The sequence below is a fragment of the Perognathus longimembris genome, chromosome 1 (genome assembly GCF_023159225.1).
Source record: "Perognathus longimembris pacificus isolate PPM17 chromosome 1, ASM2315922v1, whole genome shotgun sequence".
Taxonomy (NCBI): domain Eukaryota; kingdom Metazoa; phylum Chordata; class Mammalia; order Rodentia; family Heteromyidae; genus Perognathus; species Perognathus longimembris.
This window is the reverse complement of record NC_063161.1, coordinates 131,103,932-131,248,110: the sequence shown is the minus strand read 5'-3', so window position 1 is coordinate 131,248,110 and position 144,179 is coordinate 131,103,932. Positions and strand designations below refer to the sequence as shown.

At 40.2% G+C, this 144,179-nt stretch overlaps 1 protein-coding gene across 10 annotated transcripts; it reads left to right on the top strand.

Annotated features, from left to right (window-relative positions):
- The first annotated feature begins 36,349 nt into the window (after positions 1 to 36,349).
- Rnf38 (ring finger protein 38) lies at positions 36,350 to 142,732 on the top strand. Of its 10 annotated transcripts, none has more exons than XM_048333818.1 (13): positions 36,350 to 36,698; positions 67,095 to 67,165; positions 102,764 to 102,811; positions 114,060 to 114,253; positions 117,608 to 117,821; positions 124,071 to 124,238; positions 125,842 to 126,012; positions 128,296 to 128,457; positions 128,768 to 128,874; positions 130,140 to 130,224; positions 133,554 to 133,675; positions 135,384 to 135,483; positions 139,056 to 142,732. In XM_048333818.1, exons 1-13 carry the CDS (start codon positions 36,428 to 36,430, stop codon positions 139,116 to 139,118), a joined length of 1,776 nt encoding a protein of 591 aa, XP_048189775.1. In that variant the 5' UTR covers positions 36,350 to 36,427; the 3' UTR covers positions 139,119 to 142,732. The 10 variants fall into 10 exon arrangements, with proteins under 10 accessions (XP_048189775.1, XP_048189697.1, XP_048189625.1 ...); XM_048333740.1 differs by having other exon boundaries at positions 102,764 to 102,826; XM_048333668.1 differs by having other exon boundaries at positions 102,764 to 102,913.
- The last annotated feature ends 1,447 nt before the right edge of the window (positions 142,733 to 144,179 follow it).

Here is a 144,179-nt window from a genome sequence, read left to right as displayed (position 1 = left end):
CCAATGTCAGTCTTTCTGATAGAGACATAGAATTCCATTGTGTATATACCACATTTAGAATTGGCATTTTTTGTGGCAATGACAGAATTTGGTACAGATCTGGTCCTCGTGAGTTGATATGTTTCTCATGTGTCTTAATGCCTGGGCCAAGCCAGCACAAACTTGGGCAAATCTCTCAGGATCAACATTCCTTAGTCCCCTGGCTTGAGGACCATAGCCCTCCAGAGATACAGGACAGAGCCCTTGTCTCAAATGACCCAGCCTGGCCATGCGGCTCATGAGATTTTTCAGTTCAGCCATGGAGATGCAGTGTACCCAGAAACTGAAGAAGCTGAGCTGGGAGCACTCTCTCAGACTGGGTAGGATGGCCAGGAGGTGGGCATCAGTGATTGCACAGTCCTCTAGGGCCAAGGTTTCCAGTGTGGCAGCCACTTGCAGCAGCAGGACTTGCAATGTCTCAGGACTGAAGTGGTCCATGTGCAAACTCCACAGATGCAGGTGCTGGAGCTGCCTCGTGCAGGGACACAGGGACAAAAGCCTCAGATCAGTTTCTCTCATTGCACATGAACTCAGAGACAAAGCCTTCAGAGGCTTCAGATTCCTGAGGATGGTGGGCAGATTGCCATCAAACAAGATGACATCCTCCACATGAAGCTCCTGGACATGCTGCAACTGACCTAGTTGTGCCTCCAATTGGCCATAATGCCAGAATTTCATGGGACCTGAATGGTAGTAGTCAGTACCCATCTTGGAGAAGTTGAGGATGTGAAAATTCTTCATCTGGACCAGGAAAGGGGCAAATCTTTTCATGGTTTCTCCATGCCAGAATTTGTTCACCACCAGTTGTTGGATGGAGTCCAGCTTTACCACAAGCAGTGACTTCTGAATTTAAGAGATGGAACCAGGCAGAATTTTCACCTTCCTTGAGCACAGCTGGACTTGTTCTTTCCTCTCCCTGGTCCACTGGGGCAGGAAGGCTTGGTGATTATCCTGGGCACCATCTTTGATGGTCAGGTCCAGGATTATCATCAATGGCTGCTTTTCTATCATCCCTGAACTGAGTCTTGCTGTTGGCTTGTGAGTCAGGATGTCTGAATAAGAGATTTGGGCTATGGAGGTGTACCCCCATTCCCAGATGTTCAGGTGCTCATTCTGCAGACTGAGATATTGCAGTTCTGACTGACTGGGAAGCTTCTTCTTTTGGCAATTAGCAGATCAAGCCCATCCAGGACAGCCTTGAAAGTTTCCCGGTCTGGTGACTGTACAAGGTCCACCAGAGAGGGGACAGGGGAAGGTCCAGGCCTGCACCATGGCCTTTGGCACCTCTCTGTGGCCCTGGGCATAGATCTTGATGAAGAATGAAGGTTACAGCATCACTGGAAGATCCTCCATGGCAGAGATGGCCAGAGCCTTGTTGCTCAGCAGACTCTGCATGGTGAGACACTGGAATGAGGTTGGGGTCCCAGTGCTCATTTTGGTGGATAACATGTGGATCAGGTGTGCAGGGCTCTCTGACTCCCAGCAGGGACAGGCACTGACTGCAGACTCCAGGACTCAGCTGTCCATGAGACTCTTATCTCCAATAAACTACTTAAGAAAAAATCCAGAAATGGGGCTGGGGCTCAACTGGTAGAGTGGTAGCCTTGAGCACAAACAGGCTCACAGACAGCACCCAGGCCCTGAGTTCAAGTCCCAGGACTGGCCAAAAAACTTACTTGCATTGGAACTGGGATGTAGCTCAGTGGCAAAGTGGAAGAAGAAGAAAGGAGACGGAGGTGGAGGAGGAGGAAAAGGAAGGGGAAGAAGAGAAGGAAAAGAAGGAGAAAAGAGAGGAGGAGGAGGAGGAGGAGAAGAAAGTGAAGAGAGGAAGAGGAAAGAATAAAAAAACAGTTAAAACGTAGTTACATTAAAATAATAAGAGGAAGAGAAAGCAATAGAGAGGGTTATTTTGAGCAAAATATAATACATGCATGCTTGAAATTTTCTAGTGAAACCCCTTGGTACAATTACTTTGCACTAAAAAATAATGGCAAGAAAGTATAATAGGCTCTGATGGGAGAGGTTTGCTTGTACAGAGGGAAAGGCTAATAAAGAGGGTAAATTAGGATGAATATGATTGATATAGTTAACTTTCATGTATTAAAATAGAGCAAAGAAAGCTGTTAAAATTGTTTAAAGACAGGAGGTAGGACAGGGGAAGGTAACAAAGGGGAATATGTTTTATCAGGATGTGTTTTTTTATGTGTGTGGAAATGCCACAGTGAAGCTCCCCTTATAAAATGAATATGTGGGGTAACAAGTGTGAAAAGAAAGGTACTCACTTCCTTTTTGTTCCCAGTCCTGGGGCTTAAACTCAGGGCCTGAGCACTGTCCCTGGCTTCTTTTTTGCTCAAGGCTAGCTAGCACTCTACCACTTGAGCCACAGCACCCCTTCTGGGTTTTACTATATATGTTGGTACTGAGAAATTGAACCTAGGGCTTCATGTATACAAGGCAAGCACTCTACCACTAGGCCATATTCCTAGCCCCTCACTTCCTTACATATGTAACTATACCCCTCTGTACATCATCTTGACAATAAAATTAAATTTAAGAACTAATATGTGCTAATAAAAATAATAGCTGAGCACCAATTTCTCACACATGTAATCCTATCTACTTAGGAGACTGAAATCAGAGAGTTGTAGTTTGGGGCCAGCCTGGGCAGAAAAGTCCCTGAGTCTCATCTCCAACTAACTATCAAAAAGGCCGAAGTGGCACTCTGGCTCAATTGGTAGAGTTCTAGCCCTGAGCAAAAACACTCAGTGACACCCAGGCCCTGAGTTCAAGTCCCAAGACTAGCATATGTGTGTGTGCACGCACGCACGCACACACACACACTGATAATGATAAGTATTTGTTCACATTTTTTATGTGTTGTAACATCAAACTGGGCACAGCCTCTCAAAATGGCTGTCTCTGCTTCATAATGCCTGTGGCCTCAGCTGGAGGGCTGCAAGGCAGAGGGCTGCAGTCATGGAAGGCCCATTCATTCACATCTTGTGATTGATTCTGGCTGTCAGTTAAGACCTTGGCTAGGATTATTGTCTAGAAAGGCTACACACACCCTCCACATATATATAGTGATTGAGTTTCAAAAGCAAGTGTCAAAAGAAAGAAAGATGGAGCATGTGATAGAGTCTGTACCTTTTTATAACATATCCCCAGAAGTCTCCTAACATCACGATGCCATACTTCATTGGTTATGGCAGTCACCAGCCCCACCCAGTCTTAAGAGTTGAGAATACCTCTCAGTGGGAGGAGTATGGGTCACATTGCTTGTGGAATAGGAGAAACACGTTGGTAGGGTCATCTTTGGAAAGTGCAATCTGCTACAGATTCTTGTTTTGTATTGCAGTAAACCCACGCCCAACTGGCTTAAACAAGAAAGGAGGAGGGATGACTCCAGATAAGCCTTGAATAATTCTCAAGTTATGTCACCAGGACCCAGTTTTTCTTCAGCTCTGGCGGAAGCCTCAGACAGATTCTCCCCCTCATGGAGGAAAAAAGCTGCCAAGGCTCCATCCACACATCTCTTGCTCAATTACTGCAGGAAGAGAGACATCTGCCTTTCTGCTTTTCTTTCCAGGACATGTGTGTGAACCATGTCCTGGAAAGTAAGTTTCTTCGGCTCCAGCTGTGCTGACTTGGCTTTTGTGCCCACCCTGAATAATTCACTGCCAATAAGGAAGTATGATATATGCATTAGTTTAGATCTGAGTCACATGCCCACCTCTGGAGCTAGGGACAAGGTCAACATCAACATAAATTACAAGCTTTCTGGGATAGCAATGAATTCAGCTACAAGGACAGAATTTACATCAGGAGTTGCCATAGATTCAGAGATTTCTTTTTCTCATGTCATTAAAATGTCTAGAGTCGGGCTGGGGATATAGCCTAGTGGCAAGAGTGCCTGCCTCGGATACACGAGGCCCTAGATTGGATTCCCCAGCACCACATATACAGAAAACGGCCAGAAGCGGCGCTGTGGCTCAAATGGCAGAGTGCTAGCCTTGAGCAAAAAGAAGCCAGGGACAGTGCTCAGGCCCTGAGTCCAAGGCTCAGGACTGGCCAAAAAAAAAAAAAAAAAAAAAATGTCTAGAGTCACATAGCTCCTGGTGTTGTTACACTGGCTCAGAGTACAGGATAGTAGGACTGTGATTCTCTTGACCCTTTTGCCTTTCTTGTAAGATGAATATATCTGGTCTCATCATCATGTCTATCTGGCATCATGTTTCTGTGTCATGCAACCCTGTCACTGCTGCCTAGAAGGTAGTTGGAATAGTGAACATGCAGAAGGCAAGCAAGAGAGAAGAGAGTTTTAGGAATAGGAACTAGGTTACCCAACCCACACTGGTCTCTAGACAAAGAAACACATTATGCAAATAAACCACATGGCCGAAATAAAAAAGGGATTCTTCTGTAGCAAAATTGGAGGATACATCATAAGAAAGTTAACAAATTGCTCAATAGCAAACATAAGAAATAACCATGACCCCAGTATCTTTCCTTTTAATTCTGCAAAACTATTTTCTTTCTATGGAAAGGTCAGAAGAAAACCTAGTGACTAATAATTGCCAAATTCTACAGAAATTTTTAAAGTTTTTTGTTGCCACTGTGGGTTTTTTTTGTTTGTTTTGTTTGTTTGGTGCCAATACTGGGGCTTTAATCAGGGTCTGAGCACTGTCCTTTAGTTTTTCTACTCAAGGCTAGCACTCTACCACTTTTGAACAAATTCCAATTCGGGCTTTTTGGTGGTTAATTAAATTTAACAGTCTCATGGACTTTTGTGCACAGGCAGGCTTTGAACCACCATCTTCAGATCTCATTCCCTCACCCCATTTCTCTAGGATTACAGGTGTGAGGCCCTAGTTCCTGGCTAGGACAACTCCCTACCTAGTTATTGAAATTTTCTTTTGTGACACTGAACTCTCTTGGATGGGCTTACAGCTCTCTGATCATATTATTTGTACTTTTGAGAAGTTCTTCTTTCTCATTGTCTCCCCAAACATGGTCTGCATGCAAACCAAACATCCTTCTCATTTCTGCTCTCTTATCTTTGTCATAATTCTTTTGTTGTCCTTGTTGTTTGTAGTATTGGAGATTGAACCCAGAGTCTCATTCAAATACTCTACTTCTTGAGCTATGCCCAACCCTCTTTGCCACACTTCTTGAATTGACTGCTCAATTTGTCTTTCAATAATAAGAAAATTTAAAGTTATTAATCTTCTTGTAGAGATTTGGCCCATTCTCATAAACTTTGGTATGTAGTATTCTTTTTTTTTTTTTTGTCAGTCCTGGGGCTTGAACTCAAGGCCTGAGTAGTGTCTCTGGCTGAGTAGTGTCTGGAGCCACAGCTTCACTTCTGGCTTTTTCTATACATGTAGTGCTGAGGAATCAAACCCAGGGCTTCATGTATATGAGGCAAGCACTCTACCACTAGGCCATATTCCCAGCCCCTGTAGTATTCTTCTTTTGGTAAATATCTAAATAGATTTTGCTTTTCTTGAATTTGTTTTGTCATATGAATAATGCATATTCTGCTTTCTTTTTGTTTGCACTTGCCTGTTGTCTTTTTCCTGAAGGTTATGTTTAATGTTTCTTTTCATTCATATGGTGCACACACTTGACTTAAATACACATACTTGACTTTCATGTAGAACACATATGGACTCTCTTGATTTCCTATGTTTATTAGTTTAAATGCCAGTGGATGCACACCCAGGGAAAACTGAGTTTATCACCCATCACTGAAAGCACTATGGATGTTCTGTGTGTATGTGAGTGTGGGCATGTGGAAGGGGGGAGTGTGTGTGAGTGTGTATGTGTGTGTGTTGGGTCTTAAACTCAGTTCCTTGTGGTCTTGGCCTTTTTTACTCAAGGCTGGCAGTCAATCACTTGAGTCACACCTCTATTTCCCACTATGGATGTTCTAGATATGCCTTATGAAAGAGAAATATTGAAAGGGATGAACAATGGCAACTTGATCAGATTCAAACTCTCTATCACTCAGAGTGGAATATGTAGTCTGTTAAACATAATGCCTATGTCCATTGTTCTAGTCCCTGAGCCAGACACCATTCTAAGCAACAGGAATGTAATAAACCTGACCTTGGCTTTCAAGATCCGTATGCTAGGTAGTGTGATCTAGACTCATACATTTGGGTTAACAGTTCCTGTTACTGCCACTGTTCAACATGAACCCTAAATATTACAGCCCTCTACCTCCCAATGCACTAGAATCTTCAATGCTTCCATAATGTTGGTAACTACTTTCTCTTTCCTCATTGCTTATTACTATTTTTTGTAATGCTTTTATAACTGGTATTTAGCAAAGTGCTTTTGCTAAGAAGCACTGACTATTTATTTGGATCCAAAAAGGACTAAAACCAGATGAAAACCTCACATCCTGACTTCATTTTGCATTGGTCTTCCTTGTTTCAAACTGTGGGTGGGACTCCTGCTAAACTCTGCAAGTAGGCATATTAATCATGATGAAGAATCTGTCTAGGGGCTGGGGATATGGCCTAGTGGCAAGAGTGCTTGCCTCGTATACATGAGGCCCTGGGTTCAATTCCCCAGCACCACATATACAGAAAATGGCCAGAAGTGGTGCTGTGGCTCGAGTGGCAGAGTGCTAGCCTTGAGCAAAAAAAAAAAAAAAAAGAAAGAAAGAAAGAAAAAGAAGCCAGGGACAGTGCTCAGGCCCTGAGTCCAAGCCCCAGGACTGGCAAAAAAAAAAAAAAAAAAGAATCTGTCTAAAAACAGGTGATACCAAACTTTTCTCACTCCCCTCAAGGCTGAAGGTTAAAAGGAAAGGGTAACTAAGATATCTTACTGTCAGCTTTTACAATATTCTGTTCTAGAACCCCCAAAAGGCTCCTGAAAGTCTCTAGTGATTATCCCAAACCTGCACTTACCATGGATTCTGGAAACAGAAGAGCCCTAAAGACACACCACCCTCACCCTTCCCCAATCTGGAGCAATAGTCTCTGAGAATCCCTCAAGCCAGAAGATTCCTTCAGGCCATCTTGTAGGGCCAGAATGAGATAATGATCAGTTAGATCACACTTTGGCCAAAACTACTTAATTATGCACATCTCTTGCCCCATGCCCTAATAATTCCCATTCTTAAACCTAAAGTTTATGTTTGTGCCTCAAAGATAGGCTAATACAATTACTTTCCATCTCTCCAAAATAATCATTTGGATTATACTCTGCCTTTCACCATTGCTTTTGTTTGCTTTCTTTAAGGTAAGTGCTGAGTGCTGGACCTGATAGTTAGAATCCCTGTAGTTGGGCCTCTGATCTCCAGTAATGCTTTCACCACAAAAATTTCTTTTCTTTTCTTTTTTTTTTTTTGCCAGTCCTGGGCCTTGGGCTCAGGGCCTGAGCACTGTCCCTAGCTTCTTTTTGCTCAAGGCTAGCACTCTGCCACTTGAGCCACAGCGCCACTTCTGGCCATTTTCTATATATGTGGTGCTGGGGAATCAAACCCAGGGCTTCATGTATAGGAGGCAAGCACTCTTGCCACTAGGCCATACTCCCAGCCCCACAAAAATTTTTTATAGGGCTGGGAATATGGCTTATCTAGCATGCACAAAGTCCTGGATTCAATTCCTCAGTACCACATACACAGAAAAAAAGCTGGAAGTGGTGCCGTGGCTCAAGTGGTAGAGTACTAGCCTTGAGCAAAAAGAAGCCAGCAACAGTGCTCAGGCCCTGAGTCCAAGCCCCAGGACTAGCAAAAATGAAAACAAAAGTATCTTATAGCCCTTTACAATACAACCCATGACCTTCTTTCTCAGATCTGGGCAATCATCCATCTCTTATAAAATAAAGAGATCAATCTGGATGTGGTTGGTGCACATCTGTAATCTCAGTATTTAGGAGGCTGAGGCTTGAGAATCTCAAGTTTAAGGCCAGCCTGGGCTACATAGTGAGACCCTGTCTCAAAACATCAAAAATCTGGATGCTGGTGGCTCATACCTGTAATCCTAGCTACCCAAGAGGCTGAGATCTGAGCAATTACCAACCCAGCCCAGGCAGAAAAATCTGTGACAGACTTATTTACAATTAACCAGCAAAAAGCTGGGAGTGTGACTCAAATGGTAAAGGACCAACCATGAATGAAAAAAGCTAATTAAGAGTGGGAGGCCTTGGAGTTGGGAATATGGCCTAGTGGTAAAGTGCTTGCCTCGTAGACATGAAGCCATGGGTTCAATTCCTCAGCACCACATATATAGAAAAAGCCAGAAGCAGCACTATGGCTCAAGTGGTAGAGTGCTAGCCTTGAGCAAAAAGAAGCCAGGAACAGTGCCCAGGCCTTGAGTTCAAGTCCCAGTACTAGCACAAAAGAAGAAAGAAAAGTGAAAAAATACACAAAAAAGAAAAATAATTCCCCTTAAAAAATAAACAGAGGCTGGAAATGTGGCTTAGTCATAGGGTGCTTGCCTAGCATGCATGAAGCCTTGAGTTTGATTCCTCAGTACCACATACACAGAGAAGTCCAAAAGTCATGCTGTGGCTCAAGTGGTAGAGCACTACTAGCCTTGAGCAAAAGAAGCTCAGGGACAGCGCCCAGGCACTGAGTTCAAGCCCCAGGACTGGCAAAATAAATAAATAAGCAGATTAGAATAGGTGTCGGATCTATATGGGATTGTGCCAAAGAAAAAGAGACTGACTCGACTCTGAGTTCCTAGAACCCCAGCCTTAGGCTTATTCATCTAACTCTGCAGATTAAAGACTCAAGAAAAGTGAGTTGAATGAAAAATAGCTGCTCTCTGACCAAATGAATGAGAGAAGACATGCAGAAGACATTTTTAGAGCCCTTTATATGAAAGACTCATTTAAGAATTCTGCTGGGCACTGGTAGCTCATGTCTATCATCCTAGCTAACCGGGACTGCCTAGTAAGTGCAAGGCCCTAAGTTCAAATAGATTGTTTGTTTGCTTGTATAGCTATTTATATATATATTTATTCATAATATACCATATGCTATAAATACATAAATATACAGACTACATATTTGTATTATATTTTATATCATATTAGTATATATTTATATTGATTATATTTCCATTATTTATATTATTTTATAAAATATTTATTTGTATTATAATATATGCTATAGTATTTTATATACATATTATTTATATATAAATATATTTGTATATTAGATATCATACAATTATACTTATAGTATAAATAGTTATATATTATAGTATATATATTTATGTGCTATAAACATATTGATAGTATAAACATAGATATATGCAAATAGTATACATATATACATATATGTATGTTTTGAGATATACATTTATATGTATTATATACATTACACATATGTATTATACGTATATAATGCATAATATAATGTTTGAATTATGGAGTAGCTAAATTCAGATAGTTAACATTTGAATTATCTCACATCCTTTTTTTTATTTTGTTCATCACAGGACTTGAACTCGGGTCCTGGGTACTGTCCCTGAGCTCTTTGGCTAAATGCTAGCACCTCTACCACTTTGTTAGTTTTTTTTTTTTTTTTTGACAGTCCTGGGCCTTGGACTCAGGGCCTGAGCACTGTCCCTGGCTTCTTTTTGCTCAAGGCTAGCACTCTACAACTTGAGCCACAGCGCCACTGCTGGCCATTTTCTGTATATGTGGTGCTGAGGAATAGAACCCAGGGCTTCATGTATATGAGGCCAGTACTTTACCACTAGATCATATTCCCAGCCCTCCTCTACCACTTTGAGTAAAAGTGCCACTTCTGGTTTTCTGGTAGTTAATCAGAGATAAAAGTCTCATAGACCTTCCTGCCCAGGCTGGCTTTAAACCGTGATCCTCAGATCCCAGTCGCCTGAGTAGCTAGGATTATAGGCTTGAGCCACCAGCACGTCGCTCACACATTTATTTTGTGTGGTGAGAACACTGAAAATTTCTTTGTCAGTACATAGTTACCTTCCTATATTCCCACCACCCAGGGAATGGAGGTAAGATTATCTTGAATTTGAGGGCAATCTTGGCTACACAGCAAGACCTGGTCTTTAAAAGACCAAAACTACAGCAAGAAGCTGTGAGTTCAATCCCCTATACTATGGAAATAAATGTAGTTCTCTGATGTACTATAGTTAAGACTTGAAAGTTAAAGCCTTCTTTCTTAGTTCCAGGTAAGTACTTGGGACCACCAAACACACTTCAAATACACTTTGCCAACATGTTCATTCAAATACTGGGAACCAGTAAATGTATTGTTCCTTCTCCGGGCTTAACATTTTCTGGTTTCATTCTTCCCTGAAAGATCATGGCTTCAAGTCCCTAGACCAGACTCATTCATTCAACCAGCACATGTTACATGCCAGGTTCTGTGGGAGGAATCGAGAACATAGAAGGGGAATAAAGTACAAACCTAGCACTCAGGGACTTTATTACATGATGGGAATGACAAACAGAAGCTTCTGAACCATAGCTCCAGTCCCAGTAGAGTGTATTTAAGTATAACAGTCCATAACAGGGAGACAGTCAATTCCTCTAGGAGAAGGGTATGAAGGCTATTGGGCTTCTGTCTCCACAGGTCCATACATAAATCCCTTTATCTTCATTCAAGGACTTTACCTCCTTCTGCCTTCTTTTCTTGGCATTTCTCTAACATATCCTGTTGGAGTGTTATGTTTCAGGAAAAAAAAAGTTTAAAAATACATTCATCTGCCACCTTAGAAATGTTTTCATAAGAAGAAAATCTAGCAGCTTGTGACAAGAATGACTATTTCAGCACATGAAGTCTGAAATAATTCCACCAGCTCCCATTCTTCTTACAGTCCCTCCATCCTGGATTTTTCTCTTTTGTTATCATTTTCTTCCTCTCTCTTCCTAGATTTCATTTTGTTTCAATGTATTTTGACATTGTCATATTTATTCTTCACACCACACATTTTTTCATCAACTCAGAGGGTTAAGTATCTTGGTAGAGGTCAGTTGCCAGGATTGGGATTCAAACCCAGCTCTTCTGATAATTAGTCACATTTGAGTACAGGAAAAGAAATAACAGGGTTGACCCTTTGTGAATCCAAGAGTGTATTTACTTCTAGAGTCAGTTCTATGACACACCAAAACACAGAGCTAACTCTCCTATCTAGCTGCCTTTTATTCTTACTGAATAAAACCCTACTCCTGACTGCATTTAACCTGTATCTGCGAAATGTCCAGGTGTCCAACAATGGGATCATCACTTTTTCATTAGAAAGTTGACTTATCATCTGAGCAGCTAACTTTATCAGAAACCTTTACCTGATTTTAGAAGGATTCAGAATAATATAAATACATCCATAGGCTTACTTACTAATTTAATGGACCCCCACTATCCAGATCTGAAAAAATGAGAGGTTTAAATTGTAGGGTTCAAAATCTCTTGTAGTTATAGTCCTTCTCAGTAGCTCTAAGCCTTATGAATATCATTCTGAAGCCTTCCTTAGCTTATAATTTTAGAGGAAAGTATTAACTATTATTATGAAGTTCAGCCAGATACCATAGGTACTTAGAGACTGAAGAGAATTGTCCTATGTTTTCTAAGCTCCTATGCTTAGGAAACAAGATTAGCTGTATAAGAGGTCTTTAGGATGGACAAGAGGGCAACTCAGAGCAAAATATTGATTTGATGTTATTATAGAATGTCAGATATTGTCACTGTGGTTATAGATGTCATTTGTGACCTTTCTCTTTCCTGATTAGAGAAACTCTTTAAAGGCAGGATCTGAAATCTTTTTCTTTTTCTTTCTTTCTTTTTTTTTTTTTTTTTTTTTTTCCATTCCTGGGCCTTGGACTCAGGGCCTGAGCACTGTCCCTGGTTTCTTTTTGCTCAAGGCTAGCACTCGGCCAGTTGAGCCGCAGCGCCACTTCTGGCCATTTTCTGTATATGTGGTGCTGGGGAATCGAACCAAGGGCTTCATGTATACGAGGCAAGCGCTCTTGCCACTAGGCCATATCCCCAGCCCCCTGAAATCTTTATAGTATGTTAATGAAGGATGGTCTCAGCAAGTGTTTGAAAATGGAACAGGATGGGAAGGAGAAGAAAAAAACAGGGAGGGGGGAAAGAGAAGGAGAGGGACTGGAAGAGTCACCATTTTATGCATTAGAATGAACTAGATTATTTTGGCTTATCATAGGAGAGATATCTAGATGTTGGGAAGGTTTATCTCATTATTTTTCTCCCTGTCTTAATTTTCAAGAATACATTTTTATATAGTAGACTGACATATAAGATCCTTTTCTAACCTTTTTACTACAGTTAAAAGTATTTTGTGATTTCCTTTGTACATAAATGTACCCCATTTAAATTATTCAAGTTTAATGCTAATTATGATACATTTCCATTAATTAATTCACTTATTCAAAAATATGTCTGAGCTCCTACTATGTGTCAGGATTCATGCTAGGCATTGTTGAGAATCTAATGATGAATAAGACATGTTTTGTGACTTCCAAGTCTTCAAAGGCTATTTTGGGAGACAGACAGGTAAATTAGAATAGACCCTTGACATTTGTAAATTATTATTCACTGTTTCAGCAATTCATAAACAGCCTTAAAGATCCATGACATGAATTTGATTGTAATGAGAATAATTATACTGATATTGTGGGCTGTTGAGAGGATTAACTGAGATAATGCATTTTAAAACACCTAGCATGAATTTGAAACAAGAGTATTGAAAAAGTCCTATGCAAGAGGGAATCATTTGGATAAGCAAGACAAATATAGAATGAGCAACTGGGATAGGTTTCAAGGAGGAGGGAGAAATGGGGGAGAATATCCATTCTCTAAATTTGAGTTTGTGCATGTGTGGAAACATTTTTTACAAACAATAAAAATATGGCAATTGACTAGGCACCAGTGGTTCATGCATGTAAGTCTAGCTACTCAAAAGGCCTAACCTGGAGGATGTGATTTGAAGCCAGAGCAACCAGAAAAGTCTGTAAGACTCTATTTCCAACTAACCAGAAAAATACACAACTGGAGGCATGGCTCAAGTTGTAGGGCACCAGTCATTAGCAAAAAAGCTGAGTGAGATCATGAGACCCTGAGTTCAAGCCCAAGCCCTGGTGTGTGTGTGTGTGTGTGTGTGTGTGTGTGTGTGTGTGTGTGTGTGTGTGTAAAAATAGTGATACAGGGCTGGGATGTAGCCAGTGGCAAAGCGCTTGCCTAGCAAGTGCAACGTCCTGGGTTTGATCCCCAGTACCAAAAAATAAAAGACAAAAAAATACAGTTAAAAAAAACCCAACCAAAAAAAATAGTGATACAAATTATAATACACTAAATCAGCTTATAAATTATTCTTTGGCACTATTTTTTTATTTTTGTTTTATCATGTCACTGGGAAACAAGCCATAACTTTGTGAATGCTAGGCAAGTAGTGTACCACCAACCTGTATCTCTAGCCTTTGTAGCACTGTTTAAAAATAATTATATACTGTTGATAAAAATGGAAAAGAAGAATGCTGGTGTAGGTCCAGTAAGATTATTCTTCCTGCAATCTCTCTCTACATGACACTCTGCTTTCCTGTCTGTACAATTGTAGTTGTTCACACCAATACTTGCACATCACTTGTATTGCAAATGTAGGAGTCATCTTTAACTCCCCCTCCTTCTTCTGATGGCTTTATTTGGGAAAATTTTTTTTTCATTTTTCTTTCCTAGCTTTTCTCCAGTAATTATGCTCGCAGAAGTTGTGTTCTCTGTCTGTCCCTCTCTTTCATCCCTCTCCATTTTTTGCAACCCTTGCCTTTTCAAGCTTACTTAGAATTCTTCTTGATCAGGTGTAATCAGTGTTTCAAAGGTGAGAAAACATCTAGGTCATAGTGAGTGCTGAAAGTTCAGAACCATGGACAGCAAACAGGCATCTCCCCCATTTAGACTCTCATGGTGTTCTGCCCATGAAGCCAACAATGAGAAATGACCATAAATGTGACAGGGACCCACATAGGACTCAATTTGATAAGTATTATCTATCAGAATAAACCAAGTGCTGTAGAATAACACGGTAGAGAGAGGTTGAGTCTTTCTAAAGAATCTGAGACAGTTTTATACAGAAGATGCCAAGACATAGGAGAATGATAGAAGTATCCAGGTATTTGAGCTAATAGAGATCTCAGTTGTTATTTTATGTCGCTTAATTTTTTTAACTTTATTTATTTATGTTTGCCAATCCTGGGGCTTGAACGCAGGCTTGACCACTGTCCCTGGCTTCCTTTTGCTCAAGGCTAGCACTTTACCACTTGAGCCACAGTGCCACTTCTGGCTTTTTCTGTATATGTGGTGAGAGGAATTGAACCCAGGGCTTCATCCATGGTAGGCAAGCACTCTACCACTAAGCCACATTTCAAGCCCCTATATCACTTAATTTTAAAATGTTTCTCTGGGTCTAAATTTTTCTTAGTGCAAAAACTAGTATTGATTGCATAAAACAGAAAACCTAAAAAAATAAGGTAGATTTCTTTCCATGTAAGAAGAATCCAAAGACAGTAATTCTGGGGCTAATACAGAGACTCCATAGTCACTATAAACCTCAGATTCTTCTTCTGCTATCATTAATGGCTTGCTTCTGAAGAACACCTCATGGCCCAAGAAGGCACCTAAAATTTCTACAAGCATTTACATCATTTCAAACTTATACCATAATGAAAGGTACCTAAGTATCATGCTGTCTTTTGTATCTCAGAGTCTAGCACAGAAAATAAATGAATGCATGAACAAACTTCATTTTAAGAAAAACTGTCAGGCACCATGACTCACATCCTGTAATCCCAGCAGGAGGGAGTCTGAAGTTGAGAGATTACAAGTTCTAGGACAACTTGGACTACATAGTGAAACCTTGTCTTGAAAAGAAAAAAAAACCAAATAACATAACAATTTTTTTTAATGTAAGGTTTCTGATTCTCTGGGAAGAGTTCTTCACATTGAACTCTAATTCCCAAAATTTCCACATATTAGTCTTTGCTCCCTTCTGTGGTCACTTTAAGCTAATATGGTTTTGGCTTTTGGTTTTGTTTATTGTTTACAGGACAGTATTGAACTCAGGGCCTTACTCATGCTAGGCAAGTATTCTGTCATTGACCAACCTGCCCAAATCTGCCTTTTTCTTGCAAAGCAAGATATATGAGAACACTTCAGATCTAGAAGGACACTTCTCGTGCCTTGTTATACATGAGGACACTTCTCATGCCTTGCTCTTTCCCCCATATCTTTACTTTCTTAGGACGAACAGCTCTGTCCTTTCACCTTTTTTTTCCATAAGACTTGATACCTGATTTTTCCGATCCTATGACATAAGTTTTGTCCTCACCTCATGCTAGAAATAAATTAATCCATTTAAAGAACAAGGCCCAATTCTGGGTGCTGTCTTGGCTTTGAATTAAAATAGGGCAATATGTAGTATTTTGTTAAATTACCCTACAATTAAACCTTTTGTATCCCTACTTGTTTTGTTGCTGTTGATAGTGGTTGTTGTTTTGAGATAAGGTCTTGCTGTGGAATACAAGCTGTCTTCAAACTCACAATCCTCCCTGTTTCCACCTTCCAAGTTCTAGGATTACAGGTACGTACCACCATCTCCACTTCCCTGAAATGAGACCTCTTACAAAGTAGATGGAGAAGAGAAGTGATGAAAAGTAAGATGCCATCCCCAAAGTTGTCACCTGACAGTCACAAATTTCTTCTGCTGTGTTTTATCTCAATAGCCTTTTGCACAGTGAAGTTTTGCCTTGTGGTTGAAGCACTGGACTATGCTTCCCTTGAGAGTTGAACACCTGGTGCTTGTGCTCTAGTTCTCCTCTTCTCAAAGTCTTGGGTGCTTCTGGTTGAAATACCATTGCCATAGAGCTATCCTTACCTGATCATTGCCAAAAGTTACCATGAGGGTGATGTGGAAGGCTAGTGGAAAACTTTCATGAAGATGTAACCTCTAGCTCAAGGCCTCACATCTGTAATTAAGAACACGATCTTGTCCATCTTTCTGCTTCTAAATTACCTAATAAAGATTACCTTCACATACCTTATGAATATTTTCATCCATATAACTACTTCTCAAATCAAACTATAGAATATTATAGCTTCAAGCTCATTTCTGCCTCCAGTTAATACTCACCCCTCCATGATGGTCACTGTTTGGGTTAGTTTTGCCTATGTTTAAACTTCAGATGAGTAGAATTTCCAGGTTGCTCAATCTCTCTCTCTCTCTCTCTCTCTCTCTCTCTCTCACACACACACACACACACATACACACACACATACACACATACACACACACACACATACTGGGTATGAACTCAGGTTCTATCACTTGTTCAGTTTTGCTTGTTTGCCTGGTGTTTCACTTGAGGCATGACTCTGGACTGGCTTTTTACTGGTTATTTTGGAGATAGGATCTTGTGAACGTTACTGCCTGGGCAAGTTTGAACCACGATCCTCTGAATATCTAAGTAGTTAGGATTACAGGGATAAGCCAGTTCAGTTTTCCTTTACTCCTTTTATTTATTTTTTTGTCTGGCTTCTTTTCTTAATCTTAGTCACTATGTTTGAGAAAAATCATCTTTATTGTATGTAACGGTATTTTGTTCCTTGTCCGTTATGACAAATGATTCAACATCTTTTCAATATGATGTCAGTGTGTGGCCAAAACTGATAACCATGTGGCCATTAGAGGACCCTATTACACTGCTGGTGGGAATGTAATCTTGTTAAACCATTCTGGAAAGCAATATGGAGGTTCCTTAAAAGACTAGACATAGGCAGGCACTGAAGGATGGCTCAAGCCTATAATCCTAGTTACTCAGGATGCTGAGATCTGAGGATCACTGTTCAAAGCCAGCCCAGGCAGGAAAGTCCATGAGAATCTTATTTTCAATAATCTACTCAGCAAAGGCCAGAATGGGTGCTGTGGCTCGAGTGGTACAGCACTAGCCTTGAGCACAAAGAAGCTCAGGGACAGAGCCCAGATCCTGAATTCAAGCCCCAGGATGATAAAAAAAAAAAAAGAAAAAAAAGACTAAGTAGAGTTTCACTATGATCCAGCAATCCTACTCCTGGGCATTTATCCAATACATTGTAAACCAGGCCACACTAAAGCTTCCAGCACAACCATGTTCATGTTCAAAGCCAAGATATGGAATCAACCTAGGTGTCCCTTAGTGGATGAATGGATCAAGACAATGTGGTATATATACACAATGGAATTCTACTCATCCATCAGAAAGAATACTATTGTACCATTTGTAAGGAAATGGAAAGACTTGGAAAAATTATATTAAGCAAAGTAAACCAGAGCCAAAGAAACATAGGCTGCATGTTTTCCCTTCTTTCTGGTAACTAGAATGTGCCTATAAATGCACAAGTAAACACATGGAATGATAATATGCACACACACACACACACACACACACACACACACACACACACACACACACAAACACTGGGGCATAATAAATTATATAGGACCCTAGTTATTAACATACAGAAGCCAAAGGAGGATATGCAGAGGAGTGGTAGACAAAGGCTCAATAGCTATGCACAGATGATCATATAAAATAACATTCTATGAAATGAACTCCAAGAAAAGGAAACTAGAGACATTCTTTAGTTAGCATTGTTGCTGGTTTTCTTTTCCTTTTGTCTTGCTTGTTTGTATTTTAGAGGGTAAGGGAGGACACACAAAAGGTGTAACAAGGATGAACAAATACAACAAATACTCACTAGGTACTATATGGAAAATGAACTGAATATCTTGTGGGTGGGGATGGGAAGGAAAGACTGGGAGAGAGCAACAGAAGGGGAGACTGGTTCAAAAAGAATTGAATTTATTACTCATTACCTGATTCACGTAACTGCAACCCCTCTTTATATCAACTCTACAATAACAATTTTTTAAAAGTCTCCATCTCAGTAGGATAATTAAACAGATCCAATGAGATAAGGTATGTAAAAGACACTTTTTAAGCCTACTTAATTGTATTGTTATAATTGGTGAGGGGAAGCTTGGAAGATGAGGAAGTTTTGTCCCAGTTCACATATGATGTCAGAAACATCTAGATCTCCTGACTATAATAACAGTGTCTTTTCCACAATGCCATGTGACCCATCACACAAGTTGTTTAGCCCAGTTAATGTTCAGGTATTCAGAAATGTCACACTCATCAGGATTATTTTTCTTCCCAGAGAGAAAAAAAAAATCTGTGCAAGTCTGTTTTGCCTTGAGAATGTTGTGGGGTTTTTTTTTTATTGTTGTTGTTGTTTTTACCCATTCTTCATAGAACATAGTCCATCTGGGGACACACGAGTATTAAGGGGGAAAAAAATCAAGATATTTATCAAGGGCATAAGAAGAAGTGAAAATTGTGTTTCCAACTTGCTTCTTATTAGCAGACAGGGCAAACAGAACCTCTAAGCATTCCTTCTTGAAGGCTCTCTTTTTCCCCCCTTCCCACTGTGGTAAGAGGGATATATCAGATGATAATGTACTGATAATGTATCAGAATGTAATGAAGGAACAAACCTCACTAGAAGTCAAACACCATTGTTTTTTTAAACAAAATAAATAAATAAAAGGCATCATAGGCAGAAGCCCAAAAACCAGAGGCTTCCCCCAGTGTTCTCTGAATCCAATTTTTAAGCTGTTAAAAACACCCTTAAAATAAACCTGCCATCTTGTGAGGACAGGAGGAAGGTTACCCATCTTTCTGCCACCATCTGCAGGACTAGCTTTAGGCTTTCTTGAGCCACCCACCCCTTCCTTACTTCCACTCCCAGCCTGTTTTGTGTTTAAAAAAAAATACATACCAAAGTAGGGTTGATTATGGTCCCTTGCTCTAACTTAACAAAATCCAGTAACAACTGAAATTTAAAGTACACTGAGAATACACTATTGAGATAACAATTTTCTTTTAGAATGCATTTTCTTCTTCTTCTTCTTCTCCTTCTTCTTCTTCTCCCTCCTCCTCCCCCTCCTCCTCCCCCTCCCCCTCCCCCTCCTCCTCCTCCTCCTCCTCCTTGTCCTTCTCCTTCTCCTTCTTCTTTTGCCAGTCCTGGCCTGGGACTTGGACTCAGGGCCTGAGTACTATCCCTGGTTTCTTTTTGCTCAAGGCTAGCACTCTGCCACTTGAGCCACAGTGCCACCTCTGGCCATTTTCTATATATGTGGTGCTGGGAAATTGAACCCAGGGCTTCATGTATATGAGGCAAACACTCTTGCCACTATGCCATATTCCCAGACCTGCATTTTCTTCTTGTAGTTTCACATTTTTTTTAATTTTCTTTTTCCTTTTTTTTTCCTTTGCTGCCAGTACTGGGGCTCAAACTCAGGGACCAAGTCTGTTCTTGAGCTTGTTGGCCCAAGGCTAGTACTCTATCATCTGAGCTGCAGCTCCAATTCTGGCATTTTGGGGTGGTTAATTGGAGACAAGAGTCTCATGGACTTTCGAGTGGGCTGGCTTTGAACTGTGATTCTCAGTTATCAACCTCCTAAGTAGCTGGAATTACAGATGGGAGCCATTGTCACCCAGCTAGTTTCACATTTTCTAATTTCTGACATTGATCATGGCCCATTTATACGTGTCATCCTGAGTTTGGGTCAGGTCAGTTAAAGTTCCATCTAGGATTCCAGCTCAGTCTGTTGAGTCAAGGCCTACACAGTGTTGAGATTGGGCGGGGGCTGGAATCACCCTGCAGATGTGATTAGGACTCAGTGTGGGGCAGGCTAAGAGCACAGTCTATCACAGTCTATCATTAGGGTTGAGACCAGCCTATGATTAGCATTAGGGATTAGTCTGTGCTGGAATCAAGTCTGAACCTGTGGTAGAGATCAGATTTGTTAGTGGTAAGCACTAGGATTTGATCAGAGGCGTATCATGGAAGCATAGAGTTCTATTCTAGGAATAAAGGAGCAGGAAGGATGATCAGGCATCCCAAGAGTCTACTGAGTCTATCTGAAGCTGTCAAACCAGAAGACTGAGCAGATGGAGACAACCAAGAGGAGGTCAAAACAGAGTTGGCAAGCCCCTCCCAAACAGCTAAAATTAAAAGGACTGACAGTAGCAAATGTGTGTGAGTATAGGAAACAACTGGACTTTTTACATGGGTGATGAGAGTTTAAATGGGACAACTGTTTGACAGAATATCTCAAGCTAAATCTGTGTTCACCCTGTGACTCAGCATTTCTAGTCCTGGAAATACCAAACAATGACTATACACAACAACATGTCTAAATCTCACAAAACAGTGCTAGTGAAAAGAAATCAAACAGGAGATACTGTATAATGTCATTTATATAAAGTTCTGAAACAGATAAAATTAATCTATGATGATAGGAGTAAAAATAGTGGTTACATTTAGAGGGTAGCATTGTCTGGAGGAGGCGTGAGAGCACCATTCAGAGAGATGGTTTGGTCTATATTTTGATTTGGATGCTGGTTACAGCATCCTACAAAGAGGTAGGATACATACAAAAAAATACATTGAGCTGAGCATTTAATGTTTGTATACTTCATGTAAATTATGCCTCAGGGAGGAAAAAGGAGAGGATGAAACAAAGCAAAATGTGGTTGGCTAAAGATTGGCTGGTAAATGAATACTGGTGGCTCACACCTGTAATCCTAGCTACTCAAGAGGCTGAGATCTGAGGATCTTGATTCTGAAGCCAGCCAGCCCCAACAGGAAAGTCTATGAGATTCTAATCTCCAGTTAACCAGCCAAAGCTGGAGGTAGAGATGCGGCTCAAGAGATAGAGTATCACCCTTGAGCAAAAGTAGGCGCATGAGTTCAAACCCCAATACTGGTACAAAAATAAAAATAAATAAATTGGTTGTTAATTCTAACATCATGACTTCTCTGGCTAGGCATTTATGATATTACTTCCATGACTTGTTGAGTTTGCAGACTAGCCTAGAAGGTATTGGACTTGTAAGGGTACAGTCTTTGAAGTAACAACAGTGGACAGTCATACAGTGGTAAAAAAAAAAAAAATGCATATGGACTTAAGCCAGGTGCTGGTGGCTCATGCCTGTAATCCTAGCTACTCATGAGGCTGAGATCTGAGGATCACAGTTCAAAGCCTGCCCAGGCAAAGAAGCCTGTGAGCCTCTTATCTCCAATTAACCACCAGAAAGCTGAAAGTGGCTCTGTGGCTCAAAAGGGTAGAGCACTAGCCTTGACCAAAAACAGCTCAGGGCCCAGGCCCTGACTTCAAGTCCTAGGACCAAATACATATATGGACTTGAATTCAGAAGTGCTGAGTTTGAATGTCTGCATTCTGCTTAATATCTAGTCCAGTAGGCATAAGTAGTATGTTGTAATCCATCATAAGGTGAATTACAAATTATTCATTAGTAATTATAAATCACTGAAGCTCTTAATGATATGCTTTTAATTTATTTAAATTCATAATACATGAACTTGGTAGAAAACAAATTAAATCTTATAAAAGAGTATACACGAAAAGTCCATTGCCTCCCACCCTGACTCCAAACAACAGTCCCCAGACTTCCTCTCTAGAGACAACCACTGTCATCAGCTCTTGAATATCTTTCCAGAGACAGTCTATACATATTCATGAATGATTTCCTTGAAGAAAATCAGAGCAGTTTCAAAGTCTGTCTATAATAATGTTGCTTGCATACCAAATGCTTAATTTTTTTCAAAATAGAATTAAATTTGCATTTTAAAAGTAATGCATGCTTTAAAATGTTTTATAAGGTAGAAGTACAAACTAATCTAACACCTTTGACGGCTCAGTTCCAGAGTTTACTATTGTTAACAGCTATTGCATGGTCTTTTTGAATTTATACGTGGGTAAACATCCATGTGTTGTTTTTTGTTTAAACAAATATACTCTATCTCTGTTTGTTCATTACTGGGGGTTGAACCCAGAGCCTCATGCTTGCTAGGCAATTACTCTACTACTTTAGCTATACTCCCAAGAAAGCATATGTTAAATAGACATAGTAATATGTCTCTAAATAGTAAATGTACAATCTGATATTTTTATTCACAAAATATCATCAACATCTCTCCATACTGATTATATATAACTCTTATTACCCATCTTAATGGCTGCATAACATTAAATACTCTCTAGAGAGAGAGAGAAAATGAAGACATGGCAGGAATTGCACATGGAAGTGTGTCTACCTGAAAGTATCATCTGCCATACATGTTCAAGAAATTAAAAAAATGGTGAGAGCAGCTGATCGAACTCATCTGGGTCTTGGTTTCTTGTCTGCAAAACAAACAATGACAGCTCTCACCATGTCATGAGATTGTCATGAAAATTACATAGAGAAAAGGAGAATGGAGGAGAGAATCCTTAGAAAAGCAGAAGTGCTGAGAAAATAGAGTGATAGTTACTCTTGAAGAAGAGAGAGACAATAATTCCATGGTCTAAGTATAAAAATCATTACTAGGCACTGGGAATGTGGCTTAGCGGTAGAGTGCTCGCCTTGCATGCATGAAGCCCTGGGTTCGATTCCTCAGCACCACATAAACAGAAAAAGCCGGAAGTGGTGCTGTGGCTCAAGTGGTAGAGTGCTAGCTTTGAGCAAAAAGGAAGCCAGGGACCGTGCTCAGGCCCTGAGTCCATGCCCCAGGACTGGCAAAAAAAAAAAAATACAATAAAGTAAAACAAAAAATTATCACTAATAATTGATTGATTCTCCTGCCCTTCTAAGCCATAGTAGTTGAATTGCCTTATCAAACATTCTTGTTTGTTTGTTTGTTTGTTTTTGTGGTACTTGGGTCTGAACCTAGAGCCTCACACTACAGTTACATGAGCCATGCTCCAGCCCTTTTTGCTTCAGTTACTTTCCATATAGGATCTTGGATTTATGCCTGGACTAGCCTGAACCATCATCCTCCTATTTACCTTTCCCACATACCTTGAATGATAGGAGTATACCACCACACCTAGCCTTTATCTTTATTGCTTAAGATGCAAACTTTTTTTTTTTTGGCCTGGACTGGCCTTGAACCATTATTTTCCTGACCTTGGCCTCTCAAGTAAGCTTAATTTCTAGAATTAAGCCACCTTAATCAGATTTTTTCCCATGGATTAGAACTCCATGATACTCAAGCCTTAACCACCTGAGTGCTGGAATAATTAATGTGTGTCACCATATTCAGGGTGTATACACACACACACACACACACACACACACACACACACACACACACACACACACACACACTAGACCTAGGGCTCAAGGCCTGGGCATTGTCCCTGAGCTTTTTTTGCTCAAGACTAGTGCTCTACCACTTGAGCTATATCCCCATTTCTGGATTGGAGATTAAAGAATCTCTCAGACTTTCCTGCCTGGGCTGACTTTGAACTGAAATTCCCAGATCTCAGCCTTCTTAGTGCTAGCTAAGATTACAGGTGTGAATCACTGGTTCCTAGCCATGTTTAACTTCTTTGTCAAATCTCTCTCTCTCTCCCTTCTTGCCTCCCTTCCTCTAATATTCTTTTGTTATTCTAATTTTACTGATGAGACAACTAAGGCTGACACAGCTGGTAAGTGAAAGACATACCTTAAAACCATTAGCTGGATACCAGAGGCTCTGGCTGCGATCTAAGGATCATGGTTCAAAGCCAGCTGGGGCAGGAAAGTCTATGAGGTTCTTTTCTCCAATTAACCACAAAAAGTAGAAGAGTAGCTCAAATGATAGAGCACTTGTCTTGATCACAAAAACTCAAAGACAGTGCCCAGGCCCAGATTCAAGCCCTGGGATTGTGGAGAGGAGAGAGGGTGGGTGAAACATGTGTAGGTTTGAACTCAGAGCCTGGATACTGTCCCCTTACCTTTTCACTCAAGGCTAGCAGTGTACTTGAGCCACGCCTCCACTTCCAAATTTTTGGTGGTTAATCGGAGATAAGAGTCTCACAGACCTTTTAGCCTAGGCTGGCTTTAAACCACAATCCTCAGATCTCAGCCTCCTGAGGCTACTCAATAGTACCTCTAGGCCAGGGCTTTGTGCTATATATATATATACCATAGAAACTTCTAGAATCATTGTTCTAACCATGGGCATTACTCAAGTGGTAAACACTAGCATGCTTGGAGGCCAGTACCAAAATAATAAATTCTAATACCAAAAGAGTAAAATAAAATAATCTCCCCCAACATTTTGTACTTTCCTGGGAGGCTACTAAAGATATGTTAAAAGTTCAAACTCTCAGTATCTCAGAATGTGACCTTGTTAGAAACAGAGTCATTGCAGACGTATCTATTTAAGGTAAATTGGAGTAAGGGTGGGCCCCTAATCTAACATGATTAGTATCGTTATAAGAAGAATGTCACATGAAAACAATCAGGGAGAGTGCCATATGACTCTGAAATAGTTACAGCCACAAACCAAGGAATGTAAATAATTGCCAGCAAACCACCAGGCACTAGGAGAGGCAAGGAAGGAGTCCATTGTAGGTTTCAGAGGGAAATTGGCTCTTCTGACATCTTGATTTTGAACTTCTAGTCTTCAGAACGGAGACAATACATTTCTATTGTTTTATGTATACAGTCTGCTATGGAAACTAGTACTGAATTTCAGCTGTTTAACTCATACCCTGCTGACCTGAGCCTTCTTTCCCCATTCTATTCCTTTTCTCATACTGGACAGTGATTTCCTTGGCTGTTTGCTTGCTCAACACGCAGTTAATCACACCCATGACATTCCCCTAGTTGCTTAGGGCAGGCAACAGACCAGTAGCCTGTTTACTTCCCTTTACTTCCCAACATGCCCTGCTCAGGGCCAGTTACGTCCCCTGCCCCCTGCTTCTTTCTGGCTCAGGGCCAGCCCAACCCCTCTGGGGACACAGTAGATGGAAGCCCCCTTCTGGGTTGCCTAGGCGACAGTGCAGACTGAGTGCCCTGGAGCCAGGCAGCTGTGGCTGCAGGGAAGAGAGGGGCCAAGGGAAGCAGGGTCAGGAAGGAGAAATAGGGAAAAGACGAGGAAGAATTGTTAAAAGTAGTGATAGTACAAACTCAAAAAGAGAAATTGAAACCACAACCTCACCATGACCAACATATTTAAGGCCGAATGGGAGTCTTGAGAAAGACTTTCCTGAAGGAATTCTATATGGAGCTTAGTTCTGTGGATCTTTGAGTCTAAACCCCAGTCAAACCTATGCATTGAGGTCTTTTGACTGCACCAGAGATCAAAAGATGATCAAATTCAGGCAGATAGGAGCTGACATTTTGCTCAGCCAGAGCAAGTTTCTATGAATTGTATGCAGTAAGGTGCACAGTGAGTAAAAAGGAAAAATGCTTGCAAAATGTTAGTTTACAGTAAACAATGTCTGCCTGCTCTGTGTAGGGAAGGATACACAGGGCACATAAGGTAGGCATAAAGAAAAGAACAGGGGGCTGAGAATATGGCCTAGTGTCAAGAGTGCTTGCCTTGTATACATGAAGCCCTGGGTTCGATTCCTCAACACCACATAAACAGAAAAAGCCGGAAGTGGCGCTGTGGCTCAAGTGGTAGAGTGCTAGCTTTGAGCAAAAAGGAAGCCAGGGACAGTGCTCAGGCCCTGAGTCCAAGCCCTAAGGACTGGCAAAAAATAAAAAATAAAATAAAATTTTAAAAAATAAATAAAAACAAGAAAATGTCAAAAAAGAAAAGAAAAGAAAAGAACAGGGTGCTAGGCTTGCCCTTAAGTGGCACATGTTTCTTTCTTTTCTGGAGCCAGTCCTGGGGCTTGAACTTGGGACCTGTGCACTGTCCCTGGCTTCTTCTTTTACTCAAGGCTAGCGCTCTACCACTTGAGCTACAGCACCACTTCTGGATATATGTGTGTGTGTGTGTGTGTGTATGGTGTTGAGGACTTGAACTCAAGGCTTCATCTATGCAAGGCAAGCGCTCTACCTCTAGGCCATATTCCCAGCCCCCACACATTCCTTTCTTAGTAATAGACTTCTAACATTGCAGCTGGAAAAGCTCTAAGGCAATTCTTCTCAGTCCTTAGAGTTAGGCAGGGATTCAGGGAGAGACAGTACTCATTCCTAAGTCATTTAATTTGTCCCATTGCCCTGACCACAGGTCAGTACAAGAGAGGGCATATGGAGCTGGGAACTTGGTTTAGTGATAGAGTGCTTGCCTACCATGCATGAAGCCCTGTGTTTGATTCCTCAGTACCACATACACAGAAAAAAGCTGGAAGTGGCTCAAGTGGCAAAAGAAGCTCAGGGACAGTGCCCAGGCCCTGAGTTCAGTCCCCAGGACTGCCAGAGAGAGAGAGAGAGAGAGAGAGAGAGAGAGAGAGAGAGAGAGAACATATGATGGGTGCTGGTGGCTCATGCTTGTAATCCTAGCTTCTCAGGAGGCTAAAATCTGAGGCTTGCAGTTCTAAGTCACCACTGGCAGGAAAGTCCATGAGACTCTTATTAACCACCAGAAAACCAGAAGTGGTACTGTCGCTCAAGTGCTAGAATGATGGCCTTGAGCTGAAGAGCTCAGGAACAGAGCCCACGCCCATAGTTCAAGCCCATGACTGACCAAAAAAAAGGAGGGGGGAGCATATACACAATCTTAACCAATGAAGAATAGTAAGTCTTTTACTACTCTTGGGCATGAATCAAGTTGTAGAGCACTGGCCACTAAATAAATGCAAGGCCCTGTGCTCAAATCCATTACTGTCAGAAAACAAACAAAAAATAGCAACACTTTGGTTTGGATTGCTGAGAGGGGATACATGTTCTCTCTTCTGTGCCAGCAAGTACTGCCACTGTCTTACTACCATATGGACTCTAACATATGAAGTCTACATGATGAGAACCATAGTTGAGAGATGGAGAAAAGTTGGAAGGTGGCAACATTATTACCTCCACCTCCAGCTTTTTATTGATTAATTGGAGATAAGATTTTCAAAGATTTGTCTACCAGGATGGCTTTGAATCTTGATCCTTAGGTCTCAACTAGGGCTTGAACTCAGGGCCTGGGCACTTGTCCCTGAGCTCTTCTGGTCAATGCTACTGCTCTACCACTTAGAGCCACAGTGCCACTTCTCTCTCTCTCTCTCTCTCTCTCTCTCTCTTTCTGTCTCTCTCTCTGTCTCTCTCTCTGTCTCTCTCCCTCTCCCTTTCTCTCTCTCCCCCCTCCCTCCCTCTCCCTCTCCCTCTCCCTCTCTCTCTTTTTCTTTTTTTCCCTTTCTTTCTTTCTTTCTTTCTTTCTTTCTTTCTTTCTTTCTTTCTTTCTCTCTCTCTTTCTTTCTTTCTTTCTTTCCTTCTTTCTTTCTTTCTTTCTTTTCTGTCTGTGTGGGGCTTGAACTCAGGGCCTGGGCACTTGTCCCTGAGCTCTTTTGCTCAACTAGCTGGCACTCTACCACTTTGAGCCACAGTGCGAATTCTTTCTTTTCTTTTTTCTTTCTTTCTTCCTTCTTTTAAGGATTGAACCCAGAGATTTGATTTGCACTTGCTAGGTAAGAATTCTACCGACTTGGGGCTGGGGATATGGCCTAGTGGCAAGCGTGCCTGCCTCGGATACACGAGGCCCTGGGTTCAATCCCCCAGCACCACATATACAGAAAACGGCCAGAAGTGGCGCTGTGGCTCAAGTGGCAGAGTGCTAGCCTTGAGCGGGAAGAAGCCAGGTCAGGCCCTGAGTCCAAGGCCCAGGACTGGCAAAAAAAAAAAAAAAAAGAATTCTACCGACTTGAACTATATCACTTGACCTTTTTAGTTTTTGAGATAGAGTTTTGCTAATTTTGCCTGGACTGCCCTAGAACTTAAGAACCTCTGCCTCCCAAATATTTCAGATTACAGTCATGTGCTATATGTTTCTTAAGGTGTTTTTGTTATTGTCAACAAAAAGGTTCAATAAAATATACATTAGATGCTTTCAGCTGGGTGTGGGAGTGCCTTCTTGGACCTAGGACCCAAAGGGAAGTGGAGCAGGAGGCTCGTGAGTTCAGGACAGCTACAGAGGGACATTATTTCTCAAAAAAAAAAAAGAGAAGAGAAGAAGCAAGAAAACAAGTCTTTTAACTCTTTATCCAGGTTAGCCAATGCCATCCATTTCTATATAAAATATACTAATCAATACACATGTACACTGAACCCTCATAGGCAATTGAGAAAGGTTTGTTCCCAATTTGTTAGATGTATTTATTACTGAAATCATATTATTTAATTATGTACAAAGTAAATTGCAAAAATACAAATGCAAAAGGAAAGATAGTTCCTGGTTGAGTGAAATCTTAAGGGTTTTTCAAACATTTGATAAAGATGACTATTCCAAAAGTACTTTGGAGTTAGATATAAACATACCACTTAAAATGAAACAATACTGGGAGAGAGTGAAGGAAGAAGTGACATTGTCCAAAAAGAAATGTACTCTTTACCTGACTTACACAACTGTAACCCCTCTGTACATTGCCTTTATAATAACAATAAAGTTATTTTTTATGAAACAATAAAACCAGGCATGGTGACTCAAATCTGTAGTGCCAGCTACTTCAGATCTTGAGGCTAGAAGATCACTTGGGCTTGGGACTTCAAGGTCAGCCTGAGCAACATAGAGAGAGCCTGTCTCCAAAACAAGAAAAAGAGAAAGGGATGAAATTTTAAAACTGAAAGAGAAGGGGCTGGGAATGTGGCTTAGTAGTAGAGTGCTCACCTAGCATGCATGAAGCCCTTGGGTTTGATTCCTCAGTACCACATACACAGAAAAAGCCAGAAGTGGGCACTGTGGCTCAAGTGGTAGAGTGCTAGCCTTGAGCAGAAAGAAGCCAAGGACAGTGATCAGGCCCTGAGTCCAAGCCCTAGGACTGGCAAAAAAAAGAGAGAGAGAGAGAGAAGAAAAGATGGAGGGAGGGAGGAAAGGAAAAAGAGAAATAAAGAGGAGTAGCGAGAGAAAGAAAAAAAGAATAGAAACATGGTAATAGAGAATGGTTCCTATTGGGAGAAATAAAACATCATTATTGTAAGATGCACCGTGGTAGGGCTCCATGCAGATGCCCTCCACCTGGTTAAGTCTCCACCCAGTTACCTGGGTAACTGGCATACCTAGAGGCAGTTACTTCCCCTTTCCCTGAGGTCACATCCTAATTCACCTGCCCCCCCCCCCAACCCCATGCCCCTGCCCCTGCCCTAGATAAGGCAGGGCAGGGTGGGGGTTACCCCTTCCTCCGGTCATGCATCACCTCAGCCACAGGCCATCAGTTTGGTCATAAACTTTCTCTCCTGCCTGAATACCACAAGGCATTCTCCTTTATCAGCTACCTATTTTAATAAACCTAACAATTATCTCATAAGAAGTCTTGCAGCTTCCCCCTAGAATACTTGCTCTAGGGGAAGCCAAGCACTATGTAAGAAATCTAACTACTTTGAATCCACCATGCTATTGAGAAACCCAAGTCAGACACACACAGAGAGACAGAGACAGAGAGAGAGAGAGAGAGAGAGAGAGAGATTCACTAATTTCTAATTAATCCAGCCATTCCCAGCAGGGGTAACAATGCAGCAATTAAAAAAGCCATCTTTGAAGTCTAGCCCAGTTAATCTTGCAGATGAGTCCAGCCAGAGTCTTACTACCATCTCAACAGAGATCCCAACTGAGAACCACCCAGTGGAGCCTGGTGTACCACAGGAACTGAGACCTAATAGATAGTCATTTAAGCCAGTAAATATCAGAGTCTTTTGTAGATGTCTTTTGGAAGAAGTTACAAGAAAGGGGAAGTGTCCTTTAGTGTCAAATACCATGAAGAGATCATGGAAGATGAGAACTGAGAAAAGGCTATTGTATTCAGCAATTGAGAAGTCATCATTGTCTTTCAAGCATGCCCTTTTACTGGAATGAAGGGAGCAGAAAGGAAATTGAAAGTGTTTGTAGAGCAAGTGAATGGTAGAAAGTAGATACAATGTCAGATTGATCTTTTTTTCTTCCTTTTAAAATAGTTTAACATTCACCGATGATCCTTGCCTGAATCAATTATCTCACTGGAGATTGCAAAATGGTGATTTTCTAATTTTATCACTTCTACTACATTTATTAGCTGACATTCTTCTGTAAAGGAGTTTCTTCTCATCAAATGGAGAAGAACCTAATTTCTTCCTAAAATGGCAGGTTAAATGCTTCATTCTTTTTCTTTAATTACCAATTTCCTGATAAAGGAGTTGGTGTTATAGTATTTCTGATGGAAGCAAATGAGATTTTCCCTTCTCTTCCTCTTTTCTCTCTTTCTCTTTCTTTCTGAATATCACTATGGATTGATGTGTGGATTCATGTAGCACATTTAGTCAATACATTACAATCTATTATAGACCAGGTTAAGTCTTTAAAGAAGCCATAGAAAATTTGTAGGACAATACAGTGGTTAAAGAAACATATACACAGGCTTGGCACATATATACAGGCTCATGCCTATAATCTTAGCTGAGATCTGAGGAGTATGGCTCAATGGTGCTTTGGCTCAAATAGTAGAGCATCAGCCTTGAGAGAAAGAGCTAAGGGGCAGCACCAAGGCCCAGGGTTCAAACCCCAGTACTGACATACTGGCACACACACACATACACACACACACACACACACACACAGAGTTATTCTTATCAGTAGTGAAAAAATAAGCATCAGAACACAGAGAAAAAGTATTTAATCCTGCTACTGTATTTTTATAACCCAGAGTTCTCACATAGGTCCTATAAGTTCATGTACAAAGGTACTCATGTAGCATTGCTTTTAATTGTGGAGAGTTGGTAAGTAGTTCATCTACAATTGAGGAAGTTTTAGACAAAATATGATGTGTAGAGTATTATACAGTGTCTAGAAGCTACAAACCATATCTTTAAAATGTTACTGAAAAGATAAGAAAATAAGCGTAAACCTTACAATACTGGGCTGGTAATGTGGCTTAGTGGTAGAGTGCTTGTCTAGCATGCATGAAACCCTGAGTTCGATTCCTCAGCATCACATACACAGAAAAAGCCAGAAATGAGTGCTGTGACTCAATTGGTAGAGCGCTGGCCTTGAGCAAAAAAGAAGTCAAGGAGTGTATTCAGGCTCTGAGTCCAAGCCCTAGGACTGTCAAAACAGACAAAAAAAACACCTGACAATAAATAAGTGATTATTAAAAGGAAAACACCTTGCAATACTATTTACATATGTAAAAATACAAGCATCTAAAACAATAATGCATGTTTTCTTTTTTTTTCTTACCTGAATTTGAACTCAGGGTCTTGTGATTGTTAGGAGGTCACTCTACTGCATAAGTCATATTCCAGCTCTTTCGTCTCTGGTTATTTTTGTGATAGTCTCACGTTTTGCTAGCCCGGATTATAATCCTCTTAACTATGCTTTCCACCAAAGCTAGGTTGACAAGCATGAGTTACTGAAACCAGCTATGGGTTGAGGTAGAGTTCTATAAACTTTTTCCTTAAGTTAACCTTGAATCATGATCCTTCCATTCTCAGTTCCCTCACCTCCAGTAGTTATGATTATATACATAAATGACTGAGCTTGACTTAGTGATGTATATTTGATTTCAATTTATTTATTTTTGTACCAGTCCTGGGTCTTGAACTCAAGGCCTTGGCACGAGCTTCTTTGCTCAAGACTAGCTCTCTGCCACTTTTTTTTTAATTATGATTTTTAAAATTTTATTTATTTTTGCCAGTCCTGGGGCTTGAACTCAGCTCCTGAGCACTGTCCCTGGTTTCTTTTGCTCAAGGCTAGCATTCTACCACTTTGGCCACAGTGCCACTTCTGGCTTTTTCTACATATGTGGTGCTGGGGAATCGAACCCAGGGCTTCATGTAAACAAGGCAAGCACTCTACCACTAGACCATATTCCCAGCTGTCTCTGTCACTTTAACCACAGCTTCACTTCCAGGTTTTTGGTGGCTAATTGGAAATAAGAATCTTACAGTCTTTCCTGTCAGGGTTGGCATATTTTTAATAAATAGCTACAAACAAAAGAATGTGCATGAAGTACATTAGACTGATGGCCTAAAGAGAGGGAATGGAATTAGATTGGAGATTAAGGATAAAAGAGAAAGAAAAAAAAAGGAATAAAACCCTGCATGTGAGGGATGTGATCAATCTTCTGTATTTAAGTTAAATAAGTAAATGATTAAATAAATTGCTACAATCTCTCTGGAAAGCAAAACCTTAAAAAAAAATTGAGCTAGGCACACCAGTGGCTCACAACTATAATCCTAGCTATCCAGGACACTAAGATCTAAGGCTCCCAGGCAGAAAAGCCAGTGAGACTCTTATCTCTAATAAATTATCCAAAAAGTTGGAAGTGAAGCTTGGCTCAAAGTGGTAGAGTGCTAGCTTTTAGCAAAAGAAGCTCAAGGATAGTGCCCAAGCCTTGACATCCTCAAGTATTTTAGGGAAACCTTGTTTCCTATTTACTTGCTATGTGTTTATAAAAAGTGTAGTCATGTAATCTGGGGCTTTAATTCATCATCCCCTGCTCCTGTCCCTTTACTTGGCATCACTACTTCCACTGCCTCACTAGGCATAGTGTTAACTTCCTTTCGTTTTCACATTACCCGGAATCCTTCAGTTGCTAAGGTTGGGAAGTATTATTTTGCAATACAAAAGACTATCTTGCTCTTCTTTTGGTTTTACACACTATTATAGGTCTATTATTGTCCAATAGGTTTTCATAAAATAACTTTTCAAGGTCTTAGAGTGTAGCTTAGTGGTAGAGCACATGCTTAGCACAACTGAGGCTCTAGGCTCCATCATCAGTACCAAAAAGAAAGAAAATAAGGGTACTAGTGGTTCACATCTATAATCTAAGCTACTTAATAATTCGAGATCTGAGTATTGTGGTTCAAAGCTAGCTTGGGTAGACAAATCTGACTCTTATCTCCACTTAAGCAATAAAAAGCTGAAAGTAGTGGCATGTTTCAAGTGATAGAGTGCTAATGGTGAGTAGAAAAGTAAGTGAGAGTTCCAGGTCCTTAGTTCAAGCTCCACTACTACTGTGTGTTTCTGCTTCCACTAGGATCTTGTTTTTTTTATTTTAAACCTGATGTACAGAGAGGTTACAGTTTCATATGTTAGGCATTGGATACATTTCTTGTACTGTGTTACCTTGTCCCTCATACCCCCCTCCCCCCTCCCCCTTTCCCCCCCCTGAGGTGTTCAGTTCGCTTACACCATACAGTTTTGCAAGTATTGCTTTTGTTGTTGTTTCTCTTAATTTACCCTTTGTCTCTCAATTTTGGTATTCACTAGGATTTTTTTCATCCCTTGCCTAAGTGCTATAATTGGTTTCTTTCTGTTGCTATTGTTTCTGTTTTTCTTTCATTCCAAACCACTTTCTACATAGCAGTCTTTCCAAAGCACATTCTAGTCTCATTGTTCTTCAGTGAATCCTCCAGTGAGTCCCTTTACTTACTCAGGTTAAGTTCAAATGCCTTAATATGGAATTAGACTTTTCATAATCTTATCTACTTGTTTTATGAGTACACATAATAGCACTCAACTTGATATTTCCACACATGCATACAGTATGCATAGAAAAGTTTATTAGGAAAGAGATATGCAAAAGAAAATTCCAGGGGCTGGGAATATGGCCTAGTGGCAAGAGTGCTTGTCTCGTATACATGAGGCCCTGGGTTCGATTCCTCAGCACCACATATACAGAAAATGGCCAGTGTGGCTCAAGTGGCAGAGTGCTAGCCTTGAGCAAAAAAGAAGCCAGGGACAGTGCTCAGGCCCTGAGTTCATGGCCTAGGACTGGCCAAAAATAAATAAATAAATAAATAAATAAATAAATAAAAGAAAATTCCAGAAGAAAAGGGTACTTCAGATCACTTTTCAAAGTCATTTTCTTTCTTATTTATTAATTTACTTTTGTGCTGGTCCTGGGGCTTAAATCTGGGGTCTAGGTACTCTTGAGTTATTATGCTCAAGACCAGCACTCTAACACTTTGAGCCACAGCTCCACTTCCAGCTTTTTGGTAGTTAATTGGAGAGAAGACTCTCATGCCCTTTCCTGCCCAGTCTGGCTTTGAACAATGATTCCCAGATCTCAGCCTCTGGGGTAGCTAGGATTATAGGTGGGAGCCACTGCCACCTGACTATTTTTTGATAAGGTCTTTCTATGTGGCCTAGGCTAGACGCTTGCCTCAGTATACCCTGGTGCTGGGATTACAGACCAGTATTACCCTGCCTGGTTCTTGGATGGGTATTTTAAGTTTTCACATATGAGAGAGACCATGTGGCTCTTGTCCTTTTGTATCTGAGTCACTTCACTTAATGTAGTTTCTAGTTCCACCTATTTTGCTGCAAATGTTATGATTTTATTCTTCTTTATGGCTGAGTATGCACTATTGCAAATGCTCAGCCATAGAGAAGAATCTCATCAGTTGGACCTCTTCATCTATTATATTGTGGTCCAACCCTATTAGAATCTGTGCATTCCTAAGCCCACAACACTCATTTCCCATCCATCACTAGAAGATGAGAAGTTTAAGTAATATGGACTATAGTAGACATAATGTGGTTCATTCTTCCTCTTGCTTCTCTCCCGCCCCCAAGCTGATAAGGTAGCTCAAGACTTGGCTGGGTCCTCTCTTGAGAGTTTTCTTCCTGTTGTTTTCCTTTCCTCAAGGTATCCTGGGATGGGCTCCCCTGGCTAACAGTATTAAATTGCATTTTCTTCCATGGCTGCCGGTCTAAGCATTTGCTCAAATTGGGAGTTGTAAGAGCTGAAACTGAGGTTTGGACTTAGGGGTAGAAACGGAGCAGATTTTGCTTAGGGACCCTGGGACCTATCAAAGGAAAGAGGGTTCTTTCATACAGTAATTTAGAAGTACTCTTCAGTAGGCAATGGAATGGAAGCCCCCTGCCTCCTCTGTGACTAGAAAATTAAAAACTCTTAAGTCACTTGGCCAAACACAATGTTAATATCTTCTCAGTCCATCTTTCTACTTGCGAACTACTACTCATCCTTATAATTCTTAACTTTCTAAGAGTATAACGCAAACCTCCAAGGAGACTGTAAACTCTTTGAAGGCCTGGATAATATCTTTATTAACACTGTATCCCAATGCTGAGAATTGGTGGTGGAAGGATAATGTGTCTAATAAGTGTCAAGGTGGAAATTGAAATGTTTGTTGCCAAAGATTTACTCAACATCTTTCTCAAGTTATCTCGCGCGCGCGTACACACACACACACACACACACACACACACACACACCCTTTCTCCCTTCCTCCTCTGTAGTGTTGGGAGGCACCCCCTACAACCCGGTTGGGTTTATTTGCTCGTCTATGGCTTGGACACGAGAGTCAGAGGAACAGAGGGTAGGACAGGCTGAGTGTCCAGCACCACATTCTAGGGGAGGAGGGCAGGCAGGGCAACTGGAACCTGCACCATTCTTGCCCTCCTAGGTTAGCCATCAGGACATCTCAGAGTCGGTCCTCAGCTCCCGACCTCTCTCCTCTTTGGAGATTAGGCCCAGCCGGGCGGGCTCCGCAGTGTTCCCTCCCAGTGTTTTCTCAACTAGGGCCCAGAAAGCGAGAAAGAGGAAGAGCAAGACTCGGCCGGGGACGAGGGGCGCGGGCTCCGCGCGACGGGCTGCGGCGGCGAATTCAAGATGGGTCTGCAGGGAAGGCGAGGCGGCTCGGCCCCGCGTCTTTCGGTTCTGCCGCCGCTGTCCTCTGGGTCCGCGGGGATGGAAACCAGCCCGAGAAGGGAAAGGAGAGTTTCTTTCCAAAGTGTCTGAAAGGCAAAAAAACCACAAAACCCAAAAAAAACAACTTTGAGAAAACAGCCGAGGAGAGAGGAAGGGAGGGAGAGCGGAGCGAGCCCGGAGGGCGAGGGAAAGGAGGAGGCTGAGGCCAGGGCGGCGGAACGCGAGGCCGCGGGGCAAGGAGGGCGGGCGGCGATCCCGACCCGCGCGAGCCCACCCGGCCGAGCTCCCTCGCACACTCGCGGGCGTCCACACTCGCGCCGGAGGAAGAGGCGCAGCGGGGCTCAGGGGTGGCGCAGGCCCGGAAAGCGCGAGGCGGTGCCCCGGAGGCCCGCAGCCGCGCCTCGGGGGCGGGCCCAAGGCGGGGCAGCCCCTGGAGCCTGGCTCTGGGGCGGGCGTGCAGGCCCCGGGCCTTCCCTCTTGGGCGAGCCGCGGCGACTGAGGAAACCCCTCGGTGCCGCCCGCCCGCCCTCCCGCCCGGCAGCCGCGGCCCAGAAGCCCGGCGCTCATTGGTGGCGCGGCTCGATGTTCCCGCCCCCTCCGCGTCCCCGCCCCCTCCGCCGCCGCCGCTTCCCGGCTCCTCCTCCCCCCTCCCCTCTCCTGGAGCCGCCTCCGTCGCCGCCACTGTCGCCGCCACCGGCCCGGGGCCCAGCCTGTGCCTGCCGCGCCGGAGTCGAGTCGCTACCGGAGCCGCTGCCAGCGGCCCCGCCATGAGCGGAAGCGCCGCCGCCGCCGCGGTCGCCGCCGCCGCTGCCTCAGCCGCCACCGCGCACTTCCAGCCTCAGTCGTCGTCTCCCAGGCCGGGCCCCGCCGAGCTCGGGCCCCCGCGCCGCCCGCGCCCCCCGCCGCCGCCGCCGCCGCCGCCGCCGCCACCACCCCGGCCCGAGCCCGCTACCGCTGACCGTCTCAGCCCTCCCGGCCACGGGCCTCTTCGGGCGGTCGCGCAGGGTGGCGGCGCCTGCGGCCGAGCGCCAGGAGCAGGTACGGGGTTCGGGAGCGGCCGGGCGGGGAGGGGCGTGGGTCGGTCCCGGGTGTGTGTGTGGGGGGGAGGGGGAGACCGGGAGGCGTGTGGTCCAGCCGCTCGGGCCCGCGGAGGGGGGTGGGGGAGGGAGGAGCGTTGTCCGTCTCAGCTTTGTCCGGTCCTGGAGCCCCTGGGAACCCCGCACCGAGTGGCTCACAAAGCGTTTTCCCTCCCGGTGGGTAGTCCCCCCTCCCCCCTCAAGGTGGGTAGGGCAAGACCTTGGTAGGTCTCCGCTGGACCATGGAGGAAACTGAGGCTCCCAGGGGGAAGTGACTTGCCCAAGGTCACATAGCTAGTGAGAGCCGTATCCTGGCTAGGACCCAGGGCCACCCAGGGGCTGGCGCGGGCCCGGAGCTGAGGGGGTTGGGTGGATGCCGCCCCCCCCTCCTCTCCCCTCCCCACGGCCCCAGGGAACCGGGAGAGATTGATCGATGGGGGAGGGGGTAGAGCCTGGTTTCCAACACCTCTCCCCACCCCTAGCTGGCCCTTGCTGATCTGCTTGGGAGAAAAGGTCTCTTGTGGTGTGGGACAGAGGAGCCGGGACTGCTTTGGGCTCCCGGTGGTACCCTGGGGAGCCGACTTGGGGAGCTGAACGGGGAACGACTCCCGCGAAGGGTGTGCTCTTGAGGAGAGGGCTTTCTGGAGTGAGTGGGACCGAGCTTCGGAAACTTATTATTGTGGGGACCACTTACTTGGTCTCTTCCAGACCACCTTCCCCACCACTGCACCACACTAAGCCAGTCCAGCTGGAATAATGGGGGAAAAGGCCAGCCTGCATTAGTGATCACACCCAGAAGGTGTCCTTTTCACGAAACAGCCCGTTTCATTCATGTCAAACCTAGAAATCCAAACATGACCCTGGGTAAAAAGGTGTTTATGACACAGAAGGCCGTGTGAGTTTCCCAGGTGGTCTTGGGCACTTGGAGAACTCCCTGAGAAAGAACAGCCTTCCCAAGCGTGAAGTGGGAAAGAAGCTGTGAGGGTTGGAACCACTCACCCTCTTGCCTGGCATGTAATGCATGAGAAATCGTTTTTATTTGGGGTGGTTGACTAGGTGGGATGATTTTACTGTGGGTGCATCTTGGAAAGGAAGCAGGAGAGGACATATAGTTCCAGAGGAGAAAAAAGCATCATGTTACTGGCAATGAAGGGGGTCCCATAGAAGCTGTGGAAAGGGGAACTGCAAGAGAGTTGTTCACTTATTGTGGGGGAAGGGAGATTAGAAGATTGCTGAAGGGAAAAGAAGGTGTCTGAAAGGAAAGATTGGGATGTTTCAGAGAGAGTGTGAAAGGAGTCTGCTTGAGATAGATGGTATCCTAAGATTGAATTTATGTTTTGGTGTGCAATTACTTCATTTCCTTTAAAAACAGTTGTACTACTTTCATAGAAACAGCCTAGTGTTAGCTCCCAATTGTCACTTCTGTTTTAAGGATGCAGGTCCCAAAGTAGTGTTGTCTTGGAAGTAAGACTTAACTAGAGAGATGGGAAAGACTAACTAGCAAATGCATTAATTAAGGCCTTTTGTCCAGGATGATTTCTGCTTTATTTAAATCAGCTATTTCTTTCCTATCCTGCACCTTAGCTTTACCGTAGTGGTTAATCCCTTGCTTTGGGGAACTCCCTTGCTTTGAACTAGATGGGTTGTTTTGTTTTATTTTTCTAAAAAATCTGCAAAGAGCTGGGCATGGTGTCACAATCAGCACCCTTGTTAATCCAGCACTCCGGAGGTTGAGGCAGAAGGATTAAGAATTTGAGACCAGTCTGTTTAACTTAGCAAGGCCCTGTCTTGAAATATAATAAAAATGCTGGGGGTATAGTTCAAAGATGAGTGCTTGCTTAGTATTTTCGATGCCCTATGTTAGATCCCCATTATTACAAGAAACATAAAGAAAAAAAACACTTGTAAGAAACTGTATATTTGGTGGGTATTTACATATGCGTGCCTGTGTGTGTGCTTGTGTGCATGTGCACACACACAGAAAGATATATTTGTCAAAGATTTTTAATCAGCGAAATGCAGTCTGAAACAATTGTGGATGCCATTTCACACCCCAAACTTGAAGGTTTGGGAAATAGAATATCAGTAAGGTTGTGGAGACAACCAAGCAAGAAAGTCCATAAGACTCCTATCTCCAATTAACCAGCAAAAAGATGGAAGTGGAGCTGTGGCTTAAGTGGTAGAGCATTAGGCTTGAGGGACAGCACCCAGGCCCTGAGTTCAAGCCCTAATTACAGGCAGTATATATGGTCTGTGCTTGTGTGTAGCCAGAATTATAGATGTAAGCGACTGGTGCTCAACCAGGAAATGAGTTTTTAATATCCCTAACATACCATCTACCTAATATGTCTGGTATACTTTTCTAAGAACATGGAAAAAAAAACCAAGAAAGTTCATTTCCAACTTAAAAATGTCCACTTAACAGGGCAATACATAATTTTTAGAAAGGCTCACACAATTTGATATTATTGAACTGTAAGAAATAAATTATCAGCTGGACACTGGTGGCTCACACCTGCAATCCTAGCTACTGAGGTCTGAGAATCATGGTTCAAAATCAACCTGGGCAGAAAAGTATGACCCTTAGCTCCACTTAACTACCAAAAAATCTGGAAATGGAGGGGTTTGTCAAGTGGTAGAACTCTAGCCTTGAGCAAAATATCTCAGAGACAGTACCCAGACCCTGAGTTCAAGCCCCAAGACACACACATGCACACACTCACACACACTCACATACACACATTATCCATTAAGGTTGTTTGTTTTTTTTTTCAACTTGAAATCAGCTCCTCAAGCTCTCACCTTTTTTTGCTCATGACTGGTGCTCTACCACTTAAGCATGCCTTTTTACTAATATTTAAAGAAGTCTGAATCAGATAACTACAAATTAAGATTTGTTAACATTGGGCATGGGGTAGAATATTAAGTATATTATTCCAACTGTTTTTGGAACACCTGAAATATTTCTCACAGGTAAAACATTTTCTTGTTTGTAGTTTTTGTTCCATGTTGGAATTGTAGATATAGGTAGTAGGCTAACACAGTATTTTAGGCATGATAGCCCTTTCTGACCTAAACCTAGTTTGATGTGGACTTTCTGTTTGGAATTATTGATAAAAATGGGAGGTTTCGAAGCCTTTTGAAACTTTCCTGTGGGCTTAGGTAAGCAATTTAAGCTTCATTGAAATATAAATACTCCAGCACATTCCAATTTGTTAAGTGTAGGGAGGGGCCCAGACATCTGATTGTGGTGCCCACTGAAGTCTGAAGACCTCTGTTTTCAGCTTTGTCCTAGCCTAGGCCCCAGGGGCTGATCTGTTGTTTCTCTCAGATGATTGGGACTAGATTTGGATCCATTCTGATACTTGTCTCCTGCAAACGCCCCCGCCCGCCATGTTGAACTTAGGGCTTTGAACTTGCTTGCTTCTGCTGGTGTTCTACCACTTTAGCCTATCACCAACCTGGGTTTTTGATGGTTATTTTGGAGATAGTCTCTCACACTTTTCTGCCTAGGTTGGCTTTGAGCTGTGTTCCCTGTGATTCTCTAGATGTCAGTTTCCTCAGTAGCTAGCTAAGGTTACAATAAAATACTGTACTGGAATTTTTTTTCCCCCCTAAAGACGTGTCTTGTAATGGTAGCCCAGTCTGGCCTTGAATTTGCTATTCTGCCTTAGCCTACATGGTGTTAGGATTAGAGGTAAATACCACCACCAGGCTATTTTATGGATTCTGAAAGAACTGATAGGTAGGATTGGATGCCCATACCCAGGTAGTAAGGTTCTCAGTTTCTCTTCTTTTTTTTTTTTTTTTTTTTTTTTAGGGTTTAGTACCTACCACGTTTTTGTTTTTTTTTTAAATCAGATTTTACAGATTTTTTTTTTTTTACTATGTGTTAGCTATGTGCTTTTATTAGGATAAGAGAAAAAAAAAAGAGATCCAGCAAAGATGAACAAATTTGGAGAAAGTAATCTCCTAAAATTATGTGGTCATTCCTTTTGGAGGAGTGCTAGAGATTGAACCCAGAACTTTGCTCATTCTAAACATGTGCTGTACCAATGAGTTGTGCTCCATGCTTTCTTAAGAGAAGGGTGGTTTTAGCTTATGACCTACTTTTGAAGTTCATCAGTTTGAATCTTAGTGAGATTTGGGTCTTTAGGAAACAACTGATTATCCCTGAATCAGAAGAGTTTTCTTTCTCCCAAGTTTGCTAGTTTTCCTTCTCTGTTAGATTTTGTTCTAGTACTAATGTATTTAGGAGCAAACTTATGATAATAAATGTGAGACGAGATTTAGATAATGAAACCTGAGAAATACTTTTTTTGAGGTACTTCTTTCTGGGAACCTACTGTAAAGGTGTAAGAGCACCCCAGGTATGCCTTTTTCTTTTCTTCAGGGCTGCTATATAGAACTGGACAGATTGCTTTCAGAACAAGGACACCTGTTGCAGGTAGCAAGTAAGGGCAGAACTCTGTTGCCAAGATGAGCACCTAGTTTGAAACTACACTATCCTCAGAAGAGGCACCTACCTTTCTTTCTTTCCTTTCTTTCTTTCTTTCTTTCTTTCTTTCTTTCTTTCTTTCTTTCTTTCTTTCTTTCTTTCTTTCTTTCTTTCTTCCTTCCTTCCTTCCTTCCTTCCTTCCTTCCTTTCTTTCTTTCTTTCTCTCTCTCTCTCTCTCTCTCTCTCTCTCTCTCTCTCTTTCTTTCTTTCTTTTTTGGAGGGGGCAGGTGTTTTGTTTTTGTGCTAGTCCTTGGGCTTCAACTCAGGTTCCAGGCGCTGTTCCTAAGCTTTTGCTTAAAGCTAGCACACTTCCACCTTTTTGGGTGGTTAATTGGAGATAAGAGTCTCACTGACTTTCCTGCCTGAGTTGGTTTGAACCAAGATCTTCAGATCTCAGCCTCCTGAGTAGCTAGGATTTTAGGCGAGAGCTACCAGAACCTGGCTAGGGGCAGGGTTTGAGATAAAGTTTTACTATGAAGTTTAGGCTGCTCTGATATTTGTTATGTAGTCCAGAGTGGTTATGAACTTGTGATTCTCCTGTCTCTCTGCTTCTCATGTGCTAGGATTACAGGGTATGCCACCATGCCAAATTCCATTCTCACAAAAAAAAAAAAAAAATGTGGTGTGAACTAGCTTTGCATACCATATTGGGACTCTAGGTCCAGCAGTAATTGTGTTGTTCTTAGTTATCATGGCACTGCAATGAAGGCTAGCTTATTGCTGGATCTGGAGCTTCAAAAGACAACCATTTTCATAGGAAAGGGATCAACCCTGACATTTTATCACTTTGCTGAGCTGAACTTAAACAGCTTACTTAGCTCAAAATGGTAAAGGTAAAGCTCAAAATAGAAGACAAGAATGAGAAAAAGACAAAAGTATCTGTTAAATGAAGGAGAGAAAGTAGCCATATGCTGCATTTGATCTTATATTTTTACAGTGCCCATGTTGAGAGAGGGAAATGTAATGATTATGCTTCATATTTTTCTCTATACTAGCATTCCCAAATTTCTGAAGACCTGAGGCTTTTTAGCCAGTAAATGGTAATATTTGTGCTTCTTGCTGTTCCACTTTTTTCTTAGAAAGTGAAGAAGAAAGTATGTACCAAAGACAGGACTGGACTTCCTACTGCTTTTGCAAATAGTGACAGAGTATTTTTCAGAACAATTTTGATGGACAAGTGATGTTCAGAGGGCTCAAGGGAGACAAGTATTTAAAGTAGGATTTGTTGTCATTTTCTTATTTTAAAATATAATTGAGGATGTTGGCTAGACAATTCCCTATGCTTTCATTGTTGTCTTTAGAGATACTTTGAAGAAATTATATGTAAATACAACTAAAAATGTTTAACAAAAATGCCCCTATGCCCACTTAGGAGAATAAATCAGTCTTACCCATAGGCCTTACTCAAAGAGGTTTTGTTTTTGTTGTTTTTCTTTCTGTTTTGCTGAAAGGTATTTTTGGACATCTTTGCTTAAAGGTATTCTTGCTGTGTGCTGGTGGCTCACACCTGTAATCCTAGCTACTCAGGAGGCTGAGATCTGAGGCTGAGATTGCAGTTCAGAGCCAGCCAGGCAAGAAAGTCTGTGAGACTCTGATTTCCACTTAACCACCAGAAAACTGGAAGTGGTGCTGTGGCTGAAAGTGGTAGAATGGTAGTCTTGAGCAAAAAGAGATCAGGACTAGCGCCCAGGACCCAAGTTCAAGCCCAATTACTGGCAGAAAAAAAAAAGTTTATTTTCTTAAAGGAATTCTTCACTATTCTTAAGTAGAACAGTAACTGCGTAGAAAAGTAACTGAAGTAATGTTGGACAGGTGAAGAATTATGGGATTATACTTTGGTTTGCATCAAATTAAGATACAAAACTGTTACTACTATACTTTCTGCTGTTTTGGTAAAACATAGAAATAAGGGAGTGTGGAAATTTTGTTGTTTCTTTTTTAAAATTGTTATTATAAAGGTGATGTACAGAGGGGTTACAGTTATGAAAGTCAGGTAAAGAGTACATTTCTTTTTGGACAGTGTCACCCATTCTGTAAGAAATTGTATTTTTTGATCTGTATAAATGTTACTTTTGTTCAAAGACAAGTAAATGAAAGGAAGAAGTGATACTAAGAAGAAAAATACACATGGGAGAGAAATGCAAGCATAGGACATTTTGCATAGTTGAGGTATTCCTTGAGTTGAAGAGATGTTTCCTGTTTGTTCATTCTGCTGCAGCATCTCTGATTTAAGTGTCTGCAAATGATGCTTGCTGAACTTTGGCAAATTTGTTTTTAGCCAGGCACTGGTGGCTCACTCCTGTAATCCTAGCTACTCAGAAGGCTAAGATCTGAGGATTGGGGTTCAAAGCCAGACAGGTCAGGAAAGTCTGTGAGACTTATCTCCACTTAACTAAAAAAAAAAAAAAAAAAAAGCCAGAAACAGAGCTATGGCTCAAGTAGTAGAGTGCTAGCCTTGAGCAAAAAAGCTCAGAAATGGTGCCCAGGCCCTGAGATGAGTGCCCGTGCGCACGCACATACATGCACACGCAGGCACACACACACACACAAAATCCCTCCCCCCGAAGAAACCCCAAAACAACTTGTTTTATTGTCAAAGAATTAAAGTGAGAAGTTTCTCAGAGTACATTGAAGGATAAACTGAAAGTAAAAGTATTCCTTTAATAACTTTTCCAAATAGGAGTTGGAACCCTCATAGTTAACAAAAAGTATTTATTTGGTTTTGGGATGTTTTAAAATTAAAATAAATAGCCTTGTCTTCCTATGTAGTGTGAGTGTGTATGTGTGCGTGTGTGTGTGTGCATATGTGTATGTGTGTGTTTGTGTTGGTACTGAGGCTTGAACTGAGTGTCCTTTAGCTTTTTCATTCATTGCTGGTGCCCTGCCACTTCAGCCATATAGCTCCAGTTCTGGTGGTTTTCTGGAGAGTCTTGGACTTTACTACTTAGTCTGCCTTCCGACCTTGATCCTCAGATTTCAGCTTCCTGAGTAGCTAGAATTACAGGCATCGGCCACCAGCACCTGGCCTTCTGTAGATATTTTATTGTAGATATTTTGTTGCCACCTCAATACATATTATTGGAGCTTCTACCAGTATGCCAATAATAACCATTGATTCATTAGTGCAATAGCCTTTATTGTCAGAAACTTTGCTACCAGATACCAAAGATCCTGAAAATAGCACAGAAGGGTGCACTTCAGGACAGCTATTCCTTGTTTTCCTCCTATTTCTTGCTTCCTTTAGTTTTCTGGTCTGGATTTTGTGATGTTGTGCCCATCTGTCAGAATAAACTCTACTCTTCCTACCCCCCCCAGCCTCCCATGGGAGATACATAGGCTGAGCAGAACCCTTTTTGATCACCCACAAGAAAAACCCCATAAACAAAATACTGGATCCAACTATATAGTGAATCCAAGTCATAGTGGATCTGACTCTTCTGTTGCTTCTTCCTTTTCAGTGTAGCCTAGAAATCCCTTATTACTCCACCCCACCCCCATCATACAAAGAAGCTTTGTGCTTTGAGGGTGTTTTAAAAGGCGGGATCCCTGTAATTATAATTCCCAGAGCACAACCAAGTAACAGGGGCAGGCAGGGTGAAGATGGTATCCAAGTATTTGTTGGTAGGGAAAAGTCAGGCGGGAATTAAAAATTATCTGGAGACATCATCCAAAAGCGGATAATGGAGTGTTGTTGATAATGCTGATAGGAATTGTTTAAGTGTATACATTTTAAGAGATTTAAATTCTGCAACTCGTTAAGATACTTGAAACTAAAAAAAAACACACACACAAAAGTCCAGGGCTGGGAATATGACCTAGTGGTAAAGTGCTCGCTTCATATACGTGAAGCCCTGGGTTCAATTCCTCAGTACCATATATATATATATATCCGGAAGTGGCGCTGTGGCTCAAGTGGTAGAGTGCTAGCCTTGAGCAAAAAGAAGCCAGGGACAGTGCTCAGGCCCTGAGTTCAAGCCCCAGGACTGGCAAAAAACAAAACCAGACACAAAAGGAAAAAGGCAGAAGTGGCACTGTGGCTCAAGTGGTAGAGTGCTAGCCTTGAGCAAAAAGAAGCCAGTGACAGTGCTCAGGCCTTCAGTCCAAGCCCCAGGACTGGCAAAAACAACAAAAACATAACAACAACAAAAACCTGTCAGCCAAATATTGGTGGCTCATACCTGGAATACTAACTACTCAGGAGGCTGAGATCTGAGGATTGTGGTTCGAAGCCAGCCCTGGCAGGAAAGTCTGTGACTCTTATTTCCAGTAAATTACTCAGCAAAATGTTGTGGCTCAAGTGGTACCCAGGCCCTGAGTTTAAGCCCTAGCGCCGCACCCCTCCCCCAAATCTCCTTTATGTTTGTATTGCCAGATTGATTTTTTTTCTAGAAAACCAAATATATGGTTTGGTTCTCTTTTGGGAAAGCTAATTGATATTATTGTTGATTTTTTTTGGTAGGGTCTTTGGTATCTGGCAGCAAAATTTCTGACAATCTATGGTTTTGCAAGTGATCTGCTACTCCAGTACCAGTGTCTGAACTAAGGACCTTTCACTTGCTGTCTTGCTCACTCCCTCATGACTGGTACTCTACTACTTGAGCCATTGCCCAGCTTTTTGCTGGCTTATTGGAGGTAGACTTTTTTGACCTTTTCTGTCTAAGCTAGCTTTAAACCTTGATCCTCAGGATTTAAGCCTCCTAAGTAGCTGGATTGTAGATGTGAGTCATTGGCACTGTTTTCGTCGTGGTGTGTTTGTGTATGTGTATGTGTATGTGTATGTGTATGTGTATGTGTATGCTGGTCTTGTGGCTTGAAATCAGGGCCTGGGTGCTGCCCCTGAGTTTTTTTGGTCAAGGCTAGCTATACTTCCACTTAGAGCTTTTGCTGGTTAATTGAAGATAAAGGGTCTCATGGACTTTTTGCCCAGAGAACCTTGGAACCTTGATCTTCAGATCTCAGCTTCCTAAGTCAGTAGGATTACAGATATAAGACACCAGTGCCTGGCTTTATTTATTTATTTATTTATTTATTTATTTATTTATTTATTTATTTATTTATTTTTGCCCGGGCGCTGTCCTTGAGCTCTTTAGCTCAAAGCTAGAGTGCTACCACTTGAGCTACAGCACTACTTGTTTTTCTGGTGGTTAATTGGAGATAAGAGTCTCATGGATTTTCCTGCCCAAGCTGGCTTTGAACGATCCTTAGATCTCCGCCTCCTGAGTACTTCTGAATAGCTAGGATTATGGGCATGAGCCACTGGCACCCAGCTTGGCTTTTTAATATTTAAGGTAGACTTTCACTAGCATTTCCTGGGCTGTCCTTGAATTTACAATTCTCTTGTGTCTGCTTCTAGAATAGCATGTACCACCACATCTAGCTCATGTAGCATGCAGATCATTATTTCTTTTTTGGCTGTACTAAGACTTTAATTCAGGGAGGGCCTGTGCTTGAGTGAGCACTGTACCACTTAAATCATGTCCCTAACCCTCTTTGCTTAGTTTGTTTTTTCTAGGTAGGGTTTTATGCTTTTGTCCAACACAGTCTCAGACTGGGCATATTCCTATTTACATCTCTGCATATTGGGATTTCATGTGCATTCTATCACTTTCAGCTTGATGTTTTGTTTGTTTGCTCATTAGTTCACTCATTCATGCATAGTGCCAGTACCGAGGGCTTGAACTCAGGGCTTTTTTCCACTTACAGCTGGCACTCAGTTCCCTAGCTTGTTTTTGAGATAGCATCTCTTTAACTTTTTTTTTTCTGTTGACTGTCCTTGAACAGTGATCCATCTCTCTCTTTCACATAGCTAGGATTACATTTGTGCAACACACACGTGGGCCTCAATATTTAGGGCTTAAAATGGCTTTTCAACTTTCCATGATTTTTTTCAGAGGCAGAGTTAAATTGTATCTTTTAAATCCTCATAATTTTAAGAAAAGCATTTTAGGACATCTACAACAGCTCCACTCTCCATTTTTTTCTTTGTAAATATAATCTGGAGCTTTATTTAAATTGTTTTTATATATTACATATGCTCTTTTGAAAATGATTTTTTAAAAATGCCTCATGCAATTATGTCGCCAGATTTACAACAGTTATTTAGATTTATCTCAACTTGTTTTGATATTTCTTTCCATTCTTAGTTGTACAATAAATGTAAATTGGTTCAGTTGGATGAGGACTGCATATCCAGGATCTGTGTTTCCATAGAATCTATATAGGATTAAATGCATATGTGATCTATATGAGTAATAAATTGATGCAAACCTGATTTCAAAGCTCTGATTAAGGTTTGCATCATTAACACAATCAAGAGCTTCATTTGCTCTTAATATGTGAAGATAATATTTTTTGACAGTTAGCCTTTTTTCTTTCTTTTCTTTTCTTTTATTCCTTGTGCCCTTTCTAGGGCTTAAACTCAGGGGACTGGGCACTGTCCCTGAGCTTTGTTGCTCAAGGCTAGAGCTCTACCACAGCTCTATTTCCAGCTTTTGTGCTGCTTAATTGGAGTTAAGTCTCACACATTTTCCTACTTGGGCTGGCTTTGAACTGCTATCCTCAGATCTCAGCTGTGCCTATAGGCATGAGCCACTAGTGCCAAGCTGACAGCCTTTGAGGGAGAACAGCCTAAGCTAGGCAATTTGCAAAGGAAAAATGGTTTAGTCTGTTTTTGGTGGTTAGAAATCTGAATAGGGACAGATAGGCATGTTTATGTTATTTGGAAGAGTCATATAACCCTAATGCATTATATGCTTGCTTTTATTTGGTTCATCAGTATCACCACACCCTCCATGACCATGTCTCTACATTGTTACTTTTTTAATGTTTGTTTGTTTTTTGCCAGTCCCGCGGGGCTTGAACTCAGGGCCTGAGCACTGTCCCTGGCTTCTTTCTGCTCAAGGCTAGCACTCTACCACTTGAGCCACAGTGCCCCTTCTGGCCTTTTCTATATATGTGGTGCTAAGGAATTGAACCCAGGACTTCATGTATATGAGGCAAGCACTCTACTACTAGGCTGTATTCCCAGTCCTTTAATGTTTGTTTTTCTAGTTGTTATTATAAAGGTAATATAGAGGGGTTATAGTTACCTAAGTCAGATAATGAGTACATTTGTTTTGGGACAATGTCACCTTTTCCCTTGCTCTCTCCCAGTTTTTTCCTCCTGTCCACACCTACAAGTTGTATAATTCATTTTCAACATAATGTCTACTGAGTACCACCACTACATTTGTTTATACTTTGTCCATTCATTTGCATTTTTTTTTAGCAGGATACTTGACACAAAAGTAAAATTGAAATTTGGATTTAAAACTAGGGATATCGCTCAGGGGTATAGCACTTACTTGGCATGCATAAGGGCCTGTGTTAGATCCCCAGCACTGCCCCCCTGAAAAAGTCCCCCTTCAAATAAAGAAATAGTCCTTGAGTAGTCTTAGGACACAATTATGAGTTTTCCAAGGCCTAGGTTTATAGGTTAGTATTTTAACTTTATGGGCCCTAAAACCATATCTTCCCTGAATGCCTACTAGTAATCAGGCTTACATTGTCTAAATAGCAGAAAGCTTTGTATTCAGATTAAAAGTACTACTGGGAGCCAGTGGCTCATGCCACTGGAAGCTGAGATCTGAGGATCAGTTTAAAACCAACCAAGGAAAAAATTTCCAAGATACTTACCTCAAATTACCCAGCAAAAAAAACTGGAATTGGAAGGTATGGCTCAAGTGGTACAGCACCAGCCTTAAGCAGAATAAACTAAATGAGAGGGAGATACTCTGAGTTTAAGCCCCAGTACTGGCACAAACAAAAAAACCCATGCCAAATTAAAAGTTCCATGGGCTATGAGGCTGGGGATATGGCCTAGTGGCAAGAGAGCTTGCCTCGTATACATGAGGCCCTGGGTTCAATTCCCCAGCACCACATATACAGAAAACGGCCAGAAGTGGCGCTGTGGCTCAAGTGGCAGAGTGCTAGCCTTGAGCAAAAAAGGAAGCCAGGGACAGTGCTCAGGCCCTGAGTTCAAGGCCCAGGACTGGCCAAAAAAAAAAAAAAAAGTTCCATGGGCTGGAGGTGTGGCTCAAGTGGTATGACTGACAAGCACAAGAATTTGAGTTCAAAGTACACAAACAAAGGAACCCATGCATATTAAAAGTAACAGTTTTTCTGGTGGCTCACATCTGTAATCCTAGCTACTCAAAAGGCTGAGTTCTCAGTTTGAAACCAGAAAAGTCTTTGTGAGACTCTTATCTCCAATTAACCACTCAAAAACTGGAAGTGGACCTGTGGCTCAAAGTGGTAGAACACTAGCCTTGAGCAAAAGAGCTCAGGGACAGAGCCCATGTCCTTAGTTCAAGCCCCACAACTGATTATTAAAAAAAAACAAAAACAGTTTAGCAACTCCTCATAGTACCAAACAGCCTTTTATAACTACATGCCACAAGTAAATATGAGGCCTATATAATGTACAGACAGTAGTGAACAAAAGTAGCCACATTTAAATTCTGGCAGAGACAGTTACCAATAAAAATAATAGCCAATAAAAGTCATAAGGGATAAGTGCTAAAAAGAAAAAAGCAGGATAAGGGAAAGATGAAAAAATAGGTGCTATTTAAATCAGTTGGTTAGCAGGGTTTGGTGATGTACCTGTAGTTCTAGCACTTGAGGCTAAGGTGGGATAATCACTATAGAGGTCAGGAGTTCAGGACCATCCTGTGAGACTCAAAAATACACCAGACACAAATCATTCAGTTGATCATACAAAGCCTCTTTCATGTGGTTGGTAACATTCAAAGAGAATGAAGGAAATAAGAGATTAAGCTCTGCAAGTGTAGATCCCCTGAACCCCCAAAATGTGGCAAATATATTGGAAGAGCAGCAGAGAGACTTTCAAATGGCCAGAGAGGTTCAGTAGAGTGGCTTGAGGCAAGCTGGTAACCTAGCCTATTAGAAAGGCTTCCTTTTGCTAAATGAGATGAGATCACTGTGCAGAGAAGTGGTGATAGCCTAAGACATCCTTTAGGAGGGTGATTGGCACTGTTGTGTTGAGAATGGAATGGGTATGAGAAGGTAGTGAAAGCAAGGAGAGCAGCTAGGCTGTCTGGTTATAGTAGGAGAGCACTCTTGCCACTAGGCTATATCCCCAGCCCCTCTCCTTCATTTTTATGTACACGTTTTAATTGACTTTTTTGCCCATTACTACATGTTGGAGTTTTGTGTTTGTTTTTTTTTCAGATTTGTGCCTATGTTGTTTCTTGAAACAAGGCAGTTTATAAGTACAATGTATCTTGATTGATATCATCCCTTTCATCATTCTTCCCCATCCTTTTCAAACCAACCCCGCCTTTCAGTGCCTATGTTCTTGTCTTTTTTATGGCTTCTCTTTCTAGAAGAAAGTATTTGTTCCCAAGCATATAATTACTATTTGTATGCTGAAAATTGAAAACTCTTAAATTTGTATTTTACAGTGAGTTCCTAATTTACATGTCCCAAATTTCTTCTCCTCTCTCTATTTCTTTTTCCAGCAGAAAATAGCATTCAGTTGTTTAACCCCAGGAACCTAGGAGTCATTTTTGTCAGCTTATTTTTTTTTCACATACTTCTCCAACCTTCACTAAGTACTTTTCAACTCACCTCTAGAATGTATCCTCTAAAATATACCTTGTATCTTCTAAAATGTATCTTTTATCCTTCTATTTCTTTCTTCAGAAGCTATCCCATCACTTCTTACCACAGTAGCCTTTCAGCCTGTTTGGATATTACTTCTTTGACCCCTCTCTCATTCTTTTGCTCTGCATAGATAAAAAGAGCTTTTAAAACAATGGGTCACATGACTACTTAAAGCTGTTCAATGACTCCTCATTGCAGTTGAACTTACTCAGTTTTTCCCATCTTTTCCTCCAGCTGTTTTTTTCTGCCCTTTGAGATGTCAGCTCCTACTCATCTGAACTCCTTGCTTTCATCTTAGGTCTTCCTTGAATATCCAGTTTCAACCTCTCTGCTTTCTTATTGTACTCTGTTTTTCCTTCAGAGTGCTTAGCCACAGTTTACCATTACTCATTCATGGGTTTACATATCTGGTCCAGACACTTGCTTTGGCAGAACAAATGTGTCTCTGTACTTTAGTAGAATAATGTATTGTTGTTTTCTTTTCTTTTTTTCTTTCTTTCTTTTTAAATCAGTCTTTCTATGTAGCCCTAGCCTGACCTTGAGCTCAGGATCCTCTGCTTTGCCTCTGAAGTGCTGTGGTTACAGGCACATCTGGTATGAGTGTTGTTTCATACTACTGACTCTTTGCCCCTTAACTTCCTCCTTCTAGAGATAATTGTGAATTAACTCCTAGTTGTACCTAATTATTAAAGAAATAAAACTGTATCTATTGAGATAAATATACTGCTCCATGGCAGTTTTTTTAAGAGTTGGTACTGATTATTTTTTGTATTTGTAGCTAATGAGGTTGTATAAAATACAGTTTTTCTTAATTAGCATAAATCTGTAGTCTTGAGAATATGCTATTTAGTTATAAGGTTCAAAATCAATGTATAGTAACCAGATGTGTGGCACATGTCATTAATCACAAAACTCAGGAGGCTGAGTCTGGGTTATATAGGAAGACCTTGTCTAAAAAACAAACACAAACAAACAAGAGAGAAGGGAAGGGAAGTCAAGTGCCAAAGGCTCAGATCTGTAATCATAGCTACTCAAAAGGAGATCCAATGGATTACAGTTTTCAAATTGTCCAGCCTGGATGGAACAGGCTACAAGACTATATCTCCAACTAACCAACAAACCGGCCCAGAGGTGTAACTCTAGTGGTAGGTTGTCAGCTGAGCAAGCAAGCTGAGTGAGTGCTAGACACTAAGTTCAAGCCAGGTTACCAGCCAAAAAGAAAAGAAAACTATGTAATTGATGCTGTCACCACCCATAATTTTTTCTCAGATTTTAAAAATATTTGAAGGTAATATTGGTATAATGATGTGCAGGATAATGTAGTAGGTATCATGCTGTTTTCTAGAGTTTAAAAAAGTGCATGAAATAATTTCATATATTTGTAATAGTTGCGTTTTAGAATTTTTTGGAAAATCTCAAACACAGAGGAGAGACTAGTATAATGAACCTATATGTATCCACAATCAGCTTGAACGCTTTCCAAACTGATCATTTTATTTCATCTCTACCCAGCCTTTATATTATCTTTTTATGAAGTGTTATTGTTATTATTAAGGTTTATATAGAAGGGTTAGTTACCACTTCATAAGTCAGTGAAGGAGTACATTTTTTTTTATAGTATCATCCCTTTCATCACTTTCCTCCTCCCATTGTCACCCACAAGGTACATAGGGCATTTTTCACATACTGTATATTATTTTTTTAAAACAAACCCAGGCATCATGTCATGGATATTATTATCATACTGAAAAAGATACTTCATATTCGCTAGCATGGCTATAACAATAAAAGTAAGTTCAGCAAGAATGAGGTATTAGAGCACTCAGACTACTGGTCATAATGTAAACTGATGCAGCCAGTTGGAAAACAGTTTGGAGTTTCCTCATGTGGTTAAAAAATTACTATATGACCCAAGAAAATTGAGAGCATAAGTCTAGGTAAAAACAATGATTTGTAGGAATGTTTGTTACTTGCAATAGTTAAAATATGGAAACAACCCAAATGATCATCATTGGTAAATGGATAAACAAAAGATGGTGTAGATATACACAATGGAATACTCTTCATAAGAAGAAACAGTCTCCAGGCTCATGCTTGTAATCCGAGCACTGGGAGGCTGAGGTGTGAGGATTGTGAATTCAAGGCTACCTTGGGCTACATAGGGAAGACCTTGTCTCCCAGAGAGAGAGATGGGGGAGCATTTTTTTATTCCCAATTTTTTTTTTTTGTGCTCCTTGAGGTTGAACTCGGGGTATTGTGCTTGCTAAGCAGCTGTTCTACAACTTGAGCCTTGCCTCCTCACCCCTTTTTTATTTGTCCTTCATGGGGCTTGAACTCAGGACCTCATCTCTGTCCCTGAACTTTTTCCACTCAAAGCTAGTGCTTTACCACTTCTGGTCTTCTGATGAACAATTGAAGATAAGAGTCTTATAGACTTTCCTGCCCTGGCTGGCTTTGAACCACACAATCCTCAGATCTTTGCCTCCTGAGGTAGCTAGGATTACAGATGTGAGCCACCAGTACCTGGTGCTAGCTTTTTGTTGTTTTGCTGGTCCTAGGGCTTGAACTCAGATCTTGGGCATTGTCCCTGAGCCTCTTTGTACTCAAGGCTAGCACTTTACCCTTTGAGCCCACAGCACTGCTTCTGGCTTTTTCTGAGTTGTTTACTGGAGGTAAGAGCCTGAAGGTTTTTCTGCCCAGGCTGACTTTGAACCCTGATCCCCAGATCCCAGCCTCCTGAGAGATTACAGTTCTGAGCCACTGGTGCCTGGCTAGTACTTCTTTTTTAAATAAGGTTTTAAATTAGTGCCTGGACCTCAATCCTTCTATTTGTGCTTCCTGTTAGCTTGATGACCAAACTACCATATTCAGCTATTATTTAGCTGGCTTCTTGCTAACTTTTTTGCCTGGGCTGGCCTAGAACCTTGATCCTCTCACTCTTTACCTTTGAGTAGTTAGGCATGCAGGCATGTATCACCTGCCACACCTGACCTGAAACATGGTACAATATAGATGAATTTTGGAAATATGCTAAAAGTTAAGCACACACATACACATACACAATCACATTTTATATGCTTCCTTTTATATAAAATGTCCAGAATAGACAAACTTTTTGTAATAGAAAGTATATTGTGGGTTTCCTAGAGCTGGAGGAGGTAGAAAAGAGGGAGATGGACTGATAATGGGTGTGGCATTTCTTTTTGAGGTAATGAGAATACTCTGAAATAAGTTATGAATAACTCTGAATATTCTCAAAGCTAATAAAACTGATTATGACTTGGATCGCAGTAACATTTATTAAAAATTAATACATGAAATTTTCTATTAGTATTATGTTTTTATTACTTATTTTTTCTGATTTTATTTGCATTCTCAAGAGAGTATGTTAATATATTCTGTCCTCTGCACTGCATTGGTCCTCTCTGCACTGTATTAGTTGCTGGAGCTAAGGGTTCTATTTGGATAAAGCTTTTTAAAATTGCTTTTGAATGTGGGCAAATGCATCATAGGGTATTGCATTGTTTTATTAGGACAGCCAGTGTGTGTGTGTGTGTGTGTGTGTGTGTGTGTGTGTGTGTGTGTGTGTGTGTGTTGGTGCTTGAACTCGGTCTGGGCACTGTCCCTGAGTTTTTTTTTGCCCAGGGAAAAGCTTTACCACTTGAGCTACAGCTTCTGGCTTTTTAAAAAAGTTAATTGGAGATAGTAGTCTCATGGACTTTGCTGCCTGAGCTAGCTTTTAAACTTCCATCCTCACATATCAGCCTCCTGAGTAGCTAGAAGTATAGACATGAATCACTGGTGCCTGGCTTTTGTCACAATTTTTTAAAAATAGAAACCTAGAGTTGTTAATTAGGGATTGTTAAATGAGCATCTAATTCTTGTTCTTTCTGAAATTAGGTTTGATTAGGCTTTTTCGATTTCCACCCCAGCAGTACTGGGGTTTGAATTCAGGTCCTTTCTGTTGCTAGTAGGCTTTTTATTGGTTATTTTCAAAACAGAGTCTTGTGAACTTTTACCCAGGCTGGCAATGAAGCTGCTGTAGCCTTTGGATCTTAGACTCTAGAGTAGCTAGGATTACAGGTGTTAGCTACTTGCACCCAACTGGTACTGGGAATTGAACTCAGCAAGAGCTCTACCACTTGAGCCACACAGTCCTAGGCATACTGTCTTCCCCCCATGCTACTGTGTGTGCAAGCTTCGTGTGTGTGTGTGTGTGTGTGTGTGTGTTCTGGTCCTGGGGCTTGAACTCAGGATCGGAACCTGGGCACTGTTCCTGAACTTCTTTTGCTCAAGGCTAGCGTTCTACCCCTTGAGCTGGAAGCTTCCAGCTTTTTTTGGTTAATTAATTGGTGGTAAGAGTCTCGCAGACTTTCCTGCCCAGGTTGTCTGTGAACTGTGATCTTCAGATGTGAGCCACCACCAGCACCAGCTCCATGATGCTTTTTTTTTTTTTTAAGGAAAATTTGAAAATAATTATAAAATGTTTATAACAAATACACCCTTTTTTGTGGTCCTGGTCCTTGTGTATGTTGAGCAAACTCTTTTTCAGTGAACTACATCCCCAACCCCATAGTTACTATAGATTTTGAAAGGGTTAAAAAAGTACAACCAGATGTAATGGTTCGTTCATGGCTCTAATCCTAGCAAAAGATTAACCCTGGAGGCCAAGACTTGGAGAACAGTGCTTACAGGCCAACCCAGACCAAAAAAAAAAAGAGGTGTGAGACTCCCCCTTACCCCCAAATCTCAGCCAATAAGTTGTATTTGGTGACTTGTGCCTGTCATTCCAGTCCAGGGGAAGGCTCAGGCATAAATTAAAAACAAACAAACAAAAACAAGTAAAAAGGTATGGTGGTATTGCTCAAGTGGTAGATCACATGCTTAGTAAATGTGAGGGCTTGAGTTCAGACTTTAGTACTACCAAAAAAACTTGAATACAATTTGAGTTCAAACTTGTGTACTACCAAAAGTTTATCAAGATATGTCTCGTGTTCTTGATGGGTGAAGTTGCCATTCTAATTCTTAGTGAAGGAAGGCCTTTCACTCAGTCTTGGGTAGCTATGACACTTTCTTGCCACCTGGTGGCAGCAAATTTGAAGATTACTAAGGAGACTATTATGAGACAAGGGAGAGTAAGAAGTGGTTGTCTAATGATTATAGGGTTTCTGCTTAGAGTAATTAGAAAATTTTGGAAATAGTGCTCATGATCATACCACACTTTGGATGTAATGAAAACCCCTGAATTTTGCACTTAACATGGTTTAAATGGTAAAGTTTATGTTATATTTTACCACAATAACTAAAGAACAACAAAGCATTATGACAGTATGTGATAGCATAAAAATATATGATTCAATAGTAGGGTTTTTGTGGAAAGATTTAATGTGTGTTGCTGCCTATTGTCTATGGAGGAAGACTTAAATCAGCCTTTAAATCAGTGGACTTCCAAAATGATATTGAACAGCATGACTCAATGTATGTTCTTGCACTGGAAATTTATGATACAATGAGACTTTGGAAAATGTTTTCATCAGCTACTCAACCCTCACCCTTCTGTAGGGCCCCTAAATGATTTATACTATACCTTGTCTCTGAGTGGTTCCTTATTTTTTTCTTAATAAGATAAAACAAGATAGAAGGCCATTTAATGTGGAGAATCTTGATGTAAAACACAATATATACTATTCTAAACACATATATTCTATGCTACTGTGCAGAGAATAATGTTGGGTTCCTTTGAGGCAAAATTCCATTTTTTCCTTTCCCACTTTCCCCAAGGCAAATTTCTTTCTTTCTTTCTTTTTTTTGGTCAGTCCTGGGCCTTGAACTCAGGGCCTGAGCACTGTCCCTGGCTTCTTTTTGCTCAAGGCTAGCACTCTGCCACTTGAGCCACTGCGCCACTTCTGGCTGTTTTCTGTATATGTGGTGCTGGGGAATCGAACCCAGGGCCTCATGTATACAAGGCAAGCACTCTTGCCACTAGGCCATATCCCCAGCCCCCCCAAGGCAAACTTCTATGAACATAAAAATACTCAGTACAGCCTTATAAAAGAACTGGTGTGTGCACTGTAGTTGTTCAGTGTCCCTGGCTTCTGTCATTGGATGCTAGTACCAATTCCCATCCTCCAATTATTTATTTTTTGTTCCAGACTGGGACTCAAACTTGGTATCTGATGCTTTTGCTTATTGGCTGGCACTCTACCACCTGAATCACATCTTCACCACCACCCCTCTTCTTCAGTTATGACAACTGCAAACCTGGAGAATAACCAAATGTACTATGACAGACAATATTGTCATTCATGTTTACCTAATGGTATGTAGTCAGATACTTAAAATAGAATCTCCAGTACTGCATTTAACATTTCTGTTTGAAAATTAATCTGTAAATTACATAAATGTACAGTTTTCCTTTGTTACACATTTATGATAAATGAATTAGAAACTCTTCCACACAGTAAAGAAATTTTCTGCTGCTTTATTTTCCTTTCCTGTTCTGGGACTTGAACTCAGGGCCTGAGCACTGTCTCTTGGCTTCTTTTTTTTTTGGCCAGTCCTGGGCCTTGGACTCAGGGCCTGAGCACTGTCCCTGGCTTCCTTTTGCTCAAGGATAGCACTCTGCCACTTGAGCCACAGCGCCACTTCTGGCCATTTTCTGTATATGTGGTGCTGGGGAATCGAACCCAGGGCCTCATGTATACGAGGCAAGCTATCTTGCCACTAGACCATATCCCCAGCCCCGTTCCTTGGCTTCTTTTTGCTCAAGGCTAGCACTCTACCATTTGTGCCACAGCACCACCTCTGGCTTTTTCTGTATATGTGGTACTGAGGAATCAAACCCAGGGCTTCTTATATGCTAGGCAAGCACTCTACCACTAGGCCACATCCCCAGCCCCTGACTTTATTCTGTGCTCTTAAAATATCTCTGTTCTTTAGGGTGCTTTCAGTTTGTTGTAGATTCTCTTTATGATTATTTCTTTCTTCCTTTTTTTTTGGGGGGGGGGTCAGTCAGGGGGCTTGAACTCAGGGCCTGAGCCTATCCCTGAGCTCTTTTGCTCAAGGCTAGCACTTTACCACTTTGAGCCACAGTACCACTTCTGGTTTTTGGTAGTTAATTGGAAATACGAGTTTTATTCTGGGTTCGCTTTGAATCATGATCCTCAGATCCCAGCCTCCTGAGTAGCTAGGAACACAAGAACCCGGCTAATTTTTTCATTTATTAGTGGTGATATAGAAAAAGATAATTCTACCAAGATGTCATTATTATTCAGAGTTATAAGTATTTGTAAAGGAGATTCAGGTATCAGTTGTGTATGGGTTTTTGTTGTCGTTGTTATTGGTTGTTATTTGTTTTGGCAATACTGGTGTTTGAATGCAGGGCTTCACACTTATTGGGCAAATGTTCTTCCACTTGAGCTATGTCCACAACTCTTTTGGCTTTACTTATCAGATACGGTCTTGCCCTTTTGAATAGGCCAGCTTTAGACAGTTATCTTCCTACCTACATCTTGCTCGTGTACCAGCATCCTCAGCTTGATTGTTGAGATGGGGTCTTGCGACACTTTGCCTACTCTGACTTTGCCTCCCAAGTAGCTAGGGTTACAGCTGTGTGGCTTTATACAGCTTGTTTGTTGAGATAGGGATGTTACTGAATTTTTGCCTGGAGCAGCTTCAAACAGCAATCCCCTAGATCTCTGTCTCTGGAGTAGCTGTTACAGATGTGAACCACTGTGTCACTCCCCCCGCCCCCCTTTCCTTTTTTAACTGATTTATCTTTCATGTGTCTCTCTCAACCTGAAGTGATCAGAACTTTTTGGAGTTCTTTGGTAGAAATGTGTACAGAAGTACAGCAAATTATAGGAAAATATGCTTAGTGTCCTAGATGTCATGGAGTTTTAGTAAACATTCAGCCTTTTATTCTTTTTTGCTTAAAAAAATTTTTTTTGAGATAAGGTCTTACTATGTAACTCAGGTTGCTTTCGAACTAGTAATTTGCCTACCTCTGCCTTCTAAGTGCTGGGGGTACAAACATACTTCACTATGCTGAGTCACCTTAACAGTTATATTTACTTGAACAATGCCATTTAGCTAGTCATTCAGTGGTTGGGCTACATTATTTGTACTATACCACTGCTTTATAGAAAAGATCTATCAAAAAGAAAATAGGTCACTCTTTGTGTTTAGGATAACACTAGTATTTGTTCAGTCTGCTTTATTTCCTTTTCTCATTTTATTTTTCCTCATAATTTATTTTCAGTGTCAATCACTGATAAATAGAAAATTAAATCAATAGAATATTCTGTTTTAACCCAGCAACAGTGGCTCATAGCTACACCTAGCTACTTGAGAGGCTGCAGTTTGAGAATAAATGCTTAGAGCTAGCTCAAACAGACAAATCTATGACCCTATCTCTAGTTAAGCAGCAAAAAGCCAGACGTGGACGTGTGGCTCAAGTGTTAGAGTGCTAGGTGTGTGTGTGTTACTCAGTTTTAAAGAAAACTAGTTAAGTTTTTGGTAATATTTAGTCACCTGAATTTGCATTTCACTTACAATATACTTAGATATAGTTTTATCACAGTGAACATAAATATAGTAAATGCATGGATTTGGTAATATGCTGGCCTGGGCCCTATAAAACCTGTTTTGTACTTACTCTGTGTTAGCTTTCTTTCTATGCTGGGGTAGGTAACTGCCTCTGAGGACCTTCGTTTTAGGCTCAGTATAAATGGCTGCACTGGCATCCAGAGCTGTTGCGTTGAATTTAGTTTTTGCTTTGTTATTCAGTGTTTCTAATTAAGAACCCATAGATAGAAATTGATGCATTCAATCATCTATGCTAGTTACACACAATGTGAAACAAAACCTAGTTAGAAAGTTTAGTTAAATGGAATTTCGATCTCTTAATAAAGTTAATACAGTTTTCCAGTGTTAAAATCTAAGGCTTAGTTGGTGACCCTACGGTTATTGGGTTTGAGAGGAAGCAGGTAGTTTGAATTAGCCATTCTTTTTGTTTATTTATTCATATTTTATTACTCAATATTTAATTTAAACACCAAATATGCTAATAGAGCTAACAGAGTTCAGATTATATAAAAGAACTGATACTTTATATTTTCATTAAATAACTTGTATTTCATTTAAGTTCTTTGAGAACTTAATCCTGCCTAGTATCTATGTTAGCAGGTTTTTATTACCAAACATTGTTGTGTCATGTATTACCTAAAGGCATTTGCCTCCACATCCAGGGCTTGAGATGTGTAGTCATTTACTCAGATAGAAGAATTTTGTTTCCTAAATTCATAGTCAGTGAATAAATATTGTAGTTTTACAGTTAGAAGTACAAACTGTACACACTGGTAAAACTTGTCTTCTGCTCTCAAGCAGCTTTTGATTTAGAAAGAGAAGTAAGCATGATGCATATGATAAATGTATGTGGAAGTCTGTGGTAGCACAAAAGAGTGTCAAAATTAGGCTACTCAGTGATGGGATTCTGGAGTCAAAATTTCTGTGATACTTAATTACAGGAGCTTAATTTATCTAACTTGATGTATTTAAACTTACTAAAAGTTTTTAGACTTATTTTTAGTTAATACAGGAAAATTAACAATTGTTTTCCTAATGCTTCTCATTCCAAGAAGCATTTCATATGAACAGCTGTATTGATTTCATATTGACCTCATCTTCTAGAGACTGTCGGGAGGAGCCTCAGTGTTTGGATCAGATCTTTCCCTCAGACTCCAAGAACAGAAATTAACCTGTGTGATACAAGTCAATGCAACATTACCAGAGTTTACTTGGAGGCTGAGGGGTCCTGTGTGAAGTATGTGGGTTCAGTTAGCATTTTTCCAGGGTTAACCCACTGAGAAGCTCTGTGACAAGAAGACCACATATAACAACATGAGAATACTTACTATATCACAAAGCTGGTGGCTTTCTTGTGCAAAAGTAAAAATGCCAGCAGAAGGAAAAGGAGAGAAGATAAAGACTAGATAAAACTAGAATGAGTATGTGATGAGCCAGTTCATGTCCTAAGTGCTATACTGTGTGGGAATGGCTCTCACATTTCATTTTAAATGAAATGTCTCACAGTGAAGAGAGAAAGAATCTCAATATGTGCATCTTCCCTTAGGCTGTCATTTCAGGTGACACAAAGCTGTGAATTCCCAGTACCACTAAAACAACAACAAAAAATGAGAAACAAAAAAAACAGCTGCTAACTGATAGTGGTTTTCCTTTTTTTGTTTTTATTTATTTTTTTGCCCATCCTGAGGCTTAACCTCTGGACCTGGTGCTGTCACTGAACTTTTTTGCTCAAGATTAGCATGCTACCAATTGAGCCACAGCTCCACTTCTGGCCTTTTTCGTAGTTAATTGGAGATGAGAGTCTCACTGAATTTCCTGCCCAGGGTAGCCGCTAATCATGATCCAAAGATCTCAGTCTCCTGAGTACCTAGGATTTCAGTAGTGAGCTGCCAGTGCCTGCCTATTTTATTATCTGTAAGTAGTCTTATAAAAGGTTTTGATTGAAAATGTCAGTTTATGAGAACAGTGCATCCTAATCTGTGTCACCTTGTTCATCATTTCCCCCCATTTCTCAACCTACCCATTCCCTCAATTTTCCTCGTTTCATTTTCACATACATACATTGACTATTATGAACATTTAATCTTCTTAACTTTCAGAAGTCCTCTAGAAGTACATATAAGCTGTGATACTATCATTCATATTATACAATGAGAAAGGCTTTATGATTTTTTAGTGAGTTATCTCCAATCACGTAGCCTGTAAGTGCCTGAACTCTCTTCAGGTCTGATTTTGAAGTTGAATCTAATTAACCAAACAAAACAGACAACCAAAGCTGGGTGGGGTGGCCCACGCCTGCAATCTTAGTGATTTGGGAAACAGACATTGGGGGATTGTGGTTTGAGGCCAGCTGGAACAAAAAAAAGTTTGGGAGACTGTATGTATGGTAGTACTGTCATCTGTCATCTCAAACTGTGGAGGAAGCACCATGGCTGGGTGTGGTAATCTATGTCTGTCATCTCAGGGTTGTGGGGAAGCACAAGTGGGAGGATGGCTGGCCTGTGTATGAAGTGAAACCCTATCCAAAAAAATAGCTACCCTGGAGTTCAATGTCTGGAGGAATGTGTTTCAGAGTCAGCTTGGGTAGAAAAGTGTTTGAGAGCCTATCTGCGATTAACCAGCAAAAAGCCAGACTAGAGGCTTGGTAGTATGCTATCTATGAGCAAGAAAGCTGGGTGAACTGGAGGCCCTAAGTTCAAGTCCTGGTATTGGCACAGAGGAAAATGCCCAACACAAAGAAGGTTAACAGAGTGGCTCAAGTGTTAGAGCACTTGGTTAGCAAGTGTGAGGCCCTGAATTCAGTATGAGTTCCAGTACCACTAAAACACAACAGCAGCAAAAACAACAACAACAACAAAAAACATGACACAAAAAAAAACAGGTAGCCCTATCCTTGTATGTTGTAAAATGATGCAGTCACTTTGGAAAAGTTTTGCAGTTTCTCCAAAGGTTGAATAGAAGTGCCATTTGACCCAGCAAAAGAAATAAAAGCAAACTCTCATCTATGGGGAAGCTTGTAGATGAATGTGAAAAAGCATCATTCATAATTGTTCCAGTACCATTCATAATATTGTCAAAGTGAATCCACCCAATATCTTTTTACTAATGAATGGACAAACAAAATATACTAGAATATTGTCTAATTAAGAATGAATTTATATTGCAGTTATGTGCATGAACCTAGCATACATGCTAGGTAAAAGAAGCTTGTCACAAACACATGTATTTGATGATTCCATTTATATAAAATCTTAAAAACAAGCAACTATACAGAATTTAGATTAGTGATTGTTAATTAAGGGCTTGTGGTAAAGGGAAATGAAGTAAAGTCCTGAAATAGTGATGATAGTTACACAACTTTGTGAATATGTTTTAAAACTTAAGTTGTATATCGAAACAGATGAATTGTACAGTATTGTATGCAAATTTTATCTCAGCAGGATTGTTTAAAACAACTCAAGAGGGGCTGGGGATATAGCCTAGCGGCAAGAGTGCCTGCCTCGGATACACGAGGCCCTAGGTTCGATTCCCCAGCACCACATATACAGAAAATGGCCAGAAGCAGCGCTGTGGCTCAAGTGGCAGAGTGCTAGCCTTGAGCGGGAAGAAGCCAGGGACAGTGCTCAGGCCCTGAGTCCAAGGCCCAGGACTGGCAAAAAAAAAAAAAAAAAAAAAAAAAAACAAGATTCTGATACAATTTTCTGTATAGCTAGAGACATCAAGATCTCATTGTAATAGTGTATTCAACAGAGCAAGAATGGCTTTTAGCTCACATTACTAAACACCTACCTAACATTAGTAATGTCTTGTAATGTATTCTATAATAAAGTCAAAATTTGTTCTATAAATTTTAAGTAGAACTTCTAAACAGTATAATCTCTTGTTTTAAGTTCATTTACTGGAAGCTTACAACATGAGATAAGTAAATTTTACCAGTTGGATGATACTTGAATCTTCAGATTAGAAATCTGGACTTCTTAGTTGATTGTTGAGACTTGGAATTCTCTTAGCATATTTCTTTACAGCCATACTATAAACCTGGGTATTCCAGTAGCAATTCTGCATGCAGTTAGCCTGCAACTGGTACAATTAAAACCCAGAAAGGTCATGTGCCAGAATCTAGCAACCTTCAGGCCAAATTTTGGATAAGACTCGAGAAGTTTTCATGTCCTGCTATAAAATCAGCATTTAAAAGTACCATTTTTGCTAGAGTGAATGGAAAAGAGCCCTGAAAGAATAGTAGATGGGAGAACCAAAAAAATGAGATTCAAGTGGTAGCTCTCTTGGCAGTAATTTCAATGACAGTTATTTTGTATAGATACATATCCTGGGACTGGAGTTTTAAAAATCTACTTGTTACTGTTATTATAAAATTAAGAAAAAAGAAACTGGATAATTCCTTTTTAAAGATATTATTGATTAACTTAAGAGCATTTTAGCACTTATATTATGGATTAGCATCTATTATTTGGATTATGGTAACTAGCAGACTAAATTACTTTTTTTTTTTTTTTTGGCCAGTCCTGGGCCTTGGACTCAGGGCCTGAGCACCATCCCTGGCTTTTTCCCGCTCAAGGCTAGCACTCTACCACCTGAGCCACAGTGCCCCTTCTGGCCATTTTCCATATATGTGGTGCTGGGGAATCGAACCGAGAGCTTCATGTGTAGGAGGCAAGCACTCTTGCTACTAGGCCATATTCCCAGCCCTAAATTACATTTTTAAAACATTGATTTAGGAAGGGTTGTTACTACCTTAGAAAAGAGGATTAGAATTCAGACTGATTAAACATATATTTATGGAATACCTACTGTGTGCAAGAGCTTGCCCCAGTATTCCAACAGATGTGTGTGCGTACATGTATGTGGTGTGTGTGTGTGAGAGAGAAAGAGAGAGTGAGTGTATTAAATAAATCTTCTATCTAAATATCAGCATCAACCTGAGGAAACTTACAAATCTGTTGTGATAGCAATATATGGTTAATTTCACTTTGCCTGTTTTGCCTTTGGATTTGTCAGAATGACACAGTCTGGGGCTGGGGGTATGGCCTAGTGGCAAGAGTGCTTGTCTTGTATACATGAGGCCCTGGGTTCGATTCCCCAGCACCACATATACAGAAAATGGCTAGAAGTGGCGCTGTGACTCAAGTGGCAGAGGGCTAGCCTTGAGCAAAAAAGAAGCCAGGGACAGTGCTCAGGCCCTGAGTCCAAGCCCCAGGACTGGCCAAAACAAAAAAACAAACAAAAAAAAACAACAAGAATGACACAGTCTAAGATATGATTTCTGTCTTGCCCCTCATATGATTCCAAGTTAACCACTTTGCTATATACTGACAGTAGTTAGTCTAAGCCTTGATCATCATCATAAGCTCATAAGCTTGAGCCATTCTGTACTATTCTAGTGCCAACTCAGGTCAGTACATCTGTGTGTGTTGAGAAAGTGGAGGAGGGGTCGCAAAGGTCAGTGTAGTTCTGAAGAATTCAATGGACAAGGCAAGTTGGTTTCAACTGGCTTTCTCCAAAGATACTATTGCCCATAGTCATTAGTAATTTTTTTTTTTTTTTTTGCCAGTCCTGGGGCCTGAGCACTGTCCCTGGCTTCCTTTTGCTCAAGGCTAGTGCTCTGCCACTTGAGCCACAGTGCCACTTCTGGCCCTTTCTATACATGTGGTGCTGAAGAATTGAACTAGGCTTCATGTGTATGAGGCAAGCACTCTTGCCACTAGGCCATATTCCCAGCCCTCATTAGTAATTTGAAATAGAGCTTAATAACAAAATTAATGGGGTCAAAATATCTCTTTATTGTTAATAGTTATATCCTGGTGGAATACTAATTAACCCCAAAATAATTTTGAGTGGCAGGGGTGGGGGAAGATGTTCTTAAAGTAGAGAAAAAATATAACTGGATCATTAGCCTTAGGTCATGGTCATTAGCCTTAGCTCATAGTCATGGGTGCTTTTGGAATTCTCTGTTTTCTTCCTTGAGGTTGCTTGTCTCATAAGGTCCAGTGTTTTAGGAATGTTGGTTTGGAAGCTAGGCCCTTTTTTTCATGTCCATCATAGGAAATTAGAAAAATACAGTCAAAAAGAGAAAACTTCCAAGCTCTGGGGGCTGGGGTGGTTCAAGCCTATAATCCTAGCTACTCAGGAGGCTGAGATCTGAGAATTTCAGTTGGGAACAAACCAGGGTACACAAGTCTGGTAGACTGTCTCCAGTTAACCAACAAAAGAACTGAAGTGAAGGTATGGCTTAAGTAGTAGTAATGTCTCATTGTTTTCTCTCTTTTTTTTTCCTTCTTCCCTCCCTTCCTTCCTTCTTTCCTCCTTCCCTCTCTCTTCCCCTTTTCTTTTTTAAAAAATAGTTAATATAGGGGCTGGGGATATGGCCTAGTGGCAAGAGTGCTTGCCTCGTATACATGAGGCCCTGGGTTTGATTCCCCAGCACCACATATACAGAAAATGGCCAGAAGTGGCGCTGTGGCTCAAGTGGCAGAGTGCTAGCCTTGAGCAAGAAGAAGCCAGGGACAGTGCTCCGGCCCTGAGTCCAAGCCCCAGGACTGGCCAAAAAAAAAAAAAAAAAAAAAAAAGGTTAATATAAAGGTGTTGTACACAGGGTTACAGTTACGTAAATCATTTAAAGAGAACATTCCTTCCCTCCCTGTCTCCCAGTTTTTCCCTCCCATCCCACCCACAAGTTTTATAGTTCATTTTTAACATAGTTTCTGCTGCATTTGTGTCACTCTTTGTTCTTCAAATTCTGTGCCCCCCCCCATCCTCCTAAAGACTGATAAATGAACAAACAAGACAGAAAAAAAAGAAAACAAAAACAGCAACAAAGAAAAAACTTTGTTTCCATTTTCTGGAGTTTATTTCCATACTTCTTTTCTTTTTTTTTTCTTTTCTTTTGCCCGTCCTAGGGCTTGAACTCAGGCAGGGCCTGGGCACTGCCCCTCTGCTTTTTTCCTCAAGATTAGTGCTCTACCACTTGAGCCACAGCTCCACTTTCACCCTTTTGCTGGTTAATTGGAGGTAAGTGAAAGTAGATCAATTGATCTAGTAGAAAATAGTTATGGTTTGAATATGAGGGTTTTAGTTTCAGATCTCCCATTTTACTGACTGCTGCTTTGTGTGTTTCAGTTTATTTTGTTTTCTTTTGTTTAAAAGTATGAATAATCATTCTGTTGCCAGGTGCTCACATCTATAATGTTAGCTAATGGGGAGGACTATGGTTCAAGGCCAGCCTGGGCAAAACTTGTTTGAGACTCCGTCTTAACAGAGAACACTGGATGTGGTGACACACATTTGTCATTTCAGCTACAGTGGGAAATATTAACAGGAAGATCAGTATCCAGGCTATCCTGGGCAATAAATAAATAAAACAAGACCCTACCTCAAATATAACCAGAGTAGAAAAGGCTTGAGGCTTGGCTCAAGCAAGAGCCACCTGACTCGCCAAATGTGAAGCCCTAAGTTTGAACCTTAATACTAACAAAATATTTTAAGATTATTCTTGAGGATTAAATGGAATAATGGATGTAAAAACATTTTAATTGGTAAAGCATTTCAAATGTAAGAAATTATTTCATATTAACCTTTCCCCCTTTTTTCTTGTAGGTAGTGTTGGTGCTTCTTTTCAGTGCCAATCCATCCATCACGACCACATTTGTCATGATGACAGTGACAAGGTGAGGTCCATGTTGGTGAAAATGCATGCCATCCTTATATTACTGGATTCACTTGCATAACTCTGGACCTAGAGCCAGGAGTGTGATGCTGGGTGCAGTATTCAGGTGCAGAGGACCTCATAAGTTTGTGTGTTGGTTATTAGACTGTTCCCCAAACTTGAGGATAATTCCCTCAGGAAAAACTAGACTGGACTCTTAATTAGTCCTCCATTTCCCTATTTCCATTTCTTTTCCTTTAGTCTTACACAGTCTAGATTTTCATACATGGACAAGTGCTTTCCAAATGTAGTTATCTTTGCAACTTTTATTTGTTTCTAGTGGGTCATATTTTGGGCAATCCAATTTGGTTCACTTTTGTAGTCTTCTTATACATTGTCTTTTTCAAAATTTTTGATGGTTTCCAAAACCCAAATTTAATCTTGGGGATTGAGAATGTAACCTGTTTGATTCATGGATGGTAGAGAATGAGGTACGGTAAAGCCTGCTTTAGATCTGAGTTTTGTTTTGTTTTTTAAATTATGTCTAAACTATTAATGGTTTTGTTTCATTGTGTTGAATTTTGCTTCTGTTCTTTTTTTGGGGGGAGGGGGTGTGCTGGTCCTGGGACTTAAACTCAAGATTGGATGCTGTCCCTGAGCTTTTTTTGCTCAAAGCTAGTGCTCTACCACTTGCGTTGCAGCTCCACTTCCAGCTTCTTGTTGGTTAGTAAAAGTCTGATGGACTTTCCTGTCTGAGCTGACTTGGAGGCATGATCCTCAGATCTTAGTCTCCTGAATAGCTAGAATTATAGGCCTAAGCTGTCAGTCCCTGGCTCTGTTCTATTCTTTTTTATCTCTAAACAGACTTGGTCTTGAGGGCTTTCTAATATTCATCCTTAGTCTTGATGGTTCAACCCTTGTGCTGGATGTTTGGCACATCTGGCTGGTGCTGGTGGATTGCCTTAAATTTAGTCTTTTCCACCATCAATTTCCAGAGGGTTTTCTCTTATTTTCTGTGTCATTTATGCTGAGATGTATCACTAGTTACTTTGGTAATCCCCAATGCAGACTAGTTCAAGCAATTTTAATCTCTCTTTTTTGATCAAGAACCTCTTCCCAGCCACGCGCTGGTGGCTCACACCTGTAATCCTAGCTACTCAGGAAACTGAGATCTGAGGACCACAGTTCAAAGACAGCCTGGGCAGGAAAGTGTGTGTGAGACTCTTATTTCCAATTAACCATTAGAAAAACAGAAGTGGAGCTGTGGCCCAAAGTAGTAGAGTGCTAGGCTTTAGCAAAAGAACCCAGGGACAGTGAAAGAGCTCAGAGAAAGCGGACAGTGTCCAAACCCTGAGTTTCAGCCCCACAACCAACAACAAGAAGAAGAACAAAAAGTGAGTGGAGATGTAGGTTCCTCAAGCCACTCCAGCTGCTACTGTGGGGAATGTTCTAGAGGGTCTACTGACTATCAAAAGCTAGTTCATTGTTTACATGTGCCTCCCTGACCTCCCTCTGCCCCTTCTTCTTGAAAAAATAGTACATCCACCTTTGAATTACTTTGCTGCTTGGTGGTGAAGCCAGTAGTTTATTTCCAGCTTCCCTGTATTTAGATCACTAGAAGCTGTCAGCACCCAGGTGCTAAGTTCAAGTCCCATGACCTACCAAAAAACAACAACAAAAACCCTTTCTTTATTGTGCTGCAGCTAGCTAGATAAAGAAGTTGGTTGAAAGTTGGGTGCTGGTGACTCATGCCTATAATCCTAGCCGATCATAGTTTGAAGCCAACCTGGGCAGAAAAATCCCTGTGAGACTTTATCTCCAATTAAGCTTTCAAAAACCCCCAGAGTGACTCAGTAGCTCAAAGCAGTAGAGTGCTAGCCTTGAGCAAAAGAGCTCAGGGACAGCTCCCAGGCCCTGAGTTTAAGCCCCATGACTGACAACAACAATAACAACAACAACAACAACAACAACAACGTTGGTTGATAATTGGAATTTTTCCAAATGGCTTTCTTAGTTTTGTCTGTTGGTCACACTGTCTTTGTAAGCTTTGTTTAACCCAATTTCACTCTGAGGGTAGGCTTATTTATAGTCTCTTATTTTAGAGTCTCTATTATTAATTATATTATTCTTAAATTTTCTTACTTTTAATTAATCCATGTGTGACTTGGGTGGATATAGGAAAATAAGCAAGGAGAGATTTATTTCTTTCGTGCTGATCCTGTGGCTGGGAACTCTGGGCCTGGGCGCTGTCCCTGAACCACCATGCCACTTCCAGCTTTTTCTGTGATTAAGTGGAGCTAAGAGTCTCACAGACTTTCCTGCTCTGGCTGGCTTCCAACCATGATCCTCAGATCTCAGTCTTCTGAATAGGATTACAGATGTGAGCCACTTGTGCCTGGCTTGCCTAATATTTCTAATGTTCATTTAGTTGCTTTGGTTTTCTTTTTTGGTCTTTTTTTAAGTGTTCATTTAAAGAGCCATAGTACATAATTTCCAAGTAGAAACACTTTAATTTATTGTATATTTGAGTATCTTTTATGCTAAGAATTGTTCCAGGTATTGGGAACCGTTTATTGAACAAAACAGAGTTATTTGCTCTTTTTTTCTTCTTCTTCTTTTTGCCAGTCCTCTGGGGCTAGAACTCAGGGCCCGAGTGCAGTCCCTGAGCCTTTTTGTGCTTAAGGCGAGCACTCTACCACCTGAGCTACAGCACCACTTCTGGCCTTTTCTGGATGGTTTATTGGAAATAAGAGTCTCACAAACTTTTCTGCCTGGGCTGACTTTGAACTACGATCCTCAGATTTCAGCCTCCTGAGTAGCTAGGATTACAGATTTGAGCTGCCAGTGTGTGACGAACTGTTTGCTCTTATGGAGCATGCTTTCCACAAGGGGAGAGGTCAGACAGTAACTTTAAAGCTATTACTAACTGGCTGCTTGTATTATAAAAAGCAATAAAGTAGAGAAGAGTTAGAGAAGTATTGGGCAAAGTTTACCTTTTAAAACAGGTAATCACAATACCTTTTCAAATAGGGACTGCCTTATTTCTGTTTTGTGTATTAGGAAGTTTAGACAGAGATTAATTTGTGTAAGATCACACAGTTGACAAGTAGTACTATGAGACTGAAACAAGTTGTGGAGGCCCTGGAGATTAGTTGATGGGCAGTGTTTATCTTTCTTACCTAGGTCCTTTTGGTCTTAGTTCTTCTGACTCATGACTGTTATTACCCAAATAGTCATGAATGGTTACTGTGACTATTTGTTATCTAAATAGGCTACTCTGCCATGACATCCCTTCCCTGCTTCATGTCAGAAATCTGTGCTTCATTATAAGAAAAATTATATGTTTTTAGATAGGTTTAGATGTGATGGTCATATAGAAATACCTAAAAACTTAAGCTGGGCATCAGTGGCTCCCACCTGTAATCCTTAGTGATTTACAGTGCTGAGATCTGAGGGCTGTAGTTTGAAGCCAGCCAGAGCAGGAAAGTATATGAGACTCTAATCTATAGTTAACCACCAAAAAGCCAAAAGTGGAGCTATGACTCAAAATGGTAGAGTGTTAGCCTTGAGCAGAAAAGCTCAGGAACAGCACCCAGACCCTGAGTTCAACCCAGGACCAGGGTACACACACAAAAATGTATAATACAGAAAGGGTGAATATGATAGCTCCTTTCACCTATCTAAGCCAATGTCATCTTGAGTAAAGAGACATTTTCGCTGTGAGAACAAGACATAGAGAATAGGTCTTACATGAGGAAGAGATAAAATACTAAACAATTTGAAAAAAGAAGATTACTTCCTCAGGTGAGATAAATTAATTTGTAGCTTCAGTTATACACTTCTTCAGGGTAGCTTGGTACTGCTTACATATCATATAAATGGTAATTCATATTGGATGTCTTTTCTCAACAAAACTTCTTGTGGTCCATTTGACTTGGGGGGGGGAAAGGAGCCTTTGCAGCTTGTGTAATGCCTACAGAGTGCCTTCACAGAAGGTGGGAATTTTACTACTGATTACTATAAAAGTCTTATGTGATTACATAGATAGATCCTTTTATCCTGGTCTTTTCATTTGTTTTTGTTTTTATTTTTTAAGTACTTATTATAAACAAAATGCAGTAAAATCTTTACTTTCTCTCTGTAGGGAAGATGGCAGTTGGAATTTTGGTGTTAACAGGGTTTAAAAATTGTATTTCTGTGGAATATTTTTTATCTTCCCAAACAATATTTGGTGGACAGAATATGTGTATACATAAAATATGTACTCAGAAATTATAAACATGCAACTACTCCTGATTTTAAAGTCTCTAAGTGGATAATTTAGATCTATGTCAGACCTCACTGAAGATCAGTCAGGAAATATGCCTCAGTCAAACACCCCATTGACTTGTGACCCCAGAAAGCAACACGGAAAGAACATGTACTTCAAAGTTTTCCAAGTTAAAAATCTCAGCTGTACCTTGTACTAAACCATATGACTTTAGGATTTCTTATCTGTTAAATAGGAATAATAGTCACAGTCTCTCATGTTTATGAATGATAACAAGAATATTAGAGTAATGTTATTGAGTTCATTTCTATGTTCCATGCACTTCTCTAAGCATTAAATCCCCTACCTACTTAAGTGTGGGTACTATTACTTCCCACATTTAAGGAAGATGAAGGAAGGGCTGGGAATGTAGCTTAATAGTAGAGTGCTTGCCTAAAGAGCATGAAGAAACTGGTAAGACTAATTAAATAATTTGCCATGTCACCACATACTAGCAAGTAGTATAAGTGGTGTTGGAACTCAGCATCTGTATCCTGGAAGGAAAGGGGAATTGTGTGTGTGTGTGTGTGTGTGTGTGTGTGTGTGTGTGTGTGTGTGTGTTTTCATGATCAGTTCTTGCCCATGAATGGTACTTAAGGTAGTTGTTACTATGCTTAGATTCTATATTCAAAACATCAGAATTAGTGAATTCGTTAAAAATTAATTGATTCACACTTTCCATCTTAGAATAGTATCTTCGTTTTTTCATTTTCTTATGTATTTGGAATGAGTTCTCTTTTTTTTGATTGAACAATTATGAAGTGGTTTTTTTTTTAGATGTAATCTATACTTCAATGAGAAACACATAATGTAATCGAATCTTGGCCTTCTAAGTGTTGTAATAATTTGGAATGAGTACTATACTTGAGTCTCTGCTTTTCAAGGCCTTTTCTTATTTAGAAAGGCTATTACTTGTTTAACATACTGGGAAACAAGGTCTGTGGACCAAATGTGACTTCTCATGGAAAGGTTATGGCTATTGGCCAGAAGCCAGAATTCTTTTTTTTTCTTCCTGATAACTAATTCTATTTTGCATTTAGAGTGTTTGCCTGTGTGTGTGTGTGTGTATATGTGTATATGTGTGTGGTGGGGGTATGGCAAGAATAGGTGGCATGCAGTAGTGGCTATTGGGCTAGAACAGGATAATAAATTTGTGGCATACTGGCTTCTATTTCTCCCTTTAAGTCCCTGGCAGATAACATTAATGGGTCACTATTCTTTTCTGCTGATTGACAATCTCAGACACTAATGGGTCACTATTCTTTCCTGCTAACAGTCTTAGAACCCTCTTTAACATGATTTTCCAGGGGTAGTTACAATCTGTAGGTTGGTATATAAGAAATCTAAATTTGTTAACTTTGGATTAAATGGTATATAAAGTTTATTGCAGGTCTGCAATTTTTATATCTGTCCGTCTGTCTGTCCGTCCATCTGTCCGTCCACCCGCCTATCTATCTATTTATCTATCTGCCTATCTATCTTGTGCTGGTCCTGGGGCTTGAATTTGGGGCCTAAGCACTGTTCCTGAGCTTTTGTGCTCAAGGCCAGTGCTGTACCACTTGGGCCACAGCTTCATATGTAGTTTTTGATTGTTATTTGGAGATAGCAGTCTTTTTTTGTTTTTGTTTTGTTTTTTGCCAGTCCTGGGCCATGGACTCAGGGCCTGAGCACTGTCCCTGGCTTCTTTTTGCTCAAGGATAGCACTCTGCCACTTGAGCCACAGTGCCACTTCTGGCCATTTTCTGTATATGTGGTGCTGGGGAATCGAACCCAGGGCTTCCTGTATACGAGGCCAGCGCTCTTGCCACTAGGCCATATTCCCAGCCCGGAGATAGCAGTCTTATGAACTTTCCTGCTGGGGCTGGCTTTGAATCCAATTCTCAGATGTCAGCCTTCTGAGTAATTAGGATTATTAGCATGAGCCACCAGCACCTGGCTCTTCTCTCTCTCTCTCTCTCTCTCTCTCTCTCTCTCTCTCTCTCTCTGTCTCTCTCTGTCTCTCTCTCTCTCTGTCTCTCTCTGTCTCTCTCTCTCTCTCTCTCTGTTTATGCCATTCCTGGGGCTTGAACTCAGGGCCTGGGATTCTTTTTCTGCAGGCTGGCACTCTACCACTTGATCCACAGCATCACTGCTGGCTTTTTCTTTCTTTTTTTTTTTATTAATTGGACATAAATTTTTTTACAAGGTGTTGTGCAAAGAGGGTGCAGTTACATAGTAGGGCAGTGTGTACATTTCTTGTGGTATCTTACGACCTGGTTTTCTATCCCTTGTCTAGGTCAGGTTGACATATATGCAATATACAATGTATCAAGAACATATACAGTATTCACAGACTTGGTCTCTACTGTCCTTCCGTCTCCCTTTGTTAACAGTCATATATCAGGGAGATCATGCCCCTTTGTTTTCTGTGTTCTAGGCTTGTCTCACTCAACATTATTTGTTCAAGTTCTGACCATTTCCCTGCGAATAACAGTATTTCACCATTCCTAATCGCTATGTAGTATTCCATTGTGTATAAGTACCATATTTTTTGGATCCATTCGTCTGTGGAGGGGCATCTGGGTTGTTTCCATATTTTGGCTATTGTGAATTGTGCAGCGATAAACATGGAAGTACAAATGCCTTTTTGATATCTTGGATTTTGCTGTTTAGGATAGATGCCTAGGAGTGGTATGGCTGGGTCATAGGGTAGGTCTATATTGAGCTTTTTGAGAAACTTTCATACTGTTCTCCAAAGTGGTTGTACTAATTTGCACTCCCACCAACAATGGAGAAGGGTTCCTCTTTTCCTGCACCCCCTCCAGCATTTGTTGTTGCCTGAGTTCAGAGTATAGGCCATTCTAACTGGAGTGAGGTGGTATCTCAGGGTTGTTTTTATTTGCATTTCCTTTACTACCAGGAATGTTGAACATTTCCTCATATGTTTCTTTGCCATTTTATCTCTTCTCTTGTGAAGTCTCTCTTTAGCTCCTTTGCCCATTTCCTAATTGGTTTACTGGGCTTGGAGGGGCTTAGTTTTTTGAGTTCTCTGTAAATGACAGATATTAGGCCTTTGTCTGTTGCTATGCTGGTAAATATCCTTTCCCATATCATTGGCTGTCTTTCTATTTTGGTGGCTATGTCCTTAGATGTGCAGAAACTTTTTAATTTGTAGTAGTCCCATTTGTCGAGTCTTTCCCCTATTTGTTGTACCCCTGGGACTCTATTCAGGAAGTTCCTTCCTGTGCCTATAAGTTCTAGTGTCTTTCCTACTCTGTCCTTCAGTAGTTTCAAGGATTCAGGTCTGATGTTGAGGTCCTTGATCCATTTTGAGTTGATCTTGGTACTGCTGGCTTTTTCTGAGTTTTTATTGGAAATAAGAGTCTCACAGACTTTCTTGCCTGGGTTGGCTTCAAACCTCGGTCCTCAAACCTCAGCCTCCTGAGTAGCTAGGATTACAGGTATGAGCCACCAGCACACAGCTTCTATCATTTTTAATCGAGGAGATAACAAATTTCTGATAGTAATCACAGACTGGGTTTTCAAACATTCTCAAATAGTACTGGTTAAGGAACAAGAAATTAAACATACAAAAACTGTTTATATAAATGGGTTCTTAGGGACATATGTATTGAAGTCTTTTGATTGTCCTTGATAGAGAAAGTTCCACTAGCCTAATATAGAAAGTCATTTTTTAAAAATTTGAGCAGTAGTTATCCATTTAAAAAGAAGCCAGAAGCCAAGTGCTGGTGGCTCACACTTGTGATTCTAGCTACTTAGGAGGCTGAGATCTGAGGTTCATGGTTCTAAGCCAGCCCAAGTAGGAAGGTCTGTTGAGACTCTTTTATCTCCAATTAACTACCCCAAAACTGGAAGTGGGGCTATGGCTCAAAGCACTAGAGCACTAGCCTTGAGCACAAAAGCTCCGGGACAGAGTCAGGGACTCTGATAGGGACAGCCCAATGACAACAACAACAAAAAGAAGCTAGAGTAAGAAGGATCCATAGAATTGGGTTTTTGTTTGTTTTTGGTGTGGGGGTGCCTGGAGCTTGAACTCAGGACCTGGGCACTGTCCCTTAGTGTCTTTTTGCTCAAGGCTAGCAATCCACCACTTGAGCCACACAACACCACTTCTGGCCTTTTCTGTTTATGTGGTACTGAGGTACGCATAGCTTCATACATGCTAGGTAAGCACTCTACCACTAACCCACATTCCCAGCTCCATAGAATAGTTTTCTTTGAAAAAGACCGAAGTTCATTATAAATTTTGAGTATGTCTTACCTGAAATAACTGGGGTCAGAGTGTTTCAGAGTATTTTCAGATTTTTGATTATGTGCATAGATTTATTCACTGAATGCAATCTGAAGTCTGAAGTGCTCTGAACTTTTTTATGTGTAGAGTGAGGTAGTGCTGAGGATTTGATCTTAGGACCTGGCACTCTCACTTGACTTTGTCACTCATATCTAGCACTCTAGCACTCTGTACTTTTGAGCTTGTCACAAAGTTTCTTCAGCATTTTAGATTTCTAAGTTTTATAATTGTTTAGAGATACTCAACCTATGAAACACAGTAAGGTTTATAATTTAAATCAAAAGAAGAAAATAAAAATGGAAAACTCAATTTGAATTTTAAGAAGTCTTTTGAAAATGAGTAAGGATAAACAGTTAATTGGCTAAAAAAGATGTGGTGTCAAAGTTGTCTATTTATATGGTAGATAGAGAAACAAAGTTAAATCATATACCTTTTATAAAAGATCTAGCTGAGTGGCTCACACTGTGATCCTAGCTACTTGGCATGTTGTCATTAGATGCAGGGGTTATGGTTTGAGACTAGCTCAAGCAAAAGTTCACAAGACTCGATTTCAAATAACAAAATGCTGGAAGTTGTGAAGTTCATCTCGGTTACTTGGGAAGCATAAATAGGAGATTGTGGTCCAGACCCAGGAGACATTTCATTACTCAATGAATAGACTGCTTGCTTAGTGAAGCCCTGAGTTCAAACCCCAGTACCAACAAAGATAGGCCTAAAACAAAGTAACATGGAAAAGGAAAAGTAGAGCTGGTCATAATGGCACGCTCCTGGCATTTGGAAGACAGAGGGAGGAAGATCATGAGTTCAGACCCTGTCTTAAAACCCAGAGACAGGGGCTGGGGATATAGCCTAGTGGCAAGAGTGCCTGCCTCAGATACACGAGGCCCTAGGTTCGATTCCCCAGCACCACATATACAGAAAACGGCCAGAAGCGGCGCTGTGGCTCAAGTGGCGGAGTGCTAGCCTTGAGCGGGAAGAAGCCAGGGACAGTGCTCAGGCCCTGAGTCCAAGGCCCAGGACTGGCCAAAAAAAAAAAAAAAAAAAAAAAACAGAGACAAAAAGCAACAACAGAATGCGAATATGGACTTAGACCTGTAATCCTAACTACTCAGATGGCTGAAATCTGGACGATCTTGGTTTGAGGCTATCCTAGGCAAAAATGTACATGAGACTTCATTTCTAACCAGAAAAAAAGCTGGACTAGAGATGTGGCTCAAGTGGTAGAGCATCAGGTGGGAGAGCAAGCTTGAGGCCCTGAATTCAAACCCCAGTACTGGCAAACAACAACAAAACAAATAGGAAGAACATTTTAAATAGAATTCAAAGCATACATTATTAATGTGGGCAAAAGAGTCAAAGGTATAATGCATAGTAAAATATAAAACAACGGTGAATCAAGTTATAATCCTACATATTTTTTTGTTTTTGTTATTACTAACTCCCAAGGCAAGTCATTATTTTTTTCTTTGCCTTAGAGCTTCCAATAAAGAAATTCTACACTCTGCCATTTCTCTCCATTTTTTTGCTTTTTAAATTTTTGCTCAAGGCTAGTACTCTGCCACTTGAGCCACAGCGCCACTTCTGGCCATTTTTCTATATATGTGGGTGCTGGGGAATCAAACCCAGGGCTTCATGAATACAAAGCAAGCACTTGCCACTAGGCCATACTCCCAGCCCCCAATCTGCCATTTCTGATGGTGATGATAAAACCCGTTTGAGAAGGAGACCTGGATGGTAGATGATAAAACCCCATTTCAGAAGGAGACCTGTTCCATACTATGAAGAAAAAGTGCTTAAAAAAGCCAGATGCTGGTGGCTCATACCTGTAATCCTAGCCACTCAGGAGGCTGAGATCTGAGGATTTTGGTTCAAAGCCAGCCTGGCAAAAGTTTGTGAAGCTATGTTCAAGTGGTAGAGTGTTAGCCTTGAGCACAGAAGCTCAGGGATAGTGCCCAGGCCCTGAGTTCAAGCCCTAGGGCCAGAGCATGTGCAGGCACATACATACACACACATACACACACAGTGCTTAGAAAAAAAATCTGACTAAGGGCTGGGTGTATGGCCTAGTGGTAGAGTGCTTGCCTGGTATACATGAAGCCCTGGGTTCTATTCCTCAGCACCACATATATAGAAAAAGCAAGAAGTGGCACTGTGGCTCAAGTGGTAGAGTGCTAGCCTTGAGCAAAAAGCAGCCACAGTGCTCAGGCCCTGAGTTCAAGCCCCAGAACTGGCAAAAATAAATAAATAAACCTGAATAGGTCTTGTTTGGTTTCCCCACTCTGTCTTAACATCACACATTTTACCTTTTTTGTTCAATGATATTAAGACACATTGAAGCATAGTCTTCAGTCATATGTATAGAGTGATGTCTTCATAGAAACACAAAAAGACAGGGTTCCGAGAGCTTCCAGATAGCTGAACACACAGAGGTTCCTAGAGTGTGGGGCACCAAGAGGTCATGGAAGTTCTTTCCCTCATAATTCATCTTATGTATGCATCTTTTCATTTCTATCATTTATCATAACTTGGTAAACAGAAGTATTTCTGTTGTGTCCTGTGAGGTGCTTAAATCTGAAGAGGGGATTATGGGAACCCCAGTTAATATTGGCCTGTTTAGAAAGACAGATCACAAACTGGGGCTTGGAATTGGCATCTAAAGTGTGTCTGTATGTGTGTATGGTAGGGATCAGTCTAGAGGACTGAGCCTTAAGCCTGTGGGTATGAAGTTATTTCCTGATGGATAGTGTCCGAATTAAATTGAAGATGCTCTCTGCTGCAGCACTGTTGTTTGGTTGTTGTGTTATTGTTGTTTTGTGCTGAAACAAAAATTCAGAACCTGAGCACTGTCTCTTAGTATTTTTGCTCAAAACTGGCACCTTACCCACAGCTCTATGTCTGATTTTTTGCTGGTTAATTACAGGCCCCTTCTGGGTCTGGCTTCAACTATCACCCTCAGATCTCTGCTTCTTGAGTAGCTAGTATTACAAGCAGGAGCCACTGGAGCCACTTGCAGCAGCATTGTTTACATGCTAGTGGAGAGGATCCCCCCCCCCCTTTTTTTTTTGCCAGTGCTGGAGCTTGGGACTGAGCATGTATACGAGGCAAGCACTCTACCACCAAGCCATATTCCAAGCCCCGAGAATTCACCTTTTGAGAAGTTTTCTGTGTTGATTATTGTAGTTTGAGAGCAAAGAAAAAAGCTGTGTGTGTGTGTGTGTGTGTGTGTGTGTGTGTGTGTGTGTGTGTGTGTGTGTGTGTGTTTGGCCAGTCCTGGGGCTTGAACTCAAGGCCTGGGCAGTGTCCCTGAGCTTCTTTTTTGCTCAAAGCTAGCCCTCTACCACTTGAGCCACAGTGCTGCTTCTGGCCTTTTCTGTTTATATGGTACTGAGGAATCGAACTCAGGGCTTCATGCATGCTAGGCAACACTCTCCTACTAAGCCACATTACCAACCTGGAAAAAACTTCTTTTAAGTTAAGAAGAAATGGACAGAATCTTGACTGCCAGAGGTATACAGATGCTGTGGAAGAAGGGATATTGTTTTGGTAGTACTGGTATTTGTTTTTGTTTTTTGCCAGTCCTGGGGCTTGAACTCAGGGCCTGAGCACTGTCCCTGGCTTCTTTTTGCTTAAGGCTAGCACTCTACCACTTGAGTCACAGTGCCACTTCTTGCTTTTTCTATATATGTGGTGCTGAGGAATCAAACCCAGGGCTTCAGGTATACCAGGTGAGCACTTTACCACTAGGCCATATTTACAGCCCCTGTACTGGTATTTGAACCAGGGCTTATTTGTACTTGCTAGGTAAGAACTCTACCTCTTGAGTCATACCCCCAGTCCTTTTTGCCTTAGTTATTTTTCAGATAGCATGTGCCTGGACTTGCCTTGAACATCTATCCACTATCACTGATTCCCAAGTAGCTGGGATTACAGGAGTTTATACCATACCTGGCTTCTTTGTTGAGATAGGGTCTCACTAATGTTTTGCCTGGACAAGTTTCAAACTTTCTTTTTTTTTCTCCAGCTCCAAAGTTGCTGGGATTACAGGCATTCACCAAAACACCCTCTCCACTAATACATTGGAAGAAGTTAATTTATAGTAGATGCGCTTGTTTTCTATTTATACATACAGATTATGAAAAATGAGGCTGCTTACAACATACTTTTATTGTTATTTCATAGTTTCTGTGGGTAGGGAGTCCAGGCATGGCTGAATGGAATACTCTGCTTAGGGACTCAAGGCTAAAGCTAAATTATGGGCTGAGATGAATTTTCATCTAGTTTTAATTAGTTGTTTCCACCTGGCTCATGAATATTCTTGGCAAATTTTGTTATCTCCTGGCTGTGTGACCCAGGGTTTGAGCACTTCCTTGCTTCCAACCAGGCACACATCCCAAAAGCCATCAGCAGTTCTGTTACATTCATAAATAGTTCACAACCTATTTGCTTTTTCTAGATCAGTAGGACAATATCTTCAGTCAGCTAAGATGTAGCCTTATAAAATGAAATACAATCACAAAAATGACATCCCCTCTGTGGCTGAAATCCACCGCTGTATAATGTAAGCTAATTCAAAAACAGTAGATTCCATACCTTTGACATATTCTTCTGTTAGAAACAAGTCACTGGTTTTACTTGTACTTAGTGGGAAGGGGTTACACAAGAGCACTGACTCATCCATCAGTGGCTACCTGAGGGTATGCCCATCACAGTAGGGGAAAAAATAAAGATAAAAAGAATTTGAATAACATAATTAACAACATGATTTATTAGTACCTATAATGTTATAAGACATGCTTTGAAATTTTAATAGCTTTATTCAGACAATTCCTATACTACATGATTTATCTCTTCACAAAGTATACATTTTATTGGTTTTTCAATATCTTCAAAGAATTGTACATTGTTTCTATTGTCTAATTTTAGAACTGTTTTATTCTCCTCCCATAAAACCTGTACTCAGAAGCTTTTGCTTCCCATTACTCATTTCCTCGGTTCCTCACATCTATTGATCTTTTTGTATATACGGATGTGCCTGGTCTACACATTTCATATAAATGAAATTGTACAACTTTATAGTCTAAATCAGTATTTCATTCCAAGCCAGGCACTGGTGGCTCACGCCTGTAACCTTAACTCATCAGGAGGCTGAGATTTGAGAATCCTGGGATACACAATCTGGGGGACACCAATCTGAGAGATTGTTATTTCTAATTAACCAGCAAAAAAACAGAAGTAGAGGTCAAACACAAGCCTTGAGTGAAAAAGCCAAGCAAGAGCCCCATTGAGTTCAAGCCCCAATACCAGTACCAGGCACACATGCATGCGCGTGCATGCACACACTCACACAATTCCATTTAATGGGTGAATAATATTCAATTGTATGAACACAGCATATTTTGTTTATTCATTCACCAGTTGATGGACATTTAGGTCGTTTCCATTTTGTGATTATGAATAATGCTGTCATGAACATTTGTGTATGTTTTTGTTTACTTGGTCACTGGATAGATTATTATTTCATAGTTTGAGGAATTGACAGTTTTATCACTTCTCCACATTATTACCAATGATTTAGCTATTCTAGTGAGTGTGAAGTAACATTTTAGTTTTATTACATTCCTGTAGTAACTAATGTTGTTGAATGTCTTTTTAAATGCTTATTGGCCATCCCTAAATCTTCTTTATTGAAGTGATCTAATTTTTGTTTCTTTTTTTTGGCCAGTCCTGGGCCTTTTTGGCCAGTCCTGGGCCTTGGCCTGAGCACTGTCCCTGGCCTCTTCTTGCTCAAGGCTAGGACTCTGCCACTTGAGCCACAGCCACCCCCCCCTGGCCATTTTCCATATATGTGGTGCTGGGGAATCAAACTGAAAGCTTTATGTGTAGGAGGCAAGCACTCTTGCCACTAGGCCATACTCCCAGCCTGTAGTACTCCCAGTCTGTAGTAGAGGCTTCTTTTTTTTGGTGCTTGGACTCAGGGCCTGAGCACTGTCCCTGGCTTTTTGCTCAAAGCTAGCACTCTGCCACTTGAGCCACTTCTGGCCGTTTTCTGTATATGTGGTGCTGGGGAATCGAACCCAGGGCTTCATGTATACGAGGCAAGCGCTCTTGCCACTAGGCCATATCCCCAGCCCCTGTAGTAGAGGTTTCTAGCCTGTACTCTTTTTTGAGGGCTGGGATTATAGATATGTGCCACCAAGCTTAGCTTGACTTGATTTTTTTTTTTTAAAGTGCTGGTAATGGGGACTTGAATTTGGAGACTAATACTCTCACTAGGCTTTACACTCATTCCCAGAAACCTACCACTTGAACCTTGCTTCTTGTCTGTCATTTTGATGGTTAATTGGAGAGTCTCTTGGATTCTGCTTGGACTGGCTTGAGATCGCAATTCTCAGATCTTAGCCTCCTGAATAGCTAGGATTATTGCTATCTACCACATCCAGCCTTGTTTTGTGTTTGTTTGTTTAAGAACTATTATAGCATTTTTCACAGTAGCAGTATCATTTTTCATTTCCAACAGCATATAAACACTTCAATTTCTTCATAACTTTTGTAGCACTTAGTGTTCTCTGTTTTTGTTTTAAATATAATTTTATTGTTAGTAAGATGTTGTACAAAGGGCTTACCATTTCACAATGTTTTTGTTTTCAATGGTAGCCATCCTAAAGTATGTGAAGTGGTTATTTCATTGTGGGTTTGTTTTCCTATTGATTAATGATACTGAGTATCTTTTTATGCATTTGCATGCTATCTTCTTTGGAGTTTTGTCATTTTTGCTTTTTTTGTTGTTGCTGTTTTATAGGAACTCTTGTATGTATTCTGGGAAATAATCCCTTTTTGACTTGCATACCTTTTTATTTTTTGATTGTTTGCTTTGCATAAAAGTATTTAATTTTGATGTGATCCAATTTACTCATTTGTTACTTTTGCTTTTTTGGTGTCATATCCAATAAATCTGACATCTGCAAAGACATAAACCTTTTTCTGTTTCTTTCTTTCTAAAGGTTTTAACACAGCCTAGGTCTTTGACCTATTTGAGATTTTTAAATTTTTTTATAAAGTAAACATCCAACATCATTCTCAAATATGTGGACATCTCTAAGATGTTGGAAAACACCGCCTTTCTTCATTCAATGGTTTTGACAGCCTTGTGGAAAGTCACCTGATCATACTTCTGAAGGTTTATTTCTAGTTTGTTTCATTCATCCTAATATATCTTTACACCTATAGCATACTGTATGGTAGCCATTTTTAGTAGGTATTTCTTGAGCCCATTATAGTAGTTACTCAAGTAATTACATAAGTACTAATAAAAATAATTAGTAAATTACTAGTTCAAGGAAATGGACTTGCAAAAAATTATTAGTATACATTAGTTTGCAAAGGGGTTATTGTGACATTTCTTTTTTTTTTCATATAACTGCCATAGAGAACATTTATTAATGGCTTTATTTACATTCACATACAATTACCTCTAAGCAAAACATAATAAATAATATTTTGAGCTGTGTAATCTTCCATTTCAGTTATGAAACAATGAATGTATATACATATATGTATATATGTAGAGATACATCTGCATAGCTAGAGTCTACAAAATCCTACTTCTGCTAGATACTGCAAAATGACAAGCCCTTCAAAAGGTTCTGTAATTGTTCATGACAAATGACATGATTTGCTGACTGAGAGAAAAAAATAAATATGACAATTCTTTAAATGTTTTGTCCTATATTAGGTATATAAAAATGGAAATCAAATATATTATGACATTTCTATAAATGTAAATGATCAACCTCCCCCATTCTGTCATTTTCTGCCCTTTATTTTTTATTTTGTGTGTGTGTGAGTGTGTGTGTGTGTGTGTGTGTGTGTGTGTGTACGCTCTGCCTATGGGATTTGAACTCAGGGCTTCAAATTCTCCCTCATTTGTTTTGCTCACAGCTGTCCTTGGGGCTGGCCCTGAATAGTTCCAGCAGCTGGCTTTCGCTTTCTCCTCTTAATACATTTCAGCAGGCTTCATTGTTCTATTTTCCTTCTTTTTTCCCAGAGTTTATTAAAGTAACAATTTTAGTATGTATTTTTTGTTTTTTGTTTTGGCTTTTTGCCAGTCCTGGCGCTTGAACTTAAGGCCTGAGCACTGTCCCTGGCTTCTTTTTGCTCAAGGCTCATTTAACACAGTGGAAATAGCAAGGTGTTTGTGTTGTCTCATCCACTAAGATAATATCTAATGTTTCTTGCATCTCTAATTGTGGGTGTGGGTGTATGTGCTTACCCATTCATGTGGGTATCAGGACTTAAATTCAGAGCCTAGGTGCTATCCTTTAACATTTTTGCTAAAGGCTGAGACTACTACTTGAGCCACACCTCCACTTCCAGCTTTTCGGTGGTTGATGGGAGATAAGAATCTCATGGACTTTCCTGCTTGTGCTGTCTCGGAACTCTAATCCTCAGATTAGGATTAGATCCTCCTGATTAGTTAGGATTACAGGCATGAGCACTGATGCCCAAACAACTCAAATATTTTAAGTCATTCTATTCACTTTTTCAGCTACTACTTTTTTATTGTCTCCCCCAAATGAAGAGCTAATTGCATATACTTGTTTCTTTTTTCTTTGTTATCTTTATTTTTTAAATTTTATTTTATTGTCAAGGCAACTGTTTCTTAATCAGTATTTACACCATCTTTTATTTCCTTGAGGTAAATATAATTAATTTCGATCTGTTTTGCTGTCTTTCAGATTGCATTTTCCTTTAGTGCTCATTTCTTAATGATTTGAGTCCTTGATCTTCTTAACTGAAGCACTGCCTAGGTGTGTGTTCCTGACGCTTGACTTCCTAGTCAGTTCTATGGCCCAAGGCCTCTTGGTCACCATCTTTCATTAGCTGTTACCCTTCTCACTGGTCTCTTGAGTCTTTTGTGTTTATGTTTTGGACCCAGTTCCTACGTTATTGCATTTAATGAATCAGTGAGCCCTCAGAGAGTTAGCAGATTGGCATTATAAAAAGAGAAATGAAAACTCGATAATGAAATATGGTTGCTTTCAGTATATATTGACAGGTCAGCTTCAGGGTTTCTCTTTCCCTAGTGTTTGGCTTCTTGCTATATCTCTAGGGTTATTTTTTTTCTTTTCTGAAGAGAGTCTCCTTAAATAAAGATTGCTATTTTTCATCCCAGAGGTTACTGTATTTTGGCTGGAAACAAAGAGAGTTAAGCCTTTTATGAGACAATTGTGAATATATCCAGATATTTGTGGTTGTTTGTTTGGTTTTTTTTTTTTTTTTTTTTTTGTGGTAGTGGGAGTTGAACTCTGGGCTCCAGATTGCTAGGCAGAAGCTCTTCTACTTAAGCCATGCTCCCAACCCATTTTGGGATGGGGTTATGTCTGGACCATGATCCTCCTATATTATGTCTCCTGGATAACTGCAATGACAGGAATGTGTCATAAAACAGCCAGCTATTGGTTGAAATGGAGTCTTGCTAACTTTTTGCCAAGGATAACTTCAAACCACCATCCTCCCTATCTCCACCTTCCACACTTGGATTAAAGACATTAAGCCAGAACACCATCTAGGAAAGAAAGAAAAGAAGAGACCATATATCCTTTGAACCAGCAATTCTGCTGCTATACACTTAGTTTCATGGGCATATTTTTAATGCATGCCGAATTATGTTCGTGAGTGTTAATGATATCCTTGTAATAGCAGCACAGTGAAAACAACCTAAATATGACAGTGTTTTAAGAATAAAAGATGGTTCATACAGTTAGGTAGTAGGTTTGTTGAAAACAGTAACCTAGATCTGTGTGTGGTTAACTTTTTTTATTGCCTCTGGCTATCCAGTGTATTTGGTAAAACTCTATTAGCAAATGTTATTTCCTGAGATTAAGCTGATGGAATAATATTACAGTGAGAGTTTTTATTACAACGATTACTTCTAAGATGTTTGGAATGAGAGTATGGCCTAGTGGCAAGAGCGCTTGCCTCGTATACATGAAGCCCTGGGTTCAATTCCCCAGCACCACATACACAGAAAACCTCCAGAAGTGGCACTGTGGCTCAAGTGTCAGAGTGCTAGCCTTGAGCAAAAAAAGCCAAGGACAGTGCTCAGGCCCTGAGTCCAAGGCCCAGGACTGGCAAAAAAAAAAAAAAACAGTGCAATTCATGTTTTATTTGCACAGTTGGATTTTCCCTCATTTGTTATGGACTTTATATGCATCATTTGTTCTATATATTTCTGGTATGGAATGGGTCTCTCTCTTTTTTTAATTTTTTTTTTCTGCTTCTGTTGTCTGCTTACCCTAGACAAACAGGTTTATTCACTTTTTCCCTGAAGGCTTTTCACTTTGGATTTGCTTTTACTTCTTAAACATCTCATTGCGGTGGGAGCTTTCGCTCCTTTATCCCAGTTGTTATAGATCTATCCCTATAGTCTCACCTGCACTATGGAAGCAGTCATCTGTTGACTTGCCTACCTCAAAGTCCAATTGATAACTTATTTATGTATTGAAACTTTCAGTGGACTTGGATTTGAGTGGACCTTTGCTGCCCCCTTCTGGTCTTGAGCAGCTACAACTGGCAGCTTTTTTCTTCTTAGGGTTAACTTTCACTTCCAGGTGAGACTGCTCATGCTGATTGTTTTGCAGTAGATTGTCTTGGTCTCCTTGTACATACTGAATAACTAACACTGCTCAGGTCGGTACACCTTTACAGTACAGTTTCATCATATTCGGTTCTTTTAGCTTGTTTGTTAGAAGGAAGAAAATTTAATGGGAAGAGTGAGTTTATTTAGAAAGCTTCAGTGGAAAAGTGAAAGTTATTTTTGCCTTTGCTGTTACACAATCCACTTTCCTGTTTTTGAGTCCCATTTCTTTATGGGACCTAAATAGAATTACAATTCAGTACTATGAAATATTTACATATTATTAGTTGGACTACTTATTGAATACATGACATGCAGTTCTTTTCTTCTCCTCATACTCCTCCTTCTGTATTAAACCTGTTTGAGGTTTGTGTTTACTAGGTAAGCACTGTACCATTTGACTATGCCGCCAGCCCACATAGTAGGTAATTCTTAATGATCTCTTGGCAAATTCAGTGAGACTTTGTCCTTGGCCTTAGGAAGTTTACTCTCTATTTGCAAATATCAGATAAATACTAAATTGCAAAGCTGCCTTAGAAAACACCAGAAATTAGACTACACAGGAGAGGCCAATAACTTAGGAATGGAGGTTCAGGTTGTTGGAGTGGGTTATAATCAGGACATTTGACAGTGGATCTGTTGGTATGACAATTGTATTCCAGTGGAGAGATGGATTCTCATTAGTAGAGGTCAGGGACTTTCAGCATGAAGGCCCTTACCTACCCAACATGTACTGAGCAAATGATTTTGTGTGTGCCTGTGTCTTGGTGTTTTAACACAGGGTCTTGCTATGTGGCCCAAGCTGGCCTTAAGTCATGATCCCCTCTACCTCAGTCTCTCATACATGTATGTCACCATGCCAGGCTTGGATAAATGATTTTTTTTTTTTTTTTTTTTTTTTGGCCAGTCCTGGGCTTTGGACTCAGGGCCTGAGCAACTGTCCCTGGCTTCTTCCCGCTCAAGGATAGCACTCTGCCACCTGAGCCATAGCGCCCCTTCTGGCCGTTTTCCATATATGTGGTGCTGGGGAATCAAACAGAGAGCTTCATGTGTAGGAGGCGAGCACTCTTGCCACTAGGCCATATTCCCAGCCCTGGATAAATGATATTTAAAGCTGTTTTTTGTTTTTTTGTTTTTTTTTTTTGTTGTTGTTGTTAAGAAATAGGAGTTAGAAGTCAAGGTCTTACTCTTGCTAGGCAGGTGCTTTACAACTTGAGCTATGCTCTCAGTTCTGGTATCTCCCCCTCCCACATCTACCTCTTCACCTCTCCCTCCTTCCTCCCCCACCCACATACTGGGGTTTAAACTTGGCATGATGCTTGCTCCGCTCGCTTGATGAGTACTCTTGTTACTTGAGCTATGCCTTCAGCCCAGATTTCTTTTTTGTGTCAATCCTGGGGCTTGAACTCGGAGCCTGGGCACTGACTGTCTCTGAGTTTTTCTTGTGCAATGTTAGTGCTTTGTTACTTGAGCACAGCACTACTTTCAGCTTTTGGAGGTTTGTTGGAGATAAGAGTTTAATGGACTTTTCCTGCTTGGGCTGGCTTTGAACTGCGCTCCTCAGATCTCAGCTTCCTGAGTAGCTAGGGTTATAGGCATGACCCACCCGTGCCCAGCTAGCCCAGCTTTTTTCTTGGTTAACAGGAGTCTTGTGGCCTTTTTTCCCCAATCTAGTTTAGAAAATCAATCCTCCTAAGTCCTTCTGAATAGCTAGGATTACAGGGGAGCCACTAGCCCCTAGCTTACCTACATCTACTTATGTATTTCAATAGAAAATGGCCCTCTTTCCATCTTTGTACATCCTCTATGAAGCTTGGTTATAATTATTTTTATGCAACAGGCTTGAAAATGTATTTACAGAAACAATACCTTCCAAATTCACAGAATTTGGAGATGGTTTTCTAAATGATATTGAATTCACAATGAGATCCTCCTTTTATAAATTGTAAGTTTGTAGTTGCTTTCCTTAGTTAGAAAAGAAAGGCAGAAAATCTTGTTGGATATACATAAAGAAATTTAATTCCAAGTACAATTCGATAGTAATGAATTCTCTCAATCATGTAAAGAAGACTAACATAGTCTCATAGTAACACTTCCATACAATAGAGTTGAGAGAAAAAGAGAGAGAACATCCCTGAGGCATTTTCTAAGGTTAAAAAAATGTTTTTACTGGGTGAGAGCAAAGAAAAGGGTGACTGTGTCCAAAAAGAAATGTACCTGACTTATATAACTGTAACCCCTCTGTAAATACCTTTATAATAACAATTTAAAAATATTTACAATAAAAGAAGAGTTTAGTCTGTGAGCTCAGTCTTTGAATGCTCGTCTAGCATGCATGACACCTTCGCTTTTATCCCTGACTCAGCTGAATAAATTTATGAATGCAAAAAGAAAAAAATCATTGTAATAACACTTGACAAAAACATTTAAAAATGGAAAATTACTCCTAAACAGAAGCAAACCAAATACACCAAACATGCCAAAAGGGCAATATATAGTAAGATCAGAATGGATTATATTAAGAATGTAAAATTGGTTTAACATCCCAAAATCAATCTGATTTACACATTAGCAGTAAAGTCATGCGATTATTAGATGCAGAAAATTTTTGCTAAATGATTTTTGTTCAATGAAAATTTTGTTAAACTTTTAGCAAATCAGAAACAGAAGAGAGCTCTCTTGGTTTGTAGACAATCTCTGTAAACCTTCAGTCTTGAAAGTTTTCTAGTTGATTTGGGATATGAAAAGATAACTACTCTCATTTGTGTACAAACAGTCATTATTTTCTACCAAATACACAGAAATTTCTGGATTATGTATAGAATCTTAAAGCCTTAAACTATTAGAATTAATTACAATTATGCAAAAATATAAAATATCTATGAACTAAAATATGAAAAACAACTACAGAATACTGTGAAACATTGAAAAAAATGAGACTTGAATAAATAGAAGGATGCATCTTACTCACTGACTGAGTCTATATTGTTAAAAATAACATTATTCATTTCCAGATCAATTTAGTCCTAGTTAATATGCCCCTTCCCCTTTTTTTGTGCCAGTACTGGGGTTTGAACCTCAAGGCCTGGGTGCTGTCCCTTAGCTTCTTTGCTTGACTGGTGCTCTACCACTTGACTCACAGCTCCACTTACAGGTTTTGGGTGGTTAATTGGAGATAGGAGTCTCAAAGACTTTCCTGCCCAAGCTGGATTTGAATTCTATTCTCACATCTCAGCATCCTGAATAGATGAGATTACAACTGTGAGCCACCTGTGCCCAGCTAAAACTCCACATTTACTCGTTCATTTCTTTTCCTCTGTTCCCCTCTCCTTTCTTCAGAAGTCTCATTGTAAAATTACTGCAGAGTTTTCTCTTTCTTCTTTTTCTGGCTTCTAAGTCTTTTTTTTTTTTTTTTTTTTTGGTCAGTCCTGGGGCTTGGACTCAGGGCCTGAGCACTGTCCCTGGCTTCTTTTTGTGCAAGGCTAGCACTCTGCCACTTGAGCCACAGCGCCACTTCTGGCGGTTTTCTGTATATGTGGTGCTGGGGAATTGAACCCAGGGCTTCATGTATACAAGGCAAGCACTCTTGCCACTAAGCCATATCCCCAGCCCTGGCTTCTAACTCTTGATCCTCCATCTTCAGCCTCCTCAGTACTGGGATAACAGGTGTGAACCATCTGTTACTTTTAAGGGATGAGAGAAACTGATTTGCTTTAATAAAAAGATTAAGCAACAATAGCTCTGAAGTATGGTGTCAGTGTAAGAATCAATAGAACAGTGGAAATGACTACAAACCCCAGTAACAAACCCATACAATATATGAAAATGGATTTTTAACAGAGGACCAATTCAACATCATCTTTTTGATGTATAAATATCCACATGGGGGTGGGGGGTGGGCCGGAATCTCACTACTTTGTTTTGTTGTTGAGATAGGAGCTCACTTAAGTAGACTTGACTGGCTTTGAACTCTTGAGCCTACCATCTCAGCCTCTGTGCACATCAAATCCAGTGAAAACAACAAAGTTAACTGCCAGTGTCCCAAGTGCAAGAGAAACTGTCTTTTTCCTCCCTGCTCTCCCATTATATGCTAAGGATCTAACTCCGGGCCCTTAAATATGCTAGGCCAGTGCTCTGCCACAGAGCCACTTCCTTAAGCTGGAAGAAGTCCTGCTTAAACAACTCACAAACTCTAAACCATTAGTGTAGTTAAGAGGTTTAAAGATCAGAAAAATGGTGTGTTAGTATGTTCTGTTAGGAATGGTTCAGTAGAGAAAGAATAATATGATGGCATGGAAGGGAGAGGTAGAGCTGTAAGGGCACATCCTGAGGAGAGAAAAGCTGCCTAGCAAGTACAGGCCCTGTCTTTAAAACCCAGTACCACCAGAAGGTGGGAGGGAGGCAAGAGAGTGAGATTTAGAATTGAAGGACAAAATAATAACTTTGCTTTACTTAGTGATCATTTCTAAAATCCTATGAAGTTTCTATAGGGTAGTGGATGCTTAGACTAAGCTTTGTGGTAGCTGCTTTTAATTCTATGTGTTTGAATGGTAGGACATCAAGGTAGACAGTTTCAGTGAATCAATGTCAGGTCCATTTAAAAACATTTCAACATTTTCCTGTTTGGCAAACAATGTTTTGAAACATTCTCAATTTAGAAGGGGACTTAAATGACATAAGTACTTTCACAAGAACAGTGTGTCAAGGAAACTGATAGTAAAGGCAGTCATCGGAAAAAGTTCTTATCATAGTAAATACTTTAAATGCTGTATTGTCCTCTAGCCATTTGTGAGCTTGTAAATGTAAAACGGATTCTTAATTGAATAGTTTTAGTAGCCACATTCCAAGTGCTATAGCCATATGTAACTAGCTACAGCTTTCTTTTGGAAGTGCAGATATTTAACATTCCTGTCATTGCAGAAAATTTTATTACATAGCTCTTCAACATGGTTTTCTACCTTTGTGAAGAGACACCAAATACAATTTTAGAGGACCTGTTGAACAATTATTCTTTTATTATTAAATTGTTATGAGCTTTTCAGAATTGTTTACAACCAAGTTAGTTTAATAATGACAATAGTATTTTATCTGATTTTTAGAATAAAAACAATACTGTAAAAATAGAAGTATAATTTATAATTGAAAAAGAAGTTATAGTATGAACAATTATTCTGATAGAGTTTCACCTGTCACGTTAGGTTCTCAAAAGTGATTCACCTTAGGGAATGAAAAAAAAAAAAAAACCAGTGATCCACCTTAAAATCCTATACAAACTTCAAAGTATCTCATCTGCAATTTTGGCAACATTGTTTAATCTTGACCTTTAAGCCCTCAAAGTCCTTTTAGCTGAGAAGATATAGTAACCATTTGAGAGATTCTAAAGGAGTTTGCCTCACAAAGGGTTGGTTCAGAGTTGGCAGAAGCTCAGAGAGATTCACTTAAGATCATGGCTGAGGAACTCGAAGACTGCTACAGATTTTTTTTTTTCTGTTTGCTGCTTAGACTAGCACTTATAATTAAGTAGTTCTCAAATGGTAATTCCTTTCCTAATTTTTTGTCTCCTCTCCCCTTTCCATCATATAATAGAAGGAAAAGCTGTTCTAATGTGGTGTGCGTTGTATAAAGGTTTTTAAATGAAATTCTAATGGAAGATCCTTTTTTTAACCATCTTTTTTTATTGTCAAAGTAATGTACAGAAGGGGTTACAGTTACATATGTAAGGCAGTAAGTACGTGTTTTATCAAAGTTTTTACCGCCTTCGTTTTTCTCCCACCTGTCCCTCTCTTCTAATGGAAGATCTTTAATGCAAGGTAGATCCATAGCAGAATGGGATCCAGAGATTAGAAATAGATAGATGACCATGAGGCGTTGTGGGAAGGGGGAGGAGGAGAGGGGGGCAGGGCTGCCTTTGAAGACTGGCAGAGAGAGGACTTGAGGGAGAATCAGCTAGATAAATGGGTTACATAATGGGGATATAACCCCATTATTGGGACTGGGTCAGGGGGAAATGTTAATAGGGGCTTGTTATCTTATTGCAGCTTCCCTTTGTTCTAGAGTTATTGCTGGGGGCTGGGAATATGACTTAGTGGCAGAGTGCTTGCCTAGCATGCATGAGGCCCTTGGTTTGATTCCTCAGTACCACATACACAGAAAAAGCCAGAAATGGCGCTGTGGCTCAAGCGGCAGAGTGCTAGCCTTGAGCAAAAGCAGCTCAGGGACAGTGCCCAGGCCCTGAGTTCAAGCCCCAGGACTGGCACACACAACAAAACAGTCCACCTCTTCCATACCATCGTTTTGACTACAAGCGCTTTTCCCACCAGTGCCGCTTAATAACGTTTTTCTTGTATTAATCAGGAACTAACCCGATTGCAGTCGTCAATTTTATCTCACTTTCCTCATTAGTCCGAGTAACTGTCAGGCTTAAGGTGGCTCAGAGTTCTACAATTTGGAGCCTGCTTGTTCCATTGTGAGACCTTCAGTTATGCACAAAAATTCCTACATTGTGAAAAGTTAAGCGAAGCGACTGCTGTGTTTGTCAGAGGCACTTACCAGCAGCCACAGCATAAAGGAGAATTATACAAATTGGGAAACCCCGCCCAGCCACTCTGAAGCCCTTTGGCCGCGGTGGCTGGGCGCTGGGGGCGGGCCGAGGTTAACCAGGGCGGGGTTGCGCAGTGGTGCTGCGCGACGGGCTCTGTTGCCGGAACTGGTCGGAGTTGCGCGCCTGGTGGCGGGAAGCCCCGCCCCCGCTGGGTGGAAACAAAGGGGCCCGGCGCGCCGAGGGGAAAGGGGCGGAGCGCTCTTGCGTTCCCGAGCGCGGCGCTCGCTAGGTTTGTGTGGGCGAGGGGCGGGGTGAGCAGAACCGGGAGTGGGAGGAACGCGCGCCCGTCTTTTGGCCTTGTAGTGAGGGGCGCTGCCTGCGCGCGCAGCGCTGGGCAGTGCGCCGGCGCGCCGTCAGACCCGGTCCGCGAGCACCGGGGCGGGGCGGGGCGCGGCCACCCCTCGTGCTGGAGGTGCTGGGCTAGGTTGAGGCTGGAGCGGTTGGGACGCGGGGCAGAGAAGATGGGGCCTCCCAGGCGTTAGCCGACTCGGTTAGCTCTGTGTGTGTAGCCGGCGATTCCTGTAGCGGCCCGTGTGATGGTGCCGGGAAGAAGGAAGCGCCGTGACAGCGCCTCAGTCGGAGCCCAGGTTCCGGGAGTGAGGAGGCCCGGGAACGGCGGAGCTGGCGAGCTGGCCACTGGCTGGGCAAGCGGTCACAATAGGAGGCGGCGGCCCCGGGAGGAGGCGCGGGAGCAGCCCCGCAGGGCTGAGCCTCCCCTCGCAGGTACTGGCCTCTGTGGCCGTTGGTTGGCTCCAGCGCGAGGGCAGGACGGGCTGCGGGAGGTCGGGAGCCTTTCGGGGCCGTGCTCGGCTGCCGGGAGGAGGTTTGGCCCGGCGGCCCCACACTCTTTGTTCCCGCGGTGGGAGAGAGGAGGTGCGGCTCCAGTCCGAGGGAGAGTCGACCGCTGCCTCCTGGCAGATGGCCGTGTTCTCTCCCTCCCTCTCTTTTAGCCTAGGCGCAGGTGAAATGATGTCACCTCGGAGAACACAGAACCCGTTCTGAAGGGGGACTTTTCTCGCGGCCTTTGGCCCCCCTCGGGTTGGTGGACAGGCCGCGTTTAGGTCTCAGTGCATGAAAATTCTTCCTTTCAGGGCTGAAGAATGAGAGGTTGGTTATTGAAACGAGAGTTTTTAAAGGCCAAAGAATAAAGTTTTTGTTTCGTACATGCAGATTGTTGGGACAGCGCTTTTCTTTGTGTTGCAAAATTTATGTATGCTATTTAGTAAAAGTTGGGCTTGCTAGTTCTGTCATAAATAGAAGTGAAAGTTAAATGCATCTTATGAATTGCCTTTATTGCTTAAGCAGTGGACTTAACATGAAATTCCGCTCTTAGGCTTATTATGTACGATCTTTTGTTAAAATTCCAAGTCTACCGAATCCTATTTGGCCTTGATTGCAGATGCTATTGTGGTTAATACATTTGCCATAAGTTCTTTTTAAGCAATCCTTTCACAGTTTCTGTAGAGGTCAGAATTGTTTCTGTTTGGGGGGGAATGTTAATGGAAGAAATAGAACTTGTGTAGAAATAACAATGCAAGACCAAGTATAGGTATCATCATGGATGCAGTAAGGTTAAACACAAAGTCAAAAGGTGAAAAATTTAACTATTTCTCCACTTCCTCTTGGCTCATATACCGTTATAATTTATTTCACCTTCTGAAAACTAACCGTGATTCTGTTCATTATAGGAGGGTCCCACTTTAAAGTTGTTTCCTATAATTTTTCTGTAAGCCTTTCCTAAGAGAAAAATGGAGGCCTTAACAGATGTTCTGCCACAGACTGGCCTTGTGGGCCTCAGATCCTCCTCTGAAAGAATTGGACTTAAAAGAATTAGACTTAATTGGACCCTTCACCTCTGATACTTTCTTTGATTACAAAAGGTAATTTGTGTTCCTGTATTTGTTAACATTTACATTATCATTCTGTTTTTGTATCTAAACTAAAGTTACAAGTATTAGTCTTTGTGTGGGTTGATAATTTTATTCACTAGCACAACCTGGGGTAGACAGATTGAACTGAATCTAGGACCATCATAATGTAGAATGTGGATCCATTGTTTCTCTTTGCCAACAGCACTGAATGAGGCTTTTAGTTACATTACTAAGCTGTTTCTGTTTGTGCTCATTTTTCACTCTGAGAAGTATGAGTGAAAAATGAAAGTCTCTAAGAGGATTAGGTAATGAAAAGATTTTAATTTGTTCCATTAGTTTCTCTGTCTTACATTATTTTGTAATTAGGTAGTTCTTGATTAGTCTTCATGGTGTGTGGATCCTACTTACTGAACGTGTATAGTTTTCCTATTAAGCCTGTGTGTGTGTGTGTGTCCATATATCAATAGTTTTCACTCTGTGTGTGTGTGTGTGTGTGTGTGTGTGTGTGTGTGTGTGTTGGTATTAGAGCTTGAACTCAGTGCTTGGGAGTTGTCCCAAGCTTTTTAAATCAAGGCTAGCACTCTACCACTTGAACCACAGCTCCACTCCTAGCTGTTTTTGGTTATTAATTAGGGGTAAGAGTCTCACAGACTTTGCTTCCCAGGCTCACTTCAATCCACGATTCTCAAATCTCAGCCTCCTGAGAAGCTAGAATTACAAGCATGAGCCACCACCACCTGGCTAGCTTTTCTTTTTTCTCACTTTTACTCTATTTAACTTGAAGCTTGCTTGCTTTTTTTTCTGAAGAGAACAAAATTTCTATTTATTTGCATCATATAGTTTTAGTCTAGTTTGTTCACCAGGACACGTTAAATACCTAATATGACATTATGTAGAGGAGATAAGTCAAATGCTTAAATTCTGTAAAAGTTAATGACAACAGAATTGGGAGTAAACAGATAAAGAAGGATCAGAAGTACAGTCTCATTTTCTCTCAACTCTTGGATCTTTTCATGTTCCTTTGTTGCATATGTATCACTTCCCAGCTCCTTATTGTTATATTATGAAACTCAGCTGAGAAAGGGAAATGGGGGAGCCTATTTTCTCCTGCTTTTGTGATGCTTCTAGAAAGATGTGAATCCACTTAGTTTGCCTTAACTCAAGAATGGGAATAATAGCTGGATTTTAGAGATCATTGTCCTAAATCTGGATGGTACTGATCTTGAGGTATACCAGTTCTTGAATAGTTTTTCCCTCATAATGTCTATTGACATTCCTGTGGGAACTTAAAATTTGTACTTATTCCATAGAGATTTGCTCTTTAAGGATTTTTATTTGAGGTTTTCATTTCTCTTTTGTGGTGCAGATTAGCTTTCCCTCAAGCAACACATTTCCTTTTGTGAAAGGGTCTGGAAAGGCCTGAAAAATAATGGCATATGCATGGAGCTGCAAAGTTTATGTAGGGAGATGTGCCATATAGGACAAATATCTGCAAAACTGGTCAGTTTACGTAGGATCTTAAACATATATTATGAGTGAAAGCTACTGGGAGGTATTGGTAAGTTTTCACTGAGCTGACCATATTTCAGAAATGTAAGAGGTTAGAATTATGTGTCATCCTGAGGAAGTTATTGATAATTCAGGCATATGAATTACCCCATGACTTTTTTAGAGAAAGTCTGGTCCTCATCTAACACAGTTGAAATAGCAAGGTGTTTGTGTTGTCTGATCCAATAAAATAATATCTAATGATTTTTTTGTATCTATAATTTGTGTGTGTGTGTGTGTGTGTGTGTGTGTGTACGTGTACATTGGGTGCTGGTACTGGGGATAGAACCCTGGGCTTAGGTACTATCCTTGAGTTTTTTTGCTTAAGGCCAGCACTCTGCCACTTGAGCCACCACTTCCCTTCTGGCTTTTTGGAAGTTCTTGAGAGATAAGAATCTCATGGATGCTGGGCTCTGGTGGCTCACACCTGAATCCTAGCTACTCAGGAGGCTGAGATCTGAGGATCTCAGTTCAAAGCCAGCCCGGGCAGAAAAGTCCTTGTCTTCAATTAACCACCAGAAAACCAAAGTATGGTGCTGTGGCTCAAGTGGTAGAGAGGTAGCCTTGAGCTGAAGAGCTCAGTGACAGCACCCAGGCCTGGAGTTGAAGCCCCACGACCAAAAAAAAAAAAAAAATCTCATGGACTTTCCTGCCCCTAGCTGGCTTCAAATAGAATTGGTTCTTGTTTTTTATTTGTTTTTTGTTTTCAGAAAGAGTTTATATAGTCCAGACTGGCCTTGAATTCATGATCCTTCTGCCTCACACTCCTGTGCACTGGGATTACAGGCAGGAATTACCGTGTCCAACTTTGAGGCATAGTTGATCAAAGCTGGAGTTTTTTGGGGAGTACTGAGGATTGAACTCTTGATTAGAAGGCAAGTGTTCTACCACAGAGCTACCTCCCAAATCCAAAGCCTTTTTTAAAATCAGCTTTTATTGGTAAATTGTATACCATGAAATTCACTCATTAAATTTAGAGATTTTAGTTAAATTTACAGAGTTGTACAATCATCACCACAAGAACATTTCTGTGTCCATGCAGGCCTACCTTTTGTATGGCTCAAAGTGATACACATTTTATTTAAATTCTGTTGTAAAGGTGATGTACAAAGAGGTTACAGTTACATAAGTCAGGTAATGAATACATTTCTTTTTGAGTAGTAACACGTTCTTAATATCTTTCATAATTCCCTTGAACTTAGTGTAATAAATTTTATTCTGATTGAACACACATATTGTGTTTTCTGTTGTTTAGTAGGAATCCTGGTAAGAGTATTGATACAATTGTATTGTTATCCTGGCATTATATAGCAATACTTTTAACTAAGGAAGAAGTTACACTGAAAACATCTAAGGCCCTCACTTACTGTCTTACTGTCTGTCCTGGCTAGAACTATGATTTCATCAGGGACTTGGAGTTCTCTTCCAAGCCCACTAGCTGTTGGTAGAATGTGGTTTGTGTGATAGTAAGACCTTCCCCTATTTTCTTGCTAGCTGTAACTGTTCCAGTTCCTAGAGGCTGCCTGCTAATGGTCCCCTTCATAGGTCTTTTTACAATACAGCATCTTTGAAGGGTTGACTGTAGACCCTCTCAGGAATGACCCAGTTCCTCTTATAAGAGCTTTCTCTGATTAAGGCAGGACTATGCAGGATATCCCTCTTTTTTTTTTGGCCAGTCCTGGGCCTTGGACTCAGGGCCTGAGCACTGTCTCTGGCTTCTTTTTGCTCAAGGCTAGCACTCTGCCACTTGAGCCACAGTGCCACTTCTGGCCATTTTCTGTATATATGGTGCTGGGGAATTGAACCCAGGGCCTCATGTATATGAGTCAAGCACTCTTGCCACTAGGCCATATTCCCAGCCCCTGATAATATCCCTCTTGATAAATGTAAAGCCAACTATTTCAGAATCATTATTTTTTAAATCTCTTCCACTTTGAAATACAATTTAACCTAACAACCAGAATAGATACTATCATATGCACTTTCCTGTGGGGTTGGAGAAGATTATAACAAAAAAGTGGGGACATTTTAGGCAATCTACCACATATATACACAAAAATATTTGATTTTATCTTTTGTTCCTGTTTGCTTTGTGGGGACCAGTACTGTGGGGTTTGAACCCTCATGCTCTCTAGACAAGTAATCTACCACTTTAGGCACACCTCTAGATCATTTTCATATTGGCTTTGTGATGTTTTCTTGCCTTTATATCAAGGCTGACACTCTACAGCTTGAACGATGCTTCAAGTTCTGACTTTTTGCTGGCTAATTGGAGATGTGTCTCATGGAGTTTTCTCCCTGGGCTAGCTTTGAATTTCTGTCCTCAGATCTCAGTCTTTTTAGTTCCTAGGATTACAGGTGTGAGCCACAAGCACCAGCTTACATTGGCTTTTTTTTTTTTTTTTTTTTTTTGCCAGTCCTGGGGCTTGAACTCAGGACCTGGGCAGCGTCTCTGAGCTTCTTTTGCTCAAGGCTAGCACTCTACCACTTGAGCCACAGCACCACTTCCAGCCTTTTCTGTTCATGTGGTACATGTAAGGGTTACAGAAAAGAAACCCCCACACAGTTCAGGGGAACGGGGTTTATTGAGAGGGGGAGAGAATAAACCCCTCCAGCTGCACAAGATGAAGTCTGTTAGAGCAAGAGAGATTATGGGGCCGAGGAGAGAGATTATATAGGGGTAGGGGGTGTGGCCACACAGAAGCAGAGGTGACCTCAGAGGATGGGGAAATGACCTCAGAGCCTGGGGGAACCTTCCACTGCCCCCAGGCATGCCAGTTGCCTGGTTAAAGGACTTCTAGGGTGCACTGGGAGAGAGCCAAGGGAAGGGGCCATTTCCCCCAGGGAAGACCTGACAGTACTGAGGAATCCAACCCCTGGCTTCATGCATACCAGGCAAGCATTCTACCACTAAGCCACAGTCCCAGCCTTATATTGGCTATTTTTGACAGAGTTTTGCTTTATGCTTATTCGGCGTGGGCTGTGATCCTTCTACTGGGCCTACTCTAGAAAAGTCACTGCGGGGACCAATCACGTGCTCCTTGCCCAGCAGTTGTTTGTTTTGTTTTTTTTCCAGTCCTGGTGCTTGAACTCAGGGCCTGAGCACTGTCCCTGGCTTCTTTTTGCGCAAGGCTAGCACTCCACCACTTGAGCCACAGTGCCACTTCTGGCTTTTTCTATACGTATGTGGTGCTGAGGAATCGAACCCAGGGCTTCATGTATACGAGGGAAGCACTCTACCACTAGGCCATATTCCCAGCTACCTGGCAGTTGTGTTCCCTCTGTAGCTATGTTACAAGTTGCATACCACCACTGGAGAGCCAACCAAGATTTTCCATCTCTGACTCTCGAATAGTTAGGATTAGAGGAATGAGCCACTGTTTCTCACTTGACCCAGATTTAACTATACAATTTGAACTATATTATTTGCCCTTCCCTTTTATAGATAGGTGGAGGAAGTTATTGTGAGTAGGAGAGGATATGCTTGATAACTATTAAGAGGGCCCGGGGTTGCCAATTCTTACTTATATATGACTGAAAAGTTAAATTTTCAAGTAGCAAAGTACAAAAGAGATTAAACCTGACCCTGTTTTCTGTTTTTCCAGCTAGCTACTTGGGACTTGTGATTTATAAGACAATTTGGGCATAATTGTTGAAGGTAAATAAGCTTATTAAAACAGCACAGGCTAGATTCTTGGCTCTACCTTGATAAAGAGCCTAACAGTGTGAAGCCCTGAGTACAATTCCTGGTAATGCCAAAACACAGTACAAGATTTCTTACTATATAAATTAAAAATATTGTCAGATTGCAGACAGATGATTTCAGCCTACATAAATAGACCATTTTGAGAGAGAAGGTTTGGATTGAGAAGTCAGGAATGTGAAATAAGTGTCTTTTGATGAAATCTTACTGTTTTCTAAAAAAAAATTATTAATTAAGATGATGTACAGAGGGGTTACAGTTTCATAAGTCAGGTAATGAGTACATTTCTTTTTGAATAGTGTTACCCCCTCATTTTCTTCCACGCCCCCTCCCTCCCAATCTTACTGTTCTCTTTAGATTAACTCAGAGCTCCTGTCTGTGTCCTGATTTTTGCGTGTTTTACACTATTTAAATATTATACTATAGTTGGCTGCTTCTATCTTTTGTTTGTTTTTATGCCAGTGTTGGGGCTTGAACTCAGGGTCTGGGTGCCATCCTTGAGCTTTTTTGCTCGGCCACTTAGGCTACAGCCACAGCTTTGCTCCCAGCTCTTTGGTGGTTAATTAGAGACAAGAGTCTGTTGGACTGTGGACTTTTGAGTGATCTTCAGATCTCAACCTCCTGAATAGCTAAGACAACAGGAATTAGCCACCAGCATCAGGCTTTTGTTTTGCTTTTTAATTAGAACAAACATGGGTAGGATCCACGTTTTAATCTTTGTATTTTCTTTCCCTTATATAAAACTCTTGGCTTCTGGGGAGGCAGTCAGTATTCCTTGATTTAGCCATGCAAACTTCGTCATAGTGATAATGGATACTGGGACATTTATTTTTGTGGTGGAGGGATAAGCCTTAGCTTTTGTCCAAAACATTTTATGTATCAAATTAACAAATAACTAAAGTTCCTTATGTGTTTTATTTTTACTGGAAATACTTCTGCCCTTACCTAGACCTGGCTGTTTATCAGGTTAATAGCAAACCAGCAACAAAATTATAAAAGAACTTAAAAGGTTATTACAGAAAATATGCTAATATAATTAGCATTTGACTTCATGGTATCTCTGCTTTTCTCTTGGTTTCTTTTTCACTGTCCAGATGTTCTGGACATTTTACCATTTCTTCACTACACTGTTGTCTCTTGCCATTACCTGAACATACCACTTAGTGCTTGCTATTATCAGAGTACTTAGATTGTACAGTGATTTCCTTTTGCTTCTTTTTTTAAATAGCATATTGTTAAAGGTAGGAAACCATGCCTTTTTTGTTGTTGTTGTTAATGCCTGTCACCTAAGGACACCTAGAAAGAATGAAATTCTTAAAACAGTGTTAGAGCACATAACTTTTAATGTAGAGACAAGTCCATAGCCTTAACCTAAGGAGAATTTCACTGAAAGTAATGTGATAGTCATTTTTAGAATGCCTACATAATGAATTCCTTAGGAAGGTTGCTGGCTTGGGTTTTGCTGCTATTGGTGGTGGTGTTTTTTGTTTTCCTGTTTTTTTTGTTGTTGTTGTTGTTGTTTGTTTTATTTTATTTTGAGACGGGGTCTCCATGTAGTCCAGGCTTGCTTGGAACTCCTGCCTCAGCTTATGGGGTGCTAAAATTACTATGTTTATAGAGTAGTGCGAACATATTCCCAGTTAAACATGAGGTGGCTGAATGTCATAAAGTGTACAGCCATAGATATTATAGGGATAGAAGTATTACCACAAATTCTGTGAAGTCTTGTATTCTTTTGCATGATCATTTGGAAGATTAACTAAATGTACAATAAGAAAAAAAATACCATCCTTGGTCTAGAGAAACACTCATGTACTTAAGGTATATGATTTTACTGCAGGGTTTTGTGTTTTGTTTTTGTGCTGGTGCTGGTGCTAGTGCTTGAACTCAAGGGCCTGGGTACTTGTCCCTGAGTATTTTTGCTTAAGGCTAGCAATCCACCACTTGAGCCACTGCTCCACTTTTAGCTTTTTGTTGCTTAATTGGAGGTAAGAGGTCTCATAGACTTTCTTTTTTTTTGGCCAGTCCTGGGCCTTGGACTCAGGGCCTGAGCACCGTCCTGGCTTTTTCTCGCTCAAGGCTAGCACTCTGCCACCTGAGCCACAGCGCCCCTTCTGGCCGTTTTCCATATATGTGGTGCTGGGGAATCGAACCTAGAGCTTCATGTGTAGGAGGCAAGCACTCTTGCCACTAGGCCATATTCCCAGCCCCTCATAGACTTTCTGTACAGGCTGACTTCAAACTATGATCCTCAGATCTCAAGCCTTCTGAGTAGCTAGGATTATAAGTGTGAGCCACTGCCACCCAGCTTTACCTCAGATTTGTGTTTTTGTTTTTCTTAAACATGAAGTCTGACCTTTAGGATTTTAGAATTAATGTTGACTAAAAAGATAACAATAGATAATTGGGGGGGAAGGAGGACTTGGTGTTTTGGAGCTGTGCTATTTTGCCTCAAACCTCCCCCCCCCCCTTTTTTAAGTGCTCTATTATCAGAGGCAACCTTTGACACTCTTCTGTTTTATGTTTGTAGTTAATTTTTCTTTCCAGTCTCTGCTAACTCATCAAGTGCTAGAAAATCTAGACTGTCCTTCATTAGGCATGATTCTTCATATTGGTGTGGCTAGCCATGAACTATCCTTTTCTTCTCCCTCTTTTTCCCAGATATCTCCCGGGGCCAATTCAACACCTCTACCTGGCCATCCTAACAAGGTGATTTGTGAAAGGGTGAGACTTCAGAGCCTGTTTCCTCTTCTCCCAAGTGATCAGAACACTACCGTTCAAGAGGATGCTCACTTCAAAGCTTTCTTCCAGGTTCTTATATATTTACCCTTTCCCTACCATAGGGCTGAAAATCACAGATGCATTCTAGATTGCTTCTAGGAAGGCTTAAAACAGAATTCTTCTTCTTACAGGACTTCTTCAGTGTAACTTGCAGCCAGCTTTTCTGAAGAACATTTGTCTTTCTCTTGAGCTACTGTTAATTGTCTTAATTTGACTTAATATTCTTGTTTTATTGATAGTTTGGTCTTAATCACTTGTCCTAGTAAAAGAAGTTCTATAGGAAAGTAGAAGATACCAAATATGTGACATTTGTAAGAAAGGAAAAATGAAAGTGCATAGGCATTTTTTATAGCCTTGGCTACTTACTTGCTTTTAGTGCCCAAGTTTCACAGTAATATCTATTTCTGGTTATATTTGCCTTTATATATTTTGAGACCTATAGGCAAAATGAAACTGGGTTTATTTTAAGACAAAAGCAAGGTGAAAATAGATTAAAACCATCATTAGGTTATTAATAAGAATTCTCAGTTTGCATAAATCATTACTACTGATTTTTCAATTCATACTCTTAAGAGAAGAATGTCTCAGTAATGGAAGTCACTATTGCTATTAACACAGAATAAACCAAACTATAGATTTGCTTTTGGATGGTAAGCCTGTGGGCTAAGACATGTGTTTATATATATATATTAACCTAAGATGTTAAGATAGTTCATAAACAAGCCTGGATCTTTTGGATGGAGGGCAGCTCTTTTCTGTTTGTGTAAGAGTGACAAGTTAAGCCTGACTTAAAAGGGAAAAGCTTATGACACATTGTTGATCATGTGAAATTTCTAGGGTACCTGTTTAGGTTATCCAGAGCTCTTCAGAATTGTTTTACTGGTATTAATGCTGGTTCTTTGCTTTGCATCTATTTATGGTGTTTCTTTTGTTTTGTTTGGTTTGGTTTGTTGGTGCTGGGTTTTAACTCAAGGCCTCACTCTTGCAAGAAGCAGGCATTCTGACCACTTGAGCCATGCAGCAGACACAACAATAAGCATCTAGTTCTAGATATGGAGATAGGCTTTGAAAAGCTCACCAAGAAACCCAGTGACATCCAGTTATTGGTGGAACAGGGATTAATTTTATCTTTATGTTGTCTACTGTACATATTCTCTAGAAATCAAGTATTTCTGTAGCACAAGTATTGTCAATTCTTAACATGCAACACTGTGTTAAGAGGCATCACTATATTGAATTGTATGGCATATTGACAGTTTTGACTATAGCTTCAGTCTACATGCAGTAGTATATAGATGAGTGATAGCTAACAAATGGGCTAAATATTCTTACCAGTAAATACTTATTTTTACATTTTCTATGTTCTATGAATTCCTTTTGAGTCTCTAAGCATTAACTCAACATTAACTTTTCAATTTAGAAAGGAGCTACCAAATGCTTTTACTGATGGGATTTTGATTCTGGCAGATGTGTTTTACTTCTGAGTTAGACAGATGTGTTTTACTTCTGAGTTAGATCCTCCAGCTCCTGGTTTTAACAAAAAGTAAAAAGTATTATTGTTGCTTGGCACTGCTAGTTCTTTCCTTTAATCCTAGCTACTCAAGATGCTGAGGTTTGAGGATCACTGTTCTAAGAGCTAACTAGCCCAGGCACAAAGGTTTGTGAGACTCTAATCTCCAGTTAACCACCAAGAAAACCTAGAAGTGGAGCAATGGCTCAAATGGCCTAGCCTTGAGCACAAAGCCCAGACCCTGAGGTTCAAGCCCCAGGACTTCTACCCCCTCCACACACATGCACAAAAAGGTATTTCCATTAAGGTGTGTGTGGTTTTTTTTTTTTTGTAATGGTATTAATTTAATAAGTGTTTCCACTAACTTTTTTTGGGGGGGGAGGGGGGGCAGTCCTGGGCCTTGAACTTGGGGCCTGAGCACTATCCCTGGCTTCCTTTTGCTCAAGGCTAGCACTCTGCCACTTGAGCCACAGCACCACTTCTGGCCATTTTCTGTATATGTGATGCTGGGGAATTGAACCCAGGGCCTCATGTATACGAGGCAAGCTCTCTTGCCACTAGGCCATATCCCCAGCCCCTCCACTAACTTTCCAACAAGGCTTTCACAATACTTTTTCTCCCAGACGTCACCGGGAGTTTTCTTTACTCATTTACTCCCCTACCACTGTTCTGCAAGGGAAAAAAGTAGCCCCTCTGAGTTACTGATACCTCAACTAATTTTCAAACCAAAATTGGGCATAATTTATTAGTTTCAGGTTTTACCTTTAACTGGTAATAGTGGGGATTGAATTGACTTTGGACTTGCTTGTCAAGCACTGTAACACTTGAGCCATATCTCCCAGCCCCTGTAAAAACTGACTTCAAATAGGGTTGATTCAGGCCTGTAATCCTAACATTTAGGAAACTAACAAATGTTGTGAGTTGAAATCTAAACTGGGTTAGGCCACCTTGAACTACAGAGTGATATCTTGTCTCAGAAACGAGTTTAAAAAAAAAAAAAAGAAAAGCAAAAATAATTACTGCTGGGCACTGGTGGCTCACACTTGAGGTTTGAGGATTGTGGTTTGAAGCCAGCCCAGGGAGGAAAGTCTTATAGACTCTTAGCTCCAATTAATGACCAAAAAGCTAGAAGTGAAGGTGTGACTCAAGTGATAGAGTTCCAGCCTTCAGCAAAAAATCTAGGGGACAGCACCCCAGGACTTGAGTTCAAACCCCAGTACAGGCATTACCACTACCATCCCCCCAAAAAACAATTGGTTACTACATAAAAAGGAAAATCTACCCAAGCCATCTCCTTTGCTGAAACAAAAAACAAAACACCTCAGTGTGTTGTGCTTTCTTGTCCTTGGCCTAACCCAAGTATCTTCCTTGTAACTCTCCTTCCCTCCCTTTCAAAAGAACCATTTTAGCTCATTTTAAATAGACTTAACCTTACTCTTGCATTTTATTTTTTCTTAGTGCACCCTTTCTGTTTCCTTACCTTTCAACTCTTTGAGAACTCCCTCAGCAGCCTTCTTTCGGGATAAAAAAAAGTTACCAGTTCTTCCCCCACTGCAAGCATGGGCTTGCTTGAGTATGGCTTTGAATTGTCTCATAAATAGAGCCTAGAAAATGTTAATCTTCTGGATCCTTACTGTTGTTTCTGACCTCCAACCTTCTGGTTAAACATAAAGCTTTTTTCTAAGCTGTTTTGTCATTCATACTCACTTTATCAATTTTGTCACTTTTTACTAATAACTTTTTGTGCTTGTTTTGTACAGTATTATATTAATCCCAGTCAGGACTTTGTTTTCAATCTGCAAAAAGAATTCTAGTGTTTCAAGTTTTTCATGCATTAATTTTCAAATTATAAACACTATCCAAACTTAAGAAATCAACCATTACCAATACTTTTCAAACCTCCCATATGGAATTCTATTTTATATATACTTGCTGTCCCATATCTGTGTCTTAGGTACACCTCTAGTTAGTATCCCTTTGCATTTTTGTCTGGTTTTGCTGCATACAATGTGCCTCAATGCTGTATTATTTAATTTGCTTACTTCTGAACTTAATGTAACTGATATACTTCATGCACGTTTTTTGGGGGGAGTGCCAGTCCTGGGGCTTGAATTCAAGGCCTGGTCACTAACTAGTGCTGTACCACTTGAGCCACAGCTCCACTTCCAGCCTTTTTTGGTGCTTATTAATTGGAGATAAAAGTCTTACAGATTTTCTTGCACAGGCTGGATATGAACCGCAATAATCAGATCTCAGTTTCCTGAGTAGGATTTACAGTCATGAGCCACTGGCATCCAGCATGTACTTTGTCTTTTTGTAGTCCATTCCTATTGTAGTTTGTGGCTGTGTATTTATTTGATTCACTTTAGTGCTATTCCATTATGAGTATTCTTAATGTATATTTAAGTAGTTTTCTTGTCGTCCCCCCCAATTCCTTTATTAAGAAATAATAAAAGTTGATTGCTGTTCTATGCAGTTTTACAGGGTTCAAGTGAAGGGGAAGGTAGGATGCCACATTTTGACAGTATATTAATTTGCCCAAAGGGTGACCCAATAAATAGCGTCTGTTACATTGTTTCCACAGTAGTCCACAGCTGTGCTTTTCCCCCATTTCCACTAAGCCAAGGCATAAGACCTTGGGTTACATGAAAGAGTATTATTACATTACTTACTGAAAATACATACTGACATTTTCATCCTCTTTGTCATTTTCCTTTCCTAAAAGAGCTGAGAAGTTAAATAGGAAGCACAACATTTTAGTCCCATTCATCGCCTTTTCACAAAATCTGCTTTGGAAGCAGACAAGCATTGTGGGTTATAGGTTATCATATCAATACCATAGAAGGATACAAGCACATTGTGTTTTGTTTTTTTAAATTGTAACAATGAACAAAAATGGGGGAAATAAAACACCACAGTCTTTTCATGGAACCCTTCTGTTCAGTACAAGCTTGTGAGCCCGTTGAACTCTAGTCACAGTGGCCAACAGCATAACTAAGCATGACTGCATGAGCACAGAACAGGGGAAAGGAATGTTTTCCTGGATGGGATATGACAATCTTTTATGTCAGGGATAATGTGTCAGAGGAAGGCTCCTGAGTTTATGTTGCTGTTTTACTATTATTACAAGCAATACTATCACGAGTACTGTATTTTTCTTGATACATATTTATTTGGCATTTTAATGTTTCTGTAGAAGTTATGACTGTTCATAGAAGAAGTCCTCAACCACTCGAGTTACACCTCCACTTCTGCTCTTTGCTGGTTAATTGGAGATAAGAGTCTCTCAGATTTGTCTTCTGAGGCTGGCTTCAAACCTGATCCTTAGATCACAGTCTCTTTTAGTAGTTAGAATTACAGAAATGAGCCACCACATTAGGCTTCTGAAAATTGTTTTAAGGAGGGATATACTATAATAGATAACAAGTCATTTTATAAAGAAGTAGCTCTGTTATTGACATCCATGTTGGCAAGTTTAAGTTATTGTTCATTTTACCTAACTTCTTAGTTGCATCCTTGAAACTCCCATTGTATTTTTTCACCTGTCATTCCCTCTCATCTATCTAGCATTAAATATGGGAGATCACTATCCAATCACATACTGCATGTTTTGGTTAGTGATGGATCAACCACCTATATGGCACTGGTCCCATAAGATTGTAATAGACCTGAAATGTTCCTATTGCCTACTGATATAGCCATCATAGTGTCCTAGTATTATTTGTGTGAGTGCTAGTGTAAACCTATTCTACTGCTAGTCATATAAAAACATTCCATATATAGAAGATAGAATATTTGTCAGTAGTACATTATTAATTCTACTAGAGTCCTTTTTCAAGAATTCACTACACATAAAACTTAATTTCTTTTAAAAAGAAAAACTGTGACCACTCTCCTCCCCTCGTCAGTATTGGACATTTATTTGTACCATATCAAGAAGTAAAATTGTCCCAGGTTCTGTGGCACTTCGTATAATTTCACTCAGGAGGCTGAGCTTCTGTGCTTTCTACATTTATTTAATGGATAAAATTGAGTAAGAATTTGCTGTTCCTGGCTCATGTGCTATTAGTTGTAAATGAAAAACCTCATGTTTTGTAGAACAAAGTGGAAGTTAAATAGAAAATTAGGGTTGCTAGATCATTCTGTATTTAAAGTCTGAACTGTAAGGTCTGAATAATGATTAGAGAGAAAACATTTGAGTACTTTGCTTGACTGCCTCTCATAGCTGCCTTTTTGCTCCTTTAGGAAGGAAATTCTTGGCACTTAGTAATGGTGATGAAGAACAACATTTTGGTCAGCTTACTAGAACTTGATAATTGTAATGGTAATGGGACATGAAATGTAAAAGGGGAACTGTCTAGGAGTGGAGGAGCAAAGGAGGGGAAGGAGAAATGAGATACTGAAGGGTAAATAGAATCAGCATTACATAAACACACACAAATAAAAGCATAATGTAACCCACCAAATACTATTTGGAAAAGGGGAGAGGAAAGAGAGGAGAAATGAGAGATGGTGATGAATTTGTTCAAAGTAAACTGTGCATGAATAGAAATATCATAATAAAGCACCCTCATTACAAATATATGTAAACTAGAAATTCAAAAAAAAACATTAGTAGAACTTGGAATTTGTTTTTATTTTGGGGAAAGTTTGACACAACATCTTGCATTCTCAGGACTTTGGGATAATATATACCTGTTCTTTGTGTAAGGTTTTTGTTTCCTTCAGCAATTCAATGACTTCTCACTACGTTTTCTGTGATCATAAAACAGTGCTTTTATTCCACTGCCAGGTTGTTTTTCCACTTCTAATGATGCTTTGTTAATAAAACATGTAGGGTTAATAGATGTATAATCCTACACTCATTTTATCAGATTGTTAATACAAAGTGTAAAACCTACCTTCTTCCCTTATATGCTCTCCAATCTGAACCAGTATTCTGTACTGTAGTATCTGCACACTGTTCTGTACCAGTAGAGACAGTGATTGTACCTGATTTGAATCAACATATTAGAGATTTAAGTTATTATTTGGCACTTTGAAAAGTTAGCCCACTGGCATAGGATCAACAACAAATTTGAATTCTCCCTTGAGAACTCAAGCATCACATGGAATCACATTAGAAATGCCAATTCTTGGGCCTTTAGACTTTCAGAATAAGAGACTAGAGTATGACCAGTAATCTGATGTTTGTAAATCGTTGGCATAGGACTATTTCTCCAGTTTTCTCCAGCGCAGGCAGAAAAAATTGAACCACAACTTAGTGTGAGGAGTGAACCTAGGTTTGAATTCTCAGGAAAGAAGTCTTTATTCCACTCAAATTCCAGGAAGAGTAGTAGACATGTTTCCTTGTTGATTCTCTATACCAGTGAGATAACTTTTCTTTCTTCTTTCTTTTGCCAGTCCTGGGGCTTGAACTCAGGGCCTGAGCACTGTCCCTGGCATCTTTTTTGCTGAAGGCTAGCACTCTACCACTTGAGCCACAGCGCCACTTCTGGCCTTTCCTATATATGTGGTGCTGAGGAATTGAACCCAAGGGCTTCATGTATACGAGGCAAGCTCTCTACCACTAGGCCATATTCCCAGCCATAACCTTTCTTTTCTGCTTGAAAATTTTGACTTCATGCATGGAAGCTCAGTAATGCCTTATCTTCTTTTCTTCCTGACAACTATAAAAACAGCAGGTGGGTGCTGGTGGCACCTGCCTATAATCCTACCTACTCAGGAGAGTAAGATCTGAGGATCAAGGTTTGAAAAGCCAACCTGGAATTAATCAGCAAAAGGCTGGAAGTGGGAGTGTGGCTCAAGTGGTAAAGTATGAGTTTTGAGTAAAAATTCCAAGTGAGAGTATGAGGCTCTGAATTGGAAGCCCCGTTCAGCATGTATGCACAGAAAGAGAGAAACAAATTTTAAAAATACATGTTTTACTGTTTATGTATCTTGAATTCCTTTTTTTTTGGGGGGGGGGGAGGGTGTCCTCCTAAGTTCAGCATTTAAACTGCATTTGTTGTGTAAACTATTACTTTCAGATCCTTTTATCATGATTTTTTAGTCTGATATTGTTACAGTAGTCTGGTATTGTTCCAGGTCTTTAGAGTTACCCTACCAAAGTTTTACATTGCTTATGCTCTGTAAATACAACAGAGGTCTTTTGGTTTTTGCCAGTCTGGGCTTGGGTACTGTCCCTGAACTTTTTTTTTTGCTCAAGGCTAGCACTCTTAACATTTGAGCCACAGCTCCACTTCCAGCTTTTCTTTCTTTTTTTTTTTTATTCTTTTTAGTGTGGTGGAGATGGGAATCTGGTTGATTTTCTGTCCAAGCTGGCTTCGAACCATGATCCTCAGATCTCAGCCTCTCGAATAGCTAGAATTAACAGTCATGAGCCATCACTGCCTGGTTTAATAATTATTTTTTGTGTGCCTTTAAGCAGCTATACAAAGGAGTTTCAGTTCAACATGTCAGTTCATGCCTCTTGATCAGTGTCATCCTCTGCAATATGATAGAAGAGCTCTGTACTTAAAAATTTACTAATAACTTTCAAGTTCTCACTCATACAGTTGCTTTTGCATGGGGGAGGGGGTGGTGTTGTTGTTGTTGTTGTTATTGTTTGAAAGAGAATCTTGCCAGGAATCCTAGGCTTGCCTCAAACTTCACATCCCAAGACCTGGGATTATAGGTACAAACTACTACCTCCAGCTCGTACTATTATTTTAATTCACTTGATGTAGATCATTTTTCTTAGAACCCTCTGACTTCTTGCTGTAATTCGGAACAATTGTTTTTCAGACATTCTGAGCTGCCGTGTGTGTGTGTGTGTGTGTCTCTCTCTCTCTCTCTCTCTCTCTCTCTCTCTCTCTCTCTCCTTTTTTGGTGCTAGAGTTCCAGCCTGGGGCATTGGACTTGCTAGGCAAGCACTTTGCCACTGAGCTACATCTGAACCTTTTTCATTGTACTTTTGTCTTATACAGATCTTGTTCAAGTCAGAGAGGAAGGAGTATTTAACATGTTTCTTCATAAGTTATACCTTCTGTACCTTCCCTTTTCTGGAAATAGGATTAATGAAGGGCATGATGAAGCCATGTTTTCTTCTCTTTAAGTGTCCATCTTGGTTTCCTATTACTTTGAGTGAAATAAGGCACGCTCCCATAAAACTAATAGCCATTCCTTTACTTCCTATCCTTTGTGTCTTTCCCCCCATTGGTGTGAAACCATCAGAGCGCAAAGAGGTGGGAAACTTTTTCCAGCCATCTTTCCTTACCTCTTTAAAATAAATCATTGAATTTATTTTGTCATGTTTTTTCCTTATGTATCATTAAAAGTTTGGTGCAGTTGCTAATTTCTGTTCATAAAATGTACAGATGGGAGTGCTGATCCTTTTCAAATTGATGTTTTATAATGTTATGGCTGAATTGCAAACTAAAAAATTTTATAAATTCTGTATTCATTTCCTTATTAGATAACTATATGACTGAGAACTTGGAAGTTATCAGTAAAAATTTAGAAGCTGATTGGGGTGGAGGGGGGGCACTTGAACTCAAGACCTTGGTGTGCTGTCCCTTAGGTTTTTTGCCCAAGGCAGATGCTCTGCCACTGGAGCCGCAGCTCCATTTCCTACTGGTGGTGAACTGGAGTGTTTCGTGGACTTTTCTGCTTACGCTGGTTTTGATCCTCAGATTTTCAGCCTACTGAATTGCTAAGAATACAGGCCTGAGCCACTGGTACCTAGCCTTAAGTTCCTTTTGACTGATTAAAAAAACAAAAAACACATTGCATTTGTTGGGATATAAGAACATTGTTAACCCACAATTAGAGCATCATTGGAAATATGGTAAAGTTTTATAGTCTTAAGTATTTTATCACTTGATTTGACCATCATGTGTATCCATACAAATATAGAAATAAATTGTAATGGCTATTGGACTACCCTTGCTAAATAACTTGGAATTGACAAACATAACCGTTTAGCAGAAAGCTTTGTTCTTGCTTGTTTAAATAAAGTAATGTTTTATATGCTTGCCTCCTTAAAATCTTAATAAATAAGTAATATATTTATGTCCATAGAAGATACCAATTATTTTGCAGTGAAAACTACTCTAATACCTAAATAATTAGAACTTGTAGTACTAGATTGGAGATGGGAGAGAGGTCTGTTAAAAAATATATAGCCTGGTTTGGTAATATTTGACCAGGAAATTTAATTTGGTGGAGAACTCTGAAGAACTGATAATTCAGTTAAGTAAATTTTATAGTAAGCCTATAATTGTGATTTTTGAAAACTTAAAAATATACTAAGTACTGACATTCTGATTAATAACTTATGGGGCTGGGAATGTGGCTTAGCGGCAGAGTGCTTGCCTAGCATGCATGAAGCCCTGCCTGCGTTCGATTCCTTAAAACCATATAAACAGAAAAAACCGGAACTGGCACTGTGGCTCAAGTGGTAGAGTGCTATAGCGCCTTGAATAGAAATATGCTAAGGGACAGTGCCCAGTGCCCAGGCCCTGAGTTGAAGCCCCAAGACTGGTTAAAAAAAAAGAACTTATGGTTTAGATCAGTTGATTATCTGTTTTACAGTTTTACATGAATCTTATTTTATCCATGTAATCCTAACCCTTATTAAAGAAAATAAGTATAATTTTAAATATCAAGAATAAGAGGAGTACTGCATGTACTGGTCATGCATGCACTGCGTGTTATTTAGAAATTGGGAGGATCAAGGTTCTTCAGGCAAGAAATTAGTGAGGATCCCCTCCTCCCCTACACACACAAAGCTGGTTATGGGTGGTGCATGTCTGTTTCCAGCTACTCAGGAGATAAGAGATAGGAGCATCACAGTGTGAGGTCATCCTGGGTAAAAGTCAAAAACCTATCTTAAAATTAAAATACAAAAAGGCCGGAGATGTGGGTCAAGTAGTAGAGTGCTTGCCTAGTAAGTTTGCAGTCCTGAGTTCAAACCCCAGTTTTGCTTCTGCCCCCAAACAAAAGGCAGGAGAGATGAATGTGATTTAAAATGAAGTTGGGGACCTATTCAAGAAGACTTCCTCTTAAACCAGAACATGGCTGACAGTTGATACCTAATAGATTAACTGATAACTAACAGAATATAGTGAATTTCTCTGGTAGATTAGGGTTCATTCATTCGTTTGTTAATTGTGCAGATCCTAGGGCTTGAATTCCAAGTGTGGGCACTGTCCTTGAGCTTTTGTGCTCAAGGCTAGTGCTCTACCACTTTGAGCCACACCACCATTTCCAGCTTTTTAGTAGTTAATTAGAGATAAGGGTCTCAACTTTCCTGCTTGAGCTAACTTTGAATCGCAATTCTCAGATCTCAGCCTCCTGAATAGGTGAGAGTCACTAATGCCTGGCTTTAGATTAGAATTTAAAGAGAAAGGTGGAAGTACTGTATGAAAGGTCTATATAAAATATATCAGGTTAACAACCTATACAAACTAGATTGTTGCTTGATATATTTTATTGCTGTTTTAAAATACTCCATTTTTCATTTCTGGTTACTTACTGTACCCTTTCTCCATTTCTAAGGTTTTTAAATTTGGATTGGTAGTGCATGAATATTCTTCTTTACATTTTTAGGGCAATTATATATGCATTGATTTGAAATCCTTAAAAAGGTCTTACTCAGTTTACTCAATTTTGTTGCATTGGCAGAGTGAAGATAGTCCAAGTCCTAAGAGACAGCGCCTCTCTCATTCAGTCTTTGATTATACATCAGCATCACCAGCTCCCTCACCACCAATGCGACCATGGGAGATGACATCAAATAGGCAGCCCCCTTCAGTTCGATCAAGTCAACATCACTTCTCAGGGGAACGATGCAACACACCTGCACGCAACAGAAGAAGGTTAGTTAAGTACAATTTATTTCTTAAATTTTCCTCCACTGGTAGGCCTGCAGACTTTTTTAACTTTAGAAAACATATTTCTCAGGGCTGGGAATGTGGCATAGTGATAGAATGCTTGCCTAGCATGCATGAAGCCCTAAGTTGAATTCCTTAGCATCACATAAACAGAAAAAGCTGAAAGTGGTGCTGTGATTCAAGTGGTGGTAGAGTGCTAGCCTTGAGCAAGAAAAAGCCCAGGAACAAACAGTGCTCAGGCCCTGAGTTCAAGCCCTAGGATAGGCAAAAAAAAAAAAAAGGAAAAGAAAACATATTTCTGTAGGCAGTTCATAAATACATCAGTACATGCATAATATACATTCACACATAACATCAGAAGTTATTTAGGTTCCTGTACTAGGTTCTAAGACTTCATTTAGCTTTTAATGGGCAAGTAAAGAATTGAAAGATGCTGAAGTGATTTGCCCAGAGTCAATCCAGGCCATAAAATATACAAATCTGCTACCAATTTTGTTTTTAGAGAAAGATCTTAGTCTAGACATATACAGATCATATAGTCTAGACAAGCTTTGAGATCATGATTCTTCTGCTTCTTTTCCAGCTGAACGTGCTGGGGTTATAGCCATGCATACTTAGCAGGTTGAGGATTTCTTGTGGGGTAGCCTACAATCTAGATTACTGAAAAATGCATTCTATAATTTATAACAGATCTTAGAAATGAGCTATTTGTTTGCTACTCCATTTGTATTCCGCTGATTCTTGTAAGGCAATCAAAAGTGCTTAAGTTTGTTTCTTACAATATTATGGTATTCTGAAAGACTGGCTGAAGTTTAGTTCAACTTTCAGTCTCCTCTTCCATGGGGCTTAGTCCCATGATAGTATTTCTTCTTTGAACTGCTTCCTCTTTATTTGCTTAAGATCATACTTATTCCAGGGAAATCGGTGTCTCATTGGGATCAGATACCTGTTTTCATGTCTAAGATATTAATAATCAAAGGAATAGTAATAATCTGAGTTAGGAAAGTGTTATGGACTAGATTTTAATACTCTTCTCCCTCCTCCCCCACAAAAGCCCTTATATGTTGAAATCAGTAACCCTCAATGTAGTTGTATTTGGAGGTATGACCTCTAAAGAACTTATAAAAGGGGACATTCAGGGTGAGAGCATAGTTCAAGTGGTATAGTACCTGCCTAATAAGCTTGAGGCACTAAGTTCAAACCGCAGTACTTCCAAGTAAGGAGGAAATGGTTGTTTTGTTGTTGTTTTTTAAGATGTGTGGGTAGAGGAAGATAGAGAGCTCATTTTCTGACATGTAAGACATATTGAGAAAGTGGGGTCTAAAAGTTAAGAAGAGATCCTTCTCTAGAAATTGACCACCATCATACAAATTTTGCTAGAATAAGCATATATAAGCTTCTGTAGTTTATCATGTTTTGTGATAGCATCCTGAACAGATTAATAGAGAAGTGATCTTAAAACCACCTTTGTGTATTCCAAATGAGACAAACTCATATAGGTCAGCTATATTTAAAGACACTTAAGATTCATACCCAGGATTGTATTAATCATTTACATGGAAATATTTAAGTAAAATAATATCTAACTGAGGAGTAAATTATTATTTTCTTTTTTTAAGTTTTTAGCAAGGATTTATTTCCTGTTCTCCATATGGTAAATGGAAGTTAAAAGACTCCTCAGCTAAATTATTTTATACCCATTATTATCATAAACATTAGGAAATACAGTTTATAAAAGTTATAGCTTAAAAACTTGCTGTAGTGTATGTATAGTCAAATACTTAACAAACATACTTACTAGACACCTAGGTTAAAATAGAGCATTATTGATCCCTTAAGACAACCCATTTCCCAACAGTACTACTCTGCCCCCTTTATGACCATCCCCTCATTCTTTCCTGAGAGTTTACTGTCTGGGAATTTGTCATTGTTCATTACAGTTTTTAATACTTGTTAATGGACCCATAAATACAATTATTTGGGGTTTTACTTGTTTTCATTTAAAGGTATTCTTTGACTTTTATTGTTTTTAATGTGGTGGTTATCACAATTTACTACCTACTGTTGCTTAGTGGTTGTGCCCACTTCTTATAAGATAGCTGGTGCACAATTGTGTAATCTCAGTACTTGAAAGCAGGAGTATCTCAAGTTTAAGGGCAGCCTTGTCTAAATAGTGAGTTCCAGGCCATTCTGGGCTTTGTAGTAAGACTGTCTCAAAAAGTCATTGGTTCATGCCTATAATCCTAGCTACTCAAGAAACTATAAGATCTAAGGATTTCAGTTTGAAGCCAGCCCAGGCAGGAAAGTTCATGAGACTGTTATCTCCAGTAAACTACCAAAAAGCCAGAAGTCAAGCTGTGGCTCAAATGGTGGAATGCTAGATTTGAACACAAAAGTTCCAGAGATAGTATCCCACGCTAAGCCCCAGGAAGGACCAGGACAACAAAAGAAAGGATAGAAAAGGGGAGAGAAGAGAGAAAAGAAAATAAGGTAAGGGGAAAGGGAAGGGAAGGAAGAAGGAAATGTTAGGAACCTTTATTCAAATTTCTCATGTTGCACCAGAATATATGCATAGGAGTAGAATTTCAAAGTAGTAAGAAGTACTCTGGATAAGCAAGTGAGTGTCAGAAGTATATTTCCTAGTGAGGTAGTAACTAGTTACCTGAATTGGCAAGAAGCAATCATGCTTTTCAGTCAAGTTAGTACAAAGAATAAGGAGCACGTACCACCTAGAAAGCAATAGAATGACTACAATACAACAATAAAAAGTAAACACCCTTGAGTCCCTTCTGATTTTAAAGAACTGACCAAACAAATAAAAGAACTCCAGTTAATAGATGTGAAAGAAATAAGGGGATGCAACATAAAAATGACTTCTGTAGATTCATCAATGCATGTTAAAAATTATTGGTGAATTAGTATTTAAATTTAAATTTATAAGGTGGTGGAGTTGTTTTTTGTGTGCTGGTACCAAGGCTTGAACTCAGGGTTTAGCACTCAGCTTTTTTGCTCATGTCTAGTACTCTACTGCCTTAGTAGGATGTTTTTTGTTTTGGTTTGTTTTTTCTGATTAACTAAAGATAGTCTCTGAGACTTTTCTGTCCTGGATGACTTTGAACCATGACATTGCTGATCTCCTTAATAGTCAAGATTACAATTGTTAGCCACCAGTGCCCAGCTCTAAATTTGTGAGTTTTTAGAGCTAATGAAGAACCAAAGCAATTATTTAATACTTAGATTTACCTTCATATACATTATTGATAAGTAAACAATACAGAATCTTTAATGATCACATGAATAGACATAGTGATGACCTTTCTGACATTTACTACATTACAGTCCTCCTGTCAGGCGCCAGAGAGGAAGAAGGGATCGTCTATCTCGACATAATTCCATTAGTCAAGATGAAAACTATCACCATCTCCCTTATGCACAACAACAAGCAATAGAGGAACCTCGAGCCTTCCACCCTCCGAATGTATCACCTCGTCTGTTACATCCAGCTGCTCATCCACCCCAGCAGAATGCAGTCATGGTTGACATACATGATCAGGTACAGTAACAAAATGTCCTGAAAATACATCTGGAAAAAGTTATTGGTAGTTTACTGAGATTGTTTGATTCTTTTTTGGAGATTTCTTTAAATTTTATCTAAAATTTAGCTATTTAAGTTCAATTCTTCATTCCCTTAAAAACACAAAATTAAAAACAAATTTTACTGAAAATTCAAAGTAATTATGAAGGAATTTAAAAGAATCATTCCTAACAAAAGTGGTTTAGAGACTTTATGTAAAAGATTATAAAATTTTGTTGAGGGAGTTTAAAGAAAACCTCTTTAACTCATAAGCAATCTGACTTGAAATAGCTAACTTTATAAACTCTGTCAGTTTCCAGAATTGATATATGCATTGTATAGAGCTAATTTAATCCTAAATAAATTTCCCACAGATTTTAAGTCAAACTTGAAAAGTCAGTTCTATAATTTCTTTGGCACTTTTATTTACTACAAAAGGCTATATGATAATATAGCAGGAGAAAGCAAACTACTGATGGTTGTTTTATAAAATTTTATTGGAATACAACCACATGCTCATTTATTTTCTTTGGGCAGAGACCAGGGTGGCACATGAACCTAAACTGTCTGTCTACTTTCTGGCCTTTTAAGAAATCCTTGGTTGACAAAACAAAATGATTTGGTCTACAGTACAAAATATCAAGATTTGAATCAGCTGAGTAGCAACACCAATTCTTAGACATTTGTTAGAAATCCACATTCTCAACTATACACTAGATTTACTGATTCAGACCTAGTAATCTGGTTTATCAACCCCTTCAGGTAGTTCTAACATATACTGCAATTAAAGAGAACCACTGTTGTATAATTCTAAAGGATATCAAAGTAGGTAGGATATACTTCTAATTTTTAGGACTTACAATAAATAAATTTATTTGACAAAGTTGCCAAAGGAATTCAAGAAGGGGAAGGAATGTCTTTTTTAGTAATGATACTGAATATAACTATGATGCAGCTTTCAATAATTCAAGAAAGGGAAGAAATACCTTTTTTGGCAATGATATATGATGCAACTTTCTATTGATTTGGATGAGTTGGAACCTTAGATCCTACTTCATACATAATCATACATAAAAATCAATTCAAGCTGAGCACCTGTTACTCACTCCTGTGATTCTCACTACTCAGGAAGCTGAGAGCTAGGGATTGTGGTTTGAAACCAGCCCAGGCAAGAAAGTCTGTAATACTTCTACCTCCAATTAACCATCAAAAAGCAAGAAATGGAGTTCTGACTCAAGTGGTAGAGCACTAACCTTGCGCAAAAATGTTCAAGCCCCGGCTGGGAATATGGCCTAGTGGTAAAGTGCTCACCTCATATACATGAAGCCCTGGGTTCCATTCCTCAGCACCACATATATAGAAAAAAAGCCAGAAGTGGTGTTGTGGCTCAAGTGGTAGAATGCTAGCCTCAAGCAAAAAGAAGCCAGGGACAGTGCTCAGGCCCTGAGTTCAAGCCCCAGGACTGGCAAAAGGGGGGGGGGGGCGATTTTTTAAAAAACTAATTCAAATTGGATTCTAGATCTGAATATGAAAGATAAACACTGTTAATGAAAGAGATTATCATTATGAAGTGGTCAAAGATTGCTGCTGCCTCCTTCCCCCATACTGGACTTTGAATTTCTAAATGACAAGGGGAAGAATATGACAAACAATCACCCAATCACCCCAGCTCTCTAACCAGAGATTTGGAGTCTCAACATGCATTTCTCCCCAAGAGGTTGACAACAACAAATATATGAACTAGCAGAGAATCACAGGAACTGGAAAAAAAAAAAAAAACTGATGCACACATAAGGATGGAAAGTCAGGAAGAGCTCTTCCCCACCCCCCACTTCCATGCTGGCAGTGCAGCTAAGCTGCCAAAGCAGCCCTGTGACTGTCTGGGACTCCAAGACCAGCCAGCAGACTGCAGTACCCAGACACAGAAAACTCCCATAGTGCCAGACCTGGACAGCACACAAAGAGACAGAGAGAGGCAAGGCATCTCGACATCCATCCTGGGAGAGTTAGCACAGCAACACCAGTATTCAGCCCACAACCAACATGGCTGAGCTTCGAGATAGCCCTGCAGCTGCCTGGGACTCCCAACCCAACCAGCGAGACCACAGCATCCAGACACAGAGATTTACCACAGCACTGCCCGTCAGCCCACAACCAACTCCAGTATCAGTGAGTACCCACCAGGGACTTCCCAGGGGCACCACACTTGAACAGGACAAAGCGACCAAAGCTCTTCCCCACGCCCCCTAATCCCACCTGTTGGCTTCCAGCAGGAAGCCACCAAGACTCATACTGGGTGGGTTCTAGGACCCTATGTCCTCAACAGCCCTGGCAGGAAACCAGGCCTGCTTGAAAACACAGACAAAAATCCCACACACCCAAGGGAGCTGACCCCTTCTGCCCCTTCTGAAGCCTCACACCCATCCTGGAGGCCTGAAGTTGGTCTCTCCAGCCCTCCACAGCAGACAAGTCTAAGTACCCAGCTGCTGGTGGATCACTCCCTGGTAGGGAGCCTCGAAGCACGTGCACACGTGTACACAAGCAAGAGGCCAAGTCCTTAGCCATCTGAGGGACAAGAGCTAATGCAGGGCCAAATAACAAACTCCCACACACCTGTGGGAGCCTATCATTTCCAAAGTGTGTGCCTATCCCAGAGGCCTGAATCTAACCTTCCCACCCCACTGCAGACCAGACCAAGCTCCTTTCAGCTAGCCCAGGCTGAGTGTACACACAGGACCTTGATCAAAAAAACAAAAGCCAGCAACCCAGTGAGAGTGAAGAGGAGATGGAGTACAAAAGAATAATTATAGAAATGATGACAGAATTGGCCAATGAAATAAAACAGGGATGCAAAAACAATTTCCAGGGCTGGGAATATGGCCTAGTGGTAGAGTGCTTGCCTTGTATACATGAAGCCCTGGGTTCAATTCCTCAGCACTACATAAACAGAAAAAGCTGGAAGTGGCTGTGTGGCTCAAGTGGTAGAGTGCTAGCCTTGAGCAAAAAGAAGCCAGGGATAGTGCTCAGGCCCTGAGTCTAAGCCCCAGGACTGGCAAAAGAAAAAAGCAAATAAAAAAAATTCAAAAGTACTAAGAAAGAAATGACAGAAAATCCAAGACTCCCAAAAAGATGTAGATATCAAAATAGACATCATATATATAATTAAAAGATGAAATAACCCTATGAGAACTGAGCTCATAAGCATAAAAGGTTCAATTTCCACAATGCAAACCACAGTGAAATCCATAAGTAATAGAGTAAGTGAAGTAGAAAATAGAATATCAGGAATTGAGGATAAAACAGAGGAGCTGTAATAAAAAAGTCAAAAATACAGGGAAAGCACTCAGAACCTACCAAAGGGAAATCCAAGAATTGGCAGACTCAGTTTAGAAATCAAATTTACACATAATTGGGATTGATGTGGGGGAAGAACTTAATAGTAAAGGCATTGAAAAATGTATTTGGTAAAATAATAGCAGCGAATTTCCCCAGTCTTGAGAGAAAATCTCACCTGCCTAACAGAAGCATATAGAACCCCTAGTAGACAGAATCCAAGAAGAAAGACGTAAATAACAAGGAATTGATTTTAAATGCTGCAGAATCAAAGGAGGAGCTGTATTACAGTGGAAAGAGAATCAGAATCACTGCAGATCTTTCCAAACCTTCAATGCAAGTAGAACCTGGAATGGTATAATCCAATCCTTGAAGATGAACAACTGCCAACCCAAACTCATGTACCCAGCAAAGCTATCATTTACATTTGACGGTGAAACTAAGACCTTACATGACAAACAAAAAGGAATTTATGAACATTAAATCAGCATTAAAATGAATACTAAAGGGAGGAATTCTGAAGGAAATCTGAAGAAAACAATCAAGGTCAAGGAAACACATTAGACAAAAACAACTGGAAGACCAATTTAGTTAGCACAGGAAAAGGAAAGAAGCAAAATACAGGAAATAAGAAAATGGCAGGAAACGACACATCTCTTTAATAACCGACTCAATTCCCCAATCAAAAGAAAAAGAACAGCGATTGGTTGTCTCCAAGAGACCCATCTCACAGTCAAAGATAAAAACAAACTCCAGCGAAAGCATGATCTTCCATGCAAGTGCACCCTGCAAGAAGGCAGGAATAGCCATATTATCTGATAAAATAGACTTTTCATTAAAATTAGTATCAAGAGACAAGGAAGGTCATTACATACCAATAAAGGGAATGATCCATGAAGAGGAAACCAGTGGTCAATATCTATATACCAAACAATGGAGTACCTAAATATGTTAAACAAATATTTTCAGACTTACAGAACAAGATAGACCCAAACACAGTAATAGTGGGAGATTTTAATACCCCACCCTCACCAAAGGACAGATTGACCCAAACAGAAGATAAGCAAAGGAGTCTCTGAACTAAATGATACCATTACCCAAATGGACTTAACAAACATCTACAGAGTATTAAACCCAACAACGACCCAATTCACATTCTTCCCAGCAGCCCATGGAACAGTCTCCAAAATATATCATGATAGTACACACAAAGAACCCAAGCAAACACAAGAGGATTGCCATAATACTTTGCAGCCTCTCTGACCACAGTGGAATCAAACTAGTTCTCAACAACTAAACAAATCACCTAAATACATGGAGGCTGAATAACATTCCAAGAGATGGTAGTCTTAGAGGAGAATCACAAAGGTGTAATACCCAAGCGCCTCTTCATATGTATATAAAATAATGTACATACTGAAACTCCAAAGATATGGAAACAAAGAACTTTTCTTAATTTGTCTTTTTGATGACTCTGGATTGTTTACCTTATCTACCATATACTCGTGCACATCTGTGGGAGAAGGGCACAGAATAGGAAGAAAAAAAAAAAGATCATGTGCCGGGCACTGGTGGCTCATGTCTATAATCCTAGCTACTAAGGAGGCTGAGTTCTGAGGATTGAGGTTCAAAGCCAGTCAGAGCAGGAAAATCCATGAGACTTTTCAATTAACTAACAGAAACCCAGAAGTGGAGCTGTGGCTAGTGGTAGAGCCACTAGCCTTGAACATAAAAGATCAGGGACAGCGTCCAGGCCCTGAGTTCAAGCCCCAGAACTGGCACACATACACTTACACACAAAAAAGTCAGTTTGTTTTTGTTTTTGTTGGTTTGTGTTTTTTGTTTGTTTTTGAGACAGGGTCTTGCTATATTGCCCAGGCAGTTTGAAACTCCTGGGCTCTTGTAACCCTCCTCAATAGTTTTGTTTTGTTTTGTGTAGTACTGAGGATTAAATTCAGGGCTTTGAATCATGTCCTAGTCCAGAATAATTAATTTGTGTTACTAGGGCTTGAACTTAGCTTTTTTTTTCTTTTCTTTTGTGATAAGAGCTAGTGCTCTTCTACTTGTCATGTCTTTTTTGCTAATTAATTGGAGGTGAGAGCCTCTCAAATTTTTCTGCCTGGACTGACTTCAGAGATCCTCAGATCTCAGCTTCTCCTGAGTAGCTAGGCTTAAAAGGTGTGAGCCACTGGCACATAGCCAGAGTTTGTTTTTTTCTTTTGTTGGTCGTGGCTTGAACTCTGAAGGCATTCTACCATTTGAGCCGCAGCACCACTTCTGGCTTTCTGGTGTTTAATTGTAGACAAGAGTCTTACGGACTTTCCTGCCTGGTCTGGCTTTGAACGTGATCCTCAGATCTCAGCCTCCAGAGTAGCTAGGATTACAGGGCTGAGCCACAGGCACCCAGCTCAGAATAATTTTTATTGGTAACATTCAGTACACATTTATTTCCACTACTGTCAGATAGGATAGGTGCCTGTAATCATTATGTATTTCTGAGTTAAATCTCAGCAGAGGGGCTGGGAATATGGCCTAGTGGCAAGAGAGCTTGCCTCGCATACATGAAGCCTTGGGTTCAATTCCCCAGTAGCACATATATGGAAAACAGCCAGAAGTGGCGCTGTGGCTTAAGTGGCAGAGTGCTAGCCTTGAGCAAAAGGAAGCCAGGGACAGTGCTCAGGCCCTGAGTCCAAGGCCCAGGACTGGCAAAACAAAACAAAACAAAACAAAATCTCAGCAGATAAATACCTAGGATAGAAAAGTAATTATAGTTTTTTAAATCGTTGATAAGGTTCCTAGATTTTGTGCAGCTGAGAAGAATCAGTAAGTGTCTTAATCTTTTAATAGTTAACATTTTATCAAAACATCTGAAATTCTGCTTTTCTTTCCTCATAGCTCCATCAAGGAACAGTTCCTGTTTCCTATACAGTAACAACAGTGGCACCACATGGGATTCCACTCTGCACAGGCCAACACATCCCTGCTTGCAGTACACAGCAAGTCCCAGGATGCTCTGTGGTTTTCAGTGGACAGCACCTCCCTGTCTGTAGTGTGCCTCCTCCAGTAAGTCTCTGCCTTTATCATCCTCATTTGATCCTGTTGTTCAGTATATCATCCTGGGTTGGTTTTGTAATTTACAAGTCAAATTCTTCTGGAGAATGGATAAGTACATTATATAAGCAATCAAAATTTAAGAGACATTCTTTATATTTTCTATGTAAAACAGCTAATTTATTGCAATATAAATCTTAATAGGAATGTTTAATAAAATTAAAAGATTTAAAAGTTTGAAACATAGCCTATTTTTTATTGTTTCAGTGTCTTGTGCCTCTGTCAACACTGTTTATAATTAAAGCTTAATAAATGTTGGCTTAAATCTCAGAGATTATAGTATTCAACAGTGTATCGACTCAGCACTCACTGGGCTCTTTGTTGTCTTCGTGTTGGTTTTCCTGAGATAGAACCTTATTATATAGCCCAAGCTGGTTGGGATAGAAATCCTCCTGCCTCAGTGAATCCTAGGATTACAGAGATGGGACACTACACAGAGCCACTTAATGGGTTTTAATGGTTACTTTGAGTGCACATTCTTTTTTTTTTTTTTTTCTCAAATTTTTATTATCAAACTGACGTACAGAGAGGTTACAGTATCATACGTAGGGCATTGGATACATTTCTTGTACTGTTTGTTGCCTTGTCCCTCATGCCCCCCTCCCTCCCCCCTGAGTGCACATTCTTATTGTTCACTGTAGGAAGCACTTGGCAAAAATCTAAATATAATGGTCTAAATGTGAGATTTAAGCTTCAAAACACATATCAATAACTAATCTAGCATATTAATCTACCCAAGCATAGTTTTTCAGTAATAGAATGATTGTGTTATATTTGCCAACTACAATTAACAGATAATAAAGTATAATGAGTAGTAAATTAATTGTATTCTTTTTTTTCTTTTTTTGCCAGTCCTAGAGCTTGATCTCAGGGAATAAGATGCTATTCCTGAGTCTCTTTGAGCCACAGCACCACTTCCACTTTTTCAGAGTTTACTAGAGATTATAGTCTCACAGACTTTTCCTGCCCTGGCTGGATTTAAACCACAATCCTCAGATCTCAGCCTCCTGAGTAGCTAATATTACAGGCCTAAGCCACCAGCACCTGGCTATATTCTTATTTTTTTAATCCTAAAAAAGAATGACAAGAATGAAAGCAGAGGTTTTGGTTTTTGTTTTGCTTTTGTTTTTAAGAATAGCAGTAATGTCTGCTGTGTCTTAAAACAATTAGAAAGCAGTTCTTGATTTCATAAGTGTTAAAAACAAATAAAAGGTCTGGGCAGTGGTGGCAAATCTTAGCTACACAGAAAGCTGAGACCTGGAGGATTTCAGTTCAAAGTCTATTGAGACTCATTTCTTAATTAACCATCAAAATGCTGGACTAGAGATATGGTTCAAGTGGTAGAGCATATGCTGTGAGGCAAGAAAGCCGAGTGAGAGCATGAGACCTTGAATTCAAGCCTGGGTACAGTACTAAATTAATTAATGCAAGTTATTTATACATTTTATATTGAGTTTAAGGGAAGTGTGACAATGACTTTACTTTCACTGTATTTTTCTGTTAAAAAATTGTATTATCTGATACTCTTAACCAAAAATAATGATTTCTCTTACAGGTGCTCCAGGCATGTTCAGTTCAGCACTTGCCAGTACCATATGCTGCATTTCCGCCCCTTATTTCTAGTGATCCGTTTCTTATACATCCTCCGCATCTTTCTCCCCATCATCCTCCTCATTTGCCACCACCAGGCCAGTTTGTCCCCTTCCAAACACAACAATCACGGTCGGTAGGTATCTTTACTTCTGCCTTAATTTTTCCAGAATGTTAAGGCCAGACAGATTCATTTTGTTTAAAAAAAAAAAAAGTTATTTCCATTTAACCACAGTAATCTGGTGTGCTTACGGGTCTAGTGGTAGAGTGCTTGTCTCGCATACATGAAGCCTGGGTTCCATTCCTCAGCACCACGTATATAGAAAAGGCCAGAAGTGGTGCTGTGGCTTAAGTGGTAGAATGCTGAAGAAGCTAGGGACAGTGCTCAGGCCCCAAGTCCAAGCCCCAGGACTGGCAGAATGAATGAATGAATGAATGAATGAATGAATGAATGAATGAATGAATGAATGAAATAAAATAGAAAAACAAGAGATACAAAATAGTATAAGCAAATTTACCTTAAATTTGCCTGGTTACTTAAATTTTCTAGTTATTTTAATATCACCTATCTAGTTTGAATTTGTGTTATTCCTTCAAATCTGTAGTCCTTCAGGAAGTAAAACTGAAACAAATTTCTTTGTTGTATTTTCTTTTTCTAAATTGGAAATGAAAATAGAAAGGTGCCAGAACTTCTTAGAATATTTGTATTCATTTCAGCAAGTAAGATTAAACCTTCTGAGATGCTTTTTCTTGGTCTGCTTTCCCCCACTATATTTTCATAAAAGGTAATAAATGATCTAGTCTATCACATAGTTAATTCTGTGCTGGGGCTGGGATATATAACCTACAGGCTTACTATTTAGGACTAATATAAATACTACATAAAGGAAAAGAAGAACACAGGGAAGAGGTCCAGTTGTTTTTTAGACAGACTAAATTAAGCATCTAAACCCTTAGGCATTAAGGGGAAAGGACAAGTAACATATTCAAGATTGTATCTCTGTGAAAGGAACTTGAAAGTCTGGCATAGCATACCCTAAATATACTAAGAATTTATGCACCAGGCTGAGTATCAGAAAAGGTAAGCTTACCTGTAAGGCTATTTTTTTTTAAACTCTATAGATGCAATTATGACAAACTTGTCTCTTCTGTCAAGTAGTTAGGACAACTTGTGCAAGAAGATCTTTCCTTGGTTTCAGAAGGTTAGGATTCTCGCCAGGATGATCACCTTAGCTTCCCATATCTATAAAGTTAAGGTTCAAGTAAATTTAACTATCCCTGGTGTCTTTAAGTTTGAAGTTACTAGCCAGTGGCTCCTGCCCATAATCCTAGCCACTCAAGAGGCTGAGATCTGATAGTCATGGTTCCAATCCAGCCCAGGCAGAAAAGTCCCTGTGTGAGACTCGGATCTCCAATTAACCACTCAAAAACTAGAAGTGGAGCTGTGGCTCAAAGTAGTAGAACACTAGCCCTGAGCAAAATCACTCAGGAACAGCACCCAAGCCCTGAGTTCAAGCCCCACAAACCACAACAACAACAACAAAAAATCTTTGGGGTTGTTTAAAAGATCCAGTCACTTAGTCAAATTAGGACTTAGGGGTCTTATATGTGTCAACAGTTAGCATAGCTCATGCATGAATAAGCTTTCAAATGCAAGTGTTAGGGCTGGGCCCAGTCCCTCACACCTGTAATCCCAGATACTTAAAGAGTCAGAGATAGGGAGGATTGTCATAAAGGGCTGGAGGTTTCACTCAAGGAGTAGACTGCCTTCCTAGCAAGAATGAGATCTTATTCAGACACCTTCCCCCATTACTACCAGAAAAAGAATGTAAATAATAAAGCATTTATAATCACCTATATTCAACTAATGCAATGCTATTTTGTAACTAAGGAAGTCAGATTAACTTGTAAAGTTACGTGTGCCCAAGAGAAATGAATTGGAAGCATCAACACAAAATTGAGTGCACATGTTTACATTATTCCTGCCAGCTAAAAAAAGTAGAAACAGTCCAGGTGGTCATTGAACTGATGAATGGATGCACAAAGTAGAAAATTGGAGCTGGGAATATGGCCTAGTGGCAAGAGTGCTTGCCTTGTATACATGAAGCCCTATGTTTGGTTCCCCAGCACCACATATATAGAAAATGGCCAGAAGTGGCACTGTGGCTCAAGTGGCTGGAGTGCTAGCCTTGAGCAAAAAGAAGCCAGGGACAGTGCTCAGGCCAAGTCCAAGGCCCAGGACTGGCAAAAAAAAAAAAAAAAAAAGTAGAAAATTTACTATAGTTTTGTATCTTCCACTTGTGAAATCCAAGATTGTTGAGAATGAAATGCATGGCCTTACAGACTTTCTTAATTTTTAATATTAATAAGGGGTAGTCTTAGCACTGGAACTACATTAATTTTTCTTTTGTTTCCACAGCCTCTGCAGAGGATAGAAAATGAAGTGGAACTCTTAGGAGAGCATCTTCAAGTAGGAAGTTTTACTTACCCCCCTTCAGCCCATCCCCCAACATTACCTCCATCAACTCCTTTGCAGTTCTTGACACATGATCCTTTGCATCAGGAGGTGTCTTTTGGAGTAGTAAGTTTTCATTGCCACATTAATACTTGATTTGAGAATTTATTCTGAGTTGTTTCAGTATAACTCTGAACATATTTAATATATATGTATTCATTTGGAAGATAGTATTTATAATATGTCTAGGTGTAATTAAAACTGGTTGTTGGATTTATATTAACATTAAGGAGTCAGTTTGACAATAAAAATTTTTTTAAAATTAAGGAAATTATAAATTATCACTTAAACTAAATAGACAATTTTCTTAGATAGTGGTTCTGACAGATTGTAAATTTACAATGACCTTAAATTCTGTTACCATTTTCCCCTACAGCCTTATCCTCCATTTATGCCTCGGAGACTCACAGGACGTAGTAGATACCGATCCCAGCAGCCAATACCACCTCCCCCTTATCATCCCAGCTTACTGCCATATGTGTTGTAAGTTCTTTCTTTCACTGAATTCTGAATTTTTAAAATCTTGAGATTCTTCCCTTTGTGAGAGTCTTCTATGTGGTCTACTTAGGATGTCTTATTTTAGGTACTACTTTTACTTAATGTTAAAGAGTAATAAATTAGATACAGTTGGGAAAAAAAAAAAGAACAGACATGGGAGAAATGAGGAAGAATTCTGTTGTGCTCTTGACAAAATCAAGAGAGTAAAAAGGGTAAGAGTTTTACCATTTTTACAGCTTTCATTATTTTTTCTGTCCTTTGTCCAGATTTTGATGTTTTCTTCAGAGTAAAGGAGACAAGAAATTATTTCTGAGTCTTATAACTACTCTGGATTGTCTGTAGTGAACATCATTATGGTTATTTAGGTTAGACATGATTCTGGAAGGCATAGATAGGTTAGACAAGATAGGAAATCCAGATGCAAACAATTCCAGGGTGGTTCAGCTAGAGGAATGGTTCTATCCTCAAAGTCTTTAGACTTTTTTCCAGAAAGAAGAAAACAGCTCCTCAGGCTGTAGATGCCATTCCTGTAGATGCTTTCCTTGAGGCCTTTTCCTCAAAGTACATAATAAATATGCTTACCTTCCAGGAAATGGAGGAAATCCAATCTTTAGTCTGTAGGCAGTCATGTGCCTATATTAAATGATTTTGATCATTTTAACTCTCGTTTCCTTCTTCCCCACTCACTCTCCCTTGTCTTGATCTATTTCAGAATTTAATAGTATTACCTTCCAAATTTATTTTTTTAAATGTTTCTATTGAAGGTCTCTTGCATTTCCATGTAAAATTTAAAATCAGTATGTCAGTTTCTACTACCAAAAAAATTAAAAAGCTTGCTGGGGTTTTGATAGAGATTATATCAAATCCACAGGTCAATTTGGAAGGGAAGTTGGGGTTTTTGTGATTTTTGTTCTTGATGTTTTTTGGCTTGAACTCAGGGCCTAGGCATTGTCCTTTTGTTATTGTTGTTGTTCAAGGCTAACAGTACCACTTAGAGCTACAGCTCCACTTCTGGCTTTGTTTATTTTCCTACAAATAACTTTGGAAATAACAGTCTGTGGACTTGCCTGCCTGGTTGGATTTGAACCACAATTCTCAGATCTCAGCCTCCGGAGTAGCCAGATTACCCATATGAGTCAACAGTCCCTGGCCCCTTTTTTTCATTCTTAGACCAGTGGTTTTGTCCTTCTTAGTCTGTTCATTGAATTAATGTACTAACCTTAACATTAGCATGGTTATTTTTACTGTAGATCAATGCTTCCAGTGCCACCTGCAGTGGGCCCAACTTTCAGCTTTGAATTGGATGTGGAAGATGGAGAAGTAGAAAATTATGAGGTTAGTAGTAGATGAACGTGATTTGGGGACTATTGTATACATGAAAGTATGGTTCTAGTCATTTCCTTCATCTAATTAAATGTTTACTAAGGAAACATTTTGTGCATTTCAAAATTATGTCATAAAATTGTCATCCTTAAAGGTACTTGAACAGGTACCACATTATCTCCAATAAGTAGGAAGACTGCTGTATTATGTTCCACTTTCAGTGAGACAATGCAAATGAGAAAATGGTAAATTTTGTTTTGTTTTTTGCTAGTCCTGGGGCTAGAACTCAGGTCCTGAGTACTGTCCCTGGCTTCTTTTTGCTCAAGGCTAGCATTCTACCACTGGAGCCACAACACCACTTCTGGCTTTTTTTTCCCTATATATGTGGTGCTGAGGAATTGAACCCAGGGCTTCATGTATATGAGGCAAGCACTTTACCACTAGACCGTATTCCTAGCCCAGAAAATGGTAAATTTTGATTAGGTGTTGGGAAGATTTTATGAAGGCCAGAATGTTTGATCTGGATATTGAAGAATAGGGAGGTTTTTCCCATGTGTAAGTTTGAGAGAGGGAATTTTTTTTTTTTTTTTTGACTCTGGCAGTCCTGGGGCGTGGACTCGGGGCCTGAACACTGTGATTGGCTTCTTTTTGCTCAAGGCTAGCACTCTACCTTAAGCCACAGCGCCACTTCTGGCTTTTTCTGTTTATGTGGTGCTAAGGAATCGAACCCAGGCCTTCGTGCATACTAGGCAAGCACTGTACCACTAAGTCACATTCATTCCCAGCCCTGAGAGGTCAATTCTTGAATGAAGTATAGTCTATGGTAAAAGGGAGAAAATGGACTGGTCATGGTAGCATACATCTGTGATAACAGCACTCAGGAATTAAGAGTTCAAGGACAGCTTGTACTATATACATAGTAAGACCCTGTTGAAAGAAAAACTTTTTTTTTTTTTTGCTCAAGGCAAGCACTCTGCCACTTGACCCATAGCACCTCTTCTGGCCTTTTCTGTATATGTGGTGCTGAGGAATCAAACCCAGGGCTTCATGTATACGAGGCAAGCACTCTTGCCACTAGGCCATATTCCCAGCCCAAACATTTTTTTTTTTTGGGCCAGTCCTGGGCCTTGTGACTCAGGGCCTGAGCACTGTCCCTGGCTTCTTCCTGCTCAAGGCTAGCACTCTGCCACCTGAGCCACAGCGCCCCTTCTGGCTGTTTTCCATATATGTGGTGCTGGGGAATCAAACTGAGAGCTTCATGTGTTGGAGGCAAGCACTCTTGCCACTAGGCCGTATTCCCAGCCCAAACATTTTTTTTTTTTAAAAGGAAAATAATGGCGACTTGATTGAAAAACCTCAGTGTCCTTGAGTGTCATCTTAGATGATGTGGATACTTTTATGGCATCAGATCCCTACCTTTAATATTCAAAACCACTTACACTGTGAAGGAATGGATGGGTTTGTTGATGATAAGAATGGTATTTGCAAAACAAAAGCAGCAGCGTGTGTATGGAGAGAAAATATTTATAAACCATATATCTGAAAAAAGAATTAATATGCAAAATTATATAAGGAATTATGCAACTCAATAAGAAAATTAGGATAATATGATTAAAAATAAACAAAAGACCTGAACAGAAATTACACAAAAGAATACATAAAATTGGCTAGTGGTTATATGGAAAGATAGCATTACTGATCACCAAGGAAATGGAAATGGAAATCGCTGTGGAAAGAGGAATGTCAACAATTGAACATGGACGCAGAATTGATAAGCTGGAAGTGATGATAGTTAAGAAAGCTGACTGTTCTGTATTACATTTAGTAGAGACTGAAATACTAAATCAAGACTAATCGTCCTTGCTGGACACTTATACCTGTAACTCTAGCTACTTAGGAGACTGAAATCTGAGAACTTCAGTTGCTTGGTTGGTTTAGAATTCAATGGAACTAAATCTCAATTTACTCTTAAACTTAGTGTATGACTACTGATAAAGAGTGTCATATAGAAATCCCTGGCACCAGTGGGGCTCATGCCTGTAATCCTAAGCTGCTCAGGAGGCTGCCTGAGCAAGAAAGTCCATGAGACTCTTACCTCCAGTTAATCACAAAATTTTTTTAAATTAAAAAAAGAAGCACTGTTGGGGCTGGGGATATAGCCTAGTGGCAAGAGTGCCTGCCTCGGATACACGAGGCCCTAGGTTCGATTCCCCAGCACCACATACACAGAAAACGGCCAGAAGCGGCGCTGTGGCTCAAGTGGCGGAGTGCTAGCCTTGAGCGGGAGGAAGCTGGGGACAGTGCTCAGGCCCTGAGTTGGCCCAGGACTGGCCAAAAAAAAAAAAAAAGAAGCACTGTTAGAGCTATATTTTAAATTTAAAAAGAAAAGGGTGGGACTGGGAATGTGGCTTAGTCGTAGAGTGCTTGCCTTGCATGCATGAAGCCCTGGGTTCAATTCCTCAGTACCACATAAACAGAAAAAGCCAGAAGTGGTGCTGTGACTCAAGTGCTAGAATGCTAGCCTTGAGCAAAAGAAGTTCAGGGACAGTGCCCAGGGCCTGAGTCCCCAGGACTGGCCAGAAAGAGGAGGAAGGGGGAGGAGGAGGAAGAAGAAAAGGAAGAAGGAAAAGAAGAAAGAAGAAATGGAGGTGTGTACATGTTTTCGAGTGAAAAATGTCTTTTTTAAAATGCAATAGTTCCCAACCTAGAGAAAGATTTGTCTTTTAGGATATTAGGCAATACCTAGTACATGATTGTTGAAACTGGGAAATGTTAATTCTTAGTAAACTTTTATCTAGACACAAAGAATTAGGTTTCCAGGGCTAGGAATATGGCCTAGTGGTAGAGTGCTTGCCTTGCATACATGAAGCCCTGGGTTTGATTCCTCAGCACCACATATATAGAAAAAGCCAGAAGTGGTGCTGTGGCTCAAGTGGTAGAGTGCTAGTGTGTAAAGAAGCCAGGGATAGTGCTCAGGCCCTGAGTTCAAGCACCAGGACTGGGGGTGGGGGGAAATTAAGTTTCCAGGAAAACAATACCATCTTTGAGTTTTGTTTGAAAATCTAGCATTTTGATTAGTGATAAATGAAATAAGATTAGCCATAAATTACTTGCCTGAAAAGAGGGTATATATGTGTTCTTTACACTATTTCTCTGTATTTTGTGTGAATTTAAATTTTTCTATGTAAATATTATTTAAAAATTATCCTAGGGCTGAGCTCAAGAGCACTTGCCTTGTATGCCCAAGACTCTCAGTTATATTCCCAATACTAAAAAACAAAAACAAAAAAGTAGAAAATATAAGGAAAGATGAAAAAATATGTCCCCTTTTCGCTCTATAGGCCCTACTAAACCTGGCAGAGAGACTAGGAGAGGCTAAACCTCGAGGACTGACTAAAGCAGATATTGAACAACTTCCCTCATATCGGTTCAATCCTAACAACCACCAATCAGAACAGACTTTGTAAGTATAAATTTTTCTGACGTCACTGTTAAAGTTTCTTTTCTATCTTTATGAAATAAAAGCTTGAGAGTCAGAGATAACTTGATAAAGGTAAGTTGTCTGTTTTATACTCTTGAGTATATGCTGACCAATATGATAGACAGTAGTCAGATGGAACTATTTAAATTTCTGACTTCTATATTGGGAGGTACAAATGTAGAACATGAGGTATAATTCACATACCATAAAATTTTCCTAGAGTCCAACAAACAAATTTAGACTTTCATCACCTCAATAAAACGTCCTTACCCTACCAGCACCTACTTCCCATATTTCCCCAACCTTCTTCATCTTCTGCTTTATCTGCTTTACCTTCTTTGTGTTTCCATAGATTTTACCTAAATCAGATCATAGAATTTAGTCTTTTGAGTCTGCCTTCTTTCATTAGCATAACTTTTCCAAAGTCTATATGTGTTACATCTTATATCAGTAAGTTATTTTTAATGGCCAAATAATAGTCCATTGTATGTATGCTTATTCTTTCATCAGCTGATAATTGGCTATTATGAATAATGCTACTTTGAACGTAATTATACAGTTTTTCTGTGGGTAAGTTCCTGAAAGTATATGCCTGGAAGTAAATTGGTGAGTTCTATCACAGCCTTAGTTTACCTAAAAGAGAGCTGCCAGTTTTTCCCAGCGATGTACAGAGGTTTTAGTTTTCCCACATTTCCTCTAGCTCTTGTTAATCTCTTTTTTTTTTTTTTTAGCCATCCTAATGGGTTTGAAGTGGTATCTCACTGTGGTTTTTATTGTTTCTCCTGCTTGATGGCTGCTAATGTTAAGAATCTTTTCGTGCGTGCATCTTTTTAGAAAATGTCTATTCAAATCCTATGTACATTTTTTAAATATAAAGATCTTTTGGTTACCAAGATGCGGGTGCATATCCCTTATCAATTCTTTTTTTTTTTTTTTTTTTTTTTTGGTCAGCCATGGCCATTGATGAGCTCAGTGCCTGGGTGCTGCCCCTGAGTTCTTTAGTGCTCTACCACTTTTGAGCCACAGTGCTACTTCCAGTTATCTGGAAGTTAAGTGGAGATAAAAGTCTCTCACACACTTTGTTGGCTGGGCTGGCCTTGAACCTGATCCTCAGATCTCATTCTCCTGAGTAGCTTGGATTACAGGCATGAGCCACCAGTGCCCAGCTTGATACATTTTTTTAATGTCCCTCATTCTGTGAGTGAGTGAGTGAGTGAGTTTTGGGGGCTGAGAATCAAACCTAGGACCACCTTATACATGCTAGGCAAGTGTTCTACCACTGAGCTACATTCACAGCCCTTTATTTTGGTGAATTTCATTTTATTTCCTGTTACTGTTTCTTTTTGTTGTGTTTGTTTTATCTTAAAGATGAAATGGTTATTTTTTTAAAACAAAAGAGAGCTAAACATTTATCTAAAAGAAAGAGCTAGACTATTATACTTTTAGTAGTTGTTATCTTCAATTTTAATACCAACGTTTAATATTCATCAGAAATTTTCTGATAATCTATAAATCAAGAAAAACACTAAATGCCTTAACATTATTACTTTTCAGGATATTGGTAATTTTTTCTAAAAATTTAACTGATGGTTTGGTTACTGAGAATAAATGGTTTTGCAGGCTTCAGTAGTCATAACAAAATAGAAAGCCATCTAGTTTTACAGTTAAGTGATCTTTTTGCTTTTTGCAGGTGTGTAGTATGCATGTGTGATTTTGAGTCAAGGCAGCTACTTAGAGTCTTACCGTGTAACCACGAGTTCCATGCCAAGTGTGTTGACAAATGGCTTAAGGTAAAGTGATGGCATCTATAACAGTGAATTTTCTGTTTTACTGACCATAGTTTCATTAGAATAAGAATGTGGTTAGTGGATGCTGGGCAAAGTAGACAAAATTGAAACACAGCTTTCAGATTTCAGATGAAAAGAAAAGGCTAGTGAACAGTGGTACAGCATGTGTTTAGCATGTACAGGCCTTGGGTTTAATTCCCAGCATCACAGAAAAAAAACTAAAATAACTGCAGTCATTAACATGAGAGTGATGATGTAAAAACTGAAAATGAGTTGCCTCATCCTTGATAATCATTTGATATAATTTTCTTCTTAAGGACAAGACCTGAACTTGTTAGACTATAGTTTCTTCTGATTTAGAAAGGAACTTCACTAGGGCACTTTTGCCACAGATTTTCTTGAAGAGGTAAACTGTATTTTTATTTCATTCTGACCCAGTCTCCTGCATGGAAGAAAAAAAAAAAAGCCTAAAAGCCACAAGATAATAGTAGATATACCAGGATATTGTTGCCGAAGCTTCTTTCTCTCATTTTCTTCATACTTTTTTGGTACTAGTTATTAAGCCAGAGTTACTTTTTTCTTTCTTTCTTTCTTTCTTTTTCTTTTTGTCAATTGTGGCTTGAACTCTGGCCCTAGGCTCTGTCCCTGAGCTCTTGAGCTCAAGCAAGGCTAGCGCTCTACCACTTGAGCCACAGCACCACTTCTGGTTTTCTGATGGTTAATTGGAGATTAAGAGTCTTAAGGACTTTCCTGCTCCAGCTGGCTTTGAACCGCAATCTTCAGTTCTCAGCCTCCTGAGTAGCCAGGATTACAGCCAGGAGCCACCAGTGCCCAGCTCTTCTTTTTTTCTGTTTCTCTCTCTCTCTCTCTCTCTTTTCCTTTATACTGTCCTGGTGCTTGAACTCAGGGCCTGGGCACTATCCTTGAGCTGTTTTAAGTGTCTCAAGGACTTTCCTGCCTGGGCTGGCCTCAAGCCATAATCCTCAAATCTCAGCCTTCTGAATAGCTATGTTACAGGCCTGAGCTGCCAGCACCTGGCAAGGCAGGTTCTGTTAACACATGAGCTACAGTGCCAGCCCTTTTATTGTTGTTTTGTTTTTGAAATTCGTTCTTGGTAAACGTTAGCCTTTTCTGGATTCTCCTCCCTCTACATTCTGGGTATCTGAGATTATAGGTGTGTACCACTACACTCAACTGTACTTTGTACTTTCATAGTCTTAATTATATGAGTAAAATATGAGTAAAAATATGATTTAATGAAAGGCTTCAGTCAACTTTAGTTTCTTTCAGAAAAATGTTCTGATTTATAGAAAACAGTACTCTAAGTGAGTTCCATATCGCTAATGACTAGAATGTTAAGGAGATTAGCAAAGGAAGAGGGTGTTGAGAAATGTAACCAGCGTATTTTAAAGCCACTCTGAAACATGAAGGAGTTGATCTTGAAAGCAAGGGATAAGGGGACACATGACTGATGTGTTTGGAAAGGGTGATGGAATAAAGATGGAATGAGGGCTGGGGATATAGCCTAGTGGCAAGAGTGCCTGCCTCATATACACGAGGCCCTAGGTTCGATTCCCCAGCACCACATATACAGAAAACGGCCAGAAGCGGCGCTGTGGCTCAAGTGGCAGAGTGCTAGCCTTGAGCGGGAAGAAGCCAGGGACAGTGCTCAGGCCCTGAGTCCAAGGCCCAGGACTGGCCAAAAAAAAAAAGATGGAATGAGCTGGTCATAACATGGAGTAGCAATGGCATGGGGACTACTCCCTGAGAGCCATAGAAATGAGACTGGTGAATAGTGGACTATCGGAAGTAAAAACAAGCAATGCTTACATTTCTGGCTTTAGCAACATGGCAGGTGGTGGTGCCATTTGTTGAAATGAAGTCTAGGTAGGAGATAAATAAAGCCACAAATGTAGTCACCTGTTTTACAACCAAGCTTGTTCCTAAGTACTACCGAATAGTGTGCTATCAGGTGCCAGTGCCTCATGCCTGTAATCCTAGCTACTTAGGAGGCTGAGATCTGAGACTCATTCAAAGCCAACCCAGGCAGAAAAGTCCCCATAAGACTCTCATCTCCCATTAACCCCCAGAAAACCAGAAGTGGTGCCATGTCTCAAAGTAGTAGAGCTCTGTCCTTGAGCCAAAAAAGCTCTGAGTTCAAGCCCCAGGACCAACAACAACAACAAAACACACACACACAAAAAAAACAGAATAGGCAAGGTGAGCCAGGTGTGCCAATGGTTTGAACCTGTAATGCTAGCCACTTAGAAGACTAAGATCTGAGAAACTCAGTTTGGAGCAAGTTCCAGAATACAAACCTGACAGATTAACCAGCAAAAAGTCAGAACTAAGATACACACACACACACACACACACACACACACACACACCTCCAGAATACAAACCTGATAGATTAACCAGCAAAAAGTCAGAACTAAGATACACAACACACACACACACACACACACACCTCCAGAATACAAACCTGATAGATTAACCAGCAAAAAGTCAGAACTAAGATACACCACACACACACACACACACACACACACACACACACACACACACACCCGATACAACACAGGGCTGGGGCTGGGGCCTATTAGCAAGAGTGCTTGCCCCATATACATGAGGCCCTGGATTCAATTCCCCAACACCACATGTACAGAAAATGGCCAGAAGTGGTGCTGTGGCTCAAGAAGCCAGGAACAGTGCTCAAGCCCTGAGTCCACGCCCCAGGACTGGCCAAAAAAAAAAAAGAAACAAAACACACACACACACACACACGCCCCAGGACTGGCCAAAAAAAAAAAAAAAGAAACAAAACACACACACACACACACACACACACACACACACACACACACGACCTTGATGCTGGGAGCACGGCTCAACTAGAAAAGTGCCTGGTTATTAGCAAGCATAAGTTCTTGAGTTTAAATACCAAATCAACAACAACAAAGGGGCTGGGAATATGGCCTAGTGGTAAAGTGCTCGTCTGGTGTACATGAAGCCCTGGGTTCGATTCCTCAACACCATATATATAGAAAATAGCCAGAAGTGGAGCTGTGGCTCAAGTGGCAGAGTACTAGCCTTGAGCAAAAAGAAGCCAGGGACAATGCTCAGGCCCTGAGTTCAAGCCCCAGAACTGGCAAAAAAAACAAAACCAAACAAAAACAACAACAAAACCTGAGTATGGGGCGTGGTAGTACAATCCTTTGTAGCTCGGTGAAGATAGGCAAACTGTCCCAGGCCAGACAAGACAAAAATAAACTGAAGGAACTAAGGGCTTAAAGGGATAACTCAAATTACAGGGCACCTGTCTAGCAAGTGCAGATCCCTGAATGCAAACTACAGTAACAATAAAAAAGGGGGAAAGGGAGCAACCTTATATTACTTAAATGTGTATTTTGTTTTGGGGTGTTTTTTTTAAAGACAGTATTATTATTTGGTAGCTTTTTAAAGGAACAGTGAATGTAAAAAGAATCTTGAAAATAAAAGAAGTTCCATTATTAATATATTTTTATTTTATAAAACCACTATTCAGATGAGTTTCCTTTTTTTGTTTTTTTTAGGCGAATCGTACTTGCCCAATTTGCCGAGCTGATGCTTCAGAAGTGCATCGGGATTCAGAATGATCAACCTAAGAGCACAAATTTAGTTTGGGTGTTCCTCATCACATGTATATACGGACTATCCATTGAACTTAATCTGTGTGGCTTCCAGCCCTCCCTTTACCAAAAGGGTCAATGGACCTTTCTTTGCACTGTGTGACTTAATCAACTATAAAAGCTTACAATTAGTCTTCACAATTATGGGATTGTTATACTAACAGTGTGATTGGAACTCCAAAGACTTTTTCTTTAGCTTAATTTTGTGTGTGCACTAACATTCCCTGGTTTTTGTGTGATCATTCCGAGTGTTGCTGCAAGATTACAGTGGACGTGATCTTTTAGCATGTGCTTTTATAAAAAGTGGTAGCTCCAGATGATATAGCAATCTACCTTATATAGAGCCTTCAGAAACTGTGAGTGGAAATGAATGCAATGTATGATTTGGTGATAAGTGCATCTGTGTGAGAGAGAGAGAGTGTACAACTACTTGCGTGAGGGCATGGTAGCTAATGTGTGTATGAGATCCTATATACCAGCATGTACCAAGAATGTGTGTGTAGTTTTAATTATGCTGCAATGTATAATCTGGTGTGTTATTTAAACAGCACTAGTACTGTACACTGGTTTTTCCTTGTGTTTGCTGTTGCACACTGATTGCTAAGGGTGCATCAGTTATAAGCATTGAATACGTCATCCCCTTCCCTCCCGGTGAATGGAATGAGAAAAGGCTTCTTCCTTTGCTTCAGGCAGCTGTCACCTTCTCTTCATTGGTGGTCCTAAGTGGGGTCACTTAAGAAAAAAGTGTAACAGATTCTCACTCCATGACCTGATTTATTTTTATTCTGTTGTGAAAAAAATTTAATCTCTTAACTTGCTGTTTCCAAAAAGAAGGTGCAATATCATACATCATCAGTTAGCAATATTAGCATTTCAATCAATGATTTGAATGTTGATACTTTCTTGTTCTTTACATTTCCAGTAAGCTTCTTACAGAAAGTACCTGTGATTTTTTTTTAATGTTTAGATTTGTAGTCTATTCAGAAAATATTTGAGTAATATATTTCTAAGAATACCACTGGTCCCATGAAGTCTCATCTCCTTGACTTCCACCAGAACAAAATCTCTTAACTCACTCCGCTTGATTTCTGATATGTGTTCTTTGTTCAAGCTCCCATAGGCAACTAAACTATTTTAAGAAACTATATTTCTGTTCATATTGTTCGCTTACCATGCTCCAGTTCTGAGAGTTGTCTAGTTGCTTTTTCCTCTATAAGTGTGCTTCTCATTTCCACCCTTGTTTCGGGATAGATCAAGTGCTTGTGACAGCTCATGTTTGTAGGCCTGATTTGCTTTGATCTTGGCTGCTTTTCCTTTTAATTTTTGGCTGAATGAGAAAACTTTAATGTAACAGGTTTCCAGAATACTTGCAGTATAAATGAAGATTTGATTTTTTATATAAAAAAATAATGCTGTCAAAGAGGAATTGACCTTCATTTAGTTGATCTGAAATAATATAGAGCTGTGTTTTTTTAATAGGTCCATTGAGCATAATTCAGATTATTTCAAGTCACTTTCCCAACAACATTTAGATTTCTTTCTCATTCTTCAGTGTAGTTCGCATTGTCTGTCTCCCTGCAGTTGATGTCATTGCTTTGTTTGCAGTAGCACATGCTACATTACATGCTACATTACTCCAATTAGGACTGTGATAATTTGCTGCCAGCCTCAATGTTCAGTTGGCTCTGAGTCAATTTTGTACTCGGACAGTGTTAACTACTTGTTACTGCCATGCTGCTTGCCCTTCCTAGAAGTCTCTATAAGCTCATCACAGCCTAGAGTTCAGTAAAGTCAATACACACAGAAGCACAATTTTTTCTCTTCCAGACACTGTTGCCTCTATCTAGTCAAATAGAATTTTGCCTACTTCATTCATCCCTAGATTTGTCAGTGCATCAGAACTACACTTTAATGGTGGTAAAGTGTACATGTTACTTTTAAATCATTAGGATAATCCCCCTCCTGTTCCTGATGAATAAAAGGCATATAATAGCTACAATACAAATCACATATACAGTTTAATCTTTATTTTTTTAATTAAAAAATCATGTTTAAAATGGCAAGGGCCCATCTTATACATAGTCTTTTATATAGCTGCAAAAATTTGTATCTGTACAGATCTAACATAACACTACTACACTCAGTATTCCATTTTATTGAAGCATGTGGGTAAAGCACTTTTTCTAATTTATATAGAAATAACTAACAAGGCACATTGTACTAATTAATGACTAGGAAAAGTAGCTTTTTCTTTCCTTCTGACTATAAATTCTTGTCATAATGTTCCCTTCCCAGTAAATTTTTGAGAGGTAGTTGGCGATTTAGGAGGCAGCAGGGTCTGTTTTGGTAAATTCCTGAGTTTAATTGTTGTGCTGTTGTGACTGATCTCTCTTTGGTAATGTCTTGTCTTTGCATGGGGCTCTTAGAGATGTCCAGATTTGCTTACTAAAGTGGTTCATATTAGGAGCACACATGCATGTGTCCTCCTCAGACTGGCCACAGTGAGCAACTTCGTGGCTAGCAAATGAGAAGGAATAGTTGATTCATGCGCAGCTATTGTCACCTTGAGTGATGCACCAGATAGCAGGCAGATGTTTTTTTGTTGCCTATTAAAACAATATTGGCTTTACCAACTTAAGTCAGCTGTGGGTGTTTTAAGGTTTGAGGGGTGGTTTTTGTTTTTTGGCAATGAATTTTCACATAAAAAAGAAAAAAAAAAACAAAAAACTGCCATTCCCCTAAAAAACAACTCAAGGCCTCCAAGCATCAAAATCTCATATTAAGATTTTCTGTCCTGAATTTATTTTTCAGCAAAATCTGGAAAATGTGAAAGCAGATTTTATACACTCTGAAATGTGATTTGTAAGATTCTTCAATTTGGGCCTCCTGTAATGATTTTGAATGAGATCTACAACTCGTGAAAATATTTTTCATAGCTATCTAGAGGCCTTCATTAGAAAGCGATTTTTCCCCTGTTGGTACATTTGGTTACCTCATTTTGCTATTCGTTTCAGATTATGAAAGCTCACAGCAGGGGTGTTTCTTGGAATCATTTGCTGAGTCACTTCCTCAAATCATATTCCATTGTATCACTTAACATATCATTTTAAATGTACGTATTATAAATATCTGTAACCAAATCATTTGAAGGCTTGATAAATTTTTAACAAAGTTTGTACATTTTTTATGAAAGTTACTAGTAATGCTTTACTAAGTAGTGCAATGAATTTTTATTTTTAATCCCTGTGCCCAATTTTGGAGTTGAGAGGGTTGTTGGTAATAAATGTATGATGTACACTTAAAACATCTGCTGTTTCATGTGACTACATGGGAGAAGGAGGTGGGCCAGTGGGATTCCCATAGGAAGGTAGAACTGGCTTGGAGCTACTAGCTGCTGGATATAATTTTAAAACTATCAGATTTTGTCTTTCTTCATTGGCATAAACAACTTGGAATCACAAAAGTTACTAGCATATGGAACATATTTAACTATTTTACAATGCCATGAAGATAGAATAAAAACTGCAGCCACACATGTGGTATAGGCATATCAAACAGTAAAAGAATTGGGAAACTACATATTCCTATGAATGCTAATAAGAGACGAGCAAGATATCATATATAATTTAACATAATAAGGGAAGAAGATCCTCTGCTTATTTTCCGTGCATGTTTATGTAATAACTTCTCTTTGATTTAAAAAAAAAAAAGATTTAAAATGATTTGTTTAATCCTAGCTACTCAGAAGGCTGAGATGTAAGGATCACAATTCATAGCTAGCACAGGCAGGAAAGTCCATGGGACTGTATCTCCAATAAGCTACCCCCCCCCCCAAAAAAAAAAGGGCAGAAGGAAAGCTGTGGCTCAAATGGTAGAGCACTGCCTTTGAGCAAAACAGCTCAGAGACAGCACGTAGGCATGGAGTTGAAGCCCCAGGATGAGCATTTAAGGGGGTGGGGGAGGGGCACCTGGGAATATGGCTTAGCAGTAGAGTGCTTGCCTTGCATGCATGAAGCCCTGGGTTCAATTCCTCAGCACCACATAAAAAAGCCAGAAGTGGCACTGTGGCCCAAGTGGTAGAGTGCTAGCCTTGAGCAAAAGGAAGCCAGGGACAGTGCCCAGGCCCTGAGTTCAAGCCCCAGGACTGGCAAAAAAGTTTCAAGTAGGCTTTGATAATAAAAGCGTCACTATTATAGCTCGGTGATAGAATTCTTGAGAATGTGATCAGAATATAATCAAGTGTCATTTGTGTATTTGAAACAAATGTTCAATAGAAGTTAAAAAATCACTTTGGGAGGGGAGGGGGTACCCATCCTGGGGCTTGAACTTGGGACCTGGGCACTGTCCCTAAGCTTCTTTCTTTCCTTTTTTTTTTTTTTTTTTTTTTTTCTGAACTCAGGGCCTGAGCACTGTCCCTGGCTTCTTTTTGCCCAAGGCTAGCACTCTACCACTTGACCCACTGTACCACTTCTGGCCTTTTCTGTATATGTGGTGCTGAGGAATCAAACCCAGGGCTTCATGTATACGAGGCAAGTACTTTACCACTAGGCCATATGCCCAGCCCTCCCTGAGCTTTTTTACATCTCCACTTTCAGATATTTTTGGTGGGGATTAGAGATAAGAGTTTCATGGGCTCTTCCTGCCTGGGCTGGCTTTGAACCATGGTCCTCAGATCTCACCCTCCTGAGTAGTGCTAGGGTTACAGGTATGAGCCACCAGTGCCAGGAATGTAATTTTGCACTGAGCAGTGATGGCTTGTGCCTGTAATCCTAGCTACTCCGGCTGAGATCTGAAGGTCATGTAACACTCATCTCCACCAAAATCTGAAAGTGGAGTTATGGCCCAAGTTGTAGAGAGCTAACCTTGACCAGAAAGCTCAGGGATGGCATCCAGGCCCTGAGTTCAAGCCCCCATGGCTGACCCCCCCCCAAAAAAAATATATATATATATGTATACACACACACACACACACACACACTATGCACATTAAAGTGTAAAAAGTGAAGAGTTGCTGGGAATGTTGACATG

Excerpts from the sequence above, each read along its gene's own strand:
- Rnf38 (XM_048333668.1), top strand. The coding sequence starts at position 36,428 with ATGAGCGGAAGCGCCGCCGCCGCCGCGGTCGCCGCCGCCGCTGCCTCA. Across the intron at positions 102,914-114,059 it reads ACTTCAAAGCTTTCTTCCAG|AGTGAAGATAGTCCAAGTCC; the intron begins GTTCTTATATAT and ends TTGCATTGGCAG. Across the intron at positions 124,239-125,841 it reads TCTGTAGTGTGCCTCCTCCA|GTGCTCCAGGCATGTTCAGT; the intron begins GTAAGTCTCTGC and ends TTTCTCTTACAG.